Source organism: Oryctolagus cuniculus, chromosome 17 (assembly GCF_964237555.1).
Source record: "Oryctolagus cuniculus chromosome 17, mOryCun1.1, whole genome shotgun sequence".
Taxonomy (NCBI): Eukaryota; Metazoa; Chordata; class Mammalia; order Lagomorpha; family Leporidae; genus Oryctolagus; species Oryctolagus cuniculus.
In genome coordinates, this window is record NC_091448.1 from 27,239,198 (window position 1) to 27,383,376 (window position 144,179).

Here is a 144,179-nt window from a genome sequence, read left to right on the forward strand (position 1 = left end):
TTCTCCCCAGGAGGTCTTCTGCCTCTTCTCATTGTGTGTCTCCAGCCCTCGGAAGAGCACTTGGCACACGTGGTTTCCCAATGAACGCCTGTTTCTTTCCGTTTGCTCTCGGCAGACAATGCAGAAGATTGGTTACGATCATGGCTTTTGTTGTCTGAGTTCCTTAACATATTTGCTATGTGACTTTGGGAAAATTAACAGGTCTCTCTGAGCTTCACATTCCTCATTTGGAAAATTGGAGTTAACGTGGCGGCTCCCTCCTCGGGCTGCAGAGAAGATGAATGCGAGTGAAGCTTGTGTGAGTCAAGACCTTTGCACTGTGCAGGAAGGTGTCGGTGAAGACAGCGATGGCATTCTTGATGCCAGAATCAAGATGGAGGCACCCACGCCCTTCTGCACAGGCACCAGCTCTGCTGAGAGCCCAGGAACTGCCGGTCAGATAGAAATGCTTCAGCAGTCGGTGTTGTAAATGTGTGGATTTTGCTGGTTAATCAACTACAAATGATTTTTAAAAAATATTTTTATTTATTTATTTGAGAGGCAGAGCTACAAACAGAGAGAGGGAGAGACAGAGAGAAAGGTCTTCTATCTGCTGGCAACCATGGCTGGAGCTGCGCTGATCCAAAGCCAGGGACCAGGAACTTCTTCTGGGTCTCCCACGTGGGCGCAGGGTCCCAAGGACTTGGGCCGTCTTCTACTGCTTTCCCAGGCCATAGCAGAGAGCTGGATCGGAAGTGTAGTAGCCGGGTCTCAAACCAGTGCCCATATGGGATGCTGGCACTTCAGGCCAGGGCTTTAACCCACAGCGCCACAGCACCAGCTCCTGCAGATAATTTTGTAAAAATGATTTATTTATTGAAAGGCAGAGAGAGAGAGATCGACTGACCATCTGCTGGTTCACTCCTCACACGGCTACAATGGCCGGGGTTGGCCAAGCCAAAGCCAGGAGCCTGAACTCCATCTGGGTCTTGCATATGGGTGACAGGGCCCAAGGGCTTGAGCCGTCTTCTGCTGCTTCCCATGCACATTAGTAGGGTACTGGGTCAGAAACAGAGCAGCCAGTACTCTAGCAGGTGCTCTAATGTGGGATGCAGATGTTTTAAGTGGGACTGTGCCACAATGCCAGCCCCTAGAATGATTTGTATTGGATGTGAGGTCACTTTTGATATGCTAAGTAAGTACCTAGAATGCTCCAAAAAAAAGCAAAACTGGCAGGAAGAGTACGGGGCTGACAATTTTTAACTTTTATTTAATAAATATAAATTTCCAAAGTACAGCTTTTGGATTACAGTGGCTCCTCCCCTCCCCCCTGCCATAACTTCCCTCACACCCGCAACCATCCCATTTCCCGCTCCCTCTCCCATCCCATTCACATAGATTCATTTTCAAGTATCTTTATATACAGAAGATCAACTTAGTATATATTAAGAAAAGATTTCAACAGTTTGCACCCACACAGAAACACAAAGTGTAAGTACTGTTTGAGTACTAGTTATACCATTAATTCACAGTGGACAACACATTAAGGACAGAGAGCCTACATGAGGAGTAAGTGCACAGTGACTCCTGTTGTTGACTTAACAAATTGACACTCTTGTTTATGGCGTCAGTAATCACCCTAGGCTCTAGTCATGAGTTCACAAGGCTGTGGAAGCCTTTTGAGTTCACCAACTCTGATCTTATTCCGACAGGGTCATAGTCAAAGTGGAAGTTCTCTCCTCCCTTCAGGGAAAGGTACCTCCTTCTTTGATGGCCCGTTCTTTCCACTGGGATCTCACTCGCAGAGATCTTTCATTTAGGTGTTTTTTTTTTTTTTTTTTTTTTTTTTGCCAGAGTGTCTTGGCTTTCCATGCCTAAAATACTCTCATAGGCTCCTCAGCCAGATCCGAATGCATTAAGGGCTGATTCTGAGGCCAGGGTGCTGTTTAGGACATCGGCCATTCTATGAGTCTGCTGTGTATCCCACTTCCCATGTTGGATCATTCTCTCCTTTTTAATTTTATCAGTTAGTATTAGCAGACACTAGTCTTGTTTATGTGATCCCTTTGACACTTAATCCTATTATTATGATCAATTGTGAACTGAAACTGATCACTTTTGACTAGTGAGATGGGATTGGTACATGCCACCTTAATGGGATTGAACTGGAATCCCCTGGCACGTTTCTAACTCTACCATTTGGGGCAAGGGGCTGACGATTTTTGACTCAAGTTTGAAGCTTGTCTCTTCCTGGCTTGCCCCTACCCAAATATCTTGAAACTTACCTGTCACCATGTCCCTGTGTGCTCCCTGCTTCCTATGGATGTCTTAAGGAATAATTAAAATGCTGTTTTATTTTATTTTTTTTTTAATTTATTTTTTGACAGGCAGAGTGGACAGTGAGAAAGAGACAGACAGAAAGGTCTTCCTTTGCCGTTGGTTCACCCTCCAATGGCCACCGCGGCCGGCGCACCGCGCTGATCCGAAGGCAGGAGCCAGGTGCTTCTCCTGGTCTCCCATGGGGTGCAGGGCCCAAGCACCTGGGCCATCCTCCACTGCACTCCCTGGCCACAGCAGAGAGCTGGCCTGGAAGAGGGGCAACCGGGACAGAATCCGGCGCCCCGACCGGGACTAGAACCCGGTGTGCCGGCGCCGCTAGGCGGAGGATTAGCCTAGTGAGCTGCGGCGCCGGCCCTAAAATGCTGTTTTAAGGCTTACAGGTGATGGGGAAAAAGCGATGAAACATGGGATTTTGTCCAGAGAAAAGACAAGTGATTGCATTGAGAGGCTTGCTCTGGTTCTCCAGACTTTCCAGTTGATGTTCTCAAGTCGAGCGGGCTTGCTTCCTTGGCAGACGGTGCCCATAGCCTCTGCAGGAACCCTGAGTCCCCCCACCCTGGGGTGTTATTAAAATTCTTGGCTCTTTCTTTGACCTGCCACATTCTCTTTGCCGAATGCTGGGAGCCAATTTGGTATGTTTTATGCTGCTATTGCTGTTGTCAGGGTTCTGGACCCCAATGTGGTGGGTGCAGGGAGCTCTCAGACAGAGGTAGGGACCTATCCCACTCTCCTGGGGGTGTTGTGGTGCAGCGGGTTAAACCACCACTTCTGATGCTGGTGGGTACCAGTTTGGCTTCCAGCTGTTCCACTCCCAATCCCGTTCCCTGCTAGTTCACCTAAGGAGGCAGTCTAGGATAGCCCAGGTCCTTGTGCCCCCTGCACCCATGTGGGAGACCTGGATGGATTTCCATGCTCCTGGCTTTGGCCTGGCCCAGCTTGGGCTGTTGCAGTCATTTGGGGAGTGAACCAGCAGATGGAGGGTCTCTCTTGGTCTCACCCACTTTCTGTAGCTCCAGTTTTCAAACGAATAAGTAAATCTTAAGGTTCAGGAGAGTGGGATTTTTTTTCTTAAGTGTCATGGGCACAGTCTGAGGTCAGGCCTCTGGAGCTGGCCCGGAGCTCCCCCTGTCTTTCCCAGCTCTTCTCATTACACACGAATGAAGAGAACTTTTCTCCCTTTGTTAATCCACAGTTGAAACGTTAGTGTCTGCGTCCGCACTCCTCTCTGCGTTTCCAGCTACCTGTTTGAGCGTTGTTAGGCAGTCAGCCATGGGGACCGAGGCATCTGAAGCTTTGAGGAGGCCGCCGCCTTCTGAAGCAGACTGGAGACCGACTGTCAGTCTCGGCTCCTCTGCCTCAGGGCCCTGCCTGTATTGTCACAGCATCTCTGGAGCAGGTCTCATCACGCGTTGCAATGAGTCTCTTCAGACCTCGCATTGTATTTCCCATTTCCTTAGAATTTCTCCATGCCTGGGGGCACACAGCCTCTGCCAGGGAGCCCACTGTGCTGCTAATTTCTTTCTGGGCAGCATCCAGCAGTCTCCTTAGGCGGAAGCCTTGGCAGGTGCAGCTGGGTGGGGATTTCAATCAGTGCGAGCCTTCTTATAACAGAGACTCTAGCTTTTAAGGAAATCCTGTATCCAGACGCTGATCTTCACAATCCACTGCCAGGGTCTCCCCCACACATACCTGGTTCTCTGACATCTGAACCCACCCCCAAACACAAGGCTGATCTTAGAGGAGTTTGAGATAGTCCCTCTGACATTCGGGAGAGATTCCTAAGGGGACTTCTAGACTATTAGGAAAAAAGGGAGGTGGGGTGGGCAGTCTGAGGCTGGGAAATAGACAATGCCCCTGAAGAATGAATTATAGGGGCCAGTGCTGTGGTGCAGTAGGTTAATCCTCTGCCTGCGGTGCCAGCATCCCATATGGGTGCCTGTTCTAGTCCTGGCTGCTCCTCTTCCTATCCAGCTCTCTGCTGTGGCCTGGGAAAGCAGTAGAAAAGGGCGCAGGAGCTTGGGCCCCTGCACCCACATGGAAGACCCAGAGGGAGTTCTGTCTCCTGGCTTCGGATCGGCTCAGCTCTGGCCGCTGTGGCCATTTGGGGAGTGAACCAGCAGATGGAAGGCCTTTCTCTCTCTGTCTCCCTCTCACTGTCTGTAACTCTACCTCTCAAATACATCAATTTTTTTTTTAAACAGTGAATTGTACCTCCCAACCTTTCCATGATGGGAAGTGGAACACAAGTCTCCCAGAAACAGCCAACTGAACCAAGGCTCTGGCCAGCTGAAATCACATCACCTGGGGCCAGCAGTAAAATGGCAGGGGTAGGAATAAGTGCCCCTAGCCTTTTAAAATGCGTTATTCATTTGTGAGGCAGAGAGGAAGAGGGAGTGGGAAAAGAGGAGATATGTCTCTATGCACTGGCTTATTCCCCCAGTGCCTGCAATAGCAGGCAGGATTGGGCTGCAGCTGGGAGTCAGGAACTCAGTCCAGGCCTCCAGCCTGGGTGGCATGGACTTGAGCCTGGGTGGGCATTGTGGCATAGCCATTAGACTACCTCTTGGGATGTCTGGGTTCAACTAATGACTGTGCTTCCAATCTAGCTTCCTCCTAATGCACCCTGGGAGCATGCAGATGGTAGCTCAAGTACTTGGGTCCCTGCCATCCAGATGGAGTTCTAGGCTCATGCCTTTGGCCTGTTCCAGTCCCAGCTGTTGTGGGCATTTGAGGAGTGAACTAGCAGATGGAAGGTTCGTTTCTCTCTCTCTCTCTCTCTCTCTCTCTCTCTCTCTCTCTCTCTCTCTCCACCTTTCAGATAAATCAAATACTAAAAAGGTAATGCAACAGGAGGAATATTTCAATAGAGAGACTTGGAAATTCACCTTTTATGTGGAATCACTTGTAGACCCACACAGATCAGTGCTCTGTGCAGTGCTGTGAGCCACCAATTCCACTTTGGGCTACCCTCTAAGCAAAGATCTGCAGGCTTCTGCAGTGTTAGGTATTTTGGGGTCTCCAATGTGTCATTTTTTTTTTGACAGGCAGAGTTAGACAGCAAGAGAGAGACTTATAGACAGAGAGATGGAGAGAAAGGTCTTCCTTCCATTGGTTCACTCCCCTAATGACTGCCATGGCCAGCACTGCGCCGTTCTGAAGCCAGGAGCCGGGTGCTTCCTCCTGGTCTCCCATGGGGTGCAGGGCCCAAGCACTTGGACCATCCTCCACTGCCCTCCTGGGTCACAGCAGAGAGCTGGACTGGAAGAGGAGCAACTGGGACTAGTACCCTGGGTGCTGGCGCTGCAGGCGGAGGATTAGCCAACTGAGCCACGGCACCGGCCTCCAATGTGTCATCTTAAGGATGATACCTAAAGAATGTGAGCTTCTGTTACACAAAAGCCAATGTAAGGAGAGTCTTGGGAGATAAGGAAAGTTCTAGAAATCTGGCTGGAGTCCTGATCCTATCGAGAAAGTGATGAGGAGAAATTCCCATTGCTGAGAGGCAGAGGTGGTGCAAGTGGTTTTTGAAGAATGGAGAGTTTTGATGTGTAATTACAAGTTTTTTTTTTTTTAAATATTTATTTGAAAGGCAGAGTTACAGGGAGGCAGAGAAAGAGGTTTTCCATCTGCTGGTTCACTCCCCAAGTAGCTGCAATGACCAGAGCTGAGCCTATTTGGAGCAGGAGCTTCTTCCAGGTCTCCAACATGGGTGCAGGGGCCCAAGCAGTTGGACCATATTCTGCTGATTTGCCAGGCCATAGCAGAGAGCTGGATGGGAAGAGGAGCAGCCGGGACTCTACCTGGCGCCCGTGTGGGATGCTGGCACTGCAGGTGGTGACTTCACCCGCTGTGCCATAGAGCCAGCCCCACAAGTTGTTTGCTTTGATGTAAGTTCCTACCCGCTGTACCACTAAACCCTCAGTAAACTCTTCTGGACATATAGAAGTGATTTTGGCAAAATCAGGAAAAAGGAAGGAACTCTATTATACACTTAGGAAAAAAGAGACAGGGAAAGGAATCCCCAAATGAGACAGAGGGTGGGCATGCAACCTCATCCGCATCGGAGCACCTGGGTTAGGCTCCCGCTGGCCTCTGACTCCAGGGTCCTGCTGATGCAGCCCCGTGAGGGCTCAAGTAGCTGGGTTCCTACCATGCACGTGGGAGGCCTGGATTGAGTTCTTGGCTCAGCCCCACTGTTGCAGGCATGTGGGGAGTGAATCAGTGGACGAGAGCTCCGTCTCTCAGTACACACACACACACACACACACGCAGTGAATTTTGTAAGGGCAAAGATTCAAATCTAGCGGAGCTCACGGAGCGCCTGCATTGGGGATGGGTGGGAATCTCGGAGCGTCTGGACTTCCAGAGGGTGTAGTAAGGACCAGGTGCTCATTTTATTTAAATCCCAAAGCTTAGAAAAATCTCATCTAATACCCATGTATGTTTGGGTGCAGGAAAAAAAAAAGGACCCCACAGCCCAGACTATGTTGCTGACCTAGGTAGCACTGTCTGGCAGGTGAGGGACTAGTCATATTGCTCTCAATATATGTCAGTATTATTATTATTTCAGCTAATACCATTTTATAATTTAAAAACTAAAACATGCAAATGCCCCAGATCTCATTGCCCATCCTTGGTAAGTATCATTCCTGATGTTTTCCTTTCCATATTTCCATACACAGACACGTATATAGGTAGAAAGTGAGATCATTCTATGTTGGTTTTGTATCTTGCTTTTAGAACCTAATGATAGATCTTAGACATTGTACTTTGCCCTTAAAATATAGGCATGCACCGTTCTCTTTTAATAGCTACATGCTAGACACATTGTGTAGGTGTCCCAGGCTTATGTCATCAATTCTCTATTGAAAGACATTAAGGCCCTTGCCACTTCAAAAACATTTGATAGGCATTTGGCGAGGGAGGGAGATCAATCGATTTTCCATCCGTTGGTTCACTCCCCAACTGGTCACACACAATGATCATGGTTGGGCCAGGTTGAAGTAAGGAGCCAGGAACTCCATCTGGGTCTTCCACATGGGTGTCAGGGCCCAAGCACCCCGGCCATCTTCCAGTGCTCTCCCAGGTACATTAGCCGGGAGCTGGATTGGAAGTGGAGCATCCAGGACTTGGGTTGGCATCCTTATGGCATGCTGGCACTATAGATGGTAACCTTAACCCTCTGTGCCTTAGCACCAGCCCGTTACCATCTTTTAAATCTCTAATAACATTGAGCTGAGTATTCATCTTTTTACAGAGAGGTAGAATTATTGGATCAGAGAACAATTATAGGAGGATTTTGGGCACGTATTATCCAAGAATCTTCCAGAAATGTACCAATTGCCAGTTTTCCCAACTATCAGCACTCACATATTGTTTGAGCACTTATCTGTTGCAGATAAATAAGATGTAATTTTTCCCTGAGGGGGTTTATATGCTATTAAATGGCTTAACACATGCTAACATTCCTTGTTTATTCAACAAGCACTCACACATTGCTTACCCTGTGCTAGACACCATTCTAAGGAGCTTAAAATAATCATTTGATCCTCACAACAACTCTACAAGTTAATGCTATTATTGTTTCCATTTATTGAATGAAGAAACTGAAGCCAAAAAGTAACTTGCTCAAGTTCACACAGGTGATTAGCAGCAGAGCCCAGAGTCAGAGAAGTGCCCTGGCTCCAGAACCTGTGTTCTTCATCCCGTTCTGTGGTGACGCCTCCAGCAGCTGGGAAAGCCTATGTTCAGTTATGCCAGCTGTAGGGAGATGAGCTTCCTGTTGTCCAATCCTATCCCTTTAGGGCTAGGCAAGCCAGAGGCTCATTGACCTCCATTAGGGGAGTTGAAGATAAGGTGGAAGATTGGCAATCGTAGAGTTCTCCCTGGACTTCTTCAGGACAGGGCTGTCACTGGAGGTGACTCAGGGATGCATCAACTGGCTGAGGCTTTATGGGTGACACAGAAAGATGGAACTGGTTTCGGGGTAGTGAACACTGCATTGGTTCTGAAGAAGGAAAGCAGGAGGGAGGGAGGAAGAAGCCGGGAGGAGAGAGAGAGGAGAGAGAAATGATTGATTCTCTAGCTCCCCAGCTCGAACTAAGGCCCAAAGGCCAGAGGTGATGACGTGCCCCGCTAAGGGCTGCACATGTAGCTGGGGGGACGCTAAGGAACAAAGCAAAGGGGGAATGGTTTCAGGTGCGGGGAAGCTCTGAGCCCAGGCATGTGGGACTGAGGACAATGGGAAGCTATTACCTCTTAAAGCAGAGAAGTGTCTGGGCCAGAGTTGTGTTTTAAGAATGTCTTGCAGGAAGTGTGGGAGGATTTAGGAGAGACAGGACAGCCTGGGCTCGGGGAGATGATGGTGTTGTCTGACCTGCGGGAAGTGAGGTTTGGTTTCGGGTAGAGACAATTAGGGCATAAAGCTGGGGGTGGTGCAAAATGCTGGAGAGCTGGAATGCAGAGCTGGGATGCTGATTTTGCGGAGCCTGAAGGGAGAGCGAGTATGGAGCAAAGCATGGTTTTGTGAATTTCAGCTTCAGTGTCTGGGAAGGCGGCTGCTGCCCTTAGCTGAGATGAGAAACCCAGGAGGACTCTGGATTGAGATGAGGTAGAAACTCCTCCGCTGGATTTGTTGATCCAAAGCTTTCTGAAATTTCCAGAAGAAAGGGCCCAGTGGCAGAAGGAAATGCATGCTGGGAGCTTGGGAGGAGTCTCCTGAGAGACACCAGCCCAGGGGAGGGTGGGGAAGCTGCACAGGGATGGGACCTGCTAGGGGGCTGCTGCCAGTGAGGAGCCCTGGAGGAATGCCTCTGGCTAGCGGTGTGGTGTTCAGGCTTGGTTGTATGTTAGCATCACCTGGAGACTGCAGATACTCTGCAAGTACAGTCTCACCCTAGGTGTTCTAATTTCATTGGCTTGGAAGACAGCCCAGGGACTGTGTGTGTGTGTGTGTGTGTGTGTACACACGCGTGCATACATGTGCATGCTTTAAAATTTTTATATCAGAAGTTTTAAAGCTCCCCAGGTAATAATACTGGGTAGCTAAGGTGAAGAAGAATTGATTAAAGGGGATGAGAGAGGGAAATAAAAGACAAAGCCATCTCAGTGAAGTGGCGGGAGTCTGGAAGTGTTTTCTTTCCTGTAACATTTGCTGAGTGCCTAAGAAGAACAGCTCCTGCTCTGTGAAGGCATGGCTGTGTCAGGCTCTGCGCTGAGGGTTTCTCACCCTGTTTTTTTTTTTTTTTCTTCACTCTGTTTCATTCCGCATTCTCACAACACTATAAGGTAGATTTTCTTACCCCATTTTTTGCAGGTGGAGAAACTAAGAGTTAGTGTAGGCAAATAAGTTACCAACCTTCACACATATAAAACTAAATGGTTGGAGTGGGCATTGTGGCACAGTGGGTTAAACCGCTGCTTTAGATGCCTGCATTCTCTGTCAGGGTGTCTGGCTTTGAGTTCAGCCTTTACTTCTTTTTTTTTTTATTCTTTTAAAGACAGAGCAATGAATGGAATTTTTTTTTTTGTTGTAAAGGTTTATTTATTTGAAAGAGTTAGAGAGGCAGAGAGAGAGAGAGAGAGAGAGAGAGATCTTCCATCTGCTGGTTCACTCCCCAAATGGCTACAACAGCTAGGAGGTTTGACCAGGCTGAAGCCAGGACCCAGGAGCATGTTCCAGGTCTCCCACATGGGTGATGGGGACCCAAGTACTTGGGCCATCTTCTGCTGCTTTCCCAGGCATATTAGCAGGGAGTTGGGTCAGAGCAGCCAGGACTGGAACTGGTGCCCTTATGGGATGCCAGCATGGCAAGCAGTAGCTTTATTAGCTATACCACAGTGTGAGCCCCTGCTTTGACTTCTGATCCAGCTTCCTGCTAATACACATCCTGGGAGGCAACAGAAAATGGCTCAAGTAACTGGACCTGTGCCACCCACGTGGGAGACCTGGATGGAGTCCTTGGCTCCTGGCTTTGACCTGGCCCAGTGCTGGCTGTTGTAGGGATTTGAAGAGTAAGCCAGCAAATGGTATTTCTTTCCCTCCCTCCCTCCGTCTCTCTCTTCCCCCCTCCCTCTCTCCCTCTCTCTCTCCCTTTCAACTAAATATTTAGAACTCATGGCAGAATTAGGATTTGAACCAGATATTGAATCTCTTCAAAAGCCATGGAGTATAACCACTGTGCTATGCTGCCCACTGCCTCCTGGACCTGGAATTCTCTAGGGGCTTGCAGCCAGAGGAGTATAGCAGAGCTACACACAAAACAAGTGCTGTGCTGGGAGAAGGTACAATGTGCCTGGAGAATGTTGCCTTTGTGCTAATGCCCAGGGAAATAAGTTCCATTTATTCCTCCACGCAGAAATAAGCTCCACCTCTTCGTAGGAGGACAGCGTGTGTAAAGGGAGGAAGGAATTGATGGTGGCATCTTGATCATGGATGCTTTTGGGAGAGACCTGGAGGCTGTTAACTTTCTTTTTGGAACTTTTGTGAAGGTGCTAAAACCCCTCTAGTGAATGGCAGCCAAATTGGTTTCTGTCTACTTTTAAACTGTCCTGGAACAGCGCTACTTCTCACCACTGCTGAGAAGGGAGAGCCAGGCTCTAACACTCTGAAGGTTTCTGCATGGGCAGAACAAGCAGCTTGGGTCAGTGGTGGTACCCACTGTCTGAAAGAGAAATGCCTTTAAATAAAGCTTGACATCTTATTTGGGAAGGAATCTCCTAAGTCAATGTGAATTTACTATGTCTGGAGGGGAAAGGGCACATTTGGGCTTCCCGCAGTGGGAAGATAACAGCGGGCATCAGTCAGGGTTGTCATCGCCGTATATATCAGGGCCGAGAGTGTGCTGATGTCATCCTTGACTACAGGAGTCAGAACATAATAAACTTCAAAACCGCCAGACCAACGGCTGCTCTTCACGCTCGTGATTTATGAAGGAAATCATGAGCTGCTACATTAACTTCTCCACTTCCCATTTATGCTTGCATGAAGTTCAAAGAGGGGAAAGAGAAGCTTAACTCTTTGTTAGTTGTGGCCAACAAGGCTGTGGCCTCAGTGGGAACCACTTTGCTTTGTACCCTTGTAAGATCTGGTCCGGGGCCTCTGCTCTTGACTGAGAGAGACACCTTTTGCATTGACTGTGCTGACTTCCAGCTCTGCTCATACTTTGGGGCTGCTCCAGGGAACAGCTCTTAGACAGGTTTTAATTGAGTTTCCTGAAAAGTCTGGCAGTTGAGGCCTCTTTATCTGAATATAACAGTGTCAATTTAAGATACAATTAGTGACCAAATGTATAATTTTGTACAAGTGGTTCTCACCAATTTGTTTATTAAAATTACTATTAGTGAAATTCTTCAGGGTCAACACCTGAGATATTTGATGCTAAGAAGGTGAAAAATGACAAAAAGTATTCATGTTTTGTCTCGGTCTGTTTGGATGTCCAAAGGCCCATGTGTTACAGCAAGGTCCCCAGGGTGGTGCTATTGTGACTTTTAGGAGGTGGGGCCTGGTGGGAGGTTCTTAGGTCACAGGGGGTGTGTCCCTGAAGGGTAGTTGTTGAAAGTGTATGACTGTGAAAGCCTGATTATGGGCCCAACCATCCTCTGCTGCCCTCCCAGGCGCATCAGCAGGGAGCTGGATTGGAAGTGGAGCAGGTGCCCATATGGGATGCCTGTGCTGCAGATGGCAGCTTAACCTGCTACACCACAGCGCCAGCCCTCTAAGAACTTTTTAAAGATAACAAATCATTGAGCCTTGATGTAGGTTATGCACTATTGTAGGGACTAAAGATCTTGATGTGAACAAGATAGATGGTCCCTGCCTTCAGATAGTTTAAAGCTCAGAGGAGGAAAACAGTCAATACATGGAGATGTAGAAGATGCAATGATTGTTGGCAAGAGGTAAGATCTCCTCTAAGCACATGAGCCATGCTGGGAGTATTGAATATGCTGAGGATCTGAAAGGAGCTGAAAACTGCAGGCAACTCTTTTGAGAGCTCTGGCAGAGAAGACCAGGAAAAAGAGGTGAGGGAGTACTTGGAGGGGTGTCCTAGGGGAGGGATGCTATGGACTGAATGTTTCTCCCAAATTAGTTGAAGTCCTAACTTCAACTAACGATGGTATTAGGAGATGGGGGTCTTTGGGAGATGAGATTTACAAGTGCCTGTATAGAAAGGCCATGGCCAAGTGTGCTTCCCGTACATCTCTGCCCTGTACTGTGGGGACATGATGGTAGGACTGCCGTCTGCAAGCTGGGAAGCAAGTCCTTGCTGGCGCTGGCTCTCCTGGCACCTTTTTTTTTTTTAAAAAAATTTTTTTTTATTTAATGAATATAAGTTTCCAAAGTACGAATAATGGATTACAATGGCTTCCCCCCATACCGTCCCTCCCACCCACAACCCTCCCCTTTCCCACTCCCTCTCCCCTTCCATTCACATCAAGATTCATTTTCGATTATCTTAATATACAGAAGATCAGCTTAGTATACATTAAGTAAGGATTTCAACAGTTTGCTCCCACACAGAAACATAAAGTGAAAAATAATAGATGATTTTTTTTTAATGATGATGAAATCAGATCAGACCTATTGTCATGTTTAATCCCAGTGAGAGTCAAGTTGGGAGTTGATAGTTTCTTTCTTTCTTTCTTTTTTTTTTTTTTACAGAGGATCAGTTTAGTATGCATTAAGTAAAGATTTCAACAGTTTGCACCCCCATAGAAACACAAAGTGAAATATATTGTTTGAGTACTCGTTATAGCATTAAATCTCAATGCACAGCACATTAAGGACAGAGATCCTACATGAGGAGTAAGTGCACAGTGACTCCTGTTGTTGACTTTACCAATTGACACTCCTGTCTATGGCATCAGTAGTCTCCCTATGCTCCAGTCATGAGTTTCCAAGGCTATGGAAGCCCTCTGAGTTCTCCGATTCTTATCTTGTTTAGACAAGGTCATAGTCAAAGTGGAAGTTCTCTCCTCCCTTCAGAGAAAGGTACCTCCTTCTTTGAAGACCTGTTCTTTCCACTGAGATCTCACTCACAGAGATCTTTTGCCAGAGTGTCTTGGCTTTCCATGCCTGAAATACTCTCATGGGCTTTTCAGCCAGATCCGAATGCCTTTAGGGCTTATTCTGAGGCCAGAGTGCTATTTAGGACATCTGCCATTCTAGGAGTCTGCTGAGTATCTCACTTCCCATGTTGGATCACTCTCCCCTTTATTTATTCTATCGGTTAGTGTTAGCAGGTACTAGACTTGCTTATGTGCTCCCTTTGACTCTTAGTCCTTTCATTATGATCAATTGTGAACTGAAATTGATCACTTGGACTGGTGAGATGGCATTGGTACATGCCACCTTGATGGGATTAAATTGGAGTCCCCTGGTATGTTTCTAACTCTACCATTTGGGGCAAGTCAGCTTGAGCATGTCCCAAATTATACATCTCTTCCCTCTCTTATTCCTACTCTTATGTTTAACAGGGATCACATTTCAGTTAAATTTCAACACTTAAGAATAACTGTGTATTAATTACAGAATTAAACCAGTCATATTAAGTAGAACAGACAAAAAAACTACTAAGAGGGATAATGTATTAAGTTGTTCATTAACAGTCAGGGCTATGCTGATCAAGTCACCGTTTCCCATAGTGTCCATTCCACTTCAACAGGTTTCCTTTTTGGTGTTCAGTCAGTTGTCACCGATCAGGGAGAACATATGGTATTTGTCCCTTTGGGACTGGCTTATTTCACTCAGCATGATGTGTTCCAGATTCCTCCATTTTGTTGCAAATGACTGGATTTCGTTGTTTCTTACTGCGGTATAGTATTCTAAAGAGTACATATCCCATAATTTCTTTATCCAGTCTACCGTTGATGGGCATTTAGGTTGGTTCCAGGTCTTAGCTATTGTGAATTGTGCTGCAATAAACATTAGGCTGCAGACCGCTTTTTTGTTTGCCAATTTAAATTCCTTTGGGTAAATTCCAAGGAGTGGGATGGCTGGGTCGAACGGTAGGGTTATCTTCAGGTTTCTGAGGGATCTCCAGACTGACTTCCATAGTGGCTTGACCAGTTTGCATTCCCACCAACAGTGGGTTAGTGTCCCTTTTTCCCCACATCCTCGCCAGCATCTGTTGTTGGTAGATTTCTGTATGTGAGCCATTCTAACTGGGGTGAGGTGAAACCTCATTGTGGTTTTGATTTGCATTTCCCTGATTGCTAGTGATCTTGAACATTTTTTCATGTGCCTGTTGGCCATTTGGATTTCCTCTTTTGAAAAATGTCTATTGAGGTCCTTGGCCCATCTCTTAAGTGGGTTGTTGGTTTTGTTTTTGTGGAGTTTCTTGATCTCTTTGTAGATTCTGGTTATTAACCCTTTATCTGTTGCATAGTTTGCAAATATTTTTTCCCATTCTGTCGGTTGTCTCTTCACTCTCCTGGCTGTTTCTTTTGCAGTACAGAAACTTCTCAATTTGATGCAATCCCAATAGTTAATTTTGGCTTTGACTGCCTGTGCCTCCCGGGTCTTTTCCAGAAACTCTTTGCCTGTGCCAATATCTTGAAGGGTTTCTCCAATGTTCTCTAGTAACTTGATGGTGTCAGGTCATAGATTTAGGTCTTTAATCCATGTTGAGTGGATTTTTGTGTAAGGTGTAAAGTAGGGGTCTTGCTTCATGCTTCTGCACGTGGAAATCCAATTTTCCCAGCACCATTTATTGAATAGACTGTCCTTGCTCCAGGAATTAGTTTTAGATCCTTGATCAAATATAAGTTGGCTGTAGATGTTTGGGTTGATTTCTGGTGTTTCAATTCTGTTCCATTGGTCTATCCATCTGTTTCTGTACCAGTACCATGCTGTTTTGATTACAACTGCCCTGTAGTATGTCCTGAAATCTGGTATTGTGATGCCTCTGGCTTTGTTTTTGTTGTACAAGATTGCTTTAGCTATTCGAGGTCTCTTGTGCCTCCATATAAATTTCAGCACCATTTTTTCCAGATCTGAGAAGAAGGTCTTCGGTATCTTGATTGGTATTGCATTGAATTTATAAATTGCTTTTGGGAGAATGGACATTTTGATGATATTGATTCTTCCAATCCATGAGCATGGAAGATTTTTCCATTTCTTGGTATCCTCTTCTATTTCTTTCTTTAAGGTTTTGTAATTTTCATCGTAGAGATCTTTAAAGTCCTTTATTGTCTGAGAAGCTGCATGGTATGATTCTAATTCTTTTGAATTTGCTGAGACTTGCTTTATGGCCTAGTATGTGGTCAATCCTAGAGAAGGTTCCATGTACTGCTGAGAAGAATGTAAAATCTTTAGCTGTAGGATTAAAAGTTCTGTATATATCTGTTAGACCCATTTGGGCTATAGTGTCATTTAAATCTACTGTATCCTTGTTGATCTTCTGTCCTATTGATCTGTCTATTTCTGAGAGTGGAGTATTGAAGTCCCCCAGTACTATTGTATTGGGGTCTAAGTCTCCCTTTAAGTCCGTTAATTAATCTTTTAGATAAACTGGTGCCCTGTAGTTAGGTGCATATACATTGATAATTGTTATATCTTCTTGTTGTATTGATCCCTTAATCATTACATAGTGCCCCTCTTTGTCTCTCTTAACAGTTTTTGTGGTAAAGTTTATGTTGTCCGATATTAAGATGGCTACGCCCGCTCTTTTTTCATTTCTGTTGGCATGGTATATCTTTTTCCAGCCTTTCACTTTCAGTCTGTATGGATCTTTGTTGGAAAGATGTGTTTCTTGTAAGCAGCAAATAGATGGGTTTTGTTCCTTAACCCAATCAGCCAATCAGTGTCTTTTAACTGGACAGTTCAGGCCATTCACGTTCAATGTGACTAATGATAAGTGGTAACTTTGCCCTGCCATTTGCCAAAGATAAGTTCTAATATATGCTTTGAATTCCCTGTGATCTTTTGCTGTGAGGTTTCCTTCCTTTACCTTCTTTCATATTGATGCCCGTGTTTCTGTGTTTCTGTGTGTAACACATCTTTAAGCATCTTTTGCAGGGCTGGACGAGTGGCAACAAATTCTTTCAATTTCTGTTTGTTATGAAAAGTCTTTATTTCACCTTCATTCACAAGTGATAGCTTTGCAGGGTATAATATTCTGGGCTGGCAGTTGTTCTCTCTTAGTACCTGGGCTATATCTCGCCATTCCCTCCTAGCTTGTAGAGTTTCTGATGAGAAGTCAGCTGTGAGTCTGATTGGAGATCCTCTGAGAGTAATCTGACGTTTCTCTCTTGCACATTTTAGGATCTTTTCTTTATGTTTCACTGTGGAGAGTTTAATTACAACGTGCCGTGGTGAGGGTCTCTTTTGGTCGTGTTTATTAGGGGTTCTGTGAGCTTCCTGTACTAGGATTTCTCTGTCCTTCTCCAAACCTGGGAAATTTTCTGCTAATATCTCACTAAAAAGGCCTTCTAATCCTTTCTCCCTCTCCATGCCTTCAGGAACTCCTAGAACCTGAATGTTGGGTTTTTTAATAGTATCCTGAAGATTCCCGACAATATGTTTTAGATTTCTAATTTCCTCGTCTTTCCTTTGGTCTGACTGTATCCTTTCCTGTTCTCTGTCTTCTAGGTCTGATATTCTCTCTTCTGCTTCTCCCATTCTGTTTGTAAGGCTCTCTATTGTGTTTTTCATTTGATCTATTGAATTCTTCACTTCAGTCACTATCACACTTTCCTGTTGTACTAGTTGTTTCGTTTCATTTTGATTCCTCCTTAATATTTCATTTTCACGAGAGAGATTTTCTATCTTGTCCATTAAGGATTTCTGTAGTTCAAGAATTTGTTTTTGAGAACTTCTTAATGTTCTTATCAATTTTTTGAGATCTGCTTCTTGCATTTCTTCTATGTCATCATCTTCATAATCTTGAATTGGGGTGTCTTTTTCATTTGAGGGCTTCATGGTGACTTCCTTGTTTTTATTACCTTGGTTTTTGCGTTTGTTATTTGTCATATTGGAGATATTTGGTTTCTTCACTGTGGTGCTTTTTCTTGTTATACTATGACTCTAGATTAAGTGGACTATCTGTTTTTGATGGAGCCTTAGGGCTTGAGCTGGGTGTGGCCTGAGAGCTCTGTTTGGTGTGCCAAAGGTGACACTCCCAGGTTGGGCGTGGTAAACCTCTCTCTCTCTCTCTTTTTTTTTTGATTCAAAAGGGAAGTAATTCTGCACAGCTGAATGAAGTTGGAGGTAGTTAGCAGGCAAATGATATACCCACAGGAGCCAGAGATTAGAAGCTCTTTCCCAAGGACCACACAGGGAATCTGTTCGGCCCTCGGAGTGGGCTCAAATTCTCCTTCAGTCTCCCACTGGGTTGCCAAAGTTACGGAATTGTAGCGTCTCTGGAGAGTGCTCACGTGAATTCCGTGAGTTCTCTCCCCCACCGTCTCTTTTTTCACAGTCTCAGTTCAGTAGCACCACAAATTTACTAGGTCCTAATCTCCTGTTAATTTGCCCCGCCCAGAGTCAGGTTTTTCTGCTAGGCTCAGGGCCGGTGCAGACCTGAGGTCGCTCTGCTTATGACGTATGTCCAAGATGGTGCCTGCTCTTTGTCTTGCTCGCCCTTGAGAGGTGAGCGGAGAGAGAGAAACCCGTGTCCGTACCAGTCACCTTTTTTTTTTCTCTCTCTCTCTCTTCCAGTTAGCTTGGTGAAGTCCCCCCCCCCCCCCGGGGGTCGTTCCCTCTAGTCTCCTCTCTCCACTTGCCTGCCGGTGTCTCGGGTTATTGAGGTTCGGCTCACCTCGCGTTCCAGCGCTGGTGTGTTGAGTCTGAGTCTGCCGCTGGTGTCCCGAACTGTGGGCTCCCACACTCTCCACGCAGGTCTGCTCCCCTTCCAGCGCGATGTGTGGAGTCGGAGCCCTGGACGTCCCAAATCTCCCCACTGTTGCACTCCCCTTCGAGCACTTGCGCGCAGACCCTGCAGCTTGCGCAGCTCAGTCCCGCGGCTCGGCTTCCGCGGCTCGGTCCCGCGGCTCGGTCCTGCGGCTCGGCTTTCGCGCGCGGTGGGCGACCTTGTTCTCCCAGTAGGTCCTCCGATTTACGCCCACTGGATCCAGAAGAGTTTCGTCTGCAATATTTTCCTGGTTCTTTTTTCTGAGGCTACCGTAACTCCCCTTTTATTAAACTAAATTTTCCCGGACTATCGGTGGGCGCCCTCACTATTCCACCATCTTGGCTCCGCCTCCGCCAAAAGAAGTCTCTCCTGGCACCTTGACCTTGGACTTTGCAGCCTCTAGAGCTGTGAGAAGTACTTTTCTGTTGTTTATGCCCCTTAGGTGGGGGTATTGTATTGAAGATGCCTGATTGATTTTAGATTCAAGAAGAGAATGACAATAATCAACCCCGATTTCCCACTCATAGGTTTCTAGGTGGAGAGATGTGTCAGTCAGGAAGCTATGGTTGCAATCAACCCAAGGTGCCTCAGATCGGAGTTTTCTGTACACATGAACACGCAGGCAATGTTGGGTATCCAGGCTTTGCAGGGGCAGTGTTCTAGTTGATCCGGGCTGCAGACTTTTACTCGGAAGCAGCTGTTAACAAGATTCAGCTGCTCATTTGCTGGTTCTGAGCAGAGAGGCTGGCAATGTTACTCAGTGCCTGCGGTTTATGTCACAAAGAAAGAAATCAGCCAACGTCCCCTTTTCCTTTCACACCATGTCATACACTGCTGTCCAGTCTGCTAACTGGTTGTGCTTCAGCTGAGAGGGTCACTTTTGATCCTGTCAGTGGGAATAAACCTTCCCTCTCCCCTTTCCCTCTATTTTTTAAAACTGTAATGGAAATATACTCTTTTATTATTGTTATTTTCTTCTTTGGTTTTTAAATTTACCATTATTTTGAAAAAGATTTATTTGAAAGGTGGAGTTAGAGAAAGGCAGAGATAGAGATCTGTCACAGAGATCTGTCAGAGAGAGAGCTGGTTCACTATCCGAATGGCTGCAACAACCAGGGCTGGGCCAGGTTGAAGCCAGGCGCTTCATCTGGATCTCCCATGTGAGTGCAGGGGCCTAAGCACTTGGGCCATTTTCTGCTGCTTTCCCAGGTGCATTAGCAGGGAGCTGGATCAGAAGTGGAGCAGCTGGGACACAAACCAGTGCCCGTATGGGACGCTGGTGCTGCAGGCTGGGGTTTAACCTGCTATGCCACAGAACCAGCCCCTGGAAGTATACTCTTACAGATGAGCTTGAAATCACCGTTCTCACACCCAATTTTATTTCCTTCTTTCTTCCTTTCATTCTTCCAGAGAGGCAATCATTATTGTGAATTTATTCTATATAAAATTGAGTTTTTCCGTTCATGAATGTAGTATGCCTCCTTATTCCAGTTTTCTTTTAGGGTTTTCAATAATGTGTTTTAATTTCTTTGAATTTTTGCACGTTACTTATTCATAGGCATATAGAATTGCTACTATGAGTAGCAAATGCTACTGTGAGTGGTATTTTTTCCTTCCTTCCTTCCATCCTTTTTTCTTTCTTTTTCTCTCTCTTTCTCCCTCCCTCCCTCTCTTTCTCTTTCTTCCTCCCTCCCTCCCTCCCTCCTTCTCTCTTTCCTCCCTTCCCTTCCCCTTCCCTCCTTCCTTTCCTTCCTTCCTTCGGGAGGGAGGGAGGGAGGGAGACAGAGAGAGAAAGATCCTCCACCCACTGCTTCACTCCCTAAATGGCCACAACAGCCGGAGCTGTGCTGATCTGAAGCCAGGAGCTTCTTCCAGGTCTCCCACGTGGATGCAGAGGCCCAAGGACTTGGGCCATCTTCTACTGCTTTTCCAGAAAATAGCAGAGAGCTGGATGGGAAGAGGAGCAGCCAGGACTAGAACCGGCGCCCATATAGGATGCCGGCACCACTGGTGGAGGATTAACCTATGGTGCCACATTGCCGGCCCTGGTATTTTTTATATTATACTTTCTTTCTGGTTACTGTTCATATACAGGAATGCCACAGATACAAAAATGTGGATTTTTGCAATCGAAAGTCCTTATGAGTTCCCTTATTAGTCCCTCTAACTTGCAGACTTCTTGGATTTTTTAAATGTAGGCAATTTGCAAGTAAGTCTTTCTAATTCTTATTATTTCTTTTTCTTATTTAAATGAATTTATTCAGGCCTGCTTCCCATTGCTAAATAGAACAGATGAGAGTGAGCAACTCATTGTTGACTTTATTTTTTTTAAGTTTTTTTTTTTTTTAATTTATTTGAAAGGTAAAATTAGAGGCAGAAGCAGAGGCAGAGAGAGAGAGAGAGATCTGCTAATTTACTCCCCAGATGGCTGCAATGGCTTGAGCTGTGCTGACCAGAAGCCAGGAGCTTCCTCCAGGTCCTCCATGCTGGTACAGTGACCCAAGGACTTGGGCTATCTTCCACTGCTTTCCCAGAAAATAGCAGAGAGCTGGATTGGAAGTGGAGCAGCCGGGATATCAACTGGCACTCGTATGGGATGCCGGCACTGCAGGCAGCGGCATTACCTGCTACGCCACAGCCACATCACTATTTAGTTTAACGTGGTGACTAGTGTCAGTGTTACCAGTGCTGACTGCAATGAATATTTTTAAAGGTTCTCCCAGTGACTGTAGTATTTGCTCGGTTCCTATTTTGTATGAAATTTGGATTTTGAATGTAATAAAATCCATGAGGACATGGACTTCTATGTCTTTTGTTCTCAGTGGTTAGAATAATTCCTGGTACATGGTAGACCATGAATAAATTGTTTTTGAGTAAACAAATGATTAGTTGAAGTTTGTAAAATATGGCATTTTTGCCACATTTATTGACAATCATCCATTTTCCTTTTTAAATCATTATTATATCTTTGCTTATTGATCAATTGCAGCTTACCACACACACATGGGGCTTACTGCTGGGTTCCCCTTCCCTTGTAGATATTTTAAAAACTACAAAAATCGCCACTATGCTCCTTTATTCATTTATTCATTCAATACACATTTATTGAGCATTTCTCATGTATCACATATTGTGGTAGGTGTTAGAAAGCCAAAACTAGGGGCTAGCATTGTGCAGCAGGTAAAACTGTTGCCTGTGATGCCGGCATCCCATATGGGCACCGGAGTGAGTCTCAGCTGCTCCACTTCTGATCCAGCTCCCTGCTAACATACCTGGGAAAAGCAGTGGAAGATGGCCCAAATGCTTGGGCCCTGCCACTCACATGGGAGACCTGGAACAAGTTCCTGGGTCCTGGCTTCCACCTGGCCCAGCCCCGGCTGTTGAGGCCATCTGGGGAGTGAACCAGCAGATAGAAGATTCTCTTCCTCCCTCCCTCCCTCTCTCTCTCTCTCTAACTCCAACTTTCAAAATAAAAAAAAATACTAACAAAAACCCCAAAGCTGAAGAAGAACCAGCCAATTTCATAATTTGTATTAATAACCATGGAGTATAATTTTTGTAGAGGGTCAAAAATGCTCTTTCGTTTAGGAAAAACTGAAAATGAGCATTTACTCATGAAAACTGAGACTCGGGGCTAATTCTGAACTTGAAGTTGAGACAATGGAATTGAATTTACTGTAGGTAACAAATTAGCAGGATTGTAAAGCTGTTCCTTGTGGATTTGGGGCCTGAACTCAAGGAGACCAGAAATGAGGGAAGTAGGCCACAGGAACACGGTAGCTGAGCAAGCAAGCCCTTAGGATAGAATTTCTCTGGAGAGAGAATGTTTGATAAATTTGGCCACAGTAACGTGTGGTATGCAATTGTAAGTTGTTTTCTGTGTGGTAATTTTCCTTGGTAACCCCTTCCAGCTTCAGCCAAGCTCTGTTGGTGGTGCCGTAAGGAATTTCTTGTTAGGGCTTTTGGGACAGGCTAAGATGACGTGGGCTTTGCTCGCATTCCCCACTTGTTGAGGTCAGTCTTGGAGAGCCAGTGTTGTGCCAAGAACTCTGGAGGTCTAGCTGGGCCCTGGCAAAGTAAGCTGGGGCCTCGTGGTTAGAAGCCATGTGACTAGGGAGGAACACGGCAGAGAAAGAAGCACATCCTGTTTATGCTAATAACCAGCAGAGTTGGCGTGGCTGTTCACCATTGTGTCATGTGGTTTGGTCCCTGTATGGATTGCTGGAGGTTTCTATTTTTTTTTTATTGATTGATTTATTTATATTTAAAGGTTTACTTATTTGAAAGGCAGAGTTACAGAGAGAGGAGAGGAGAGGCAGAGACAGGTCTTCCATCTGCTGGTTCACTCCCCAGATGGCTGCAATGGTGGGAGCTGCGCCGATCTGAAGCCAGGAGCCAGGAGCTGCTTCTGGGTTGACAGCTGGATTAGAAGTGGAGCTGCCGGGACTTGAACTGGCGCCCATATGGGATGCTGGCACTGCAGGCAGCAGCTTTACCCGCTGCATCACAGCCCTGCCCTGAGGAGGTTCTTACTGTTAACAACTGCTACTGCTAAGCGATCTTGGCACCATGTTCACACGTCCGTACTCCAATACTGATGATCTTGGGGCTGAGACTCTGTGAATCATGTTCTTGCTTGCTGGCTGGTTCTGTGTTGGGGTCTTCCAGTAGGAGGTTCTGGAAGGACAGAGAAAAGCTGGAGCAGGGGGAGAGAAATTCCTTTCTGGGTTTCCTGTCTGTCTCCAAACATCACTCTGGCAAGACTGCCCCAACCCAGCAGCGGCAGTGCTTCCTGTAGCCACCGCTGAGCTGGCCTTCCAGGTGCCAGCATCACAGGACCAGCCTCCCTGCACACCCAGAGCCATGGCCGGCACCCTGTCCTCAGGAGTTTCACCTTCATAGAACTTGTCCTCCTCTGAGCTTCAAAGATCAACAATTAAGACCCTCCTTTATTATTATTATTATTATTATTATTATTATTATTATTTTTTGGTTCCTTCAGTCCTAGGGGATTGGAATCTCTTTCCCCAATTACTACTTCCATGATAGCTTAGAATTCTTTTTGCATTTCCACTTACCTAGTTAACAATTAAAAAATAATTTGAAAGGCAGGGTTACAGAGAAAGATGGGGAGAGACAGAAAGAGAGGGAGAGACAGGTAGGGAGAGATAGATTGATCGATCTTCCATCTGCTGGTTCCCTCTCCAAATGGCTGCAATGGCCGGGGCTGTGTCAGGCTGAAGCCAGGAGCCAGAAGCTTTTTCTGGGTCTCCCATATCTTCCACTATTTCCCTAGTTGCATTAGCAGAAAGCTGGATCAGAAGTGGGGTATCCGGATCTCAAACTGGCACCCATATGGGGAGCCCGTGTCGCAGGCAGTGGCTTAACTCGCTATGCCACAATATGTGCCCTATTAACAATTCTTTATAGTAAATTCTCTCTTGTATGAGTAACTGGTGCACTTTCTATCCTTGACAAGACTCTGCTGGATACCCTGGCAATCTCTTTAGGGGAACTATAGTCTTGATTCTGGCTGGACTTGGGAACCCCTGAAGTTGGGACAGGCTGCCTTTCAAGTCCTCCAGTTCAGGGTCCTTTGTCTCTCACCATTGGATATCCCTGGTCAAGCCAACCAAGAGTCTCAGCTGCCTCATATGTACAACCCATCCTGACCCCTCTGCCGGGCTGGGGAGCCATCTCCATGAGTCTTCTCCTTGTCAGGTGCAAGCTGCCAAGAACCAGGGGCCACTCTCTCTCTCCCTGTCTGGAAATGCTTACTGCTGTCTATTTATTGTCCTGCCCTTGTCCTGGGCTGTGTGTGGCATCTGTGGGACTCTCCCTTTTAATGTTAGGAAAGAGGGTATTAGTCCATGGATTTACAGATACAGCCAAACTTCTGGGGGAGTCCTCTTATATTTAATCTTCCCTTTCTCCTCATCAACAGGAGGCTCCTCAACCATTCTACTCTCCCTAACTTGCTTTATCTTCCACCAGCTTTAGTTACCATTTCCATGCCTCTTTATCTTCTGGCTAGAGCAAAGAAAAATCAATCCTCTGAATCTACGCTTGCTGTCTGGTGATTTGTCTTACCTGGCCCACTGCCCACTGCATTTTGGAACCTGCTGCCCTCTCACCGCTTAAAAGTTCTTTGTAGCGATTTTCTGGAAGCATACAACGTGGGGTCTCAAATTATCACTTGAGTATGAACAAACATGCCATCTTGGATCTCTCTATTGTATTAAGTTCCTAATGGTGATGAGCATGCCAGGAACTAGAAAGAAAGATGGTGTACGTTCAAGAACCCAGTTTGTCTATCACACATGGCCAGGTGTTTGGAACTCTCCCCAGCTTGCTTGGTGAATTTCGCCCCACCGTGATGATGTTCCCAAGGAGACTGCAGAGTTAGCTCCAGTAAGCACCGTAGCCCAAGACTAACTCTTCCATTCCACCCCAAAAGTGTACCTAGCTCAGCGTCTTTGCCAAGCACCCTTTCTGCCCCAGATGCTAATTGTGTTTAACTAATCTGTGCACGAAATGGCCACACAGAATTCCATTGTGATTAGCATATTATACTCTTTGTACAAATTTGCTCTCAGAGGAGTCCCACTGCATCTGCGTGGAGACACTAATGACAGGGCCCCTTGATGTTTTCCTGCTAGCTTTCAGCTGCAGAGGCACTTGGGCAGAACGCCATGAGCACCCTGCCTACTTGTATTACTAGAGAACACCTGATTGGCTAGAAGTTGGTCCTCCTGCAACTTTTCAGAGTTTCTTCACATTTACTCGTGAACCCCAAGTGTGTCATTTCTTATCCAGATGCCATGAAAGGTAGCAGTATCTGGGATGAAAAGAATTAGGCTATGGACTATTTTCTTCCCTCTGGGCCATGAAGTTTCAGTGCTGAAAAGGATTTTAAAACTATCTTGTGCATCTGGCTTATTTTATAGCTGGGAATACAAAAGTGCAAATTCTTTTCTCTTGGACTGGGGCTATGATCTCCATTGAGGGTCTACCTAGTGGTTCTTCACCTAGGATCTTTGAAAAAATACAGGTGCCAGCCCCCATCCAGACCAAACAAATTGGGTTTTTGGTAGATCTCAGAATTAACATTTTTTCTAAAGCTCTCTGTTTGGGGCTGAATTGTGCTCCACCTCTAACATTCATGTATTGAGGTTCTAACCCCCAGCACGTGAAAATGTGATTGTACCAGCCTTTGGAGAGGAAATTCAAGGAAAATGAATCGTGTGGGTGGGCCCTGTTCCAGTACCAATGGTGTCCTTATTAGGAGGAGGTTAGGATGTGGGCAGGCACAGAGGGAAGAGCAAGTGAGGAAGGCAGCCGTCTTCAGGTGAAGGAGAGAGGCTTTGGGGGATGATTGCAGACTTCTGGCCTCTAGACCTGTGAGAAAATACATTTCTGTGTGTAAGCCCCTGGTCCTTTGCTATGCAGCCTGAGCTAACAAATGCACCCATCGCGTAGTTCTAAAGTGTAGCCAAGGCTGACCCCCAGTAGGCTCTACCAGCCTGGAGTTTAACAAGAGCGGCTAAACAGGGTTTTGAATTGAGGATTGCATTCTAGAATTCTTTCCAGTATTCTCACTGCAATACCAGGCCCACAAACATCCAAATCTACACATAGGACAGGATTCTCCCCTTATTGGTTTCAGTTACCCGTGATCAACCATGGATTGAAAATATTTAGTGGAAAGTTCCAGAAGTAAATAATACATTTTGAAATAACATTTACAGTGAATTGCTATAATTCTTCTATTTTATTTATTGCTTTTCCTTAAATGTTTTTGTTAGAATTTTGGGAATAGTGCAATATTTCAATACATGTTCTCAGCATAAACCAATGAAACCAGAAAGTCTTTTTATTTTCCTTATGTTTTTGTGTTTGGAACCTACTAGTTCTTTGAATTATTTTTCTTTCTTCCTTTTTGAAGATGTACTTATTTAGTTTACAGGCAGAATGACAGAGATTGGGGGAAGGAAGGGGGAGGAAGAAGGAGAGAGAGGTCTTCCAGCTGCTAGTTCATTCTCTAATTGGCTGCAATGGCCAGGGCTGGGCCAGGGTGAAGCCAAGAGCTTGGAACTCCATTTGAGTCTCACACATGAGTGGCAGGGGCCCAAGTACTAGGGCTGCTTTCTCAGGCTCATTAGCAGGGAGCCAGATTGGAAGCTGAATAGCTGGGACTTTAACCAGCACTCCAGTATGGGATGCTGGTGTCATAGGCAGCAGTTTAACACACTGTGCCACAGTCCTAGCTCTTCATACACTATATCATAGTTTGCTGGGAGCTGTAATTGCCCCATTGTGCTATGGAACACTAGAAGTTGTGGCCTCTGTGTTTGGTACCTGTTATTCCTCCTTCCTGTATAGTTGCTACCTCCACTCTTCCTAACCTCTAGTAATCACTACTCTAAGTTCACATAGAACATTTCTTGAAAAACTTGTGCAGAAGAGAGAACATATGGTATGTGTCTGTGTCTGTGATTTATTTCATTTAGCAAAAATAATCTCCAGTTTCATCCATCTTGCTGCATTCATTAGTTTTTAATGACTGAATAATATTCAACTACACATGTAATGTTTTCTTCATCCACTTATCCATCCATGGACATATGTGTTGATTTCATATCTTGGCTATTGTGAATGGTATGACAATGAATGTGGCTGTGCAGATATTTCTTTCACATAGCAGCTTCATTTCCTTCAGTTATACACTCAGAAGTGGGATAGCTGGGTAATATGGTAGATCTATTTTGAATTTTCTGAGGAATCTCCATATTATTTTCCAAAATGGCTGTACTAATTTGCATTCCCACCAACAGTGTATAGGGATTCCATTTTCTCCATATCCTTGCTAACATTTGTTACTTTTTGCCTTAAAACCTGGTTTTTAATTTAAGAGGAAGAGAGACAGGTTCACGCCCCAAATGCCTGCAATGGCCAGTGCTGGTCTGGGGCTGAAGCTGGGGGCTGGAAACTAAGTCCAAGTCTCTCACAGTGGTGGTGGAATACAATTACTTGGGTCATTACTGCTGGCTCAGTGGTTCGCATTAGCAGGAATCAGGAACTGGAGTTGGAAATTGAACCCACACACTCTGGTATGGGACATGGGTGTCTTAACTGGGATCTTAGAAACTACCTGTTACCTCTTGATAATATTCATTCTAACTGGAGTGAGGTGATTGTGGGGAGCAACCCGGACTAGACTAAGTTACTGGAATTAAGACTTATTCTATGCATCTGCTCTCCCACAATATGGCACTGGGAGAGGAGAAAACAGCTTCTACACAGCTGCCTCCAGTTCAACCAATAAACAGCAGGACCTGCTCCTGATTGGAGGAGAGCAGCGTACTCGGCGTGTGGGTAGCAGAGTTGGGATTGGTGGAAGAGGACTATAAAGGAGGAGAGAGACAACATGCACCAGGAACATCTAAGGGGAACATCTATCTGAAGGAACACCTGTGCAGCCCCCGAGAGAGCCGACCGGTGGTGTGCCGCTCCCCCGCGGAAGTGGGGAAAGTGGCCAGGGGGAACCGCCCTTCCACGGAGGTGGAAGGGTCGGTAGCCAACCCGGGAAGAACCAGCAGCAAACCCGGGGAGGGCCGAGCAGACAAAAGAACAGCGCAGGGTCCTGTGTCGTTCCTCCACGAAGAGGGGGAGCGACAGGTGATGGTTCATTATGATTTTGATTTGCATTTTCCTGATGGCTAGTGATGCTGTGTATTTTTAAATAATTTTTTTGCCATTTGTATTTCTTAGAAATGCCTGTTCACATCCTTTGCCTATTTTTCAAACATTTTTGTTGTTTGAACTCCTTATGTAATCTAGATATTAATCCTTTGTTAGTTGCATAGTTTCCAATATTTTCTCCCATTCTGTCAGACTGTTTCTTTGGCTATGCAGAGCTTAGTTGATAAAATCCCATCTGTCTATTTTTGCTCTTGTTGCATGTGCTTTTGGGGTCTCTTATCCAAAAAATTATTGCCTATGACAAGGTTTTGAAATATTTCCCTTAGTTTTTTCTATTAGGTTCCAGTTTTTACATTTAGATCTTTGACCCGTTTTGAATAGATTTAAATTTTTTAAATTATTTTTTATTCATTTGAGAGGAAGGGAGGTAGGGAGAGGGGAGAGATATCTTCCATTCACTGATTGACTCCCCAAATGCCTGCAATGGTTAAGACTGGGCTAAGTCCAGAGTCCAGAGCTGGGAACTCAATTCAGGTTTCCCACATGGGTGGTAGCAACCCAATTACTTGAGTCATCACCATTGTCTTCCAGGGTCTACCTAGGCAGAAAGCTGGGAGCTGGAGCTGGGAATCGAAGCCAGGTGTTCTATTGTGGATGGGAGTGTCTTAACCGTTGTGCTAAATGCCTCCTCCTGAGTTGGTCTTCAGTTAGGGTAAGAGACAAAGAATCAAGCTTCAGTCTTCCGAATATGGATTTCTAGTTTCCCCAGTACTATTTATTGAAGAGTCTGTCCTTTCTCTCATGTATGGCTTCGGTACCTTTGTCAAAGATCAGTTGGTTATTATTAATCTCTTACTGTGCTTAATTTGAAAATTGTACTTTATGATGGGGGGGGACCCCAGCATATGCAAAGTCTAGTACTATTGGCAGTTTCAGGCATCCACTGGGCGTCTAGGCACGTATCCCTGTGGATAAGGTGAGGGGATGCTGTAATCGTTTTCTAGGGTTACATCCACCTTCTTCCTGAATCCTCTGCTCATGCCAAGCTGGATTCTTCTCTGTTGCTGAACACTTTGCAAGTTTTTTATCTGTAGTCATCATCTTTTCTTTTAAAAAAGATGTGTTTATGTATTTGAAAGGCAGAATGATGGCGGGAGGGAGGGAAGGAGAAAAGGGGGAGAGAGATGGAGAGAATGTTCTGTCCACTTGTTCACTCCCCAGGTGGCCACAACTGGGCCTGGGCCAGCTTGGGGTCAGGTTAAAGCCAGGAACCAGAGACTGCATCCAGAACTCCCTTGCAGTTGGCAGGAACCTAAGTCACTTGAGCCATCATCCATTGCTTCCCAGGAACATTATCAGGGAGCTGGACTGGGAGTAGAGTAGCCAGGGTTCAAACCAGCACTCTGATAAGGGGTGCACTTGTCCCAAGAACTTTAACCCATTGTGCCACAACTCCTGCCCCTAGGTGTTTTCTTCCTGCCTAGTATGTCCTTTTGCTTTTCTCCTCTGCGATAAATGTATGCTGTCCTTTAAGCTTCCCCGCTATCCTAGTCAGATGCCATCCCTTCTTTTTCTATTATCATTTAAGTTTACTTGGCATTTAAATATGCACTGTTTCAATACTTACTAATCATCCTCTAGTATGACCAAGTGCCAAGAGCGTCAGTGCTGACATTTCTCTGTTGCGAGGTTCTCCAGTCTGATTGGCTGTTGAGAATCTTTATCTGCATATCCTACCAAGCACAACAACATGACCCAGTTTCAGTTTGCCGTCTTTACCTCCAAACTTTGCCATCTCCCCATGGCTTCTATGTCTGATAAGGACATCTCCAGTTTCTTTTCGTTTTTTTTTTTTTTTTTTTTTTTTTTGACAGGCAGAGTGGACAGTGAGAGAGAGAGACAGAGAGAAAGGTCTTCCTTTGCCGTTGGTTCACCCTCCAATGGCCGCCGCGGCCGGTGGGCTGCTGCGGGCGCACCGCGCTGATCCGATGGCAGGAGCCAAGTGCTTCTCCTGGTCTCCCAAGGGGTGCAGGGCCCAAGCACTTGGGCCATCCTCCACTGCACTCCCTGGCCACAGCACAGAGCTGGCCTGGAAGAGGGGCAACCGGGACAGAATCTGGCACCCCAATCGGGACTAGAACCCGGTGTGCCAGCGCCACAAGGTGGAGGATTAGCCTAGTGATCGCGGCGCTGGCCTTCCAGTTTCTTGAAAGAGAGACTTTCAAACTTCTTTGAGACTCATAGTGGAAAAATTTTAACTTAGAATGTATTGCTCTTATGAGGGGGTCTTGAAAAAGGTCATGGAAAATGCATATTGTGAAAAAAGTATGCACAGATTTCTAATTTTTTGTACCCAAGTAAACTTATTTTTAATTCAATTTCTCATGAGCTTTTTGAAGATCCCTCTTTAAACTTGCAAGAAATATTTGCCCTTAAAAGATCTCTGTGAGTGAGATCCCAGTGGAAAGAACAGGTCTTCAAAGAAGGAGGTACCTTTCTCTGAAGGGAGGAGAGAACCTCCACTTTGACTATGACCTTGTCTAAACAAGATAAGAGTCGGAGAACTCAGAGGGCTTCCATAGCCTTGGAAACTCATGACTGGAGCATAGGGAGATTACTGATGCCATAGACAGGAGTGTCAATTGGTAAAATCAATAACAGGAGTCACTGTGCACTTACTCCTTATGTAGGATCTCTGTCCTTAATATGCTGTACCTTGAGATTTAATGCTATAATGAGTACTCAAAAAATATATTTCACTTTGTGTTTCTATGGGGGTGCAAACTGTTGAAATCTTTACTTAATGCATACTAAACTGATCTTCTGTAAAAAAAAAAAAAAGAAATTATCAATTCCCAACTAGACTCTCACTGGGATTAAACATGACAATAGGTCTGATCTGATTTCATCATCATTTAAAAAAAATCATCTATTATTTTTCACTTTATGTTTCTGTGTGGGAGCAAACTGTTGAAATCCTTACTTAATGTATACTAACCTGATCTTTGTATATTAAGATAATCGAAAATGAATCTTGATGTAAATGGAAGGGGAGAGGGAGTGGGAGGGGGGAGGGTTGTGGGTGGGAGGGACATTATGGGGGGGAAGCCATTGTAATCCATAGGTCATACTTTGGAAATTTATATTCATTAAATAAAAGTTAAAAAAAAGAGAAATATTTGCCCTTGATGCAACCTCATTATCCTTTTTTTTTTTTTTTTTTTTTTTTTTTTTTTTTTTACTTTTTTTTCCTTAAATGAATACCTGCCATGGGTGTTTTTTGGAATCAAACTGCTTATCTATTTATTCATTCATTTATGCAGCTGATATCCATTAAATGCTACTATGTGCCTGGCATTGTGGATGCTGGTGAGATAAAAGAATGGCACAGAAGCAAAGCCTTGAGTTTACTTGGAGTTCACTTCAACAAAGAAACAGGCCTTGAACTTGTAAGTTTCAAGATGTCTTGGCTCAATCCAGGAGGCTAAGGAAAAGTAGATAGCTGTCCAGGAATCAGGCTGAAACCGCAGGCCTACACTCAAGAACCCAAAGGGAATTGGCAGGCTGCTGGCACAGAGAAAACTCTAATCTGGAGTCAGGTAGACCAGGATTGGGCCTTGGCTTTGTCTACAACAGGCACCTGACTTGGGTTAGTCACATCCCCTCCCTTGTTGGGAGCCACTGTGCTGGTTTCCCTGTATAGGCCTTTGTTTAAACTAACCTTCAGCTGTGTTCCTGTAAGGAGGATTCACTAGAAAATTCCATTTGTACAACTCACTGATATGGTTAGCACTTGGCCTTCTGGCTTCAGTGCTCTTTCTTGTACCTTGATAAGCATATCTGGTAGCTATAAGACCTTGCTGTAACTCCCTTTGTCAAATTGATACTGGTTCCTGTGAAATTATTCCTTTGATCTATGTTGTGAGATGACCCCTGCTTACCCTCGACTGTACAATTCTTGCCTTATACTATATAAGCCACCTCCTTCTCCAATAAAGTTGAGACCTTGATCAGAGTACTGTCTTGGTCTCCCTTCTCGTGTCTGGTTTGTCTCTCCATTCAGGTCTTCCCTCCTCATGTCCTAGTTGACTACCCCGCGGGCCGGGCCACTCCCTGAATCTCTGCTGCCTCACCTGGTCACTGGACTGAACTGGAGGAGTTCCTGTCCAGTTCAAACAGCCACTAGCCACTAGCCCATGGGTCAGCCACACTTAGAGTGCCCTTCTCCGCTTTCTTGGCCCAGTGCCTGATGGAGAGCTTGAAGTTCAGGGTATGCTCAATAAGTATGAGGGGGCTAAAAGATGTTCATGGAATAATGGAATGAAAAGATAAGTTCCTTTTGGTGCAAACAAAATTTGAAATCCTTTCACAATTTTTTCATATGAAATTTCTGTGAACTTTTTGAAGATCCCCATATGCATGAATTTCATTTGTTTTTGCTCCCAAATGAACTTCTAAAAAAAGATCTATTTATATATATGAGGTCAGAGTTACAGAAATAAAGGAAAACACACACACACACAGATCTTCTATGTACTTACTGGTTCATTCCTCAGATGGCCACAATAGCTAGGGCTGAGCTAAGCTGGAGTTGGGAGCCAGGAACTTCATCTGGGTCTTTTACATGGGTGGCAGGGGCCTGAGTACTTGGGCCACCTTCTGCTGCTTTCCCAGGCCTCTAGCAGGGAGCTGAATCAGAAGTGGAGCAGCCAGGACTTGAACTGGTTCTCATATAGGATGCTGGCACAGCAGGGGGCAGCTTTACCTGCTACACCACAGTGGCAGCCCATCTATGAACTTTTTTTGAAGCGTCCTCATTTGTCATGAATAAATGATGGGATGAATTGGTACATGGACTGTCATACCTAAAGGGACATAGGGTTAGAGCTTGGTGACGAATGAATGCTTACAATATACCTGAGCATTTATTCAGGATGAATGAATGAATCAATCAATATAGAGGACTTGCAGATCAATTGGTCCAATCAGTTCAATTTATAGATGAGGAAACTAAGATATAAAACATTCTCGAGAGAAGGATTTGCGGCCCTCTTTCTGTCTGACTGAATAACGGGAATTCATGCACACCCCACCCGAATCTAAAATGCAGACACTTCAAGGAAAAGCATCAGTCTGCAGGCCTGGTGTCCTTCCCTCTGGAAACTTCTGGAATGCACCTGTTGGAGGAAGAACTCCCCTAGGGCCAGCTGCGCGGAGTGGAAAGGTTGCTGAACCTGGTACCGAAGATGGAGCCTCTATGGACGGCTCCTGTGACCCTGGGCTCTTTCTCATGGTTGCTTCTCCTCACTTTCAAGCCACAACCAGAAGAGTAGGTTGGCTGATTGAACAAAAATCCATAGCCTAGCAATCTAGAATTAAAAATGGTTTTGTCCTATAAAAATAGAAGATAGAAAATACTAGAGATAAATATGAGCCTTTCTTTTTCCACATGCACTGCCACATCCCTTCTTTTGAAAACTTTTTTTTTTTTAGGTGAACAAGTGTCACATATTTCATATATACAGATTTAGCAGCACGGTGATCCTTCCCACCCTCTCCCCTCCTTCCTTTCCCATCCCTTCCTGTAACTGTTATGATGATCTACTCTTGGTCTATTTTATACTCATAAGATTAACCCTATACTAAGTAAAGGATTCCACAAATAGAAGAAAAAAAATACTGTTGCTCAGTAACACAAGGCTGTAAACAATCATTGAAGCTCAGGATGTCAATTTCACTCACATACCTTCTTTCCAGACAGGAAATTACCATTTTGTATTTGAGAGCTTTTTGGTCTTTTCCCTCCACGTTTATTCTGGAGCACAGCTTTGGATTCTGTCACTTTGCTTTTGCATGTTAGCAATGCTTTGTGAGGTATAATTTATACACAGCAAAAGGCAAAATCTTAGGGGTGTCTCCAGTGCGACCCTGAGATTCTGAGAGCACGTCTCTCACTCCAGGAAGCTCCTGTGGGAACCATTTGAGTCAGTACTGTCTCCCCTAACAGGTAGCTTGATTTTTTTTAAAAGGGTTTTTATTTATTTATTTGACAGGTAGAGTTACAGACAGTGTGAGAGAGACACACATAGAGAAAGGTCTTCCTTCCATTGGTTCACTCCCCAAATGGCCACTATGAATGGTGCTACGCTGATCCGATGGCAGGAGCCAGGTGCTTCTCCTGGTCTCCCATGGGGTGCAGGGCCCAAGCACTTGGGCCATCCCCCACTGCACTCCCGGGTCACAGCAGAGAGCTGGCCTGGAAGAGGAGCAACTGGGACTAGAACCAGCGCCTATATGGGATGCTGGCACCACAGGCAGAAGATTAACCAAGTGAACCACAGCGCCAGCCCCAGGCAGCTTGATTTTTGTCAGCGTGGATGAGCGTCCCCTGTTCTTGAACACGCTGTCCATGCATGCGTGCAACACAGACTCCTGTGCGTCTGGCTTCTTGTCCCACAGAATAATTGAGATTCATGCTTTATTAGCGCTTCTTTCAGACGTTTACTTCTTTTTTTACACTGCTGGATACTATTCCGTTGTATGAGTGTATGGCAATGTTTATCCTGTAGCAATGTGTTTCTATATATTTAAAATATCATTGGAGGACAGTTTTCCAAGTGGTCTTGCACTGACCCAGTCCCTTATCTCCTTTGGGATTGTAGTTCGCAAACATAAATATATAATGTGCTGGGAGTACCACACCGTGGGGGAAAGAAGGACTGAGTAGCTGGGCTCTCTTCCAGTCCTTTCTAGGAATAGCATGCTTGCTTTTTCAATTTAATTTTTTTTTAGGAAGCCAGAGCTGTGGTGTAGAAGGTTAAGCCTCCATCTGCAGTCCTGGCATCCCATATGGGCACTGGTTTGAGTCCTAACTGTTCCACTTCTGATCCAGCTCCCTGCTAATGCACTTGGGAAAGCTGTGGAAAATGTCCCAAGTGCTTGGGCCCCTGCACCCCATGGGAGAACTGGAGGAAGCTCCTGGCTTCCATTGCAGCCATTTGGGTAGTGAACCAGAAGTTGAAGGTACCTCCCTCCTCCTCCCCTGCCCCTGCTTCTAATAAAAATTTTTTAAAAGATTTATTTTATTTATTTGAAAGGCAGAATGACAGAGAAAGGGAGAGACAAAGAGATCTTCCTGCTTCACTCCCCAGATGACCTCTATGGCCATGGCTGGGCCAGGCCAAAGCCAGGAGGCAGGAGCTCCTTCTGGGTCACCCAGGGAGTGGCAGGGACCCAAGCACTTGGGCCATCCTCTGCCACCTTCCCAGGAGCATTAGCAGGGAGCTGGATTAGAAGTGGGGCAGCCAGGACTGCAACCAGTGCAGGCAACAGCTTTACCTGTTGGGCCCCTGTGCAGCTCCTGAATGGCATGCTCTTTGTACTGCAGCTCAGGGACTGGTGTTGTCCCTGGGGTGTAAACCCTGAGGTGGCTGCCTTCTGGAATCCCGCAGCTGTACCGTAAGTGGGGCATGTGCAGACAGGACGCTGTCCACCCTAGGCAGCTTTCCTGCACCCTGGAAGACTAACAGGTTATGCATCCTAGGATTCTGTTGTCCCTCTGTGAGTAATAAATGTGTTTCTCAGAACTGGATGTGTGTGTGTGGGGTGGGTGGGTGGGGGTTCTGTCTCAAGCAAGTATTGGAGCTGCAGTTCCAGATGCTGGGGCTGCAGTAACTGGTGCAGAGTGACCTTGCTTTGTAATCCTAGTATTTCTGTTTCGGGGCGGGGCAGGCTCCGTCCTATGCATTTATTAATGCTTACAAGCATTAGTTTCTCTCTGGGTCAGATGATTGTGCTGAACAAAGCTCTGTGAAGGGATCATTGCCAGGCTGGTTCTGGAACAACCTGCAGCGGTGGTGTCTGACCTACAGAACCCCCTGCAAGGCTGAAAAATACTGGTCTGGACTTTAAGTCACTAGGGCCCTGGAAGAGAAAAGTTTTTCTTTTTTTTCAGTTTCTTGAAGTTAAAAACCTGCCTGAGTTTTTCCAGTAGTCTTAAGAGCCATCATAAAATTAAAAAAAAAATGCTCCAAGAAAGAGTTCTTATTTTATGTTTAAAAACAACAACAAAAAAACCCTCAGCAATACACAATCTGCAGTAAACAGGCGGATAGTAACCTGGCAGGTATTGCAGATCACTAGGAGGAGGAATGGGCATTTTGAAATCAAACCCAGGCCTCTGTGGAAAAGTCCCTAGCGTGGCCTCAGGAGGTGTGGGTTCTGGCTCCAGTTGTGTGAGTTTGGTCAAGTTGCTTTGCTTTTCTGGGTCCCAGGTTCCCCATTATAACTCAGAGTTGGGGCTGGGCAGGTCTTGAGGGTCTCTCCTGCTCTTGACCTCTGCCTCCCAGATTCAGGAGGAAGCCAGCAAGAAAGAATCAGGCTCAGTGCTCCTCTCTTAACAAGGGATCACCCAGGGGAAGACCGTCTCCCTTCTGCTGGGTTAATTACATTTGTGAAAGGCCCATGAAGCAAGGGAGAGCCTGTGGTTCACTTGAGTTCTTTGCTAGAAAAAGTATCTAGCTTGGAGCTGTAGGAAATAGGAAAACACTGCGAAGCCCAGGAGAGAGGGACTTGCAGTCTCCTGCAATGTTGGTTCAGGACTCTGTGCGAAGGAACAGCTAATGATCTTATCACAGGAATCAGAACTGCCCCTCTGCAGCAGTCAGTTCTGTACAGAAATGTGCGGCACCCCTAGAATTTGCCAGAAGTCGGCACAGTGCCAGGCACGTGGCAGGTGAGCAAGGAATACCTGATGACAAAAGCATCCGTTAGGCATTGCTTTGAGGACTCTGCCTCCTCAGCCTGGGGAGAGCAGGTAGCTGTTTGCTCTGCTGTCATTATATCTGAGTGACAGGCTGCACTGCTTGCCACTGCCTTCCATGCACAAAAGGAGGGTTTGAGGGAAAGGCAGGCTTGGGTGAACATAGAGTCGAAGGCAGAATTCACATGGCTACCGGGAGATCTGGTTTGAACTTGGTTTTCTTTTTTTTTTTTTTTTTTTTTGACAGGCAGAGTGGACAGTGAGAGAGAGAGACAGAGAGAAAGGTCTTCCTTTGCCGTTGGTTCATCCTCCAATGGCTGCCGCGGCCGGCGCACCGCGCTGATCCGATGGCAGGAGCCAGGAGCCAGGTGCTTTTCCTGGTCTCTCATGGGGTGCAGGGCCCAAGCACCTGTGCCATCCTCCACTGCACTCCCTGGCCACAGCAGAGGGCTGGCCTGGAAGAGGGGCAACCGGGACAGAATCCGGCGCCCCGACCGGGACTAGAACCCGGTGTGCCGGCGCCGCTAGGCGGAGGATTAGCCTAGTGAGCTGCGGCGCCGGCCTGAACTTGGTTTTTCAACCCAGCCCATCAGCTTCCATGAAAAACCAGGCACACATTTAGCTGTGCATCATTTCCTGAGTTGTGCATGTTGCTTTCCATCAGGGTATCAGGTAATTGTCAGCAGAAGAGAACTCCCACTGTTTGGACAAGTCACACAAAGAAATGGGACAAGTCCCAGGTATCCAGCCCCTTGCTATCCCTCTTCCAGGGGTTCCTGGGATTGTTTTATTAAGTTCTCTAAGTGGCCCTGTTGGGAAGACATTGGCGCTTGAGTGGAAAATGATGTTTTGTTTAGAGAATACCCATTCAGATTATTCTATAGGGATTATGGGGGAGGGGGAGTTCTGTATCTGTTATGGTTCAATTATGTTTGTTCCTCCTTCTCCACCAATTCCTATGTTGAAGTCCTGACTCCCAGCACCTTACAGTATGACCTTGTTTGGAGATTGGGTTGCAGATGTAATTAGTTACAAGGTTGTCTCTGAACAGAGTGGCCCCTGGTACAACATGACTGGAGTCCTCATCACGAGAGAAAAGGTGGACAGACAGACACACACAGGTGTCAGAGCGATGGCTCTGCCAGCCAAGAGATGCTGCAGACTGCCAGCCCAGCATGGAAGCTAGGTGAGAGGTACAGGTCAGAGTCCCACAGCCTCAGGAGGACACTGCTCCACTGATGCCCTGAGTGTGGACTTCCAGCCTTCAGAACTGTGACATGATAGATTTCTGTTCTTAGGAAAAAAGATTGATGTATTTATTTGAAGAGCAGAATGAGAGAGAAGCGGGGAGAGAGAGAGAAGCAGAGAGAGAAGCGAAGAGAGAGAGAAGCAAAGAGAGAGAGAGAGAAAGTGAAGAGAGAGAGAGAGATGAATTTCTCACTCCATGGTTCTCTTTTGAAATGCCTGCAACAGCCTGGGATAGGCCAGGCCAAAGTCAGAAGCCTGGAACTCGATCTGGGTCTCAGTGCGTGGCAGGGAGGTACCCAGCAGCAGGAAGGTGGAATCGGGAATGGAATGGGGACTCAAACTCAGGTGCTCTGATATAGGGTTTAAGCAGCATTTTAACTGTTGTGCCAAACACTCAGTCTCAGTTTTCTGTTTTGTTTTTTTTTAAGTCACACAGTTTGTGGTACCTTTTTAGGGAACCCTAGGAAATGAATAGAGAATCTTTGATTGCCTTTGAGTGGCCTTAAATCCTGTAGGTTGTGGATGAGTGACAGCAGTGCAAAGGAATTGTTATCTGTAGACATGCAAATGTTGTTCTGTCCACACAGAAATTTAATTGGTTCCCTTTTGGCCGGCGCCATGGCTCACATGGCTAATCCTCCGCCTGTGGCGCTGGCACCCCAGGTTCTGGTCCTGATTGGGGTGCCGGTTCTGTCCCGGTTACTTCTCTTCCAGTCCATCTCTCTGCTGTGGCCTGGGAAGGCAGTGGAGGATGGCCCAGGTCCTTGGGCCCTGCACCCTCATGGGAGACCAGGAGGAAGTGCCTGTCCCCTGGCTTCGGATTGGCGCAGCGCCGGCTGGAGTGGCCATTTGGGGGGTGAACCAACAGAAGGAAGACCTTTCTCTCTGTCTCTCTCTCACTAACTCTGCCTGTCAAAAAAAAAAAAATTGGTTTCCTTTCCCCATTGTAAAATAAGCCAGTTTTATTCCCATTTACACACGCATTTCAATGTTCTTCCTCTTTAATGTGCCTGTTCCTTGTCCTTTGAACTGATGGTAACATCTTATGGGTTCCCTCATTTGAGAGTAAGTCCAATAAAATCTTTAACACATGTTTAGTTAATATGAGCGTCATGATTTTACATGTTTTTTAAAAATTATCCTTTACTGGTTCTTTATTAATTATTCATTTTTATATGTTGTTTACAAAAAACCTTTTTACGTAAAAACTCCTGTTTTGTGATGATGCTGCTGTAATGTGTTAGAGGCAGGCAGATCTATGCCACACAGAGTGAGGGCAGTCTACAGGACACAACAGCTTTATAACCTCCTGATGGCCAATCACCTAAGGAGAGGATGGAGTCCGGTCCACGTTACCTCTCTCCTGGCTTTCAGTTACAGGGAGGCAGACTTTGGCTCAACAGGAAGATGAAATTGGCCTTGGTAACTTCTTTTGTGATTGGGGGTGGTTCAGATGCCCCTTTGAGGGGATGTCATATCAGGGTCAAGGTGTTGGCTGGAAATGTTAGGTGCCTTCTGGAATATGCAATTTAAAGATAACAGAGGTAAACATTAACTTCTGCCATCATCTTCTTTCCTTTCTTTTGTCTATAGTCCTTTCTTTTTTATTTTTTTAAAGATTTATTTATTTATTTGAAAGTCAGAGTTAAACAGAGAAGGAGAAGCAGAAAGAGAGAGAGATCTTCCATCCGCTGGTTCACTCCCCAGTTAGCCGTAGTGGCCAGAACTGCGCTGATCCAGAGCCAGGAGCCAGGAGCTTCTTCCAGGTCTCCCACATGGGTGCAGGGGCCCAAGGACTTGGGTCATCTTCCACTGCTTTCCCAGGCCACAGCACAGAGCTGGATAGGAAGTGGAGCAGCCGGGACTAGAACTGATGCCCATATGGGATGCCGGCCCTGCAGGCGGTGGCTTTACCTGCTATGCCACAGCACTGGCCCCTCTAGCCCTTTCTTGCCTTAGCTAACAAAATTCCACGTCCTTTTTCCTTCTTCTCTAGTCCTGTCCCCAGCCTCGTAGTCATCCTCTCATAAGCTTAGCCTTACCTGGCTGCCCAACAGACTGGGGCAGGGCGGAACATCGAGAGTTTTTGTTCTCTGGTCCTGAAGGCTTCTGGAACAACAAGTTTTCTGTGAAAATATGTGTCCCCAGCAAGTGGCTAAGCGACACTGTGGGTGGGGTGTTGCGGCCTGATGCACTGTCTGGAGCTGCAGTCTAGCAAAGCTCAAAGGATATAATTAATGCCATACGCGTATTGTCTTGCGTCATATACATCTGCTTGTGATGGCTTCTCCTGGGCATTTTCTGACTCTTGGAGCTCAGCTTCACGCATCCTCACCACCGCTTTTCAGGCAGGCCATCATTTCCCAGGCTCTAATTTGCAAAACAAGAGCGACACCTATTAGTGTGGTGCCAGTTAAGGTTGCACTGGTGACTTCATTATACATCACACCTCTTGCAGCTTTGAGATTATGCAGGAAAAAAAATAATTGCTAAAGGCAGTCACTTGACAGAGATGTATAGTTCCAGTCCAGAAGAATTATTGATATAATTTAGTTTACCTTTTTTTAAAATTAAAATAAGGTGATAAAAAAATCAGTATTTTTATCCATGTGCATGGAAATCCCAGTGCAGCTTCTTCTTATTTTTAAGATTTATTTATTTATTTGAAAGACAGTGTTACAAAGAGAGAAGGTGGGGAGGGAAGGTAGGAGGGAAGGAGAGAGAGAGAGAGACAGAGAGACAGAGACAAACTGAGAGATCTTCCATCCATTGGTTCTATCCCCAAATGGCTGCAGATGACCAGGGCTGGCTCACTAGGAGATTTTTCCAGGTCTCCCACGTGGATGCAGGGGCTCAAGGACTTGAACCATCCTCTGCTGCTTTCCTAGGCCTCTAGCAGAGAGATGGATAGGAAGTAGAACAACCAGGACTTGAACTGGTGCCATATGGGATGCTGGTATTGCAGACTGTGGTTTAACCTGCTACCCTGCAGCACCGGCCCTCCCAGTGAAGTTTCAATGCCTGAAGTTCATAGGCTTAAGTGGCACCTGGAATCTTAAAAAGTGTTAATCTGGCAGGTATGGAGTCATTTTGGCTGCAGTTGAAGGGTAACCCTCATTTGCTTATTGTTGGGCATCTTTATTCTTCATAGGTGCTGCTGCTGTCACTCATGTTGTGGATTCCACAGGTGATGATGAGGTATGGACTTGACTACGGGCAAACAGCTGCTGCTGGGTCCTCACTGGGGGCAAGTGCAGGAATCCTGGTACCTCAACCCTGGCCTACCAGCTTGAGTTGTGTCACACAGGGTCCCGATCACTGGCTTGCCCCAGAATCAACCAACCAGCCGGTCCGCAGGCAGTTGGCCTTCTTGGCTCATCAATGGAGGAAGATCGCTTTTCTCTCCACCTAAGAGCTCTCACTTCTCAGCCACAGGTCCCGATGCCCCTGCCAGCCTGACTGAACTCAGCGACTAGTCAATTCCTGAGTGAACACACAGGGCCAGAGTCCCTTCTTTGCCTCATCCCTGGGAAACCCACATCCAGCAGGTCTCAGTCCTTGGATAGCCTCCTCAATTTGCTATTCATTTCCTCCTGTCTTTAACTGCCTCTCAGTTAAAATCAGCAGTGTCTCTCGGAGGTTCCTTCTAGGAGATGCATAGCTTTACTATCCCTTCATGAAACTTTTGGCCAGTCTATCAACTCAAAGAAAATTGCTGGCTCCAAGGGTATTCACACCTTATAACTCTTCCTTTTCTTTTCAGATGAACACTGAGCTTCATAAATCATATATACCAAAGAGAATAATTTTCATACCTTATGAATTCTACCAAAAATAAAATATCAGTCTCTTTTTTTCCCCTTTGCAATTGGAGTATATAATTATCTCCTCAGGAGCCATGATTCTGAAGAGCTCAGGGTAAGTGGAATCCTTATAAACTACATCTTATTTCACCACTAGTTTTATGATCATCCCTGGGCCTAAATTTCAGCTTAATTTCTCTGTGGTGGTCGTTTAGTGAGAGTTCCTAATGACTTGCTCCCAGTGAAACCCAGGTTTCACTGTCAAGTAGTTAATGATCTTCAAACTAGCTCTTTAATTTACTAAACTTGATATTGTCGATGGAAAAACATTTCAAGACCAGGAAGTGTTCTGTGATGCATAGGGTCATACTCAATTTCTATTTGATAAATTGATGCATGTCTCTTGAATGTTCTCTAATGGAACATGGAAACAACTGGGCATCAGGAAACCTGGGTTTTAGGCTTGACTTCCGTGATCACTTGGAATACCATCAGTGTCTGTAGATGTTTGTCATACATCCTGAAACTTACTCTCCTTGTCTACGGAAGACATTTCTAGTAGATTAGATTTCTGGCTGTGCCACGACCCATTCTAAGAATTCTTTTCAAAGGTAGTTCTCTAAGCATGCCCTACTAAGATTTAGAGTTACCAGTGATGAAAACTATGTGCCACTCTAGGGAAAGGCAATTCTTCCATGACTGAAATTCTATTGCAATAAATGTGTCAATGTCCATTTGTTTTTGGAGGAACATGACGTGATAGAATAAAAGGTTTTCTTTCTGTTGAATAACTCTGGATAACCCAGATTCAGAACTCTGTTACAACCTTCATAGAATGTTCTGGAACCTCAAGAACTTGTATCTTGGGGAGGTGCAGGAAGACAGGGCTCAATGAGATAAATGCTGAGGGCATCAACACAGCTATAGTAAACAGATTCAATTTGGTAAGGTGGCTTAAAGATCCAACATCCAATGTTGAGATGGTTGTGGAATGTTTGAATTTGTTTCAGCAGTTGTTGGAATTCAGGAATGTAAGTGTTGGGGTAGGAAATTGGGCATGAAAGCAGGAGATGATAGATATTCAAGAGGTCCAAGGGACCTAACTGAAACACAGCCCAACTCTTAGGAATGCCTCCATTGTTCTCACACCGGTAGGCTAAGTGGTGGGAGAAAAGATTTTATGTGGTAAAGCCATTGTAGGGCAGGCTACAGAGGTGTCTGCTATCATATGAGGCTCCTTCAAAAAGTCCATGGAAGATGACATTAAAAGATTATTTTCATGTAAACTTGTTTTGAAATCCATGTGCAATTTTTCCTAATACTTGTATGTATTTTCCATAAACTTTTTGAAGACCCCTCATAGGTTGCCTCCTATGGGTATCAGGAAGCTGGGATCAGAAGTGGAGTTGAGACTTGAGCCCAAGCATTCTGGCATGGGATGCAGGTGTTGAAATGGGACATGGGTGTCTCAAGTGGCATGTTAACTGCTGTATCAAATGCCCAATGCAGCTAGATTAATTTTTTATCATGTGACTACCACCAAGATCCAAGTAAAGGCATAGAAATAATTCCCTTGTGCCCCTTTTCAGCTGATACCATGTCCACAGGTACAGCCATTTAAAGTGGTTTTCACACACAAGATGTTTCTCTGACCTCTTCAAGATTTTTTTTTTTCTTTTTAGTTTTCAGAAGTTTAACTATAATGTGTCTTGGAATAGATTTCTTTGAGTTATCCTGTTTGTCATTTGCTCAGCTTTTTGAATCTGCAGGTTTGTATTTCTTGTAAAATCTGAGAAGTTTTCAGCAATTATTTTTCCAAATGTTCTTTTGATTCTGCCTTCTTCCTCCTCTCCTTTCCCAATGCCAATGACACAACTTAGGTCTTTTGTCACCATATAACAGGTTTCTGAGATTCTGTCTCATGGTTTTTAAGTCTGTTGTCCCTTGTGTAATTGATATTGTTCCATCTTCTTGTCTAGGGATTCCTTTCTGTCTCCTTCCATTCTGCCATTGAACTCATTGATTGAGGTTTTAATTTGTGTTGTTGTATTCTTGAGTTCTCAAATTGCCATTTAGGTGTTCCTTGTATCTTCTGTTTCTTTTCTGCAACAATTTCTTTGCTAAAGACTACCTTTTTCTATCTATTTCAATAATTGATATAATTATTTATTGGAGAACTGTTTTTAAAGATTTTATTTATTTATTTGAGAGGCCGAGCTTCAGACAGAGAGGGAGAGACAGAGAAAGGTCTTCCGTTTGCTGGTTCAACCCCTAAATTGCCACAATGGCTGGAGCTGGGCTAATCTAAAGCCAGGAGCCAGGAGGTTCTTCTGGGTTTCCCATGCAGATACAGGTGCCCAAGACTTAGGAGATTATCCACTGCTTTCCCAGGCCACAGCAGAGAGCTCAATCAGAAGAAGAGCAGCAACATTTTGACTGTGATATGCTTTGCTCCTATTTTGCACAGAGTTTGTAGATTTTCTTGAATCCCCATATGGGATGCTGGCACTGCAGGTGGAGGCCCAAACTACTATGCCACCGGGCTGGCCCTTTTGGGGAGTCGTATGTCTTCCTTGTTCATGTTTACATTTATTTTTAGGCATTTGTGGAAATAGTTAGTGGTCTTCTCCTCTGTCATCATTTATTCTGAGAAATTCCTCTTTGGCTTAGTGGAGTATCTGTTCCTTCCACGAATATTCAGAGGTCTCTGCTGGGTGGTGCCAGGGAGCTCGAGGGTGGGGCAAGAGTCCAGGGTGACACTCAAGTTAGACATGGTAGATCTCCTCCATTGTCAGCAGGGGGCAGGGTATGATCCTGTTGGCTGGCATGATCACAGCATGAGCCCCTCTCTGTCTGCAAAGGTGACCCAAGTGCCAGGGTGAGCCTACAGTGCCCAGGCACCTCACCTATGGAAGCTCACAAGCTGCACAAAGTATCTGCATGCTCCTCAGGGTGAACACAGAACCCTGAGCCTCTGAAGCCGAGCACAGTGATTGCCCACAGAACCAGCCGCACCCTGTCGCATCCCCTATCACACAGTCACGGAATTCTCACAAGTACAGGGAGCAGAGGATCCATTCTCAGCTCCATAAGCATCCTCCATCCATGGAAAGAGCTGTAGCATTTCCTGAGCCAGCTGCCTAACCAGTATGGGTTGCTTGGTGCTATACCTTGACTAGTTGAGTCTGGGCACAATGATAGATGGAGGGGAGGGGAGTGTTTCCTGGGCCTAAGTGGGCAATCTGTCTGCTGCCAACCCTCCAGGCCAGCTCAAAGTCAGTGGGGGCCGTGGCTTTATCCTTCCAATAAAATTCTGTAGTCATGTGCCTGGGCCACAGCAGCCTCTTCTTGCCTTATTAAGATGGCATTTCCTCCCTGATGGTTGCCAGGTGCCTTTGGTTGCCACTGTTTCTGATGAGAAATCACTTGTTGTTTTTGTTGTTCTCTGAGATGCCATCTTTTTTCCCCTTGTGATTGCTCTTCAGATTTTTCTCTCTATCCTTGTGAAATTGGGGATCTCTACTGAAAATTTTATTAATTATTTTAAGATTAATATTTTTAAGAGTGCTTGCTGTCTATTCAGATAAGAATTCTGAATATCAACTTGAATAAACCAGGTGACATAGTAAGTTTTTAGCATTTATTCAGTGAGAGAAATACACAGGAAAGTGAGGGCTTTATTTAGGGGAGAAGGAAGTCTAGAAACATAAGTTGGGTCCGTAGCTGGCAGAGAGTAAGCTGGGAGTGATGTGGAGCAAAGCGTGCGGTTAGGAGAAACCACAGGAGTGTAGTGTGGGCAGGAAAACAGAGGCAGAAAGCTAGCCAGAAGGCATGGGACAACAAGAGAGGGGCCCAGGTAGGGGCATGAGATCACACAGGGGGCAGGGTGAAGGCTAGGTCTCCAGCCCAGAAATCTGATCAATCTAATCCTATCTGCCCCCCTATTATCACTTGTTTTTCAACATTTTGACTATGATATGCTTTGCTCCTATTTTGCACAGAGTTTGTAGATTTTCTTGAATCTGTATGTTGCTAGCATCAGTGAATTTTGGAAAATTCTTCACTATTCTGTTTTCAAACATGTCAAATATTTAAACATGTTCTCTTTTCTTTTCTTCTGGGACTCCATCTATACAACAGATATTGCCCCAGAGGCACCTAGTCTTGTTCTTTGTTACCCTGTATTCATTTTTTTCCCCTTTATGCTTACGGTTTGAATAATTTCTACTAACCTGTCTTCGTATTCATTAATCATTGCTTCTGATACATCCAGTCTGTTCTTAAGTCACCCAATGAGTTCTTCAACTCAGGTACTTTTTCATTTGGTTATTTTTACTCAATTCTTTTTTTGATATTTTGCTTTGGTGACTATATGGATCCTTGTTAGTTTGAAAATATTGTACACTTTTCCCAACATTTCAGTCATTTGAAGGTCTACTTACTGTGTTAACTACTGTGTTAATTACTTTTTCTCCTGCTTATGAGTCACATTTAGTAGACTCTGAGGCAGATAATATTTTCCCCAAGAAAGGGATTGTTCTTTGCTTTCTTAGGCAGTGATGTCAAGGATTGATCCTTTTTTCCCTGCTTCAGTCATCTCTGGCTTCAGATATCCTGATTTTGGGATCAAATCATCAAGTCCAGCACAGCTTTTGACTCTTCTTTTTAACTCAGCCCTAACTCATTGCCACCACTTCCAAAGCAAAAATCCTATGGGGTGGCACAGAGAGCAGCTCGGCATTGGGCGTTGCTCCAGATTCTAGTGTGTCTGCCATGTGACAGAGCACGTGGTCATTAGGCTGATTTTCCCCTTACCCTTGCAAGGTCCCTCCATCTTTGGTAAACTGATCTTCTCTTGTCTGCCTTGACTTGGTAGATGTCTGCAGTGACAAAAATGATTCCCAGTCTTCACTCAGCCAGGAAGAGCTCACCCTTACCTGAAAGTTACTACATTTAAAATTCTTTGCACCCAGGGCTTAATGCTTCTGAGTACTATTTTCTCTTGCAACTTTCTAAATCCTGCCCTTCTGTGTTGGCCAAACATTCTGGCTGAAACTTAGTGGGTGCTCTTTTTTCCATTACAGTCCTCAAATTCTTTAGCAGATTCTCTACATATGGTCATGAACAAATGGTTCAGACCTCTGAGATGTTCACCACAAGGCTTTGGAAGCACTGGCTTCACTTTCTACTTTTGCTAACATTAAGTAGGAATAAGAATTTGACAGCAGGGCATTCTCAGCTGTCTGTGGGTGAGATCTCCTCAAATGGCTTCCAAGGTTCATGCGGAACTGGGCAGCACCTTAGTGAATTTTGCTCCTGCTGTCTGCAGAAGGAGGACAGGCCACCATCTGGCTCTGCAGACACGACCACTGCTGCTTCTGCACGGAACCTGTCTGCTGTTATGCCTGTGGTGTTGACAGTGATTTCACTCAATTACAACATTTCAGCATTTCCTTTCTCTTTTGGGGACTGACGCTTGGTATTTCTAATACTGTAATGGAGATTTTACACATTAGCAAGTTCACAGTAGGAAGGCCATAGAACTCACAGGCATCCATTCATTTCCCTGTTTTAATTTATGTCAGTTAAGGAGTTTTTTGGGTCTTAGGGAGAATCCTTAGCAAGTACAGGGAGGGAAGAAGTACTGTCAGCTGGCAGACACTCGACACTCCTCCAAAGACCCCTATTTTGAAATGAACTACTTATTGTCTGGATCCTTACTGAAGTTCTTTGAAAGCAAGGACTCTGGACTACTGTTTCATTTTGCACAAAGTAGGGATTCAGGGCTGGCACCATGGCTCACTAGGCTAATCCTCTGCCTGTGGCGCCGGCACCCCGGGTTCTAGTCCTGGTCGAGGCGCCGGATTCTGTCCCAGTTGCTCTTCTTCCTGTCCAGCTCTCTGCTGTGGCCTGGGAGTGCAGTGGAGGATGGCCCAAGTGCTTGGGCCCTGCACTCTCATGGGAAACCTGGAGGAGGCACCTGGCTCCTGGCTTCGGATTGGCGCAGTGCGCCGGCTGCAGCGTGCCAGCTGTAGTGGCCATTTTGGGGGGTGAACCAATGGAAAAAGGAAGACCTTTCTCTCTGTCTCTCTCTGTCTCACTGTCTAACTCTGCCTGTCAAAAAAAAAAAAAAAAAAAAAAAAAAAAAAAAAAAAAGGGATTCAGTGAATATTTTTCATTGCATATGTGGACTGGAAGGAGACTAGTTTTACTGACCAGGAATATAAGACACATGAAATGGAGGCATCAGCAGTTGTATAAAACACATGATGTGAAAGACCCAGATAGAGAGATGGACCAAGAGGCTTATGTGCCTCATAAACATTGCTGTGCATGGGTTTTCTGACTTGAGGAGCACATTCTATGCATGGGCATATTTCAGAAGAGTTGAAACAGCCAAGAAAATGACCAGCATATTACAGGGACATTTTATAAGCCATTATATGTTTCTCAGAAATCATCTGTGGTAACTAGAGACTCAGACATGAATCTGAACTAATGTGGCCAAAAAGCAGGCTGGATCTGTGTTTGCCTTGTGGAAATCTTGGGCACGTGCTTGCCGAAATGGTTACAAACATATTTTGATGCTTTGGCTGAAATCAAGACAGCTAGGTGGGATAAATAGGATGTGAAGGCCTAAACATCTTCCTATAACTGAATTAAGTCTACGACGAGAGAGAGTTATCTTATGATTTTTAAAAGATTTATCTATTTATTTAAGAGGTAGAATTACAGAGAGAGGGGTTTTCCATCTCTGGTTTGCTTGCCAAATGACTGCAATGGCTGGAGCTGGGCCAATCAGAAGTCAAGAGCTTCTTCTGGGTCTCCAACATGGGTGCAGGGGCCCAAGCACTTGGGCCATCTTCTACTGTTTTCCCAGGTACATTAGGGAACTGGATTGGAAGTGGAGCAGCTGGGACACGAACTGGCACCCATATGGGCTGCTGTGCTGTAGGCAGAAGCTTAGCTTACTATGCTATAGCACCAGTCCCTATCTTATGACTTTAACAAGGTAATTTCTTGACTCAGTGTCTCCTGGGGAACAAAGATTTAAGAGATTTGGTACTGTAATATTAATTTTCATTTATTTAAAAATTTTACTGATGTGATTTTACTCTTATGAAATAGAAGAACATATTATGATATTTATTTCCCTATTTCTGTTGCCTGTTTTATTTAATGGTTATTACTGGAAATTATTTGTTATATAGAGGAGGGAGGGTGTTCTAAAATGGTCTGCTTTGGGCGTCAAATATGCGAAGCACACGCACAGTAGAGGCAATGAAAATTCAGCCCCACTTGAGAGAAAATGGTGAAGAGACAGGAGAACCCATGTAGCCTGGTAGGTTTCTGAGAGTTGAATTTAAGCTCACCAAGCTGGAAACTATTGCGTCCCCGGATGATAATACGTGTGTATGTGTGCAAATGGCTGATGGCCAAGTTATAGGGAAGTGTACTTTTCAAGGAGATAAAGAATTATGCTGCTCCTTTTTAATTCAGGAAGGAGGGAAGGAAGAAGAAAAGGAGAGAGAGACACACACACATGTGTGCATGCACACACACAAACACACACACAGAGAATGAACAAGCACTCCTTCCTCTGATTCAAACCCCAAATGCCTGCAAAACCAGGACTGGACTGGACTGATGTTGAGAGTCAGGAATTCAATCCAAATCTCCCATGTGGGTAGCAGGAACTCAAGAGTGACGTGAGCAGGGTCTTTGGTGTGAAGGCACAGGACTGCTCATCAGACACGACCACCTCATGGTAGAGCAGGCTGAGGGATGTAAACCTTCGGCTACTGCCAGTTCCTAAAGATTGAATAGAACTGATGGTTGAGATGATTTTGGCTTAGCAAGGTGTGTCTCAAACACAACTAGGGTCCCTACCATTATAGCATACGTGCTTTCCCTGTGAGTATCACTGGAAAATTTAGACTCTTACAAAACTGAGTTATTGCTCACTCATTAACAACTTTTATTTTACTCTGGCTGCCAAATGTCCTGAAGCAGTTTTTCAAATTGCCTTTATTGTTTTTGTGTAGAATCCATGCTAGACTCTGTCGGACTGTAGATGCTGCAAACATGACATCTCACCCTGAGTGTCTCCAGTATTTCTGTTCTCTGCTAAGAATCATTGCTTTCTCAGCTGTATTCAGTTCATCTTTTTTGTCATCAGCTCCGGCAGCTAATTTTCTTTTGGGAGCCACTTTGCGCACAGAAGCAAAACTCGAGTCCCCTCATAAAAGTTACGGTGCACATGATGGGAAGGAGAGGGGGCTGCAGCATGTTGAAACACAGGCCCTGGTTTATTCACTAGCTAAGCCCCTGATTTGGCTCAGACCACTGATGGTGCAGGGTACAGGATTGAAATTTATATTTCGAAGAAGCTGCAAAACAGTGCGTGCTGCAGACTTTCAGTGCCATCCAAGCGTGGTCTAAACTGTGAAAGCTGACTCCCAAAGGCCTTGTAGATGACACAGGTCTTCTGTACTTAAAAATCATGTTGCCGAGTGGCTGCAAATGCAGAGGATAAGTAAAAAGCAGCATTTGCCAGGAGCAAGATCAACAAAGGGATTCGGGACGGATAAGAACACCCTGGAGTCTTCTGACAGGATCAGCTTTGTGTACTGTGCAGGAAACTGGGGTGAGAAGCCCCTACATCTCTGTTGTTTGTTGTGTGTTGACAAGCAGAAGAACACAGATGGTATGCTGACTATAGAGAAGGAACTTAGGCAGTAGGGGGAATGATGTGTCTCCCTCAGAAAGTTTCAAGTTAAAGAAAGCTGGTCACAGGATACAAAGTTTCAGCTTGATAGGAGGGATACATTTTAGTGATCTGTTGCACGGCAAGGAGACTATAGCTAACTATAATGCACTGTATATCTCAAAACTGCTGACAGATGCTTGCCTCACACCAAGAGAAGTAGATGAGGCAATGGGTACATTAATATTATGTGATTTAATCACTCCACAATGCACGCGTGTATCAAAACATCACCTTGTACCCTGTGAATAGATGCTATTATTATTTGACAATGAAAAATATAAGAAAAAAATCTTTTTGGGTATTGTTGGGGGCTAGGATAATCACACTGGGGGAAGCCGAGACAATTGGTCAAGATTCTAATCCCCATGAGGACCCAATGAGAGGGCCCCTTCCCCATGTGGAATTCTTCATGAGGTTTTCTTCCCCCTCTTCCTGTCTGGAAGGCCTACTTTTTTCATATGCCCTGCAACAGCAGGCAGCATGTAATGAACACTAGGAGGAATACTTTCTATTTGTACACTTGTTGGACTCTTTTTAAAAAAAGATTTATTTATTTGTTATTTGAAAGTCAGAGAGAGGGAAAGACAGGAAAATCTTCCATCTGCTGTTTCATTCCCTAAATGGCCTCAGTGGCTGGCACTGGGCTGATTTGAAGCCAGGAGCTTCCTCCAGGTCTCCCACTTGGGCCCAAGTACTTGGGCCATCTTCTACTGTTTTTTTTTTTTTTTTCAGGTACATTAGCAAGGAGCTGGACTGACATGGGGCAGCCGGGACTTGAACTGGCACTTACATGGGATGCTGGCACTGCAGACAGTGGTTTTACTTGCTCTGTCACAGTACCGACCCCTGTTGGACTCTTTTGAAGGAATTAAAACAACCAGAGATGTGAAATTATGCCACAGCTAAAAATTGTTTACATCACAAGAAGATCCTTTAAAAACCATCCCTCAGTATATTAAAAAAAGTGTTTTTGGCTTACCTAAAATCATTTGTTAAAAAACACATTCTGTTTCTTTGAAAGGCAGAGAGAGAGAGAGAGAGAGAGAGAGATTGATTGATTTTCCATCCACTGGGTCACTCTCCAAATGTCTACAATGGCTGGGGCTATCTGGGGCCAGAGGTAGGCACCAGGAACTTAATTTAGGGCTTTCAAATGGGTGGCAGAAACCCAATTACTTGAGCAATCACCTGTTGCCTCCCAGGGTCTGCATTAGCAGGAAGCTAGAACTGGGAGTGAAGCTGGGACTCAAACCCAGGCACTCCAACATGGGATTCATCCCCAACCGGCCTCGTAGCTGCTATGCTGAATGCCAGATCTTAAGCATTTTTTTTAAAAAAAAGATTGACTTATTTATTTGAAAGTGACAGATTTGTGTGTGTGTGTGAGAGAGAGATCAAGAGAGATCTTCTAATGTCCACAATAGCTGGGGAGGTGGGCCAGGCCAAAGCCAGGAGCCAGGAACTCTATCTGGGTCTTCCGTGTGGGTGACAGGGCCTCAAGTACTTGGGCCGTCACTTGCTGCCTCCCAGGCACGTTAGTGGAGGGCTGGGTCAGAAGCTGGGTGTCTGGGACTTGAGCCAAGTGCTTCCAGTTCGGGATGAGGGCACCTGAAGCTGTGGCTTAACTTGCAAAGCATAATGGCTGCCCACCACCCACGATGCTGGCAACAAATCATTTTCTGAACCCTTGCTGTCCTGCATTCCAAGCTGGTGCTCTCCGCCACTTTGCTGTGGCCTAGAAGGGCTTTAGCTTCAGTCAATGCCAGTGACAACGGTGCTGGCTGCCTCTTCAGTGACTCTGCCCAAGAGTTTGGTGAAGCTCAGGGCCGCTTTCCTCCTCCAGAGTGAGACCAGGGCTTCTGCAGGTGTTCTCCTCTCCTGTGCCCTGGCATTGGGCAGACCACCCTCGGCACTGTCTTCTCAGTCTGCCTGATGCTACTGGCCTGTGTTTGGGTAGAGACCTCTCTAGTTAGAGATCCCTCTCTGGTTCTGCTTGGACCTCTCTGTCTGCCTCCCAAGACCTGATGATTCACAAGTGTCCTTGCTTCTGGGTACTCTTGGTTTCGGCACGTGCCGTGGTCTGAATGTTGTGTCCCTGCCAAATTCATGGGTTGAAACCTCACCCTGAGCATGGTGGTGTTGGGGGAGGGCTTTGGGTCATGATGGCTGAGCCCTTAAGATTAGGGTTTGTGACCTCATACAAGAAGCTGCAGGGAGCATCCTCAGCCCTTCTGCCTGATGAGGGAGCAGTGAGAATATGGCGACCCCTGAGCAGGAAGCCCCCAGCAGACTCTGAATTTGCTGGGGTCTTGATCCTGGACTTCCCAGCCTCCTGAGCTGTGAGAAATAAACTTCTGCTGCTTGTGAGCCACTCAGCAGGTGGAATTTGTTGTGGCCACCCAAGCTGACCAAGACAGCGCAGCTTCCCACGTGACTGTGGGGCAGCGTTTCACCACGTGGGCCAGCCTTGCCTTTGCACTGCCTCCGCGTGCTCCAACATCTGGGCTGGGCGAGACCCCAGCTTGCCTGGCAGGGGGAGGCCCTCTAAGAGCTTGTGCTTTGCGGTTGCATTGGCACTGGCCCAGGCAGGGGAGGGGCCACGTGGGAGCACACAGTGGGGAGAGGCGACCCAGCTGTTCATCAGAATTCTCAGGAGCACGGACCAAGCCCCTGGCAGCTCGGCTGCACTTTCGTTTCCTGGGATGGACACGGCCGGGAATGGAAATGTGGGTGGAATTCTGCACTGCGAGCAGAATCCATTCTCAATTCATTCCTGTGTTTGGATATTAGTGGTAGCTGAGGCTTGGTATAGAATTGGCTCTGTGAATTTAGGGGAGAGGGGAATTGCTATTTACTGAAAGGAGTGTGCCTGTGCACACATGCGCACGTGTGTGTTTAGGAGTTTGCTTTACTCTATCAGAGATCTCAGATATGGAGAACAATGGACTCTGATCTTCCTGGCTGTTGGGTGGGTTTGGGGGCCTCCTGCGAGCAGAGATGGCATTTCCTCTGCTGTGTGCTCACTGCAGTGGAAGCCTGTCAGTTAGCGACCTTGTTGGCTTTTGCCTTACTGATTCTCCTCTAGACTTAGCTCTGGTGAAATCAAGCTGTATTGTCCTCAGTCCGTGGAGTTTGACTTTTTTTTTTTTTTTAATTCCAGCTAGGTTTAGGCATATGGAGCTGCTAACTGCACTTCACTTCCTGGGAGGTTGGTTGACATAGATGTGAAAATCACTTCCTGTGAGGTCCCATACCCTCAATCTAGTCAAGGGAGACAGTTAATGAGCTGAATCAGTAAGTAAATTTTATAGCAAGCGAGTTGGCACTGAATGTAACGGAGCAAAATACAGTAGGGTAGGGGTCTGGGGTGGGTAGGGAGGAGTGGACTTTAGAATGGGCATGGGGTCAAGGCGGGCCTTGTGGAAGCCCGTTGAGGAAAAGTGGTGGTGAGCTATGTGGCTGCCTGAGAAAAGGTCTTCCCGGGAGTGGGCTGTGCTGTGCAGAGGCCCCAGGGCGGGAGTGTGTCCAGGATGTTTGAAGAACAGCAGGGGCAGGGGCTGGGGCATAAGGAGAGGAGGGAGTGAGTCATGTGGCCAGAGAGTTCACAGTCAGAGGCACCCTGAGTGAGATGGGGAGGTTTGAGCAGAAGAGAGCAATGCCAAGGCCACCCAAACGTGGCACTGATTTCCCACCAGGTTTTTGATTACTGTAGACTGAGCTGCCCAGACACCAATGTGTGGGTAAAACCAGGCTCACAGCAGCAGTAATAGAACCACACATGTTGGCTCTCCTCTGGCTCTGCTCTTGTCTGTTTTGTCAATTCCAGCCCGTCCTGGAAGTTATCACAGGGAGTTCAGGGATACTCTCCAATGCCTCTTCAAGTGCTCATTAGCCTGGCTTTCTGAGCTGCGTGTCCACCTGCTGCTTCTTTCTCCTCCTGCTCCGGTTGCTGCAGGGAATTTTCCTCTAGACCCTGAGAGTCCAGAATTCTTGAGCATTCTCTCATCATACATCTTCACTCCAGGATAGGCTGCTCTAGTCACTCAATCACTCAAGAACAAACCCTACCTTGCCTAACTGAAGCAGAAAAGGAGCTCATTAGAGGACCCCTGGCAGCTTGAAGATGCTTGGGAGGGGTCAGCTCATTAGGCTTTGAGCAACACAGCCAGAAACAAAGCTCAGCTTCCTGGGCTGACTGCTCCCTTCCCCAAGGGCCACAACTTGTGGCTCGTGCTGGGGTGCTGGCCTGGCACATTGACCAGAAGGGCATGGCCATCGCTGCCTTGGAGAGATGGCGAGAATCCTGCGTGCCTCACTGCTCTGGTGCCACAGGTGACGCCTGCTTGCTCACATCACTTGCTTCCATGTGGACTCTCCAGCCTGCACCCTGGCCATCAAGACTGTGAAGGTGAGGTTCGGACTCCTACCTGGGGGAGGCAGCAGTTCTCTGGTGGAAACTTTCCCATACTCAGGAAGGCTATTCATACAGCTCTGGATGCCAGAAACTATGAAAAAAAATCTCTTTGGTATTCATGGTTCAGACTGTTGGGTCTGTTCTGTGCTCCAACAATGACTTTGAAATGGAGATAATGCCTTTCACCCATCATTAATGCCTTAGGCTCCCGTCATCTTACACAGATTTATTATTATAATTAAAGAAATGACTAGATGGAAGAAAAAGAGCCTACCAAGAAGTCTTCCTTTTAAAAAGAGTGTTTTTATTTTTGTGAAAGAAGTACATGCTCACAATTTTAAAAAATCAAGTAGTGCTGGAATACTTATTTTAAAACTACTTAAACAAATGTCCCCAGCTTCTCAGCACTCCATCTCTGCAGAAGCAGTCACTCTGAGCTCTTAGTTTCTTTTCTTCCAATATTTATCTCTGTTTCTAAATAATATGACTACACAGCTGTCTCTTGATTAATCACTCAGACGTGTTTTCTATGGGGAGATGAAAATCTTAAATCTCTACCGCTGGTTGCTCTCACCTCTCCTCTCAATATAATTAGAACACTGCACAACTATAGGGAAATCCGTGTTTGCTGCTTTTTTTGTGTACTGTTTTATACTGCTCATTTATGAGTGAAGAATATACTATTTTATTTCCTTCTCAAACTTGTGTTTTTCATAAAATTAATAACCATCCCTTCTACTTTCTTGCCAGAACTTCCCATATCTTGCTATAGTTCTATAAACTTTCACTCAATTCAGTTTTCTATATGGAGCTGTCAGATAGTATATCACTTAACATTTTAAAAAGAATTTAATTAAATTATTTGGAAGGGAGAGAGTACGAGATAGATCATCTATCTACCTATTTTTTTCCTCCCTCCCTTCCTCCCTCCCTCCCTTCCTTCCCTCCTTCCTTCCATCCATCCATCCATCCCTGCAACAGCTAGGGCTCCGCCAGATTGCAGCAAGGAGCCAGGAACTTCATCTTGGTCTCCTCATGGGTGGCAGAGGCCCAAGTGCTTGGGCCATCATCTGCCTCCCAGGATGTGCACTAGTAGGAAGCTGGAAAGGGCAGTGGAGCTGGGACTCAAACCCAGGCCCTCTGATAAGAGATGTGGGCACCCCAAGCAGGGCCTTATCTGCTGCTCTCTCTCTCAACATTTCCACCTTTCTTTGAGGCTAACTTGTCCTGGAGCCCCCCTTCCCTTGCCTCAGTCATAACTGGCTGTCTTTTGGATAGATTCCCAAGTATCTCTTGGGCATTCCACTTACTTTTCCTTATCTTAAATATTCTATTTTTAGGCCCCTCTGTAATTTTTTGCAGTTAACTCCATCATTTTTGTGGAGCATATTCCCCCCCGCCCGAGGAAAGACAGTATGAGATATATGAGGGGGGCTTCAAAGAATTTATAGAAAATACATGTTATCTTCCACATTCCACAGTTTGTTACTTCATTTAAAATGTAAAAAAAATTTTAACATGTAATACATATACTTTTTTATGGGGTACAGTATAATACTTCAACACTTACAGCATAAAGCAACCAAACCAACAACTATAATTCTGTGTGTTGCCGTGATGGAAGTTATCTTTCTTTGTTTTTATACATAGGAGACCCTTAGTGTCATTTGTAAGGCTAGTCTGGAGGTGGTGAATTCCTCCAGTTTTCGTTTGTTTTAGAAAGTCCTTGTTTCTCCTTCATTCATGAAAGATATCATTGCTGCATAAAATTTTCTGGGTTGGTTGACCTGTTGGCATTTGTTTTCTTCCAAAAACTTGGGATACATCTTTTCTAATCCCTTATAGCTTTCTGTTGAAAGATCTGCTGTCAATCTAATGGGGTTCCCTTAAAAGTGACATGGTGTTTTCTCTTGCAATTTTTGTCCTCTTTTTGTGCTATTTTTTTTTTTTGACAGGCAGAGTGGACAGTGAGAGAGAGAGAGAGACAGAGAGAAAGGTCTTCCTTTGCCGTTGGTTCACCCTCCAATGGCTGCCGCGGCCGGCGCGCTGCGGCCGGCACAGCGCGCTGATCCGATGGCAGGAGCCAGGAGCCAGGTGCTTTTCCTGGTCTCCCATGGGGTGCAGGGCCCAAGCACTTGGGCCATCCTCCACTGCACTCCCTGGCCACAGCAGAGGGCTGGCCTGGAAGAGGGGCAACCGGGACAGAATCCGGCGCCCCAACCGGGACTAGAACCCGGTGTGCCGGCGCTGCTAGGCGGAGGATTAGCCTAGTGAGCCGCGGCGCCGGCCGTCCTCTTTTTGTATTATGCTTTTGAGAGTTTGTATAATGGTGGGATTCTTTTCTGGTCATATCTGTTTGGGGTCATATAGGCTTTCTGTATTTGAGTATCTGTATCTTTGTTCAGATTGGGAAAATTTTCAGCTATTTTATTGGATAAGTTTTTTAAGTCATTCTTTTTTTTTTTTTTTTTTTTTGGGAACTCTCAAAACTTGAATATTGGTTCATGTAGTGGTGTCCCAAAGATCACAGAGGCTGTCTTCAATCTTCTTTTATTTCTATTCATTTATTTGAAAGACAAAGCAACAGTGGGAGAGAAGGAAAGGAAGATGTGGAGTGGGGGGAGGGAGGGAGGGAGGGAGGAAGGGAGGGAGAGAGAGAGAGAGAGAGAGAGATCTTCCGTCCATTTAAACATGGCCACAACAATCAGTCTGAGCCAGGCCAAAGCCAGGAACTCCACCCTGGTCTCCCACAAGGGTGGCAGGAGCCCAAACACTTGAGCAATCCTGTACTCCCTTCTTAGGCAAATAGCAGGGAGCTGGATCAGAAGTGGAGCACCCAAGACTTAAACCAGTCCTCCAATATGAGCTGCCAGCATAGTAAATAGCAGCTTAACCTGCTGCACCACAGTGCTAGCCTTTATATTGTTCTTTTTTGTCTAAGATATTTCAAAAGATTGGTTTTTAATTTCATATATTCTTTCTTCTGCATGATCTAGTCTGATGTTCAGGCTTTGAAATGTAATTTTTAAAAAAATTTGGCTTAATGAGATTTTCATTTCTAAGGTATCTTTTTGCATCTTAAGATCTCTATTTCTTTGCTGAATTTCTCAATCATATCTTGCATTCTTTTACTAATTTTATTTAACCGTCTATATCTGTGCTCTATCTTTTTGAGCATCCTTACAGTCATTCTTTTGTGTTTTTTATCAGGCATTAGAGCAGTTTCCCTTCATAGTCTGACATTAGAGTACTATTGTGCTGCTTCAGGTAGCATATTCCTTTGCATTTTTATTCTTCATGCATCTATGTTGATTTTTGTGCATCTGGGGCATTGGTTGTTTATATCACTCTTAAAGGATGTTTTTTTGTGGACTGCAGCCCATTTCCTGAATATATGTCTTCAGGGGTCAGTTTGGTTGACTACTTTGGGCACTATGTATACATTGTTTTGTTGTAATTAACTAGCTGTGTAAGGATTTGGGACACTCTTGGGGCCCCTTTGAGTAGCTTAGAAGAGACAGGGAGAAAGAGAGAAGTCTTCCATCCACTGGTTCACTCCCCAGATGGCTACAAAAGCCAGAACTGGGCCAAATGGAAGCCAAGAGCCAGGAGCTTCTTCCAAGTCTCTCATGCGGGTGCAGGGGCCCAAGGACTTGGGCTATCTTCTGCTTTCCCAGGCAGTAGAGAGAGCCGGATTGGAAGTGAAGCATCTGAAAGTTGAACTGGCACCCATGTGGGATGCTGGTGTTAGAGGCTGAAGCTTTCCCCGGTATACCACAGCGCCAGCCCCAGGAGTAGTATCTCAACTGTTAGGCCAAATAGTTTCCCTGTTCTACTTTCTTCTAGCTTCTGATATTGCTGTTTAAAATACTATGCCATTCCCATTCCCAGTTTTTTTGTATGTGACTTATTTTTTCCTCTCTGGATGCTTGTGCGATTTTTGGAGATTGTCTATCCATAGTATTCTGAAATTTTACAAATGTTGTACCTTTATTCATTTGATGTATTACATACTTGGTGGGCTTTTTTAATCTAAACAGCTGTATGCTTTAGTCCTGGAGAACTTTCTCATAGTATTACTCTAATAATTTATTACTATTTCCTTTGTTTCCTGTTTTTGGAATTCCTACTAGGTAGACATTAGGCCACTTAGATGGATCCTCTGCATTTTTCTTTTTAAAAATTTTTTCTTGTGGGGCCAGCACCATGGCTCACTTGGTTAATCCTCCGCCCGTGGTGCTGGCGTCCCATATGGGCTCCGAGTTCTAGTCCCAGTTGCTCCTCTTCCAGTCCAGTTCTCTGCTGTGGCCTGGGAAGGCAGTGAGGATGGCCCAGGTGTTTGGGTGCCCGCACATGCATGGGAGACCAGGAGGAAGCACCTGGCTTCTTGCTTCAGATTGGCGTAGCTCCGGCAGTGGTGGCCATTTTGGGGGTAAACCAGCGGAAGGAAGATCTTTCTATCTCTCTCACACTAACTCTGTCAAAAAAAATTTTTCTTGTGTCCATCTGCTGATCTTTTTGCATAAGAATTAGAAAAAATAAGGATATAATACTTCAATTTATAAGAGCTTATTTTTATTGTCTGATTTTTCTCTTTAGGAAGATAAATCTTTTTTCTTTTTTAAAATTTTTTTTAACTTTTATTTAATGAATATAAATCTCCAAAGTACAGAATATTGATTACAATGGCTTCCCCCCCATAACGTCCCTCCAACCTGCAACCCTCCCCTTATCCACTCCCTCTCCCCTTCCATTCACATCAAGATTCATTTTCTATTCTCTTTATATACAGAAGATCAGTTTAGCATACATTAAGTAAAGATTTCAACAGTTTGCTCCCAAACAGAAACATAAAGTGAAAAATACTGTTTGAGTACTAGTTATAGCATTAAATCTCAATGTACAGCACACTAAGGACAAAGATCCTACATGAGGAGTAAGTGCACAGTGACTCCTGTTGTTGACTTAACAAATTGACACTCTTGTTTATGGCCTCAGTAATCACCCTAGGCTCTTGTCATGAGCTGCCAAGGCTATGGAAGCCCCCTGAGTTCACTGACTCTGATAATTTTTAGATAAGGCCATGGTCAAAGTGGAAGTTCTCTCCTCCCTTCAGAGAAAGGTACCTCCTTCTTTGATGACCTGTTCTTTCCACTGGAATCTCACTCGTGGAGATCTTTCATTTATTTTTTTTTTTCTCCCCCCAGAGTGTCTTGGCTTTCCATGCCTGAAATACTCTCATGGGCATTTCAGCTGGATCTGCATGCCTTAAGGGCTGATTATGAGGCCAGAGTGCTGTTAGGACATTTGCCATTCTATGGGTCTGCTGTGTATCTCACTTCCCATGTTGGATCCTTCTCTCCCTTTTTGATTCTATCAGCTAGTATTTGCAGACACTATTCTTGTTTCTGTGATCCCTTTGGTTCTTAGTCCTATCATTTTGATCAATTGTGAACAGAAATTGATCACTGGGACTAGTGAGATGGCATTTTTTATTTCTGAAATGATTACTTATCATTAATTACAAGGTTTTCTGTTCTTGCGTTGTCTTATTTTTTTTTATATAGTCACAATTTTTAAAAAAAAATTTATTTGACAGTGAGTGAGAGAGACAGAAAGAAAGGTCTTCCTTCCGTTGGTTCACTCACCAAATGGCCGCTGTGGCCAGCGCTACACTGATCCGAAGCCAGGAGCCAGGTGCTTTCTCCTGGTCTCCCATGTAGAAGCAGGGGCCCAAGCACTTGGGCCATTCTCCACTGCCTTCCTGGGCCACAGCAGAGAACTGGACTGGAAGAAGAGCAACCGGGACTAGAACCCGGCTCCCATATTGGATGCTAGCGCCGCAGGCAGAGGATTAACCAAGTGAGCCATATGCGCCGGCCCCCTGTTACTTTGTTTTTTGATTCCTGTCTTCCTGTTTGTTTTAGTCTGTCTTTCTTTCTTTTTTTTTTTTTTTTTTTCAAGGATCGTCGTGGGTTTTAATTGTGATTCAGATATTTAAGTGGCCAGCTTCATGGCATAGCAGGTTGCCTGAGATTTTTTTTTTTATCTTTTATTTAATGAATATAAATTTCCAAAGTACGACTCATGGGTTACAATGGCTTCCCCCCCCATACCGTCCCTCCCACCCACAACCCTCCCCTTTCCCACTCCCTCTCCCCTTCCATTCACATCAAGATTCATTTTCGATTATCTTAATATACAGAAGATCAGCTTAATATACCTTAAGTAAGGATTTCAACAGTTTGCTCCCACACAGAAACATAAAGTGAAAAATAATAGATGATTTTTTTTTAAATGATGATGAAATCAGATCAGACCTATTGTCATGTTTAATCCCAGTGAGAGTAGAGTCAAGTTGGGAATTGCTAATTTCTTCTTTTTTTTTTTTTTTAACAGAAGATCAGTTTAGCATACATTAAGTAAAGATTTCAACAGTTTGCACCCCCATAGAAACACAAAGTGAAATATACTGTTTGAGTACTCGTTATAGCATTAAGCCTCAATGTACAGCACATTAAGGACAGAGATCCTACATGAGGAGTAAGTGCACAGTGACTCCTGTTGTTGACTTTACAAATTGACACTCCTGTTTATGGCATCAGTAATCTCCCTATGCTCCAGTCATGAGTTTCCAAGGCTATGGAAGCCCCTTGAGTTCTCCGACTCTTATCTTGTTTAGACACGGTCATAGTCAAAGTGGAGGTTCTCTCCTCCCTTCAGAGAAAGGCACCTCCCTCTTTGAAGACCTGTTCTTTTCACTGGGATCTCACTCACAGAGATCTTTTTGCCAGAGTGTCTTGGCTTTCCATGCCTGAAATACTCTCATGGGCTTTTCAGCCAGATCCGAGTGCCTTTAGGGCTGATTCTGAGGCCAGAGTGCTATTTAGGACATCCGCCATTCTATGAGTCTGCTGAGTATCTCACTTCCCATGTTGGATCACTTTCCCCTTTATTTATTCTATCGGTTAGTGTTAGCAGATACTAGACTTGTTTATGTGCTCCCTTTGACTCTTAGTCCTTTCATTATGATCAATTGTGAACAGAAATTGATCACTTGGAATAGTGATCAGCATAGCCCTGACTGCTAATGGACAGCTTAATACATTATCCCTCATAGTATTTTTTTTTGTCTGTTCTACTTAGTCTGTCTTTCAAGCTGACAGTTTTCCCTAAAACCTGGTGTCCATTTGCATTTATGATTGAGGTACTAAAAATCTGATTAAACAGGCTGGTCTTGTTGACTTACAGGGACTTTATGTAGGGAAGTTTCTTTATATTGCCCCACATGTCATTATTTCTAGATCTTTTTCTTCCCTCTTTGGAGCTGTGGTTTCTTATGTCTTCTTGGAGGATGTCGGGTACTTGATGGTGCTCTGAGGCTGGAATTGGGGAGAAGAAGGGAGGTTACCTGTAGCAGAGTGTTCAGGTAATTCTTCCTGCTGAGTTTTATACCTCATGCATGCCCTCTTAGGCTGTTGGCCCTGAAATGGAGCCAGTCTTGTTCAGTTCTTCAGAGAGTCAATCTCCAATCTCCTGAGAGGGTAGGATGGGACAGCTGCTTCACAGCACAAGAGATGTCTCACCTCTTGCCTCCCAGGTACATGGTGGCACTAGTTCCTTAGTCTTTCTTGGGGTTTTTGGGGGTGTATGAGCCCTTTTGCCACTGTCATCTACCTCTAAAGACACTTTAGTTTTAGTCTACTCTGTCCTGTCTGCCATTTCTCTGGTCTCTGCATTCATCTACTATGGTTCTGGGTTACAGATGTCTCTTAGTTTCAGAAAAAATGGAGTTTGGGGGCCAGTGTGGTGGCTCAATGGATTAAGCTACCACCTGTGATGCCAGCATCCCATATGAACACCAGTTGGCGTGCTGTCTGCTCCACCTCCAATCCGGCTCCCCACTGTGTGGTTGGGAAAGCAGTGGATGATGGCTCAAGGGCTTGGGCTCCTGCCACACATGTGGGAGATCTGAATGGAGTTCAGGTTCCTGGCTTCAGCTCTGCCCAGCCTTGGCCTTCTATTTGTCTCTCTGCCTTTCAGATAAATAAAATAAACGTTTTTAAAAAATTAAAAGAAGATGGAGTTTGTATTCCTTTATCTTGGTCTCCTTGTTTTACAGTAAGAGGATCTCTTTATGAGCACAAGGGCATTCTGTGTTAGAAAAGGAGTGTGTGTTACTTAGATTTATTCCCACATGGCCCCCCAGAACTAGGATGACCAGCATAATTTATTATCTGAACTAGGACACATCAAAAGTGAGCTGGAAGAGGGAAGGGGGGTCGCCTGCTGAGACAACAGGTGTAACCCAGGACTGTTCTGGGAGAACTGGGACACGTGAGCACACTGTAGAGAACGCAAACTTTCTTTCAATTCCATGGTACCAGCTGCACAATACGTAATTTTTTAAAAAATAAAAAAGATTCTATTTTTGAATTGTTCTTTACTGTAGGGTTCTGGTGAGAATCCACTGGGATCAGATGGGACAGTGATCTGAAAGATGGCCAGCGGTCTGGACTCAAAACTGCTCCTTCCTCCCTGACCCAACATTCTGTTTGGCCCAAATATTTTCACTTCAATGCTTTCTTCCCTTGGGATGGATTATTTCCTAGGGGATTCCTTAGCACCTCATGCCAGCTGACTCTCAGAAAGCCTGCTGTACCAGTCTAACCCATGCCCAGAGGTGTTTGATATTGAACAGAGCTGTGAATGAATGCACTCATGACTGTACTTAGACCTTGTGGTCCCAAGGAAAAAGGGGTAGAACAAGTCGAGTTCAGAAGTTCTCTTTTGGGAAGTTCATACCAGGCAGGAGAAACAGGTGCAAATACTAAGCAGGAGAAACAGGTGCAAATACCAGGCAGGAGAAACAGGTGGAACTTGACCGCCTCCCCAATCCGGGTCCTTATCTTGAGAATGTGGAGCTTCTGTTTTGTATCTCGCTCCCAAACCCTTCTCTCCATTCCTTAAATTAGTATACTTCTGCTTATTTCCCCAAGCATGCAGTGGTGCTTACTGCATGTTAGACACAGGTAGGTTGAAGACATGGAGACACATTCTTGCTCCCAGGGGTCATATAGTCTAGTTGGGCCTGGAGGGTCAATATTTCTGAGAGACCTTCCTTAGAGGTGGTTTAGAAGAGGAGGAAGGAGTAACTTAGTCTGGGGAGAAAGAGTTGAGGGTGGAAAGAATCAAGAGATGGTGGAGGGGCTGGCAAGAGATGGTGGAGGGGCTGGCACCATGGCTCACTTGGTTAATCCTCTGCCTGTGGCAATAGCATCCCATATGGGCACCAGGTTCCAGTCCCGATTGCTCCTCTTCCAGTACAGCTCTCTGCTGTGGCCCGGGAGGACAGTGGAGGATGGCCCAGGTGCTTGGGCCCCTGCTCCTGTGTGGGAGACCAGGAAGAGGCATCTGGCTCCTGGCTCCGGATCAGCACAGTGCTGGCTATGGCGGCCATTTGGGGAGTGAACCAATGGACGGAGGACCTTTCTCTCTGTCTCTCACTGTCTATAACTCTACCTGTCCAAAAAAAAAAAAAGGGGGGGGGATCACCCAGACAGCTGTTGGGGGTGGGGAAACACAGTGCATAGAATTTGTCCACATTTCTTAAATCCGGAGGCTAGGAAAATTGTTAAGACCTTTGTAGGTGTTCGATTTGTACTCATGGTGTTGGTTGAGGGAGGGATGTAGATCAGACATGGCTGAGGGAGGTGTCCATGTAGTTGGATCAGAGACTGTTCTCCCATTTCCCCAAGACAAGTGCATGATGTCTAGAGGTTCAGAGATTCTTGGTGGGGTTATGCAAATACTAGAGGAATGATGGGCTGAGGAGGTGATGTTGGGACAGGAAGACCACTGAGATAGGGGACATCATAACTGGAGGCCTTGGCTGGGACCATGCCCTTGGCAATGGGTCATTTTCTTACATGCTTCTTTCAGTTAAATCTCTTATTTGGGTCCTCTTCCAACCTTTAGAGGCCTTAAACTCAGTCGCTGTTTCTCTCGCTCGCTCGCTCTCTCTTTCTCTCTCAAAGATTTATTTGTTTGAAAGGCAGAGTTACATGGAGTCGAGTGGACAGAGAGAACTTCTATCTAGCAATTCCCTCCCTAAATGGCTGCAGCAGCCAGGTCTGGCCCAGGCCAAAGCTAGGAGACTGGAACTCCATCCAGGTCTCCTGTGTGGGTGCAAGTGCCTAAGTCCTTGGACCATATTCCATTGCTTTCCTAGGTGCATTAGCAGGGAGCTGAATTGGAAGTGGAGCAGCTGGGACTTGAACCGGTGCTCATAGGGGATTCCAGCATTGCAGGAGGCAGCTTTACCCACGGTATCACAACGCTAGCCCCAATCTGTATTCCTCTCTATCCCACCTTATTTGTCCTATTAAAGCAGAACAATGTCTGAGTGTTTTCCCAACCACTTGTGTAGGACTACTAGCTCAACTGGCATGTAATTTGCCTCCCAGGTTAGGGCGGGTGACAATTTGAATGTTTTGCCAGGACCTTTAATTTTTTACTCTTAGATAATATTTCCTACTTGACCTGCCTTCTGCTTACTAAGCAAAAGTTTGTGTTTTTTACTATGTCAATACTCTTCAAGTTGGCAACTTATGTATTAAATGAAGTAGTGCTAGCTGCTAGGACAAGTAACCCCTCTTATCTCCATGGTTTATCACAGTGGGGGTTTTCTTTCTTTCTCATATAAAGTAAAAACCAGTGTTCCTAGTTAACAGGCAGTTTTCCCACAAGCAGAGATTCAGGGGCCTAGAGTCACTGCACTCACGGGCTTTACAGAGTCCAGAAAATGAAGAAAGAGTATGGATGATCATGCCTGGGAGGTATTCACAGGCCCTCCTGGGAAATGGCTCTCCCACTTCTATTCACATGTTACTGCCTGGAACTCAGTTGTTCCTATTTTTCTGGGGAAATCAGACCTCATTGCAAATGAGGATGAGAAATGTGAGTGGACTTCTGTCCGAGAAGTAGAGGGAATGGGTTTGGGGATGAGCAAGCACCTCAACTTACATGTCTTGTGCAAGGGCTTTAAAACTATAACTGAGCCTAGATCCTTTTGAAAACAGTTACATTAAAAATTTTTTTAAGAAGTCACATCATTTGCCTCTTCTAGAATTTTTTTTCCCTCTAACATTTAAGCAATGGATAGTGACTCAATGGTCTGTTCCTCATTTGGGGAGCCTAGACAGGGGGAAGGACACTCTTGGTCCTTCTCTGTCCTTATGTGGGCCCATTCCATTGGTAATTATCAGACCACAAAAACCTCCTGAGCATCTAATTCCAAGTGAGAAATTTTCTCCAGAACCAACCTTCTTCCTTCTCTTCCTCTGTATCTGCTTTATCACTGGCCACTTCTCATCTTGCTTGGTCTGCATCCAGGGGTGAGGCTTTGGATGGGTACTTGCATTTTTATACTGCACTGTTTTGCCATTGTTACTTAGACTTACAACTTATGGCTGAGCGTTGTCTCTGTCCCAACTCATGCAGTGTAGGAGATTGTACAAAACTGGAGTTTATTTTTTTTTCCCCAAAGAAACCTTTTATTTAAGGAATACAAACTTCATAAGTACAACTTTAGGAATATGGTGATTCTTCCCACCATACCCATCCTCACAGCCATACTCCCACCCCTACTCCTCCTTGTCTCCCATTTCAAGTACCATTCTCCATTAAGATTCATTTTAAATTAACTTTATACACAGAAGACCAACTCTATACTAAGTAAAGATTTCAACAATTTGCACACACACACACACACAAATAAAAACTGAGAACAAGTTTTACAGTTAACTCTCATAATACAACTCATTGAGGACAGAGGTCCTGCATGGGAAGTTAGTACATAATGATTTAAAGTCTATTTTGCTGATATTTGGATGGCTACACCAGCTCTTTTATGGTTTCTGTTGGCATAGAATATCTGTCTTCATTCTTTCACTTTCAGTCTCCCTGTGTCTTTGTTGGTGAGATGTATTTCTTGTAGGCAGCAAATAGATGGGTTTCGTTTTTAATCCACTCAGCGTCTGTGTATTTTAACTAGAGGGTTGAGGCCATTTACATTCAAGATGACTATTGCTAAGTAATGACTTTGCTCTGCCATTTTTCCAAAAATATTCCTGTTTTTACTTTGGATTTCCTTTGTACTTTTACTAGGAGATTTCCTTCCTTTACCTTCTTTGGTAGTGATGACCATTTTTCTGTGCTTCTGTGTGTAGCACATCCTTAAATATCTTTTGCAGGGCTGGATGGGGGATGCCAAATTCTTCCAATTTCTGTTTGTTATGGAAGGTCTTTATTTAACCTTCATTCATAAATGAGAGCTTTACAGGGTGTAGTATTATGAGTTGACATCTTTTTTTCTCTTAAGGCTTGGGATATATCTCACCACTCTTTTAAAAAAATATTTATGTATTTATTTGAAAAAGTTACAGAGGGGCAGAGGCAGAGAGAGAAAGAGGTCTTCTATCTGCTGGTTCACTCCCCAGATGGCTGCAATGGCTGGAGCTGCACTGATCCAAAGCCAGGAGCCAGGAACTTCCTTCAGATTTCCTACATGTGTGAAGGGACCCAAGGACCTTGGCCATCCTCCACTGCTTTCCCAGGTCATAGCAGAGAGCTGGATTGGACATGGAGCAGCTGGGTCTCAAACTGTTGCTGATATGGGATGCCGGCACTGCAGGTGGCAGCCTCACCCAGTACACCACAGCGCTGGCCCCTGAGACTTGGAATATATCTCACCATTCTCTCCTAGCCTGTAGGGTTTCTTATGAGAAGTCTGCTGTGAGTCTAATTGGAGATCCTCTGAAAGTAATCTGGCATTTCTCTCAGGCACATTTTAGAATCTTTTTTTTTTTTTTTTTTAATGTGGACAGTTTGATTATAATGTGTCATGGTGGAAATCTTTTCTGGTCATGTCTATTAGAAGTTCTGTGTGCTTCTTGTACTTGGATGTCCCTTTCTTTTTCAAATTAGGGAAGTTTTCTTGTATTATTTCACTAAAAAGGTCTTCTAATCCTTTCTTTCTTTCCACGCCTTCAGGAACTCCAAGAACCCATATGTTGGATCAATTGATAGTTTCTTGGAAATTACCAACAGCATTTTCTTAGTTTTATATTTTCTCCTTCTTGTTTTTGGTCTGTCTGCATAATTTCCTGTGCTTTGTCTTCAAAGTTGGATATTCTTCCTTGTGCTTCATGGATTCTGTTGTTAAGGCTTTCCACTGCATTTTTTATTTGTACTATTGAATTCTTCACTTCTAATATTTCATTTTGACTTCTCATTAAAATCTCAACTTTGTGGGAGCAACTTTCTTTCATGTAATTTACGGATTTCATTAGTTTGGGCATTTGCTTCTGATTACACTTAGGTAATCGTATCTATTTTTTGAAATACATTTCTGGCATTTCTTCAGTCTCCTCATCTTTACAATCCAGTACTGAAGTTGTGTTCATCTGGGGGCATCCTATTGTCTTCCTCATTCTAGCTTCTTGAATTGGTATGTTATTCTGTGTTTGTGGAGATCCTCGTTGGTTTATTCGTTTTTTTCACTGTGATGGCGTTTGCCTTTGTACTATGCCTTTGTACATTAGTGGAGTGTCTGCTTATCACCTAGAGGCATGTGGTATATGTTGCCAGGGAACTCCATTCAGTTCTCCAGGGTGAAGGGCATGTCTAAGGTGACACACCCAGGTTTGGTGTGGTAAATCTCTCTCTCTCTTTTTTTAATCAGAAGAGAGGTGTATTCTGCTCAGCTGAGCTCCTCTCCTCAAAGGAGACTGGTGCCTGGCCCCAGTGGGTCTAGTATTCATCTGCTCTGCGCCAGTGACCACACAAAGGATCTGTGCAATCCTCAGTGTAAGCTGATTCCCCAGCAGCATCTCTCATCAGGTTACCAGGGAGCCCTGCGTGTGTGGAGCCTCCCACAGTCCTAGCACACTGTGAGTCCTCCCACACCATCTGAGCACACAAGCCTCCCGCAGTCACAAGCACCCCACCCCCTATCAGTTCTTCCCATAAGACTCAGGAGTCTCCACTTGGTTGGTGGCTGGGTGCAACACACACCCAGCACAGCTGTTAGGTCTGTCCAAAATGGTTCCCACTCTCTACTGTTTTTTTGCAGTACACCATTGCGGGATGACTAGGGAGAGAGACATTCCCCTCCTTTTTGTTTACCCTCTAGTTTGGCAGGTACGCTATCCCCCACAGGCTCCAAGCTGGGTTCCCTCCAGGCTCTTCCTGCAGATTTGTCACCAGTGGCTTGGGCTGCTACATTCTGGTCTCACCTCACTCTCCAACACTGGTGGCTTCTGGGGTTCTGAGTTGTGGGTTCCATGCCCTCTGCATAGGCCCACTGTGTCCCTCTAATTTTCATAGAGTTTCCTCTGCCATTCTCTCCCTAACTCTTCCCTGGGACTGAACTCTCTCCACTTTCTTTTCTTTTTTTTTTTTTTTTTTGTAAACTATCTTCTCCTAGACTAGAGCAGTAAGCTCTCACCCTTCTCCATCATCTTAATCAGGCCCTGGAGTTTCAAGATGATCTCCCTGGCACTGCCCTTGGCAGGCTGTGTGCTCTGGGAGGGCTGTGGACTGCAAGGTCCTTGTCCCTGTGCTTGCTCATCCCCCTCCACGCCCTTCCTCTCCTGTCCCTTGGCTTGGCAGCCCTTGCAGGACTCAGAGCTTCCCAGCTGCCTCCTGATGGGCCATCTGTAGGCACATTTGTTTTCTGGCAAACTTCTTCACACAAGCAGCTTTGAAGTGTGACATGTGTGACCCACCCAGGTTTTTGATATTTGTATCATGTTCTGAATATTTACTATCCCTCTTTTGTTCACTTTATTTTTTTGCAAAATTGGAGCACATTTCCCCCTTGTCAATCTATTCTTTTGAGCTTTTTACATAATAAAAACTCAGGTTTCAGCATTAATCATTGTGATTAATGTGATTCCACTAATAACCTTTTTCTACTTGGGAAGGCTCCAATTATGGCTATATTTTGTGTTTGGCCTTGGGCCAGTTTCTATTCCAATGATATTGGTCGCATGAATCCTCAGCCTGGGCTTTAACCTCTCGTGTGTCCTATCCCGTATTAACTTTCTCCTATAGATTTCAGCAACAGCCAGTCCTCTGTTGATCCACTCTTGGATAAAATGAGGCTGGCTGCCAGGAGAGGGTAATGTTTGCCTCTTTCCCTCTTTGTATGTTTGGACACAAGCCTATTCAGGAATTCTTGATGGTTTCCTCAAAGATGGTGTCAAGCCTTATTCAGGCCTTATAATTCTTTGGCTTGCCATTCAACCTTATAATTAATAGTGATACCTCGCCAGAAGCTTTTTTTTTTTTTTTTAGAATGCTCTTCAAGGAGAACACTCAAAGGGCTTCTCAGTGTAAACTCTGCACAAGCTTTGGAGTCACTTCTTTGAGACACAGTAAATAGCTAGCTCTCCAGTGAGATATTACAAGGGAAAGAACATGGTCTTCACAGACAGTGTTGGTTGCATGACCTTGAAAAAGTTAGTCTAACTCTGAGTCCCAATTGTCTCATTGATGAATGGGAATATGATGACCTGTCATGCAGGCTTGGTGTGAGGATTAAAGAGTAATGTGTCTACTGTGATTGGTGAGTCCATTTCTAGTAACATCATAGTTAATGCAGCCTAAAAACTTTTTATTAGAAAAGAGCTAGAAATGGTGAATAGAATAAAAACCTTTCATTTTTTTTCACCAGTGGAGTTTATTCTTTACTTTTGTACCTATTCTTACTCACATTCATATGGAAATAAAGACTGCTTAATGGCCACACATGACAGGTAAATTCAAATAGATAACAGACTGATCGACCACCACATCAGGTGTTTAGTGAAAGACATTTTGTGGCCAGCGCCGTGGCTCACTAGGCTAATCCTCCGCCTTGCAGTGCCGGCACATCGGGTACTAGTCCCGGTCGGGGCGCCGGATTCTGTCCCGGTTGCCCCTCTTCCAGGCCAGCTCTCTGCTGTGGCCCGGGAGTGCAGTGGAGGATGGCCCAGGTGCTTGGGCCCTGCACCCCATGGGAGACCAGGAAAAGCACCTGGCTCCTGGCTCCTGCCATCGGATCAGCGCAGTGCGCCGGCCACGGCGGCCATTTGAAGGGTGAACCAATGGCAAAGGAAGATCTTTCTCTCTCTGTCTCTCTCTCTAACTGTCCACTCTGCCTGTCAAAAAAAAAAAAAAAAAAAGACATTTTGTAGGAAAGAAAAGTATAGTCGTCGAAATTTAAGCTCAGAGGACAGGGTAAAGAGCAGCCTGGCAACAATGGTGAGAACATGAGTGAATGGAAAAGCTTGCCATCAGTAGATGCTCAAAGATGTCCTAAGATCCCTTTTGGGAAATCATTGAGGTGTTTAGTTTTTGGAGGGAAAGAAAAGACTATGTTTGTTAGTTTTTTTGTTTTTATTTCCCAAAGAAACCTTTTATTTAAGGAATACAAACTTCATAAGTACAACTTTAGGAATATAGTGATTCTTCCCACCATACCCTACTTCACACCCCTCCTCCTCCTCCTCCTCCCAGTTCCAGTCCGATATGCCATTAAGATTCATTTTCAATTAACTTTATACACAGAAGACCAGATGTATGCTAAGTAAATATTTCAACAATTTGCACATGTGTATACACACACACACACACAGAACAAGTTTTTCAATTAACTCTCACAATTCATTGAGGACAGAGGTCCTGCATGGGAAGTTAGTGCACAGTGATTCTTCTTGTTGAAAATTTAACAATTAACACTCTAATGTATGATGCCAGTGACCACCCAAAACTCTTATTTTTTTTTTTTTGACAGGCAGAGTGGACAGTGAGAGAGAGAAAGGTCTTCCTTTTTCTGTTGGTTCACCCCGCAGTGGCCGCTGCAGCCAGCTCACTAAGGCCAGCATGCCACGCTGATCTGAAGCCAGGAGCCAGGTGCTTCTCCTGGTCTCCCATGTGGGTGCAGGGCCCAAGGACTGGGGCCATCCTCCACTGCACTCCTGGGCCACAGCAGAGAGCTGGCCTGGAAGAGGAGCAACCAGGACAGAATCTGGTGCCCTGACTGGGACTAGAACCCGGGGTGCCAGTGCCGCAGGTGGAGGATTAGCCTATTGAGCCATGGCACCGGCCCACCCAAAGCTCTTCACATAAGCTGCCTAGGCTATGGAAGCATTTTGAATCCTCAAACTCCATCAGTATTTAGACAGGGCTATAAGCAAAGTAGAAGGTCTCTCCTCCCTTCAGAGACAAATACAACCTTCTTTGATGGCCACTTTTTTCCACTGGGGTCTCATTCACAGAGGTCCTTCATGTAGGACATTTTTTTGCCAGAGAATCTTGGCTTTCCATGCTTGAAATGCTCTCATGGGCTTTTCAGGCAGTCCAGGATGTCTTAAGGGCTGATTCAGAGGTCAGAGTGTTACTTAAAGTGATTGTCTTTCTCTGAGTCTGTGTGGACTGCTTCCCATGTTGGAACATTCTCTCCTTTTTAATTCTATCTATTGTTATTACCAGACACTTGATCTCATTTATATGGTCACTTTAACACTTAATCCTATCTATATATTCAATTTAACACTTAATATCATGACTTTAATGCTTAAGATGGCATGTTTACTACATAGCTTAATGGGATTTGGGAACCCATGGCAAGTTTTTAAACTGTACCCTTAGAAGTAAGTTTGGAGCCGGCGCCGTGGCTCACTAGGCTAATTCTCCGCCTTGAGGTGCCGGCACACTGGGTTCTAGTTCCGGTCGGGGTGCCGGCTTCTGTCCCGGTTGCCCCTCTTCCAGGCCAGCTCTCTGCTGTGGCCAGGGAGTGCAGTGGAAGATGGCCCAAGTCCTTGGGCCCTGCACCCCATGGGAGACCAGGATAAGTACCTGGCTCCTGCCATTGGATCGGCGCAGCGCGCCAGCCGCAGCGGCCATTGGAGGGTGAACCAATGGCAAAAGGAAGACCTTTCTCTCTGTCTCTCTCACTGCCCACTCTGTCAAAAAAAAAAAAAAAAAAAAAAAAGAGAGAGAGAGAGAGAAGTAAGTCTTCAGGAATGTATGCAGAACCATACAGCTTTTTTTTTTTTTTTCATTCCCACTCTTATTTTTTACTGAGATCTATTTTCAATTCACTCTATATACATATGATTAATTCTATGTTAAGGGTTCAACAAGGGGCTGGCTCCATGGCTCACTTGGTTAATCCTCCACCTGTGGTGCCAGCATCCCATATGGGTGCTGGGTCCTAGTCCCGGTTGGCTCCTCTTCCAGGTTGGCTCTCTTCTGTGGCCTGGGAAGGCAGTGGAGGATGGCTCAAGTCCTTGGGCCCCTGCACCCACATGGGAGACCAGGAGAAGTACCTGGCTCCTGGCTTTGGATCGGTGCAGTGCTGGCCATAGCGGCCATTTGGGGAGTGAGCCAACGGAAGGAAGAACTTGCTCTCTGTCTCTCTCTCTCACTGTGTGTAACTCTACTTGTCAAATAAATAAATTTTAAAAAAGTTCAACAAAAGGTATGAGGAAAAAAAATTATTTTTCAACAGTCAAGACAAGGGCTATTCAAGTCATTGCTTCTCAAAGTTTTAATTTCACTTCTATGGATTTCCTTTCAGGTGCTCTATTCTCACTGATAAGGGAAAAAATATGATGTTTGTCCCTTTGGGACTGGCTTATTTCCTTAAGCATGATGTTTTCCAGATTCATCCATTCTTTTGCAAATACTGGGAATTCATTTTTTTAAACCACTGTGTAGTATTCCATAGTACACACATCCCATAATTGCTTTATCCAGTCTTCAGTTGATGGGCATTTAGTTGGATTCCATGTCTTAACTATTGTGAATTGAGCTATAATAAACATGGGGTTGCAGATAACTCCTTTATTTGCTGATTTCATTTCCCTTGGGTAAATTCCAAGGAGCGGGATTGCTGAGTCATATGGTAGGGCTATATTCAGATTTCTGAGGAATCTCCAAACTGTCTTCTAAAGTGGCTTTACCAGTTTGCATTCCCACCAACAGCAGATTAGTGTACCTTTTTCCCCACATCCTCACTAGCATTTGTTGTTCGTTGATTGCTGTATGAAAACTATTCTAACTGGAGTGAGGTGAAGCCTCATTATGGTTTTGATTTGCATTTGAACATTTTTTCATGGGTCTAGCCATTTGGATTTCCTCTTTTGAAAAATGCCTGTTTAAGTCCTTTGCCCATTTCTTAACTGGGTTGTTTGTTTTGTTGTTGTGGTTTTTTTTTTTTTAAGATTTATTTATTTCTTTTAAAGTCAGAGCCACACAGAGAGAAGGAGAGGCAGAGAGAGAAGTTTCCATTAATTGGTTCACTCCCCAACTGGCCACAACAGCCAGAGCTGCACAGATCCAAAGCCAGGAGCTTCTTCCAGGTCTTCCACATGGGTGCAGGGGCCCAAGGCTTTTGGCCATCTTCTGCTTTCCCAGGTGTTGTGGAGTTTCTTGATCTCTGTATATATTCTGATTATTAATCCTTTATCATTTGCATTATTTGCAAATAATTTCTCCCATTCTTTTGGTTGACTCTTACTTTCCTGAGTGTTTCTTTGGCAGTGCAGAAGCTTCTCAATTTGATGTAATCCCATTTGTCAATTTTGGCTTTGATTGCCTATGCCTCTGGGGTCTTTTTCAAGAGCTCTACCTGTGCCAATGTCTTGCAGGATTTCCCCAATGTTCTCTAATAATTTGATGGTGTCGGGTTGTAGACTTAGGTCTTTAATCCAATTTGAGTGGATTTTTATTTAATGTGTAATGTAGGGGTCTTGCTTCATACTTCCGCATGTGGAAATCCAGTTTTCCCCAGCACCATTTGTTGAAGAGACCTTCCTTGCTCCAGGGATTGGTTTTAGCTCCTTGGTCAAATATAAGTTGGTTGTAGATGCTTGGATTGATTTCTGGTGTTTCTATTCTGTTCCATTGGTCTATCCATCAGTTTTTGTACCAGAACCAGGCTGTTTTTATTATAACTGCCTTGTAGTATGTCTTGAAGTCTAGTATTGTGATGGGTTTAACTTTGGTTTTGTTGTATAAGATTGCTTTAGCTATTCAAGTTCTCCTGTCTTTAAATATGAATTTCAGCATCATTTTTTCTAGATCTGAGTAAAATGTCTTTGGTATTTTGATTGGTATCGCACTGAGTCTGTAAATTGCTTTCAGAAGAACGGACATTTTGATGATAATGATTCTATCAATCCATGAACATGGAAGATTTTTCTAGTTTTTTTTTATATCTTTATTTCTTTCTTTAATGTTTTGTAATTCTCATCATAGAGATCTTTGGCATCCTTGGATAAATTTATTCCAAGGTATTTGATTGTTCTGTAGCTATTGTGAATGTGATTGATCTTAGAAGTTCATTCTCAGCCTTGGCATTGTTTGTATATACAAAGGCTGTTGATTTCTGTGTATTGATTTTATATCCTACTACTTTTGGAACTCATGGAAAAGTTTGGTATAGTCTATCAGTGGAGTTGTTTGGATCCCCTATATGGAATCATGTCATCTGCAAACAAGGATAGCTTGGCTTCCTCCTTCTGAATTTGTATCCCTTTGATTACTTTTTCTTGCCTAATGGCTCGGCTAAAACTTCCAGGACTATATTGAATAGTGATGATGAGAGTGGGCATCCTTGTCTGGTTCCTGATCTCAGTGGGAATGCTTCCAAATTTACCCATTCAATAGGAAGCTTGCCATGGTTTTGTCATAAATTGCCTTGATTGTGTCGAGGAATATTCCTTCTATACCCAATTTGCTTAGCGTTTTCATCATGAAAGGGTGTTGTATTTTATCAAATGGTACATTCATATTTAGATCAGTAATACAAACTTTTTCCTAAATTAATAAGCTTCATCTTTGTAGAGAAGTTTTAGATTCACAGCAAAATTGAGGAGAAAGTATAGTGTGTTCACATATCCCCATAGACCCTATGTGCTGCCTCCCCTCAATCTCCTCCGCTATTACAGTCTTGGAGCTCAGTGGTGTATTTGTTGCAATCAATGAACCTACAGTGACACATCAGTGTGATTCAAAGTCCATGGTTGACATTAGAGTTCCTTCTTGGTGTTGTACATTCTGTGGGTTTTGAGAAATAGTTCCTGACACGTATTCAGCATTGTCATATCATACGGAATAGTTTTATGACCTCACGAGTCTTCTGCCCTGCCTGCTCACTCTAACTTCCCTCTAACTCTTGACAATCACTGATCTTGTTATTGTCTCCACAATTTTGCATTTGTCAAATAAAATGAGTTGGATTAATACAATGTGTATCCTCTTCAGATTGGCTTTGTTTTCTTAAAAACCCGCATTTAAATTTCCTCTATGTCTTTCCATGGCTTGATAGCTCATTCCCTCTGAGTGCTGGATAGTACTCCCTTGTCGTCTGGATGTACCAGTTTGTCAATTCACCTACAAGAGCATCTTTGCTACTTTCCAGTTTTTCCCACTATAAATAAAACCTCTATAGCTGTCTATGTGCAGGTTTTCAATTTATTTGGATAAATATTAAGTATCATAATTGCTTGATCATATGATAAGTATGTGTAGTTGTGTAAAAACTGCCCAACTATCTCCCAAAGTTGTGCCATTTTGCATTCTCGTTGGCAATAAATGAGAGCTCCTGTCATTCCATATCCTCATCAGCATTTGGTGCTATCATCATTTTGGATTTTGGCCATAATAATAGGTGGAGTGCTGTCTCATCATTTAATTTCCATGGATCACATTTAATGCATCTTGAGGAAACCTGACCACTCCTGTGGCGCTGCTTTCTTCTGTGGTGGCTCTTTTGCTTTCACTTCCTTCTATCTGCACCAGCACCAGGGGTTCATGGTCTCGTGCAGTCCAGTCCTCTTGCCAGAATGCCTTCTCAAGATCCCCCTATACACAGCGTGGGAATCTGGAAAATGTTTTGGATTTAGAACCAGAAGACCTGGACTTGCGTAGTTCTATCACTGAAGAGGTGCCTATCAAACTGGAAATATATTCCTTCCTCTTACTCTACAGTCATAAAAAAGATCAACTGGATCCCTTTGTGACAGTTTGTTGTAAATGGCAAACCTCAATATAAGGTTAGGAAGTTGCTGTATTACTTGCTATCAAGTAATAAATAGTGAGAAGGCCCTGGGGCCATTTCTCCCATGTCTGTTTGCCTTTAGTAGTGATGTCTGTCGGCCAAGAGAAGAGATGTATAAAAGTGGGAATTTAGGAATTAGTAGGCAGCATGAGAAGCATTTCACTGAGCCTTACTTAACTATCTGAAAACACACCAAATAAGCAATTACTGTTCCTCTTTAATTTTCAGCTTATATTTTTCACATGTGATTTGAGATGGGGTACGGTGAAATGGAGAGTTCTATAAAATGACTCTCTGCATATCAGAATTGACTCTCTGCAGCTGAAGTTAGTTTTATGGAAGGAGAATGTCTGTGTCACTTGGCACAATGCTCATATTTGGGATTTTATGTCACCTTTTCCCTTTTATAACTCACCCAGTAAACAGTGAACAGCTTTTCAGTCAATATTATCCTTTGCTGGCTTTTTCCTTCTCTTGAATTGTTGGTCTTTTTCTTATTGATTTTGCAGATGTTCTTTATATATGAAAGATCTCTATGATATATTACAAATTGGAATTGTTTTTAAAAGCTTTCTTTTTTGTTTGAGAGGCAATGAGAGAGAAAGAGAAAAAGATTTCCCATCCACAGGCTCACTTCCCAGGTGCTGCAATGGCCAGGACGGGGCTGGGCTAGATCCAGGAATCTGACACTCCAACTGGGACTGAATGAGGGTACTGGAGACCCAATCAGTTGAGTTATCACTGCTGTTTCCTGGGGTCTGAATTACGAGGCAGCTAAAACTAGGAGCCAGAATGTGGACTTGAACCGACGTGGCACTCCGATGTGGGACACAAATGTCCCAACTGGCATCTTACCTCTAGGCCAGCAGCTCTGCCCTGCACTTGATCTTCTCAGTGGGGTAGCACTTCAGACTGAGAGACTTTTAGAAATGCACTTCATACTAGAAGCGAAAACTCCCAGCTTTTTGCCCTCCTAATTTTCTCGATGCATTCTTCTGAAAAGTGGTTTTATTTTGATGAGCTATGTGAAATATTTGTCCCACAAGAGTGAAGCTTTTTGGATGCAGATGAAGCTTTCTTTATTTCCCCATCTCCAACATCCCCCTCAGGTCTGTGAAATTTCCCTCCTTGCAGAAACTTCAGAGACCTCTCCGACTCTTTGATAGACTCAGTGCGATTCACATGGGAAAGGGTTTACTCTTTATTCTTTTATTTGCAGTACTCCTTTGTGAATTATTTCCAGCAGAGGCCAGGTTTCTCTATTATTAAATATTTAAGGAATTTATTGGTGAGGTGAAATCGTAGGTGCATTCCACAGTCCAATTTATCAGCTAACCCAAGGCAGCTGCTGAAAGTCTGAACTCACCAGTGAGTTTGACACAGGAAGAGGGTGGGGAGGTGAAACCAAAGGAGAGGCAGAGGGCGAAACGTCTCTGGATGGAACAGACTGCACCTACAATGACAACTTGTAAAACAGATCCCCGATGCAAAATGTAATCCGTCTCTATTGCACATGACCAATAGCGCACTCCTCCTTTTCCCAGATTGCTGGAGGGTGGGCTTAGCTAAGTAAGGATGAGGTTCCTAGATGGAGGGAGTAAGAGGACAGCAAATTTTTCCTCTTGGATGGTGTAAATTTACCAAAGAAAACATAGAAGATCCCATAGGATTGAGATCTGGGCAACACTACTTGAGTTACCTAAGCTGTTCTTACTCCTCCTTCCTCTTTATTTCCTCCTCTTATCCTGTACCTCACTTCCAGCAGTTTTCCTGGCATTTCATGTGTACTGGTGTTGGGAGAAGTTGCTACTGTCTGGGGATGTCTGTTGGCTGTCTCACCTTTAGCAGATCACCTCCCTCTTGGCTTCCATGGATGACCCCCTCACTCTGCACACAGGTGTGCTGGTCATGCATAGTTCATGGGTGTTGCTAAAACTGGATCATATATGCCATTTAATTGCATCATTGCCCCTTAACTTTCTCTTTAGAGGATAGAGTTATTTTTATTTCTCCAAGGCAACATGATTCCTGAAGCCATGCTGCACTTAAGGCCCTCTCTCTTGTCTCCCAGGAGCAAAGGGTGAGATGCAGGGTGCAGCAGAGTAGTATACTACAACTTGGATATTGACCAGGTAAGGATAGGAAATGGAAGCAGAGAATTTCAGGGTCTTTACAAGGATTGCTTTATAAGCTACATTTTACTGATTAGAAACAAAAGTAAATTACTTGGTTGCTCAAGGTCACAGAGCTGGTGCCAGAGCCATCACCTGGTCCCAGGTCTTTGGATTTGACATTGGTCTAAGGATACATCAAGCATGCCTTGCCTTTTGAAACCCTAGCCTGAAAGATTTCGTAAGAATGCCAGAGCTTCTAAGCTGGATGAAGAGATGACAGCTACTTACCCAGTATTCATTCCCCTGTCTTCATTATTAACAAAACTACAGGTGAGACATGATGATAATGTGTCCGCTAAAACATCCTATTTCCCAGATCTCTTTGCAAACGGGGATGAACATGTGACATACTCCTGGTTAATGAGATGGAAGAGTGAGTCACTAGGTGGAATTTCTGAAAAGATTCTCTTACCTAGGTAATGCACATCTTCCCCCCTCATGCTTTCCTTTTTGCCTGAGTGCAAATGGCACGTTGGAAGTAGAACAGTCTTCCTGAGGGGACCATTAGGCCAACAGAATTGTATGTGTTTTATCTTTGACACCTTTAACCTGCTGAACTCATGTCCGCAGCTGTCTACTTTATGGCCTGATTAAACCACTATGAGTTGAGATCTCTGTTTGCTTTTATATTCTTCTTCCATAGTAAAAATAGAGAGCGGCGGCGTCCAGCGGAAGGGGCGGAGGGAGTCCGCGGCGGCGGCTACAGCGAAGCGGCAGAGACCTGGCGGACACCCGGCGGCTGATCACCAAGCCGCAGAACCTGAATGACGCCTACGGGCCGCCCACGTGAGCAACCCACAGACCGTGGGGGTCGGCCGGGGCAGCTGCACCACCTACGAAATCAGTCAAGACAAGTCTTCCAATTTTCAAGCTGAAGGAATCTACCGTTAGAAGAAGATACAGTGACTTTGAATGACTGTGAAGTGAATTAGAGAGAGCAAGGTTGTAGTTCCCCCACTCCCTGGGAAAGCATTTTTGCGCCAACTTCCTTTTAGAGGAGATGACGGAATATTTGATGACAATTTTATTGAGGAAAGGAAGCAAGGACTGGAGCAGTTTATAAACAAGGTCGCTGGTCATCCTCTGGCACAGAATGAACGTTGTCTTCACATGTTTTTACAGGATGAAATCATAGATAAAAGGTATACTCCCTCTAAAATAAGGTATGCCTGAAATTTGGTGAGAAGGGGCAAAAATGTGGCCATTCGTGATTCACGGGCACCAGTGAAGAAGTTCTAACTAACTTTAGCATGCTGCACAGAAACTGGTAGAACATGCCTTCAGTATACTAGCACTCATGTGCTCAGTTTTGTTTCCTTTTGTTTTGGCAGTTGATAAGAAGTTAATTTGTTTTAGTGAAAATCCCTCATCCCCGCCTTTCTCTATAAATGACTCTCCCTCACTGTTTTAATGTGGTGCACACTATAGCCTCACCAGCCTTCCAGTACAATCTGCAGTGTCCTAACTAAAGTTACTTTGTCTTATTTGCACAGTTTTTGTGTCATGTTTGCTTCTTGAATCTGATTAACTAGAATATTTCTCTCCCCCCTTTTTAATGTGTGGTGTCACTTATTTATGTGTAGGAGCACTACACCATTTGTTTCCAGAACCAACCACGTGAGATACACATTTGTGTGCAAAAAGTTTCTTCCTTCAGGCCTGTAATACCCTTCACATGGAAGATTATGAGGGAAATCTTTATATTCTGTATAAAAATAAAATAAAATTTATATACTAAAATCATTTGTCTAAAAATTTGTTTTCAAATAAAAATTAAAATGCAAAAAAAACTGTATAGATGAACCCTAATATTCCAGGAATTTGGTTTTTAAAAAAGATTTATTTATTTGAAAGGCAGGGTTTCAGAGAGAGAGAGAGAGAGAGATATTTTCCCACCTGCTGGTTCACTCCCCAAATGGCAGTAATGGTTGGAGTTGGGACTATCTGAAGCCAGGAGCTTCTTTCAGGTCTCCCACGCTGGTTCAGGGGCCCAAGCACTTGGGCCATCTTCTCCTTTCCCAGACTGTAGTAGAGAGCTGGATCAGAAGTAGAGCAGCTGGGACTCAAACTGGTGCCCATCTGGGATGCTGGCACTGCACTACCACAGCACCAGCCCCAGGAAATAGCTTTTTACATTGTTAAATAGTACTAAATATCTTAACAGATTATTAGAGGAGGAAATTATTTAGATTACCAGAGGAGTTTTCACATTACAAAAGGACCACAGGATCCTTTCAATTGTATCTTTAAAAGTGTTTCTTTATAGATCATTTCACATTTAACAGAGAACAAACTAGAAGCTGAGTTGCTTCATGCTATTGCTGGTTAGGAATCAATCAGAAACAATGCACAAGCAAATATGGAAATATAATGATAAAAAGACTAATTCTTTTGTTCAGTCAGTGAGGAAACTGAAGCCTCGTTTGTGCCCTGTTTCAATGCCAGATAACTGGGTACCCTAGTAGAGCAGATTTGGACACATTTTTCACCATGTGTCATTCTTTCTGTGAAACTTACTCTAAGTGTTTTCTCCCCATTTTTCTATTAGAATCTCCTCTACCCTTCTGGATATTCAGCTTGAAATTCCTATTGGTTTTTCTCCCCACACCCCAATATTCAACCAGTTGTCAAACTTTGGGAATGGTGGGATGTGAGAAAGGGAACCAAAACTGGATGTATTCAGCTGTGCTCAGTAACCTCAATCATGCATACTCTTTGGTCTGACCACTCATTAGCTGCTTGCATGGGAAATGTCAACTTGTATGATGGTGACATTTGAGGCTTCTGTGATTGCTTTGATGTATTAGTTTTGGAGACCAAACACCCCAATTACAGCCAACAGAACACTTTTAATTGGGACACAGAGGTAAAAGGACTTTCTGTTGCCATAGTTTCAGAGGCACATGTGTGGTCAGCTGCCTAATGCTGGATTTATTTTCAGATGTAAGATACTGCTGTCAGTGCTGATGACTCAGGGACATCTGCTGTTCGGGTGGGTGAGTGGAGTGTGGTCCTGAAGATGAGCTAAAACCAGGTTCTTAGGCAGAACACATGCTGTAATGGCATTGCTTTCAGTGCAATGGTTTCGTTTCCATATTTTTAGTTTGTGAGTTCGTTTTTGAAGAGGAAATATTAACCTCTCCCTTAATGGGCACTCTAATGGACTATTGTTCTGGATGGCAGAACATCACCAGCAGCAACAATAAGAAAAGAAAAAAGGAAAGAGACAAGGGGACCTTCAAAGCAAGTTAATGACTTTACCACCTGGACCTCACTAGTTTATACCACTGAAGAATCTCAGGGAAATGCCAACCTATATTGGACACAAGGAATACATATAGCCATATACTTGCACATTCCCCAAACCACAGAGTTTCCGCTAAATGCCAATCAAACAAGGACTGGAAGGATTCAGGACTACTTTTGTGCTTGGGTCCAGCTTCCCTGGGAGGAGAGTAGGAGAGAGTTTGACCAGCACTTACAGAGATGCTGCCATTCTGAAGGCTGTTGCCTGGAGGCAAGGGTGGCTTGCAGGCAGGCAGAGAGGAGTAGCTGAGCCTGCAAGAAGCGGCCCAGGAAGTATCGGTGCCAGCTCGGAATCTACTCACAGATTGTACCCGGCACAGGCATCTCCGTCAGCGAAGCGTGGGCACACTGCTCAGTCGACTCTCAGAGGTCACTCCAGGATGGTTAAGAAACGTGTTTAGACACAGCATGAACCTCTGCTGAAGTGTCATATGGCCTCAGCATCCTCCCTGGGCCGCAGAGTCTCTGGAATTATTCAGTCAATGTAAACTTTACTCTTTCCTTTATCAAAAATCTCACAGGTCACATTCAGTGGCTACAATACTATTAAAAAAGTTGCAATCAAAACAAAACCATTTGGAAATTAAAACAAAAACACATGCAAACACACAAAAACACATGGCTCCTGACTTTGGATTGGCTCAGCTTCAGACATTGTGACCATTTGGGGGAGTTAATCAGTGGAATGAAGACCTTTCTCTTTGTCTCTCTCTCTCTCTCTGTAACTCTACCTCTCTAATAAATAAATCAAATCTTAAAAACCACAAAAATGTATTCCCCTGTCTAAATGAAATCTTTGATCATCTGCATTTATTTATTTAATATTTTATTGAAATCCCTTTGTTTTTAAACAAGGAATAAAGTGCATAAAGTTAGGAAAACAAACTACATATAATCAAGGGAAATATTAACTAAAGCAAAGATTATAACAGACCCTAAAAAATAACAGGTAATGTAATAGACGAATTGTTAGCAACTCAAATTAAGAACTGGAGAAACACATAAATGCATAAAATAAGAAACGAGAGGATCTAACAACAGATATTAAGAGGACTATAAAATTCTACTTTTAGTAAAATTGAAAGTATCAGAGAAATGGATGATTTTCTGAGAGAATCTAAATAAACACAATGAACTAAAAAATCAGTAAGCATGAAAAGCCCATTAATCAGGGAAGAAATTTTTTATGATTCATTTATTTGAAATGTATAGTGACAGAGGAGGGAAAAAGAGAGAGTGATTGATTGATTCCATCTGCTGGTTCACTCTCCAAATGGCCAGAATGGCTAGGGCTGGGCCAAGCTGAATCGAGGAGCCATGAGCTTCTTCTGGGTCTCCCATATGGGAGACAGGGACCCAGGTACTTCTGCTACTTTCCCAGGTGCATTAGCAGGGACCTAGATTGGAAATGGAGTAGTTGGGACTGCTATGCTATAATGCCTGCCCTAGAAGAAATTTTTAAAATCTGTGCTATTTGTGGGCCGATGCCATGGCTCACTAGGCTAACTTCTGCCTAGCGGTGCTAGCACACCACGTTCTAGTCCCGGTCGGGGCGCCGGATTCTGTCCCGGTTGCCCCTCTTCCAGGCCAGCTCTCTGCTGTGGCCAGGGAGTGCAGTAGAGGATGGCCCAAGTACTTGGGCCCTGCACCCCATGGGAGACCAGGATAAGTACCTGGCTCCTGCCATCGGATCAGCCCGGTGCTCCGGCCGCGGTGGCCATTGGAGGGTGAACCAACGGCAAAGGAAGACCTTTCTCTCTGTCTCTCTCTCTCACTGTCTACTCTGCCTGAAAAAAAAAAAAAAAAAATCTGTGCTATTTGTACCTTTAGTGAACATCTAGTAGCATATGTTCTTTTCTTCATGGTCATGAAAAATTTAACATAAAGCTTGCCCCTTTAACCCCCTTAAAGTATACAATTCAGTGGCAGTGTTGTGCAACCATCTGTGCTGTCCATTTGCAGAACTTTGTTGTCGTCCCAGACAAATTGTGCCCTAATTAAACCATGGCTCCTACTTCATCCTCCCTCTGCCCTGCCTCTGACTATTTCCTGTCTGAGTGACTCTTTCTACCCTGGTGTTTCATAAAAGTGGAATCGTGCAGCATTTGTGCTTTCGTGTCTGTCTCATTTTACTTAGCACAATGTTTTGAAGGTTATCTTGTAGCCTGTTTCAGAAATTGTTAAGGCTGAATAATATTCCATTGTATGTGTATATATACTCACATGCATATGCATGCTACATTTTGTTTATTCATGATCTGTTGATGAGCCTTTGAGTTATTTCCACCTTTTGGCTACTGTGAATAATGCTATTTTGAATGCTGGTATATCCTTAACTGTGTGAATCTTTACTTTTTTTTGGGTTTGTGCATAGGAGAGGAATTGGCGGGATCAGGAATGGAATTTCTGGATAGGATAATTCTATAGTGAACTTTTTGAGGGACAATGACACTGTTTTTTATAGCATTGAAACATTTTATATTTCCTTTAACAATCTACAGCACCATGTGTCACTTTCCCAGTGTTTTTATTTATATGTTGGTGCATGTATAAATGTATGTACATATTTATTTATTGATAGCTACTTTAGTGGGTGTGAGGAGACTATATCTCATTCTGGTTTTAATTTCTACTTTCCTAATAACTGGTGGTATTGGACATCTTTTCATGTGCTTATTGGTCATCTGGGTGTCTATTTCAGAGAAATGTCTGTTCAAGTTCTTTGCCCACTTATGAATTTCTTATCGCTAAGTTGTAGAGATTTTAAAAATTTCACCTATTTTCATTTGAAGATGGAGAGAGAGAGAATGAGAATATCTCATCCTCCCTCCGGTTCACTCCCCAGATGCCTGCAAAAGTTGGGGCTAGCAGCTGTGACCTCAATCTGGTCTCTCAAGTGGGTGTCAGGAACCCATGTACTGCTAACTTCTGGGGTGCATATTATCAGGAGCTGGAACTGGGAGTGGAACTGGGGCTTGACTGTAGCCACTCTGGTTTGAGATATGGATGTCCCAAGTGACTCCTTAACTCCTGTACCAAATACTCATCCTGGGAATTATTATCAAGCCAGTGTCATGGGGATTTTCTCCAGTTTTCATCTAAGAACTTTTAGTTTTAGCCCTTATGTTTAGATCTTTGATCCATTTTGAATTATTTTATATATGTGTAAATTAAGGATCCAATTTCATTCTTTTGCATGTGGATAGCAAGTTTCCCAGAGGGAAGCACGGTTATCTTTGGAATTATACCTAGGGAATACATGAAATTAGTTATCTTTATAATAATAAAAGCTTGTTCTTTCCCCACTGAGTGATCTTTGTGTTTGTCAAAAAAATTTAATTGATCAAGTAAACAGTAGCTTATTTGTAGGCCTTCTATTCTGTCTTACTGGTCTGTATGCTTGTCTTCAAGCTAGTTATACACTGTTTCGATGAGTATGGGTGTGTAGTGAGTTTTGAAATCGGGAAATGTAAATCTTCTTACTCGGTTCTTTTTCAAGATCATTTTTTACTCTTGATCCCCTGAGACTCTGTATGAATTTTAGAATGGGTTTTTCTATTTGTGGGGAAAAAAAAAAACCCTTCCATTGACATTTTGATGGGGATTGCATTAAATCTTTAGATCACACTGTCGTGTTATCATCATCATAACAATGTCAAAGCTTCCAGTCCAGGGGCATGTAATATCTCTCCATTTATGTACATATTCTTTAATTTCCTTCAGTAGTGTTTGGTGGTTGTTAGTGTTCAAGGTTTGGTTCCTTGGTTAAATTTATTCCAAAGTATTTTATTATTTTCAGTGTTACTGCAAATTAAATTCTTTTCTTAATTTCTTTTTCAGATTGTTCATTCTTAGTTTATAGGATTGCAGCTTTGCTGAATTAGTTTATTAGCTCTAACAGGTTTTTTTTGGAAGAAGTGTCAGATAATTTTTCTTATTATCTTATAATTTAGATGACTATTGTTGTGGGAGGGTGGAGCCAAGATGGCGGAATAGTGAGGGTGCGCACCGATAGTCTGGGAAAATTTAGTTTAATAAAAGTGGAGTTACAGTAGCCTCAGAAAAAGGATCAGGAAAAAATTGCAGAGGAAACTCTTCTGGATCTAGTGGCAGTGACTTGGAGGACCTACTGGCAGAGCAAGGTCGCCCACCATGCGGAAGCCAAGCCGTGGGAGCCGCAGGGTCTGCATGCCAGTGTGGGAAGGGAAGTGGATGTCACACAGACACCAGCGGGGAGAACAGGGATGCCCAGGGCTCCGAGTCCACACATCGGTGCTGGAAGGAGAGGTGAGCTCAGTAACTGGAGACATTGGCGGGGAAACTGCGGACAGAATTTAGAGGGAAGCGGGCTTTGAGGAGGGAAAGTTCACCAGACTGACTACAGGAGAGAAGGAAAAAAAAAAAAAAAAAAAGGAGGGGGGTACTGATACAAACAAGTTTCTCTCTCTCCGCCAACCTTGCAAAGGCAAGCAAGAGACAAAGATCAGGCCCCGCTCGGGATATACATAACAAAAGGGGACAGCTAAGGCTATAATTCAGTAGCCTAGGCAACCCAGTGGGAGTCCGCAGGAGAAACTGAGCTGGCACAGACTCTTTGGGTAGAAGCCAGAGATCGGAAGCTAAATACCATCATTTCTGCTCAGCCATGCGGCATTACTTACCTCCTGAATAAAAAATAAAATAAATAAAAAAATAAATAGAGAGAGAAAGAGAGAGAGATTTACCACGCATAACCTGAGGGTGTCACCTTTGCACACCTGTACCCTGAAGAACCAAGCAGAGCTCTCAGGCCACACCCATCTCAAGCCTCCAAGGCTCCTCCAACAGCAGGCAGTCCACTTAACACAGACATAGTATTAAAAAAAAAACCTCACAGTGAGGGAAGAAGAATTAACTATGCCAAGCAACAAACACAAAAATCGAGGGAACAAGATGAACGATGACACTATGACGCCTCCAAATAAACAAAACACCCCAAGCCAAGATTATGAAGATGATGAGATAGAAGAAATGCAAGATACGGATTTAAAAAAATTTATGATAAGAACATTTAGAAGTTTTCAAAAGCAAATCCTTGAACTACAGAAATCCTTATTGGACAGGATTAAAAATCTCTCTCGTGAAAATGAAATTTTAAGGAAGAATCAAAATGAAACGCAGAAACTAGTAGAACAGGAAAGTGTGATAATGAAGAGAAATCAAAATGAAATGAAGAGCTCAATAGATCAAATGACAAACACATTAGAGAGCCCTAAAAACAGAATGGGTGAAGCAGAAGAGAGAATATTGGACTTAGAAGACAGAGCACAGGAAAGGATACAGTCAAACCAAAGAAAAGAAGAGGAAATTAGAAATCTGAAACATATTGTTGGGAATCTACAGGATACTATTAAAAAAACCAACATTCGAGTTCTAGGAGTTCCTGAAGGCATGGAGAGAGAGAAAGGATTAGAAGGCCTTTTTAGTGAGATATTAGCAGAAAATTTCCCAGGTTTGGAGAAGGACAGAGACATTCTAGTACAGGAAGCTCACAGAACCCCTAATAAACACGACCAAAAGAGATCCTCACCACGACACGTTGTAATTAAACTGTCCACAGTGAAACATAAAGAAAAGATCCTAAAATGTGCAAGAGAGAAACGTCAGATTACTCTCAGAGGATCTCCAATCAGACTCACAGCTGACTTCTCATCAGAAACTCTACAAGCTAGGAGGGAATGGCGAGATATAGCCCAGGTACTAAGAGAGAACAACTGCCAGCCCAGAATATTATATTCTGCAAAGCTATCACTTGTGAATGAAGGTGAAATAAAGACTTTTCTTAGCAAACAGAAATTGAACGAATTTGTCGCCACTCGTCCAGCCCTGCAACAGATGCTTAAAGATGTGTTGCACACAGAAACACAGAAACACAGTCATAAATACGAAAGAAGGTAAAGGAAGGAAACCTCACAGCAAAAAATCACAGGGAATTCAAAGCATATATTGGAACTTATCTTTGGCAAATGGCAGGGCAAAGTTACCACTTATCATTAGTCACATTGAATGTTAATGGCCTGAACTGTCCAGTTAAAAGACACAGATTGGCTGATTGGGTTAAGGAACAAAACCCATCTATTTGCTGCTTACAAGAAACACATCTTTCCAACAAAGATCCATACAGACTGAAAGTGAAAGGCTGGAAAAAGATATACCATGCCAACAGAAATGAAAAAAGAGCGGGCGTAGCCATCTTAATATCAGACAAAATAAACTTTACCACAAAAACTGTTAAGAGAGACAAAGAGGGGCACTACATAATGATTAAGGGATCAATTCAACAGGAAGATATAACAATTATCAATGTATATGCACCTAACTACAGGGCACCAGTTTATCTAAAAGATTTGTTAACGGACTTAAAGGGAGACTTAGACCCCAATACAATAGTACTGGGGGACTTCAATACTCCACTCTCAGAAATAGACAGATCATCCGGTCAGAAGATCAACAAGGATACAGTAGATCTAAACGACACTATAGCCCAAATGGATCTAACAGATATCTACAGAACTTTCATGGCCAACAGGCACATGAAAAAATGTTCAAGGTCACTAGCAATCAGGGATATGCAAATGAAAACCACAATGAGGTTTCACTTCACCCCTGTTAGAATGGCTCACATGCAGAAATATACCAACAACAGATGCTGGCGAGGATGTGGGGAAAAAGGGACACTAACCCACTGTTGGTGGGAATGCAAACTGGTCAAGCCACTATGGAAGTCAGTCTGGAGATTCCTCAGAAACCTGAAGATAACCCTACCATTCGACCCAGCCATCCCACTCCTTGGAATTTACCCAAAGGAATTTACATTGGCAAACAAAAAAGCGGTCTGCACCCTAATGTTTATTGCAGCTCAATTCACAATAGCCAAGACCTGGAACCAACCTAAATGCCCATCAACGGTAGACTGGATAAAGAAATTATAGGATATGTACTTTTTAGAATACCGCAGTAAGAAACAACGAAATCCAGTCATTTGCAACAAAATGGAGGAATCTGGATCACATCATGCTGAGTGAAATAAGCCAGTCCCAAAGGGACAAATATCATATGTTCTCCCTGATCGGTGACAACTGACTGAACACCAAAAAGGAAACCTGTTGAAGTGAAATGGACACTATGAGAAACGGTGACTTGATCAGCATAGCCCTGACTGTTAATGAACAACTTAATACATTATCCCTCTTAGTATTTTTTTTGTCTGTTCTACTTAATATGACTGTTTTAATTCTGTAATTAATACACAGTTATTCTTAAGTGTTAGAATTAAACTGAAATGTGATACCTGTTAAATATAAGAGTGGGAATAAGAGAGGGAAGAGATGTACAATTTGGGACATGCTCAATCGGACTTGCCCCAAATGGTAGAGTTAGAAACATACCAGGGGATTCCAATTCAATCCCATCAAGGTGTCATGTACCAATGCCATCTCACTATTCCAAGTGATCAATTTCAGTTCACAATTGATCATAATGAAAGGACTAAGAGTCAAAGGGATCACATAAACAAGTCTAGTGCCTGCTAATACTAACCGATAGAATAAATAAAAGGGAGAGTGATCCAACATGGGAAGCGAGATACTCAGCAGACTCACAGAATGGCAGATGTCCTAAACAGCACTCTGGCCTCAGAATCAGCCCTAAAGGCATTTGGATCCGGCTGAAAAGCCCATGAGAGTGTTTCAGGCATGGAAAGTCAAGACACTCTGGCAAAAAAAAAAAAAAAAAAAAAAAAAAGGAAGGAAGGAAGGAAGGAAGAAAGAAAGATAAAGAAAGAAAGAAAGAAAGAAAGAAAGGACGGACCTAAATGAAAGATCTCTATGAGTGAGATCCCAGTGGAAAGAACAGGTCTTCAAAGAAGGAGGTACCTTTCTCTGAAGGGAGGAGAGAACCTCCACTTTGACTATGACCTTGTCTAAATAAGATAAGATTCGGAGAACTCAAAAGGCTTCCATAGCCTTGGAAATTCATGACTGGAGCATAGGGAGATTACTGATGCCATAAACAGGAATGTCAATTTGTAAAGTCAACAACAGGAGTCACTGTGCACTTACTCCTCATGTAGGATCTCTGTCCTTAATGTGCTGTACATTGAGATTTAATGCTATAATGAGTACTCAAACAGTATTTTTCACTTTGTGTTTCTATGTGGGTGCAAACTCTTGAAATATTTACTTAATGTATACTAAACTGATCTTCTGTATATATAGAAAATTAAAAATGAGTCGTGATATGAATGGAAGGGGAGAGAGAGCGGGAAAGGGGAGGGCTGCGGGTGGGAGGGAAGTCATTGGGGGGTGGGTGGAAGCCAATGTAGTCCATAAGCTGTTCTTTGGAAATCTATATTCATTAAATAAAAGTTAAAAAAAAGATGAATATTGTTATTTTTCTTGTCTAGTTGCTCCAGCTAGATCTTCCAAAAATGTTAGATTCGAATGGTGAAAGAAAGCATTCTGTCTTGTTACTAATTTTAGGAATTGAATATGATACTAGCTTTGTAATTTTGAGGAAGCTAACTTTTATTCCTAGCTTATTGAGTGTTTTTTTAAATCATGAAAGGACATTGAATTTTGTCAAATGCCTTTTATTCATGAATTCCAGTGTTTTTGTGTTTTTTTTTCTCCCTCATTCTATTTATGTAGTATATTACATTGACTAATTTTGCATGTTGAGCCATTTTTATCTTTTAGGAATAATTCCCATTTGGTCAGTGTGTATAATTCTTTAAATATACTATTGAATTCAGTTTGCTAGTATTTGGTGGAGACTTGGCCAATATTCATAAGGGATATTGATCCACATTTTTTTGTCATGCAGTCTTTGAATTTGATATCAGGGTGTGGGGTAACACTAGCTTTGTGGAACAAGTTAGGAAGTGTTTCCTCTTCAATTTTTTAGATGAATTTGAGAAATATTAGTGTAAATTTTTATATTTGGTAGAATTCACCATGGATTTTCTTTGGTAGGAGGGTTTTGAAGACTGATTCAATCTTTTCTACTAGTTGTAGATTTATTTAGATTTCTTTCTTCATAGTGCAATCCAGGTAGGTTGTGAGTTTCTAGGAATTTGTCCATTTTATCTAGGTCATTCAATTTGTTAGTGTTAAATTGTTCATATTCCTCTGTTATAACTATTTTTCTGTAAAACTGGTAGTGATGTCTCTTCTTCCATTTCTTATTTATTTATTTATTTTTTTTGATAGGCAGAGTGGACAGTGAGAGAGAGAGACAGAGAGAAAGGTCTTCCTTTTTCCATTGGTTCACCCACCAATGGCCGCTGCAGCCGGCGCACTGTGCTGATCCGAAGCCAGGAGCCAGGTGCTTCTTCCTGGTCTCCCACACGGTGCAGGGCCCAAGGACTTGGGCCATCCTCCACTGCACTCCTGGGCCACAGCAGAGAGCTGGACTGGAAGAGGAACAACCAGGACAGAATCCGATGTCCTGCCCGGGACTAGAACCTGGGGTGCCAGAAGATTAGCCTAGTGAACCATGGCGCCAGCCCTTCCATTTCTTATTTTAACAATTTGAATCATCTTTTCTCTTTTTTCTTAGTCAAGCTAGCTAAAGATTTGTCAACTCTAAGGTTTTCAAAGAACCAATTTTGGTTTTCATTGATTTTTCTGTTTGTATGTCCTTACATATGGCTTTGTTCAAATCCTTAATGCAAACATATAATTCCCATGCAGTATAAATTATTAAATGTCATGGAAAGTAAGGATCTCATCTCCAATTTTATAAAGCTAATGTAATTCTGGTAGCAGAAGATGGCAAAGACAACACAACTTTGGAATGGTAAAATATTAACAAAATAGAATGCAGCAATTTATTGAATGAATTGTCTTCCACAGACAAATAGTAATGATTCAAAAGACAGTAATGTGTTGCAAAGTAAGTGGCCCTCTGTGGAAGGTCTTTTGTACATAGCAGTGGGTAGCTATGTGCCAACGAGTAAACCAGCAATGGTGCAACTAGTTAAATGGATACCAATTTATAGCTTACTTTGGCTTTGTCTCATCACAAAGTCTTTCCTTTTTCCTTCTATTAAAATAGTTCCATTACAGGAGAGACCATGTCTAATTTTTGGTTGCTGAAGAATCTGTATCTCCTAGTTCAGTTGCTGGCACATAAAAAATGCTCAGTCGATAAGAATTTGTAGAATTTTGGATTAATGGAATGTGGAGTGGATGGGGCTGTGCGAAGATAGAAATTGATCTACAGATGGTTGGAACAATGCCATGCTGTCATGCTCACATGTGTTCTGAAAGAACATCTCACTCTTGATCCTTTCTCCACCAGTTAGAAGCTTAGGATAGTCATTGTTCTTGGTGGTGGAGCAAGGAGAAGAAATGGGGACCATTCCTTTCCTCCTCCAGAGAGGAGCCAGCTATCACCAATGACTTCTAGGGAACAAAAGATTGGGTAGGGATCTCCTCACAGTGGACATGGCTGCAGAGGCTCCTCACAAGCTGGGACTCAAGAAATGCACCAGTGGGCTCCAGCTCACCATGTCATTTGTGTAATTTCAGTCCCTTGAGTGTAGCTTTAGGATTTGCAAAAGGTTGTTTGAATTCTCTCTCAAATAAAGGAGTGTTTATATTTTTCATGTCTTCTCTTCCCTGAATTTTATTTGTTTCCAAGCAGATACTGCAAAAAGAATAGACACAAGCTTTTAGCACAGTTAGTTGACAGCCATCTGGATTTCAAAGAACATTTTAAAAAATGTGTTACTGAGAATTGATGGGCAAACTAGTGTGTGTGCTTTCATTTGCTGGACATGTGCAACCAAGTACAACAGACAATGTTTTTTCTCTTTGGTAATTTTCCACTTACCCCTGTTTCCATTTATTCCAAATTTCCTGGGATTAGAGTAGAACAAGTTATTCAAGGTACACACTCCATCAACAGTCTCTTAAAAAGAGAGGAAAATAAACTAAAATCTGTTAAGGATTTATAATATCAGATATTTCACATGTAACTTGAAGTCGGCTTCTCTTGTTCTTTTTGTTTTCTTCATCAAAATTTACCTTATTTTAAATATTAAAACTCAAGTATTCTAGGATTTATTTTTAAATTTTTGTTTTCAGCTGTTAGAATTTTGTTTGCCAGAAAATATTTTCCATTTACATCATAGTCAAAGGCTTACTGCTCCATTAAATAAAGAGTTCAACAAGTTAAAAGTAAAAAGGTCATAGTTCAGCAAGAATATAGGCAACAGCTATAAACAGGAATAAAATGAAAAGGTGTCAATTTTACTCATATATAGTACATTTAAGAACAATCACAGATGATTAGAATTAGTGGTATATCATTCTCAACAATTTGATGCAGTTATAAAACAAAGTTAGACCAAAGTATATTTACAGCAACACTGTTTTGTGAAGGCATTCCTTGGTTTTGTTTTTGTTTTTTGATTTTCTTTATTTTTTTTTAAATTTTAGCTCCCACATAAAAGGGGAGCTTATTTCTTTTTTATTTATTTATTTATTTTTATTTTTGACAGGCAGAGTGGACAGTGAGAGAGAGAGAGACAGAGAGAAAGGTCTTCCTTTTGCTGTTGGTTCACCCTCCAATGGCTGCCGCGGCCAGCGCACTGCAGCCGGCGCACCGTGCTGATTCGAAGCCAGGAGCCAGGTGCTTCTCCTGGTCTCCCATGGGGTGCAGGGCCCAAGCACTTGGGCCATCCTCCACTGCACTCCCTGGCCACAGCAGAGAGCTGGCCTGGAAGAGGGGCAACCGGAACAGAATCCGGCGCCCCGACCGGGACTAGAACCCGGTGTGCCAGCGCTGCTAGGTGGAGGATTAGCCTATTGAGCCACGGCGCCGCCCAAGGGGAGCTTATTTCACTCAACATGATGTCTTCCAGTTGCAGCAGTTTTGATGCATGTGATAAAATTTCATTGTTTTTAATAGCTGAATCATATTCCATTTATTTTATTTAGAATATTATAAATGAAGTATGATTTACATACATAATGGGATGTATATATAAATAGAATATGATATATCACATTTTCTTTATACATTCATATGATGATGGACATCTTGGTTGATTCATATGTTGGCTATTGTGAACAGGAACAGTACTGATATAAACATAGTGGTACAAGTATCTCTTCGATACAGTGTGTTCATGTCTTTTGGGTACATACTCAGTAGTAGGATTGCTGTATAATATGGCCAATCTATTTCTAGTTTTTTAGGAAATCTCCATACTGTTTTCCACAATGGCTGTACTAATTTACTTACACACCAACAATGTGTAAGAGTTCCCCTTTCTCAACATTCTTCCCAGCATTTGTTATTCTCTATCTTATGAATAATAACCATTTTGAAGTGGATGAGGTGATACCTCATTGTGGTTTTGATTTGCATCTTCCTGATGGCTAGCGGTGTTGAGCATTTCTTCACACATTTGTTGGCCATTTATATTTCTTCTTTCAAGAACTTTTGAGGTCCTTTGCCCATTTCTTATCTGGGTTGTTTTTTTTTTTATTGTTGAAGTTTTTGAGTTGCTGATATATTCTGGATATTAATCCTTTGTCAGAGGTAGCTTGCAAATATTTTTTTCCCATTTAGCTGCTTCTTTATTGATTCTTTTGCAATGTGAAAACTTCTGAGTTTGATATTATCCTGTTTGTCTAGATTTGCTTGTTTCCTGTGCTTTGAGGATATTATCTAAGTCATCACACACACCAATGTCATAAAGTGTTTCCCCCATATTTATGCTTCTTGGATCTTTTCCATGAAGTCTGCCTATGCCAATATCTTACAGAGTTTCCTCAGTGTTCTCTAGTAATTTGATAGTATCAGATCATAGATTTAGATCCTTGAATCATTGTGTTGTTGATTTTTGTATAAGATATAAGTAGGGTCTTGTTTCATACTTCTGCATGTGTAGATCCAGTTTTCTCAGCACCGTTTGTTGGAAAGACTGTCCTTTCTCCAGGGATTGATTTTTATCTTTGTCAAAGAATAGTTGGTTGTAGATCTGTAGGTTAATTTCTGGGGTTTCTATTCTATTTCACTGGTCTACATGTATCTTTTTTACAAGTATCAGGCTGTTTTGATAACAACTAACCTGTAGATTATCTTGAAATCTGGTATTGTGATGCCATACAATTACCTTTGTAATTTTTTCGATGACCCATTGGTCATTCAGTAGCATGTTGTTTAATTTCCATGTATTTGTAAGTTCTCTATTGTTCTTCTTGGTGTTGATTTCTGGTTTTATTCCTCTGTTATTGAAGAAGTCACTTGGTGCGATTTCAGTCCTCTTAAATTTACTGTAACTTGATTTGTTGCCTAGTACATGGTCTGTCCTAGATGATATTCCATGTGCTGATAAGAAGAATGTAAATTCTATAGCTGTTGGGTAAAATATTCTGTAAATGAGTGTTAGGTCCATTTGCTCGATAGTTTGTTTCAACTCTGTTGCATCTTTGTTTGATTTTCTGTCTGGATGATCTATTCATTGATGAGAGTGAAGTGTTGAAGTTCCTCACTATTATGTATTGGAATCCATCTCTCCCTTTAGGTCTAATAGTGTTGAATATATGTGTGGTCTTGTGTTCGGTGCACATGTATTTATGATTGTTTTATCTTCTTGATGAATCATTTTATTATTTAGTAATAAAATCAGTTTTTGATTTACAGTCTGTTTTGTCTAGTAGGAATATAACTATTCTTGCCCATTTTTGGCTTTCAGTCGCTTGGTATATCTTCTTTCAGCCCTTCACTTTCAGTCTATGTATATGTTTATCTGTGAAGGGAGTTTCTTGCAGGCAGCATTATTTGGGTTTTGGTTTTAGATCCATTCAGCAAACCAAAGTCATTTGGATGGTGAATTTAACACATTTATATTCAAGGTTAATATTGATAAGAAATAACACCCATCATTTTGTTGTTTGATTACTGATTATACCTACTCTGTTAATGAATTTGATAATGTCCTGTGTTTTCATGATGATTCTAATATACGACACCCTTCAAAATCTCTTGTAATGGTGGTCTGGTGGTAGTGAATTTTCTTTGTTTTTGCTTATCTGCGAAATAGATTATTTCTCCTTTTAAAAAAAGATTTTATTTATTTATTTGAGAGGTAGAGTTGCAGACAGAGAAAGGGATAGACAGAGAGAAAGGTCTTCCATTCACTGGTTCACTCCCCAAATGGCCACAATGGCTGGAGTTGGGCCAGTCTGAAGCCAGGAACCAGGAGTTTATTCCAGATCTCCCATGAGAGTGCAGAGCCCAAGGACTTGGATCATCTTCCACTGCTTTCCCAGGCCATAGCAGAGAGGTGGATCGGAAGAGGAGCAGCCAGGACTCGAAGCAGTGCCAATTTGGGATGCTGGCACTGCAAGTGGAGGCTTAGCTACTGTGCTGCAGCGCTGGCCGCAATGATTTCTCCTTCACTTCTAAAGGATAGCTTTACTGGACATAATATTTTGGTCAGAAATATTTTTCTTTTAAGACTTTCGATGTATCACCCCACTCTTGTCTGTCCTGTAGAGTTTCTGCTGAGAAGTCTGCTGCTGGTCTAATTAGTTTTCCTGTATATGTAACTTGACACTTTCATCTCATTGCCTTTAGGAGTCTCTCCATTTCCTTAACTTTCGACAATTTGACTACAATATGCGTTACAGAAGATCTTTTTTGGATGATTCTGCTTGGTATCCTTTGAGCTTCCTGTATCTTGCTGCCTGTCATTTTTAAGAGTTGGGAAGTTTTCAAGTATTGTTTGATTTAGTAGGTTCTCAGTGTGTTTTTCCTTCTTTTCTTGTGGAATCTTATAACACAAATATTTGTTTGCTTATTTGTATTCCGTATTTCACATAGACTTTCTTCATTCTTTTCATTATTTTTTGTCTGATTGGGTTATTTCAGAAGTCTTATCCTTGGTTCAGAAATTCTTTGCTCTGCTTGGTCTATTCTGCTGTTGAAGTTTTCAGTTGAAATTTTTTCTCGTTGGTTGACGACGACATCTTCAAAATTTCTTTAGTCCTTTTTAATGATTTCTATTTCCTTGGTGAATATTTCATTCATGTCACCTATTTTCTTCATTTCTTTTAGCTATGTACCTGTATTCTCTTGCATGACATTGAGTTTGCAATCATTATTTTGAATTCAGTTTCTGACATTTCACAAATTTCCTTTGGATCGGGACCTATTTCTGGAGAATGCTTATGTTCTTTTACTGGTGTCATGCTACTTTGCACCTTCATGTTTCCTGTGTCTGTACAGTGACATCTTTCCATCTGGTATGATACTCTTCTTCCTCACTGAGTAGGTCTTATTTGAAAGGTTTTTGGTTTCAGTGGAGTGCAGGGTATCACTTTCCTTGTTGCTTTTGGTTTGGTTCTAGGATAGCCCAGAGTTGTAACTTCTGGATGATCTCTTTTTCTTTAATCAGCTTTGTCTACAACTGACACAGTGGTGTATTATGCAGCAGTTCACGGGTATTGAAGTGTGATGTTGAGGTGAGTGTGAGCTTTCTGGGTATATATTGTCAGTTCCAAGAGAACAGGGTGTCAGTTACACCAGGGGTTGTGATAGCCAGGGCCTCGTTTTTGGTGCTGAGGGACATAAAGGGGGCTATTCTTTTGTCCTACTGGCAAACCTTAGTAATGCTGTGCCTCTAGGACTGTGTGATGTGTATGGGACTTCCTCAGGTCCTGATGGAAAGGTACAACTGATGCTGGGACTTAAAACACCAAAACACCTTAAACACCTTAAACACACTTAAAACACCTTAGTCTCAGGACTAAGGGATGTGAACTAAATCCTGCTCCATCCCTACAGGGTGATTACAAGCTATACAGAAGATTCTGCACTGGCAGGCATGGGTCAGGAGAGGTGGAATGCAGGCAGTTTCTTTCAGGAAATTAGTATGCATCATTCTAGCCCTGGTATGGCAGGATACAGTGGGTTGTTACAGAGATACCCCAGGGTGGGAGCCAGGAACTGGGGGTTGTGGTAATTACCTACCTGAAGCAGAGCAGTACAGATAGAGCACTCCAGATACTGTGAGAGAGTGAGAGTTACTCCAAAGCTTGTAATACTAATATCAACAGTCCTGGCTCCTCAAGGCACATATGGAAGTGCTCCAAGTTCGCAAGGGGCATGCAGTGGTGATACTGGGGTTTGTGCCCAGGGCTCACAGCACGATGAGCTCAGAGGTGTAGAGAGAAATTCCTTCAGGTCAGGCCTGGATGTTTTATTGGCAGCTGCTGGCGCTAGACCCAAGAAGCTGAGGGAATTCCCCCGTGGATCATGTAGAGTGAATGAGCACAGCTCTGGGGCTTTATACCCAGAGCTCCCACAATTGCAGGATGCAGGGGTTTGCTCTCTGCCCTATAAATTGCCTTGACTCTGACTCTGATTGCTTCTGGTAGCTGCATGATTGTTTGCTGTCTGCTAATTCAGAGCACAGTTCAACCAGGGCTCTGCCATGCCCAACTGAGACTGGCAGTTTGGGAGGGTGGGTAAGGGGAGGAGGGCACCATGGCTTCACTTTTAGAACAAAGTAGCTGCTCAGACTCCAGTCAGCTCCCCAGGGTTTTCCGGCACTTTTAAGATGTAGACTTGGGGCCAGTGCTGTGGCGTAGCAGGTAAAGCCACCGCCTGCAGTGCCGGCATCCCATATGGGCGCCAGTTAGAGTCTCAGCTGCTCCAATTCTGATCTCACTCTCTGCTATGGCCTGGGAAAGCAGTAGAAGATGACCCAAGTCTTTGGGCCCCCGAATCTGAGTGGGAGACCTGGAAGAAGCTCCTGGCTTTGGATCAGCACAGCTCTGGCCAGTGTGGCCAATTGGAGAGTGAACCAGCAGATGGAAGACTCTCTCTCTCTCTCTGCCTCTCCTTCCCTCTGTGTGTAACTCTGATTTTCAAATAAATAAATAAATAAATCTTTTAAAAAAACATTGTCGACTTATTTGATCCAAAATGCTATTCCATGAAGTATAGAAAGTCTGAAATGCCCCCCACAAACCTCTGCAAGTTTCCCAGAAGCTTGAGTTCCCCTGGTCTGCTCCTTCATTTAGCATTTTTTTCTTCTGAAAAATTTGAGTATTTGTCTTTTTTCCTGTTAGTCACCCTATGAATCTATATGTGGGGTAGTTCTCTGTTTATCTCTCTCTAAAGATTCATTTATTTATTTGCCAGGCAGAGTTACAGATGGAGAGAGAGATTTTCATCTGCTTGTTCAATCCTCAAATGGCTGCAATGGCCAGAGCTGGGCCAATCTGAAGCCAGGAGCTTCTCCTGGGTCTTCCACATGTGTGCAGGGGCCAAGCACATGGGCCATCTTCCACTGCTTTATCAGGCCATTAGCAGAGAGCTGGATCAAAAGAGGAGCAGCTGGGACATGAACTGGCATCCATGTGGGATGCTGATGCTGCAGGCAGAGGCTTAACCTACTATGCCATAGCATTGGACCTGGGATAGTTCTCTTAATGCTCTTTCTCACCTCCTTCCCAAAATTATGAAAGACCTTTGTGTAGGGGCAGCAGACTTTTCTAAATATTGTAGTAATCAGTTATCCTGACAAAGAAAACCAATAGGATATATAGATAGGTATAAAAAGATTTACTATAAGGAATTAGTTGCCATAGTCATGGAGGCTACAAGTCCTGTGATGTCCTATCTGTGAGCTGGAGGCTCAGGAAAGTAGGAGATAGAGTTCCAGTTCAAACATGGAGCCCTAAGGACCAGGGGGAGCTGTTAAGTCTCAGTCTGGGTCTGAGAGCTGGGATCTGATGGTTCATGTATGAAAGCTCAAGAACCAGAAGTGCTGATGTCTGAGGGCAGGAAAAGCTGAAGCTCCCTCCACCTATTTTTCCTATGTGGGGCCTTTTCAGATTGCATGATGTCCGCTCATGTTGGTGAAGGCAGTCATCTTTACCGGTGCACTGGTTCAAATGCTACTATTTTTCAGAAACACCTTTATAGATACACGGAGAAATAATGCTTCACCAGCTACCTAGGAGTCCTTATCCCAGTCAAGTTCACACATAAAATGTGGTTAGGGAGAGAGGAAAGGGTTACAATGCATCAGTATAAGCCATCTCACATTTATCATTAAATTTCCCTATTTTTAGTCTCTTTTGGCCACCATAATGATGTTGATAGCCAAATCAGCTCATATTGCTCTTACCCAGTTCACTGATTATTCTTCTCCATGTGAGATTTCATTCATTTAAATGACTTTAAGTTATCATTCTTGTCAACATAATTACATACACGCTAACACATATTGTGTAGCATGTGTACTGCTATGTCCATCTTATTGAGGATATTTTGAATCTCAGAGAGGTTAAATAATTTTTTTTTTAATTTTTTTGACAGGCAGAGTGGACAGTGAAAGAGAGAGACAGAGAGAAAGGTCTTCCTTTTGCTGTTGGTTCACCCTCCAATGGCCACCGCGGCCGGCGCGCTGCGGCTGGCGCACCGTGCTGATCCGATGGCAGGAGCCAGGAGCCAGGTGCTTATCCTGGTCTCCCATGGGGTGCAGGGCCCAAGCACTTGGGCCATCCTCCACTGCACTCCCTGGCCACAGCAGAGAGCTGGCCTGGAAGAGGGGCAACCGGGACAGAATCCGGCGCTCCGACCGGGACTAGAACCTGGTGTGCCGGCACCGCTAGGCGGAGGATTAGCCTGTTGAGCCGTGGCGCCGGCCGAGAGGTTAAATAATTTAACAGAGGTCATGGCACTGATTGTTGAGAAACTGAATTTCAGACTGGGATTTATCTGGCTCCAAAGTCCATGCTCTATCTGACTTTTCTCTTTGTAGTTATAAATGTGATTATCTTTGAAAGCAGCCACGTGAATTCCAAGGTTCCACTGCATTTCACCATGAGGAATCCTAACCTTTGAAGTCACCACTTCTGCAGTATCCCATGCCTTTCACTGATTCACTCATATACACATTTAGCACAGTTACGGGGTACCTCCTACTGAGGGCTAAGAGGTGTGCCGTATGCCTGAGACCCCAACACTCCAGAGACTGTACTGTGGGGAAGGACCTCATGGGTGGGAGCAGATAATATTGCTCTGAAAATTTGGCTTCTCTTGACGAGCAAAATACCAACTCATCAAGCCTCTGCCTCCGTACAAGATTATGTATAATCAGAATAGGACTGTTGGGAGGGGAACTCACTTCTTTAGGGTTTTCAGTCAGGGTTAACTGGAAGAGAACACGAGGGAGCAGTGGAGAGGGTGGCTGTGTCAGTCCATTTTCTGTTGCTCTCATGAGATACTGGAGGTTGAATAATTTGTAAAGAAGAGTTTATTTAGCTCACAGCTCTGGAGTTCCAAGAACATGGTGTTGGCATCTGCTCCGCTCCGGCAAGTCCCTCAAGGTAGATGGCATGGCAACACCAGGAGCATGTACAGAAAGAAGCCTCACACAGCAAGACTGGAATGCCAGGGCATGAGACGGCATCAGTAGAGCTCATTTCGTAACAATCCGTTCTTGAAGGAACTAACTGGGATCTCCTGAGAACTGCATTCATCTCCTCTAAGGGCTATGCCCTGATGGCCTAATCACTTTGCACTAGGCCTCACATTTTAAAGGCTCCATCACCTCAATACCACAACATTGGGGAACAAACCTCCAGCATGTAGACTGCTGGGGCAAAAACCACATCAAAACCATAGTGGCGGCTGGCGCCGCGGCTCAATAGGCTAGTCCTCTGCTTAGCGGCACCGGCACACCGGGTTCTAGTCCCGGTCGGGGCGCCGGATTCTGTCCCAGTTGCTCCTCTTCCAGGCCAGCTCTCTGCTGTGGCCCGGGTGTGCAGTGGAGGATGGCCCAAGTGCTTGGGCCCTGCACCCGCATGGGAAACCAGAAGAAGCACCTGGCTCCTGGCTTTGGATCGCGCGATGTGCCGGCCGTGGTGGCCACTGGAGGGTGTACCAACGGCAAAAAGGAAGACCTTTCTCTCTGTCTCTCTCTCACTGTCCACTCTGCCTGTCAAAAAAACAAAAAACAAACAAACAAACAAACAAAAACCAAAAAAACATAGTGGCAGGGCCAGTGCAGTAGCACACTTGGTTAATCCTTTGCCTGCAGCGCTGACATCCCATATAGGTGCCGGGTTCTAGTCCCAGTTGCTCCTCTTCTGATCCAGCTCTCTACTGTGGCCCAGGAAGGCAGTGGATGGCCCAAGTGCTTGGGCCCCTGCACCCACATGGGAGACCAGGAAGAAGCGGCCATTTGGGGAGTGAACCAACGGAAGGAAGATCTTTCTGTTTCTCTCTTTCACTGTCTGTAACTCTACCTGTCAAATAAATAAAATAAAAAACTTTAAAAAAAAACATAGTGGTGACTAAGGACAAAACATGGAAGCTCTAGCTGAAGGCACACTGGGCTTCTTGGGTTAGATTCTATTTCTGCTTGTCAGATGTTGTCAAAAGAATTTTCTGAGTCTTGTGGTGTTTCATGTACCAACCACTAAAAGTAGATGTAAAACTGGATAAACACTTAAGTGCCTGGAAGTTGAAAGTAGAGTTCTCTAGCTAACTACAAGGGCAGGAAAGAGGGAAACTACTAATACATGATTGCTTTTAATCTGCTAGTAATACAAAATGACAGTTATTGGATTCTAGTCTATTCCTTGTAAGTCTCTTCAGGATCTTAGGCAATTTCTTGGTCTAAGTCTCAGTCTTGTTTGTAAAACAAGAATCTCCTAGATTCCTTTAGGTCTGACACCTAACTTTTTCACAAATTTTGGAGACAAGGGTCCTTGGTCACTATTCCCTGGGAAGACTTGGTACTCTATTGTTAGATGAAGACATGTATTTTTTTCTGGTTGGTTCTTAAATGGGTCTTTTTCCGCTACTGATGGATTTCTTGTCTGTCTCTGCTGGAATCGCCTTCCATTTAGTGCCCCCTCCCTTCTTCTTTCTGTGTCCTTCAATTGACAAATGATGGAGAAAGAGGCCTGTGGTAGGAATCAGAGTTGCTTGTGGCTGAAGGAGCCTCTGCTCAAATCCCTACCAAGTTCTTAAACTGTGTGCCTGTGGAAGTATTGATTCTGATTTTATTTTCTCCTCTTGGTTAGGAATCTTAATTGAACCACGGGTAGCCACGATTACCACAGGCTCACCCCTATTAAGCCCCAAACATACTTTCCTGAAATTTCTACTCAATCAATACTACCTAGTTTCAATGAGAAGAGAAAGGTTACAAATTTTATATATAAAAGTGGGTATTGAAAAATTCCTCTGGTCAGCTCCAGGTCAGCATCCAATTCACAGCACTTTATGAGAGTAATTCTTTCAGAGAGAGATTTTTCAGCCCATGAAGTGACTTTCAGGAGATATGGGAGCCAGCTGGGCTGTCAGCATGAAAACTCTTCTTTGTATGAAAAGCTGATGGGGGTGTGAAGAGGCAGCCAGGCCTGTCTGTGTCTGGCTGGGTTTGGTGGGAAGAAAAAAGCTGGTATTGGTGCAACCCTCCGGACATGCAGGTGGGGATGCCAGATGCCCGGAGGGAACCTGATTGCTGTGCCCTTCTCTGTTCTCTTCAACAGCCAGAAGGGAACAACCTTCACTAAGTCCCTTCTAGCTAATGACTGTATACACTTTATTTCATCTCATTCATCTAGCAACTGTTGAGTATCTACTAAGGGCCAGGTGAGGGACATCCAATGGTGATTCATCTGTGTCAGGGAGCTTAATTCTATTTTTTAAAAGATTTATTTTGTACATTTGAAAGGCAGAGAGAGTGAGTGAGTGAGTGAGAGAGAGGCAGGGAGGCAGGGAAGGAGGGAGGGAGGGAGAGATCTTCCATCTGCTGCTTCACACCTCAAATGACTACAATGGCTGGGGCTGAGCTGGCCTGAAACCAGGAGCCTGGAATTCCATTTGGGTCTCCTACATGGGTGGTGGGTTCCCAGTACTTGGGCCATCTTCTGCTGCTTTCCTCCCACATTAGCAGGGAGCTGGATCAGATGTGGAACAGCGGGAACTTGAACCTGTGCTCTGATACGGGATGCTGGCATTGTAGGTGGAAACTTGACCTGCTCCACACATGCTTGGCCCTAGGGAGCTTGATTCTCAGGACAGCCCTGTATATTAGTTAACATCTTCTCTAAGACTCAGAATGCGCTCTTACTGCAAGTCTTGCAAGAACCTTACTTATGGAGTAGGATGTGTTCATCTGTGTCCTTCAAGAAGCAGATACCAGGATGAGGTAGATGAGGAAGTCATGGGAAACCCCGATGGTGGAAAACAGGAGTGGAGCTAGAGAATGCTGGGAGAGCCACTGGCATGTGCTTCAGGTCTGGCCCCCAAGAGGAGAGATGAAGGATGAAAGTAAGAATGGAAGGGAAGGAGGGAAAGGGGCGGGGAGGAAGAAAGGAGATGGAGGTAGAGCTCTAAGGAGCCACAATGAGGGGCATCTGGAGCCAAATTTACCCATGAGAGTGTCCTGCATCTCCTAACAACAGGACTGCATCGATCCCTGCCGTGCTCAGCCAGTGACCCAGAGCAGCCCCTAGGATGTGTGGCTTTGTGTGAAAGGAGTGATGGATCTCAGAGTGCAGCATCAGCCTGTGCGCCAGTTACCCTCCTGGCAGCAGTGGCTCTGAGAAGCACTGCCACACTTCAAATTCCTGTCTTGCTATCTACTATTAGGTGACTTTGGGCAAGTTAAGTAATTTCTCTGCCTCTCATTTTTCTCACCTATAGAATAAGATAATCCATATCCCATAGGATCACCTATAGTAATACATGAGATAATAAAGAAAGCATTTTGTACAGTGCTTGGCACACAGTAGCAGTTGAGGGGTGCTAAATATTACTAGGTTTTATTATATCAGTGGTCCAAACTTCATTTTTTTCATAAGCCTAAATATACAAAACAAGTTAGAGTGGAGCTTTGTAGCTGAAGGGGAGTGGAAAGCCCTGTCTGCTCTCCATCCTTCAACTCTAACCCCTGGGGCATCTCTAGGAAACCGAGGAATCAGAGAAGCACAAGGTACAATCGTTTTGCACACATCTTTTGCATATGCATACTTTTGACTTTTTATGTTGATGTATTAAACAATTATTTTAAAAATTAATGTACAGTTGACCTTGGAGGGTGTACAGTTTTACATGCTTTCACATATGTGCATATTTGTGTGGCTGTTACTATGATGGAGATGCCTACTACTGTCATCATTTGCCCCTTTATCATGGCACCCTCCCCCACTCCTAACCCTGGAAACCACTGGTCTGTGTTCCATCACCATGGTTCTGTCTGAGAATGTCAAATTAGTGGAATCATTCAGTCTTTGGGGGACTGGCTTCTTTTATTCAGTACAATGCCTTTTAGGTTCATCTATGTTATGTGTGCCAATGGTTGATTCCTTTTATGCATGAGTCATATTCCAAGGTGTCAATGCTCTCCAGTTTGTTCATATATTCTGTAAAACTGACTTTGGGTTGCTTCCAGTTTAGAGCAATATCTGGCACATAGTTTGGGGTGATCAATAAAAATGACCTGCTGTGACACAACCTAAGAATGGGAGCCCACCCATCAGTGAGCTCTGTGGAGTTCTCAGAGATCTTCTTTCATTTTGAACCCTATGCTTTGTTTTTTAATTACAATTATTTTCCTGCTTATAAGTCACTGAATATAGTAAGTCAAAATTTATTTCCTTTGGGCCTATGTTACCAGGCAGCCACCTGGTAATATCTTTTCCTTGTCAGTTTCTTACTGTCTGGCTAAGTGTCTCTCCCCTGGATCAGAATTTTCCTCCCAGTCATAAGCAATGCCTTCAGGACTGAATCGTATCATTTGTCGTAGCTAGTGCACACCTAGGATTGTGGCTCACGTTGCCTAACTTTCTCTCCTAGCTGCTTCTACATTGGATTTCTAAGCCACTCATCAGCGATGTGCCCTTCTAGCCATCCTGGATGACACTTTTCAAGCATTTGAGCGACTCTGACCTCATTCTTTATTTAGCAACTTCATCATTTCAGTCCCAAGCTGTTCACCATTCATCTTCACTAATACCAACATCATTAGGATTTGTTTGAGTAATGAAGACACAGACACTGTTTAAAACTGCAACCAGAGCCCAAGGCTTGTAGGGCTGGTGCGATGGAAGGCCTTCTGTTCTGCTGAGCCCCTGCGGTTTGTTTTGGAGCAGAGTTTGTCACTAGGAACTGAGCAAAGCAGAAAGGCTGTACCTAAAGGAGTGAGAAGAATTTACAGTTCCTGGGGGGCAATCCTGGATGGAGAGACTCAGGAGGAGTAAGGAAGGCCAAGCAAAAGAGAAGAACCCATGATGTGGTACCAGGCTTGGAACCATGTGAAATAGCCAGAGAAAAATCCCCAGGGATGGTTTCTTATGACTTCATGTGTTTCAATTTAGGATCTTTAAAATTGGGAGCATACTTCAGTGATTAGGGAAGACCCAAGATGGAAATTTAGATTTATTACTTACAGGTCCTGGAGGGGGTCACACAACATGCCTGTGGGCTGCAATGCAGGGAGTACAGAGGGGAAGGGACTTAACAGGCCAATGCCATCACTGGGTCTGGAATGTTATTCAGACAGGTTTCCTGTGTGGTTTTCATTAGTAGGCTTGCGGCATGAGTTCTGGGCAGCCACACTGTGACAGACAGGGTGGTCACTGTGACACATCTTCATGGTCCATGTGTGGGGTGAGGGTCAGTGGGGTCATTCAAGTAGGTTTCATCTAGCTGTCCCATTGAGAGGTAGTTACCAGGAGGCAGTTACAGCTGTGCTTTGTTATGACGTTGGAGAAAGAAGCTGTGAATTAACCACCCTGCCTAGCCTCTGGGCCCCAGCTGGTTGAGGACTGATACTAGGAGTAGATGTGTTAAGATTGTTCTTCAAAGAACAAGGCTGCCTAGTGTTCAACTTGACACCTTATTTGTAGACTCTTTTCTTATGCTGTCTATCTTTGGACTTCTTATAACATCTAATACCCAGCTAAATGGCTTCTGATAATGATTTCACCCAAGAAAGCTGAAGAGGTGGTTTTTATCTTCATATGAACAGGAAGTAGGGAAGAGAGTAGATGATGTATGGAGACAAGGTGAATGAACTGATTAAATCTGGTAAAAGCCAGAGTTTGGATCCAGATAGAGTTCTCCTTGGTCTGCACAACTTCTCCAACACCAAGACCCCTCCTCCTATGGAGGACAGCTTTACATTCCCAAGGAGGGGGCAGGAAGGTATCGTGGATTGGACTGTGGTTCTTCAAAATGCATATGTTGAAGTCCTAAGCCCAATTCCTTAGACTGTGACTTGATGACAGGGCCTTTAAAGAGGTAATGAAAATCAAAGAAGGTCAAAAGGGGGCGAGCCCAAATCCAGCTGGACTGCTGTCCTTATAGGAAGGGGGAGAGCCGCCAGGACCATGTGAGGACACTGCAAGGAGACGGATGTCTCTTAGCCAAGGGGGCAGCTTTAGGATAAACCAACACTGCTCGCTTCTTTGTTCCCTATGTTTTGCTTTATTTAAATTAAGGTATACAGGTTTCATGTATTTCACATATACAGGTTTAGGAGCAGTGATACTGCCCACCCTGCTGGCATCCTGACCTTGGCTTTGAGCCTCCATACCCGAGAGAGAGAAATTTCTATTAGTTACAACACACAGTCTGTGGTATTTTGTTATGGCAGCCCTAGCAAATTAATACGAGGGGTTAGGCACTCTCACCTAGTGTTTGAGACCCCTGCAGTATCTTTGGTAAGTAATAGTCCCTCCATCTCATCATCAATGAAATGTAACAAAGAAGAGACAGCCGAAATCCAGAGCCAGAAAGCCTGGCTATTGTCTTGGCTTGGACACTCACCAGCTCGTGACCCTGGACAGCTGTCACTTCTCTAAGCTCCAGTGTCCTCTAGCAGCAACAAGAGGCGAGTAAACCTTGTCACAACTGCTTTATAGAGCCCGGTGGATTCAGAGAGTATAGCAAAGTTCTTTGTTGGAAAGCATGATTTGTAAACTAGTAACTTTCCTAGCCTTGTTTACTTTTTACCCAGGACCAAGATCAATCAATTGTTTGTTGGACCAAGAATAGTGGGAAGCAAATGTCTTCCCCCAATTAATTAATTAATTATATCACCATGAAAGGAGAGAGGGAGAGGGAGAGGGAGAGGGAGAGGGAGAGGGAGAGGGAGAGGGAGAGGGAGAGGGAGGGAGATCAAGATTGAGAGCTCCCATTTACTGGCTCTCTCTTTAAATGCCAACAACAGCCGGAGTTGGGCCAGGCTCAAGCCAGGATCAGGGAGCTCAATCCTAGTCTACCACATGGGTGGCAGGGGTCTAATCCCTTGAACTTTCATGAGCTGCCTCCCAGAGTGTGCATTAGCGGAAGCTGGAATCAGGAGCAGAGCTGAGACTTGAACCCAGGCATTCTAATACGGCATGTGTGCCATTAAAGTGGTATCTTAACTGCTGCACCAAATACATACCCTCAACTTTGTCATTCTTTTTCTTTCTTTTTTTTAAAAAATTTTTATTATTTATTTGAAAGGCAGAGTTACAGAAAGAAGAGAGACAGAGAGATGGCCTTAACAGGGAGGGAGCTGGATGGGAAGTAGAACAGCTGAGACTTCAAACCAGTGCTCATACAGGATGCTAGCACAGCAGGTGGTGACTTAACCTGCTGCGCACAGTGGTGGCCCTCTACCATTGTCGTTTCTTAAGAAGGACACCCCCAGAACGAATGAAGGAAAGAAACCCCTGTCACTGCTGAATGTGTATGAGATGATACTGAGTTGTCACAAATATAGAAAACTCCAGTGTTGTGCTTTCATAAATAATTTTGGCTTCTACTGACAAAAACCTTTTCCAAAAAGCGGTTTGGAAAAATGTATCAAAATCCTTAAAAATATTCATCCTCTGTGACATAGTAGTTCCATTTATAATAATTTATTCTAAGAAAACAATTTGAAATGCAAAAACCTGTATGTTAAGATGAAATATTTCCTTGCAGCTTTATTTATTTTGATATAAATTTGGAAATACCTAAACTCTACACACTAGAACAATGTCTGAATAAGTTGTGGTACATTCAAATGTTGGAAGATTATGTAATCATTAAAAATACATATACAAGAGCTATCTTGTTAAATGAAAAAAGCAGAATGAGGCCGGCGCCGCGGCTCACTAGGCTAATCCTCCGCCTAGCGGCTCCGACACACCGGGTTCTAGTCCCGGTCAGGGCGCCGGATTCTGTCCCGGTTGCCCCTCTTCCAGGCCAGCTCTCTGCTGTGGCCAGGGAGTGCAGTGGAGGATGGCCCAGGTGCTTGGGCCCTGCACCCCATGGGAGACCAGGAAAAGCACCTGGCTCCTGGCTCCTGCCATCAGATCAGCGCGGTGTGCCGGCCGCAGCGCGCTGGCCGCGGTGGCCATTGGAGGGTGAACCAACGGCAAAGGAAGACCTTTCTGTCTCTCTCTCTCACTGTCCACTCTGCCTGTCAAAAAATAAAAAAATAAAAAAAAAATAAAAAAAAGAAAAAAGCAGAATGAAAAAAACTTGGAAGCAAACACAACAGAACGATAGTAGTGGTTGGTACTAGAGTTATTTACTTTCCTTTTCTGCTTTATACTTCTGTTTTGATAAATTTTCCATATTGGACATGCATTACATTTATAGTCAGAAATAAAAAGAAATAAAGGTCAAATAGGAAGAGAAGGAGGACAGTGGGTAAACCACACCCTCTCCTGTGCCATGGAGGCTATACTGTTTACCTGTAGACACAAAGGAAGTGTTGTGAAGTTTAATGAAATAATCTTTAAAAATGTGTATTCTCTTTCCATATTCATTCCTCTGCCTGTAAGAAAATGAACAGCACTGCTACCCAGGCACAACTAGAAAGAGACCTCCATCCCTCTTCCCACTCATTACTCAACTTTGTTGAGGGGAGAGGGAAGTGCTGGCGTGATCAGTGAAACAGCTGAAGCCATCGACATTTGTTAATCTGCTTCGTTTATTGGGTGGGGCTCCAGATTCCTTCTGGCTCCTTGGACAAACCCAGAAATTCCAACCAACACCTGGCTGCATATTAGAATCTCCAGCGGAGCTTCCTAACAAATACTGATGCCCAGGCTCCACCTCCCAGTGATTGTAGACTCTTTACTTTGCCCTGCTTGAAAATTCTCTTTTATCTCTCAGACTCTCTCTTCCCTATTCTTTCTGTAGCAATTCAAGAAGTAAAGGAGCCATCACAAGCAGAGTTCCTTGCAAGGCTGACTCCAGGCAAACCTGTCAAGGGGACTGGTTTCCAGTGGTGTCTTCAGCTTCTTCCAGCTTAGCCACAGCTGCAAGGTTCCTCTCTCCTTCATGCAGTCACTCTACTACCCCCTCCATTAACACCCTTTCAGGAGGAAGCTGAATGTCATCCTCACTGGGACAAAGGCTGGGTTATAGCTGACAGCCTTGTTGCTTCCTGCTAAATATCTCTAGCTAGCTAGCTACTTTTTTTTTTTCAGATGGCCACAAAGTGAAAAAAAAAAAGGGGGGGGCTGGAAGCCTTGGGTTGCTTTTTGGTGAGTGAACCACTGGCTGAAGGCTATTAGCCAGAGATAAACAAGGCATTATTCAGGCAGAAAAATATCCCCAGTGTCCCTCAAATTACAACACAGAGGCTGCTGTGTACACTGCTGTCTGTATGGAAGCAAGGGGATAAGCAGGTACCTGTTCTGGTGAGTGTGCACCTGCTTCTCAGCAGTGCCTCAAATCAGAAAACTCCTGTTGAATTCAAGATTGAATACTCACCTGCACAGGGTGGACTGGTGAGTTTGTGATAATAGTTCTGACCCAGCCAAGTGTTAAGAATAAGAGGTTCAAGGGAACTATCTTTATTTCTTTTTTTCTGACTGAGCAAAACTCCTTTAAACTGTCACGCAGGAAGCAAACACCTTGTATAAGGGAAGCCTCTACATGGATATGCCTTGCGAAGTCTTGTTTCAGGAACACAGTCTTAGAGCTGTTCCTCACTTAGCGTTCCATTTTGCTGGCAACCGTTTGCACTTCAACCAGGGCAAGAACTTAGTGAGCACTTGCTAAGTTCTGAGAAGCAAGTGAGGTGCTGATACAAAGAGGAACAATCTGGACGTTAACTCCTGTCCTCAAGGTGAACTCAGCCTGGTGAAAGAGATGGACACATAACGAGGTAATTGTATTTTCAGGGGATAGGCGCAGGGCCCAGGAACATAGTGAAAGGGCATCCCCCCAAAGCTCATTGATTTGGGGGTCTGGATGGTCATTGGTGAGCTATGAAGAGCAATTTTAATAGAGAGATAGGAGGTAAGAGCCAGATCTTAAGGGATTAAAAAGAGAATGGAAAAAGGGAAAGTATAGAGAGCAATGATTATTCTGGAGAAATTTGGATGAGCAGGTAAGGAGAGACTGAATATTAACTGGAGGGGCAGATAACAAATAAAGGAGGCTTCTAGAATTTACTTTTATTCATTAAATATTAGTTGAGTCTCTACTCCATGCTAGGAATCCTTGTGCCAAGTCCTGATGAAAAAAGGAACAAGATAGATGCGCTTCTCATTTGGTCATGGAGTCTGCAACCTAGTAGTGAACAAAATGAATAATGAATAATGTTCAGAGAGGAAGAGCCCAGGGGATGAAAAGTAAACCTTGAAGCAATGAAGGTGAAAGGAGAAATGCATGTAGGGGAAAAAAGCCTAGAGTTTATATTCATGAAAAAACAGAAGTCCACCTTTATTCCAATTTCCTTTGTTGTTGCCCATTTCTCTCTTTCTGTTCCAGGATCCCATGTAGGATTTCCCATCGCCTCTAGTTGTCACATTGCCTTAGGCTCCTCTGGGCTGTTACAGTGCTTCAGTCGTTCCTGGTTTTAGAGGACCTTGACAGTTTGGAGGAGTCTGGTCAGGTGTTTGATAGGATGCTCTTCCACAGGGACTTGTCTGATGTTTTCTCATGATTAAACTCGGGTTATGAGTTTTTGAGAACCTCCCCCTCCCCGAGGTGAGCTGACCGTTCCTGTCGTGTCATATCAAGCGTACATGCCACCGACATTATCGTCACTGTTGATGCTGACCTTGGTAACCTGGCTTGAGGTAGTGCTTATTAGGCTTCTCCATGGCCAAGTCACCCCTCTCCCATCCCATTTCCGTTTGTACTCCTGGAAAGGCAGTTGCTGTGTGCAGCCTGCACTTAAGTAGGAGAGAGTTACATTTCGTTTGCTTTAGGGCAGTGTGTTTGGTACATAAATTTATTGTGATTCTTCTGTGGAGATTTGTATCTTTATCCTGCATAATTTATTTAATATGTGTATATAAATATGAACTTACATATATTTGTATGTTTTCATGAAGAACCTTAAAAATCAAACCAAGATGGAGTGACTTAAGCTAACACTATTAAAAACAAGAAATCACCTTTGCCCCAAATAAAATTAAAGTTTAAAAATTATAGGCCTAAACTTTTTCCCCCAAAGCTAAAATTAGGTGCAGCTATAAAAATAAGGGACCCTATGCTTAGCTAGCTGGAACACTTGTGCCTGGCTGTGCTAAGACCTAACCCAGTTTGTATGCCTCCTAATACTCAAATAATGGTGTGGGAAGCGGGACGCTGCTCTCCCTCCAGGGGAATGAAGGGAGCGAGACATCGTCCCCCTCAGGGTGAACAAGATGACGCTGACAGGGAAAGGAACTGCTAAAGAAGTAAACAATAAAATGGCGACGAGGTGCATGCCTCCCATGTGATCCCGTAGCTGACTGGATAGAAGACGCATGCCTTTCACATGATCAGCTCACGGATTGGACAGCTGTGTGCATGGACACTATAGTGCTTTTGATTGGTTGCTGCAGATATATAAACCGTGTGGCTCTGTGCTGGGGGTGCTCTCTGGACTCCCGAGTTCAGGAGGCCCGTTTGCCCAGACACTGAATAAATCCTCTTGCTTTTGCATCAGCTGGTCTGGACTCTGAGTCTTTGGGGTGTGCCTCTCGACATGTTAGCATCATCACTCAGAGGGTCTAACATTCATATGGACTCATGGGTGACTATTTTAAACTTTGGGTTATAATGCAATACTGCATTATTTTGTTGTTTGAATTGTTCTAGCTTTGGCCACTGAGAGCTCTTTCTGTAGGCTCCTATGTTACTTTGGCATGTCCTTATCAGTGTGTGTGTGTGTGTGTTGGGGGGTGTTTCAGCACTTCCTTACTTTCCAGCACTACCAGGTGCTCCAGGCTCATCTTGTAGATTCTCTGTTGCAGTCCTATCATCAGTCATTTCTCCACAGGGCCCTGGTCCCTTTTGTTGGAGAACAGTATTGGAAGCTAAGATATGGTTAGTCAGCCTACTCATTGCTACTAAAATGCTGTTGCTTTTAGGCCCTTTCTCCCAGCAAGGAGATACACATGTGCACACTAATCTGTATTATACATATACCTGTTAATATTTTTATGTGTATTCATCTGCATGTATATTTAACTATGAATTCCTACTGATTTCTCTTTCACATAGCATCATATGGATCATTCTAGATATTCCTACTACATCAGTGAGAAGTGTAGCTCCTATCATGTTTTCCTCCTTGGGAAGCAGCTCTATAATCAGAGTCCAGTGGTTATACAGTTCCTTTGCCTTTTGTATTGCAGACAGCAATCATTTCCATAGTTTCATAGATCAGCATCTTTCTCCCTACTCTGTCCAAGGAGATTATTCCATACAGTTTTACTCCAGTTGAATTCTTTTCCCACAGTCTGCATTCTATCCTGAGATTTCTCAATCACCAAAATAAATATTTAAAAACTTGCATGTGTTAACGTATACTCTGTTGTAAAATTCAGTGGATTTTGACAAATGTATAGTGATAAGTATGTACCATGACACAGTCATATAGCTTCAGCTCCCTAACAAATCTCTCCCTCTCTGAGTCCCTGACTGGTACCTGGTTTAGAGTTTTGATTTTCCCAGAATGTCACAAAAATGGAATCTTTATTGTTTTTACTTAGTAATATGCATTTGAGACTCATTCATGACTTTGAATGGCTTGATAGCTCATACCTTTTTGATCGTTGAATAGTATTCCATTGGATGGATGTACCACAGGTTGTTTATCCATCATGTAATGAAGAAAATCTTGGGTGTGTCCACATTTGGTGATTATGAAATTTCTATTGATACTTTGCTGCTCATCACGGGGCAGCAGGTCCGATAGAGCTCCTCAGGGCCAGCCTGGGGAGCTCAGGGGCTGAGTGGGATGATGAGTGTCAGCAGCAAAGGAACCACACCACAGCCAGGAGATAAGTCAATGCCCAGGGCGCAGCTGGGTTCTCAACTTTATTGGGAGGGGGAAAAGCTTTAATAGACACAGAAAGGGGGCTGTCCAAGGCACAAGGGAACTGAGCCAACCAGCTGAAAGGTAAGGCAGGACACAAGCCGGGCACACCCTTAAGGGCCAATCACAGCTGAGGACACATACTGTTCATGAATACGGAAGTCTCCTGTCAGGCTAGGTACCTTCCCCGGAGGCCATCTTGGATTGTTGGAAACGCTGAGTCACTGGGATGTGGAAGTGCAGCAAACTCGAGCAAAGGCTTAGTGGCCTTGTTGAGTGAAGGCTTAGCAACTTTGTTTCCTTTTTGATTGCTTGGAGCCCCCCCCCCCCCCCCCCCCCCCCCCCGCTGCAATACTTTTGCTTTGTCATTCCCTGGCTCTTTAGATTTGACATTCGGCATTGCTCCAGCAGCCTTGATTGTGTCGTCTTGGTCTTATGTAATAGCTTTGGGCAACTCCATCCCACCCCTCTCATGCACTTCCGTATTTTGTCTGTAGGAGGCACTCCTAACACACCTCAGCTCAAGTGTAGGTATTGGATGCTTTTACTGAATATGTAGAACTCATGTACGCTGAGGATTAAAATACACCTGTACTTAGCCAGAAAGTAAACTGCTTCTACGACTGACACCAGGGAGCCCTGGAGCCTGGACTGCTAGAGGAAGACACACCTTGGCAGTTGATGGTTAACTCCCAGGAATGGGCTGTAATTTCTTTCTGGTTCTTAAACCTCATTGTCAGGAAGACACACAGGCAGGATGTGCAGACTGCTCAGGAGGAGCCATGATGGAAAAAACCCCATGAGGATGGCAAAACAGGTCTCTAAAAGGACCTCATAGGCTGTTTATCCCCCATTTCTATTTCCCTTCCTGCTTCCTGCCACAGCGCACACACAGGGCCTGTGGTCTGATCCCTTAGAGCAGAAACAGTTTCCATCGTGGGTCTGAGGGATTGCTGATGGCAAATGAGTCGCTGATTCAGAGGGCAGGTGTACCAGCGATAGAGGTGAATGGGTCACTCACCATGCGGGCCTTGAACCTTTATTTATTTATTTATTTATTTTTTGACAGGCAGAGTGGACAGTGAGAGAGAGAGAGACAGAGAGAAAGGTCTTCCTTTGCCGTTGGTTCACCCTCCAATGGCCACTGCGGCTGGCGCACCTCACTGATCTGAAGCCAGGAGCCAGGTGCTTCTCCTGGTCTCCCATGCGGGTGCAGGGCCCAAGGACTTGGGCCATCCTCCACTGCACTCCTGGGCCACAGCAGAGAGCTGGCCTTGAAGAGGAGCAACCGGGACAGAATCCGGCGTCCCGACTGGGACTAGAACCCGGTGTGCCGGCCCCGCAGGCAGAGGATTAGCTTATTGAGCCGTGGCGCCGGCCTTGGGTCTTGAACCTTATGAAAGCACTGAGCTCTGGTTTTGCTGGCTGCTGGCTGTGTGGTGTAGAGGTGAGCCTGTTGGCAGAAGTCTCAGGCAAGGATGGCCGCTGTGAGGATCAGAGGAGACGGTGGAATTCAGGCGCTCTCTGAATTGGAAGGCTGTACACAAGTCAGGCGCATGGGTTCTGGCTCAGGCCCATGTTGGGGTAGGACCTTGCGTGAGTCACGGTACCTCTCTCCTTTGTTCCCAGGCTGAAATTCTGGCTCCCCTCCCCGGCAGCCTGGCTGAGAAGTCAGTGACATGGCAAACAGCAGCGTGGCTCTTCCCTGCTCTTTTCCCACAAACACAAGCCCTAGGCAGATGAGGTGTCTGCTACAGAAACTGTTAGGGGATCTTCTTGTAGCAAGTCTATCTGCACTTGCTCCTTGCATGGGGAGCTGCAGGCACAGTGCCCATACTCTGGGGAAGAGTGAACGGGAAGGCTCACGGGTCTGCTGTCTGTTCCTCTCCTCTTTCTGTTCCTTCGTTCTTCTCTGTCAAGTTAGTCTTATTAAAAAAAAAAAAAAGCTATGTTTTCTAAAATTTGTTACTGAAAATGATATTTCTTGAGCCTCTCTGTGTGTTAGACACTGGGCTCGGTGCTTTCCATGCCTAAGCAACAGAAGGAAGGGACTGTTTATATTTATTTATTTATTTTATTTATTCATTTTTACAACTTTATTTTAAATTTATTTAGTTCATTTATTTGAGAGGCAGAGAGATGGAGAGTAAGATCTCACATCTGCTAGTTCATTCCTCCAAATGCTCACAATAACCAAGACTGGGCCAGGCTGAAGCCAAGTGTCTGGTACTCAAGCTGGATCTGCCATGTGGGTGATGGGGACCCAACTCCTTGAGTCATCACCTGCTGCCTCCCAGGGTCTGCACGAGGAGGAAGCTGGAAAGGAGACGGAGCTTCAACCAGATCTTCTGACACAGGAATGCAGGTGTCTCAAGTGCTGTCTTAGTGTATAGACCAAGTAGGCCACTCCTAGAAAAGTTAGGTAATTTTCCCATGACATGAACTAGGTTTGTAGGGGGGATGGAACTGAGACTTCACTCCAAAGGCCCTGTCCTCATCAAAATACCCTAATGCCGTTTCCAAACACTGTATAGAAATAAAGGCTACTATAAGCATGAGAGAATTGAAAGCATTCACCATCCCACCCACCAAGGAAATCTGCTGTTAACCACTTGGCATAAAACGTTAACAATAATTTCTGTGATGCTTAACTTTTTGTGAGGTAATTTTATTTAATCATGTTTTATGGATGTCTTTCCATATCAATAAATATCCCAAATGATGATTTTTTTAAAGAAAGTAACTGCCTTATGTTCCATAATGTGAATAAACCATAATTTTTAAACAACCAGTCTCCACTTCTTGAGTATTGCCAACAGCTTGCCTGCCTTTTTTTTTTTTTTTTTTTTTTTGGACAGGCAGAGTTAGTGAGAGAGAGACGAGAGAAAGGTCTTCCTTTTCTGTTGGTTCACCCCCGAAGTGGCTCCTATGGCCGGTGTGCTGTGCTGATCCAATGCCAGGAGCCAGGTGCGTCCTCATGGTCTCCCATGCGGATGCAGGGCCCAAGGACTTGGGCCATCCTCCACTGCACTCCCGGGCCACAGCAGAGAGCTGGCCTGGAAGAGGGGCAACCGGGACAGAATCCGGCGTCCCGACCGGGACTAGAACCCGGTGTGCCGGCACCGCAAGGCGGAGGATTAGCCTAGTGAGCCATGGCGCTGGCCCAACAGCTTGCTTTTATAAATGATCAGCACTGCTGTGGGGAATGACTTTGTTCATGTATCTTTGAACGTTTGCCTGGCATATCCTATAGCAGCCATTGCTAGAAGTGTGATGGGGAATTAAGCACTTTAAACATGCATTGTCACATGACCTCCCAGAGGGAATATTCGCATTCAATTCGCACCAGCAGAAGGCCTCTTTCTGACTGAAGTTTGAGATGTCCCATTGAGGATAATCTCTTTCCACCTTTGAGTCAATTTCTTTTCACTCATTGGCATTCATGCTGATGGTTGTCCTGCTCAATTTTTGGCATTATACCCTGTCTTTGGCCCTGACAGTTCTACTACTCTCTGAATGTCCTCCTAATATTTCAATAGCTTTAAAATTACCTTATTGAGGCATATTTTGCATATCATATAATTGACCTATTTGAATGTGCAGTTCAATGGTCATTTTATTAAATTTACCAAGTTGTGCATCCATCACCATAAATGAGCTGTAGTGTAGTCGTCCCCTTAGTAAGATCCCTCATGCATACTATTAATATCCATTCTCCCTTTCCCTGCCTCTACCCCAAGCACCCAGTAATCCACTTACTGTGTCTAGTTTTGCCCTTTCTGGATATTTCACACCCATGGAATCATACAATGTGTGGTCTCTTATCTTTGGCTTCTTTTCACACGCATGATGTTGTGGAGGTTCATCCATGTTGTAGCATGTATTGATAATCCATTCCTTTCACATACAATGGAATCCTTGTCTATAGTATATGTATATCACATTCTGTATGTTTGTTTACTGGTTGATAGGTACTGGAGACATTTCTGATTTTTGATATTATGAATGATGCTCTTAAGAACAGTCATGTGCAGGCCTGTGTGCACATGTTTTCAGTGAAATTGTTGGATTATATGGTGATTCATGTTTCTTGTTTAAAGACATTGCCAAAGTGTTTTCCAAGGTAACGTATATTAGGATTATTTAGAGAATGACACTATAAAATTAACCATCCCATGGTGCGATTTTATGTTCTCACCACACTAAATGAAGATTTTTTATTTTTCACATCCTCACCAGGATTTATTATTCTATGTCTCTTTTTTTTTTACAGCCTTAATGGATATGCAATGGTATCTTTATGCTTTTAATTTGTATTTCCCTAATGACTAATGATGTGCATTTTGTGTACTTTAAATTTTTAAAAATTAAAGGTATTAGTTGTTGAAAATTAAAAATACACATAAAAATTGAGGAAAAAACCTTTATTTCCACAATCCAAACACTAGGACAGGCATAGTGTTTGGTGTAGTGGTTAGAGTGCCACGTGGATGCCCATATCCCATATTGAAGTGTCGAGGTTCCTGTTCTGCCTCTGCTCTCAATTCCAGCTTCCTACTAATGCACCTTGGGAGGCACCAGGACTTGGGTCCCTGCCACCCATGTGGGAGACCCAGAGGGAGTTCTTTTTTACACATTAGGGCCTTATTATGTACACTGTTTTGAATACTGTTCTTTCCCTGCATATGTGATCACAGCAATAGCTATTCCTCTATAACTCCTTGCCCCTCCTAAATGCAATCCTCCTTACAAATAAAATATTTTAGGGAATCCCAGTGTACAAAATGATAAGCAAATCTTCTCCAAATTGAGGTTGGGTGGAGCGGGTCATGTCAGATCACAGCACTTCCTTGTTGCTTCTGAAGACCAGCTTTCAGACTGCTTTGTAACTTATTTGTGACGACTGAAACTCATTCTCTATTGCTGGACATCAGTATTATGGAGTGGTTGGTGAGGTGGGGGCAAGCCTTTCGGCATTTGATGCTGCTGCCACTTACTCCTATTAGCTATGTGCTCAATGATGCCCTTGGCCTTAGATTACTTATTTGTAAAATGGGATTAATAATACTACCCTCTGCCATAGGAGAGTTATATGGGCATCTATGCATGCCTGCAATGACTTTGTCTGCTTCACTTTTGAGTATTTGTATGACATAAAATTTAAAATGAGCACTTTAAAATGTCCTTAAGTGAACATGCGAACAATTATTGCTTCTCTTGATAGGCAACATGAGCTGGTCAACGATTTAGCTCAAAAGAAGTCAGTTCATACTCTGTTTTCCAATGCATAGAGGTGATATGTGGTCTTAGAAGATTTACCTTCAGTGTCATGACAATTTTTGCCAAGGCATTTTTTGGTGATTTTGTGAAACATGAGGGATTTCAAGAAAAAGACTTTGCTTTAAAATTCAGAAAAGATCTCCAAAACATTAACTACTGTGTTTATAATACAGTATTTTGAGGACAACTTGCCCTAGAACACTCTGTTGCTTTTGTAGTATTTCTTCAGAAAAGGCTTTCAGAAGTAGAGTTCCCACCCAGAGAAGAGTTTTAAATATAATACATATGGCTTGTTTTGGAAGGCGATAGCTTCTACAATGTTTGCTCATAATGTTTAACAATATGTATTGTACCCTTTAAATTGCTTTCACTGTATTTTCTGTGAGATCTTGATTTTCATCCAAGGGTTTGTTGAATAAGTGAACAAATGATTGACCTTTACTTAAATCTGCTCTTGTGTCCCATAGGACCAATTCTTGCTTATGCCATGTGTCCCTGCATGTTTTCAGTAACGATAGACATTCTGTAATTTTTGCTTAATATTATAGAGCTATATTTTCCTGTATTATTCCATTATATTTCAAACTGATTATTGATAGGAATGATATATAAATAAAGTTGAGTGGCCATAGGGCAGATTGCAGCAGGGACATGTTTAGCAGAACACAAGGATGATTCTCAAAAGCATTGAAAAATAACGAAAATCTTTTTTGAAGGCTCACAATGGTGCAAGGGGAGTGTTATACTGTGTGTCACACAGCAAACAAGATCAATGTCTTTTCCTTGCTCTTATCCATTGTTTCAATTGTATGTCCCTCTGTTCATTCTCTTCTTCCTCTTTTGTTCTTTGTGTATCTCTGAGTCCTTTACAAAATTATTTATTTGAAAGGCAGAGAGTGAGGGAGAAGGAGGGGAAGAGGGAGAAGGATGAGAAAGAGGTAGAAAGAGAGGGGAGGGGAGAAGGGGAGAGCAAGAGGGAGCCAGAGAGAGAGAGAGAGAGAGAGAGAGAGAGAGAATCTCCCATCTGTTAGTTCATAACTGGAATGTTGGACCTGGGCCAGACCAAAGCTAGGACTCGACCACTTGAGCCATCACCCACTAACTCCCAGGATTCACATAAGCAGGAAACTAGAATTAAAAGTAGAGTTGGGACTTGAACTTGGGCATTCTGTCATGGGATGTGAGCATCCCTAGTGGAATTTTAACCATTGTACCAAACACCTGTCCCTCAGTCCCGGCTTTTTACTTTCATAAACTAGTGTTTCTATGTTTATTCCAACTCCGCCTGTCTCGCCATTACTCTGATTAGCACCATCCAAGCCAAGAACTTGGGTGCCACAGCATTCTGGGTAAGTTCTCTATGATTGTGTGGCAAAGCACCTCAACCTTTAGTTTCTTAAAGCAGTGACCATTGTCTCACAGTTTCTTTGGGTCAGTGATCTGGAAGCAGCAAAGCTGCTGGGTGGTTCTGGCATAGCTTCCCTCATGGGGCTGCAGTTACTGTAAGACTCAACTGGGGGGGGGGGGGAAGAGAGCTGCTTCCAAGCCCTTACACAGGGCTGCTGGCATCCTTAGTTTCCTGCTTCTATGGTTTGCATGTGTTTTTCCCTTCCAGATGTATGTCCTGGAAACTCGGTCTCCAGTGCTACAGCTTTGGGAGGTAGAGCCTAAAGGGAAATATGGAAGTCCCGAAGGCCCTGTCTCAAGAATGGATTAATGCTGCTATACACAGGGCTTGTGGGAGTGGGTTTGCTCTCTTCTGCTCTTCTTCTAGGTAAGGACAAAGCTTTCCATTCCTCCTGAGTGCTCAAGGTACAATTTGGAAGCAGAGAGCAGTTGCTAAGCTACCTATCTTGGACTTCCAAACTTCCTGAACTCGGAGAAGTCTGTTCTTTATAAATTACCCAGTTTGTGGCATTCCACTATAGCAGCACAAAATGGATTAAGACACTTGTTATGTGAGCATCTACATAGGTTGGGTGTCTTCATGCTATGACAGCTAGCTTTCCTCAGATGGAACCAAGGAAGTGGAATTAAGTCTCATGCCTTGAGAGAAGTATTAGAGCATTGTGGACCTATCTTTAAAACCACCATGAATTCTTCTTAAAGTGGGTTAGGAAAGAATGTAAATTATTAGGCTAGTTTCTCAAACTTAGCATGCATAGGAATGCTATTGAATTCTGTTTGCATTTTGTAATTAGCCAACTTACTAAACTCTTATTAGATCAAAAAGTTTTCAGTTAATTCTCTTGGGGTTTCCAGGTATATAATCATGTTTTTTCCTTTCCTTTAATATTAATATTGTTTTTTTCTTCTCATTTTCCAATCACTGGCTGGAATTACCCAAATTATAGTAATAAATAATGAAGATAAATAATGGTGGTGATAGTGGACATCCTTGTTTCATTGCTCACTTTAATGGGAATGTCTTTAGTGTTTCACTGATACGAATGATGTTTTCTGTTCCTGGTTTATTACATTAAAGAAGCACCTTTTTTTAAAAAGCTAAGAAGCACTTTTATTATACTTGTTTTCCAAGCATTTTTTAACTCTTCATGAGTTTTCAAGCTCAGCTTTATTGTAAGATTTTATACGTGTATACTTTTGGATTTCCTGTAGCTTCAAGTGAAGAATTAAATTTACAGAATCCCAGCACATGGCTAGGCCAGAGCCCATGTCCAAAGGGCCAAGCAGGAAGATTCTGACATTTTGCTTTGAACTCATTGCTCTAAGGTTCTTTTCTGTTCTGCCATTTTCCCCAAGAACTCTTGGTCATATTCTATTTCCTGTCCCTGGAAAGCTTAATGCTAAGAAAGAAAAAGGCAGAATTATAATGACAGAGGACCACTCTTCTCACAATAGAGAAGGATCAGAGTCCTCTGTGGCTGAGTTCCATTCACCCTTTCTTCTCCTTCCCCTGGATGGAGTTGGGTGACTCTTTCTGCTATGTTGTAGATGTGGTTTATCCCTGAAGAGGGTGGGCATATGAGGCAGTTGTTAAGATGCCACCTGTAACAGTTGCATCCCACTTTGGAGTCCCTGGGTTTGGGTCTCAGCTCTGCTCCTGATTCCAACATCCCATTAATGCACACTCTGGGAGACAGCAGATGATGGCTCAAGTAGTTGGGTCCCTACCTGCCACATGAGAGCCCCACCCCGAGTTTTCAGTTTCTGGCTTTGGCCTGACCTAGCTGTGTTGGTGCAAGGCGTTTGATTAGTGAACCAACGGATGGGAGGTTTTCTATTATCGCTCACTCTCACACTCTTCAATAAGCATTAGTAAATCTAAAGAGTTCATGAGTTGAAAGTGTAGTCCTCAAGGCGATGATGTTAAGAGGTGGAAGAGCCTTTAAAAGGCGGGGCTTAGTAAGAGGTCATCATGTCAGAGAATAATGCTCTTGGAAAGCTTTAAGGTAGTTCTCATGGTACTCTCATTTAGTTTTCTTAAGGAGATTGTTGTTGTCCACTCTGCCTGTCAAAAAAAAAAAAAAAAAGTGAAAGCCTGGCCCCCTCCCTTGCTTTGGCTTCCTGCCTCATGTAAGAGCTCTCTCTCACATCATCTGCCGTGAGGTTCTCAGCCAACAGCATCCCAGCACCATGTTCCTGAAGTACCCAGCCTCAGATATTTCATTATGGTAATAGAAAATGGCCCTCCTATTGTATAATTTATGGACTGCAGAGTTAGGGTGCAATATTTAGGGAGATTGTACAGGTGAGTTTTCCTTTAAATCACTTATCCAGAAGATTGAATGGTCAGAAACATGCCTCTTATAACCTGTGGGCTTCTTTATAGACTGTCACTTTCCTACCCACTTGTCAATCTTGTTTGCACATTCAACCCTTGCATTATGGTGATCTCTTCCTTGCTTACTCAGAGGAAAACTGATTATTATAATAGCTGGACAAAATGACCCTCATGACTGGCCCAATTAAAAGATGATCTTTAGCCTTGTCTCTCAAAGTGCTGACCAGCAGGATCAGCCGTTCTTGGGGGTTTGTTGGAAATGCAGACTCCCAACCTACAGAATCAGAATATATAGTTTAGTAAGATCTACAAGTGCTTCCCATGCACATTTAGGTGTGAAAGATGCCAGTCTAAAGGACCTTGGATGCATATTTAATCATTTGGAGAATTGTTTTTTGGAGATTTTTTTAAAAGCCCAATGTTCAGGCCACATCCTAGACTGATAGATTTCAGCTATGTTGATTTTGCCTCCACTCAGTCATCAGTGTTTGCCAGTGCCTGGTGACAGTTTTACTTGTCCACAACTGGGTTGCAGGTGCTGTTGGCATTTAGTAGGCAGAGACCAGGGATACTGATAAACTTCCTTTAGTACACAGGACAGCTGTTCAAAAATGATTCTGTCCAAATGCCAAAAATTCCAAAGTTGTAATTTTGCACTAGAATTTCTCAGGGTAGGACGCAGGCATCATTGTTTTCCAGTTCTCCCAATGCTAAAAATTCCCTAGTGGTACTTCTTGACTGTAGGTTCCCAGGCCCTTCCATGAATGATTCTGAATCAGTGGGCCTGGGATAGAGTTGGAACTATGGTTTTTATGCATAGGCCAGGGAAGTTGAGAAGCACAAACTCTGAGGCAGGGAGGGTACAGTTACCGGGCTCTACATTAATTTAGAAAGTCCATCCCTAATGATGTGCTGATGCGATTGGGGACCTAACTACATTCTCACGAGTGGAGGTGGGTAAGAGAACTCTTACTGCCTTTTGCTGCTGAGCATCTGGGCGCCACCTCACTCTCCAGTCTAGTATGTGTCTGTGTGAGCTTCTGTTGGGCGGGAATGGAGATGCTGCTATTTTTCTCACTTGGACTTCATAAACTACTTAACACAGATTCACCTCAAAATGGATTCAGAGACAAAAATAACATCATGCCTAAATGTTCACAGCCTTGAGCTCTCCAAGGCTTTCCTGGCTGCCAAAATTACCTAACTCCTTATCATTGTTGTGCTGATTAGGGTAAAGGATGAAGACCATCAGGAGGAGGCTTAAGATTAGTTATATTGATATATCAAGAGAAGATAAGAGTGAGTCACAGTAGTAGCAGAATAAAGACTTACAGTTTGGAAGGTTTTTGAATGTAATAATGTATAACAGGCCATGAGGTAGTCCTGTTATACTCACAATTTATTTGGTTTTGTGAGCCAAATCATGGTCCCACAGGTCTAGTAACCTCTTAGTTCAAACCCACTCTGATGCATGTGAAAGATGGCCTGGACTTCCGAATTGAGGAGGCCTAATGGCTTACTATGTGGCTGTTTGAATGGATGATATTTAGGTAAGTTGGGAAATGGGAATATAATACAAAGTGGGAATATTAGAGAAAGAGGTTGAGACACCTCTGTAGACTTTGCATACTTCCTTCCTGGGTCTTGAGCAATTCCTATAATTACCTTTCTGTTTCTGAGAAACTCTCTTATACATTTGAAGATTAGGGTGGCTGGTGATGGTTACATATCCCTCCACCTTGGCATCCGGCTGCTCTGCACACCAGGATCTGGAGTTTAGGAAGGAGTCAATGCTAAGCATGAGCAGTGTCTGTGCTAGAACTCCTGAAACCTTGATGCTGTTGCCATCTAAGGAACTTTCACTGTTTTGATTCCCTGATGTTCAGGTTGAAGTGGGACTCCTGGCACCTCTACACCTTAATCTGGATTGGGAAGAGAGATTAATAAAAGACAACCTTGATGATCATTGGACTTTTCAATACCCGGTGATGTCATTTGGGACATGTACTTGAGTTTTCAATAGCTGATGAGTAGGAACCTGCAGGGCTTTGGGCAGAGGGACCTCACTGTTTATCTTGAGGACATCCTCAAGTGTATTTTGGATTTGGACTTGACTGAGCCACTGTAAGAGAAGCCATGAATTTTCCATGACAGCAGTGATGCTGAGAACCCAATTTTCTGAGGCTCACATGATGAGTCTCTGGCCAGATCTGTCTAGGCAAGACAGTTCTGCTCCAGAAACTGGATTTCTCCAAGTGCAAGTCCCATATTCTGCATCCCACTCCACTCCGAGTTCATCTCCCTTATTTCCACAGTCTCAGATCCTCTAATGGGCCTCCGTAAGAGGAAAGAATGTTCTGGGAGGTTAAAGCCCTGTTCACTTCCCCTTGACCTTGAACCCGACCAAATCCAACAGATTCAGTGTCAAAACTCAAGTCTGTAAATTCTGCTGCGTGGTAGACATGGAAAGTCAGCTCCTTCTGTCGGATCCTTCTGGGGGTGCCACTGAAGGGCCATCCTGCCTGAGGCAATCTGCATCTGGTGGCTAACAGCGGCGGGAATGGAAAGGGATGCAAGGGCCCTGACATTTTGGCCTGACACGGGTACTCCAACAGGAAGGACTTGATGGCACCTGCAACACAGTTTTGTTGGTTCCTCTGCCCAATCCTGACTCCTCCTCCTCAACCTTTCGGGTGCTGAGCCCTCATCAGCAATCTTCACTCCAACTGCATCTGAGCACTGGCTTCCAGAGAATCTTGCCTGAGACACACTTGTTTCTCCCAGGGCTTCCTTCTAGAGGAAGCTTGTTCTGGCATTGATGTCCACTTCCCATGGTGGTGGCGGTAGTTTCTGGTGAGCTAGGTTATTTTATAAGGCAAGATAGTTCCTTACCATAACAGTGTTCAATGGGGGTGTTGCCTGATTCTTACCTGGGCATCAAACCCAGACACCCTCCCTCAGTTATCAGTGGGCTAAGTGGACTTTCTGAAATATGTTTCAAGTTTAAGAGTAATCAAGAATCAAGCTGGGGCTGGGGCCATATTTCTGACCCTCTGTCTTTGTGTCCTGTTTCTGTCCTTTGTAATTTCCCTGTTTCCTTTTTCTTCAGTTAGGTGTGTGTCATTTCAATTTGCAATTTCAACATGGCATAAGGAATTTTCAAGTAAGTGAGACAAATTAAAATCCAATTAAAGAAATAAAATAGTGAATGGTGAAGTGTCTGGGAGCAGTTGTTGGAGCTTGGGGTGGGGATTGGTTTGAGATCTCAAAACAGCTGAAAATTACCCAAGGGGGAGGAACTGCACTGTGGAGGCTCAGAAGGCAAAGCTGCAAATAGAGAGTCTGTGACCTGCTCGTTAGAGATGATATGAGGAACAGGTTGCAAGGGAAATACATTTGATTAAACAGCAACTTAACCTCTCCAAGAAGCCTGGATTGGGGGGTAGGAGCAAGCAAGAAAAAAGACAATGATAACACTGCTGCAGCACCTCACATGAGGCAAATGAGAGACGGATGGTGAAAGAGAACGTCTTTGTGTATTGTTGCAGGGACGCTTAGGGGAATTAGAGTCAGCGTGGCAGCACCGCTCGAGAGCCTGCCCTACCACTCACACTGTGCTGTGGGCTAGGGGTGCAGACACAGAGGGTGACAGCACAGATGTGGCCTTCAGTGCTTGCAGGCCGGTGGGAGGGTTGGCTGGGAGTGTGCACAGCCAACAGTGTCATCAGTTAAGGCTCCTATAATGCAGTGCCACAGACTGCCTGGCTGCTAAACAACAGGTACTTATTTCTTGCAGTTCTGGAGGGTGGAAATAAGTCCAAGTTCAGGGACTTACTGGTGAGGTAACTTTTAATTATGCTGGGTCTCAAATCCCAACACACAAATTCGTGTGGATCGGGGCACAAGCGTCCAGTGAACAGCAGATGTCCCCGTACTCTGCTCCCAGGAGACGGAGCTTGGAGCGATTCAGGCTGTATTCTCTCTGATGAGCACTGGACTTCAGGTCTACAGGAGGTTTGGGTGCTGGCTGCTAGGAGAGAGGCAGTAAGATGGAGAAACTGGGCCAGGACCAAGGCAAGGTGAGGGAAGTACCTACCCTGGACACAAAACTTAAAAGTGTGCCCAAAACATTGATATGCTGCTCATCTTTGTACTCTGCATTAATTCTGATTTGAAAAAAATACTGGAAGAAAATATTACTCATCGTGGTTACTGAGTTTTTTGGCATACCCTTATAGTTTATACCCAAGGCAAATCCTAACCTGGAGAAGAGAGGTGGTATTTTCCTCCTGGGTGGCCCCCATGGGCTTTTAAGGTAATCAAGATAAATATTTTGAAACATAAAGATTAATGCAAGGACTATGAAGATCACCAGAGTAGCAGAAGCTTAGACACCTGTGACCCTGTGTGTTTGGAGCTGCAGGGAGCATGAGATTGTGTGGACCCCAGAGGGTGGGCAGCTGCCGAGAGTAGTCCCCCTGCAGCACATCCCTTGTACATGGCGTGCAGTGTAGTTCTAACTCTTTCTGAAAAAAGTCTTATTTATTTGAAAGGCAAAGTGTGTGTGTGAGAGAGAGGTAGAGAGGGAAAGAGATTGTCCAGCTGCTGGTTTGCTTTCCAAATGGCTGCAATGGCCTGGGCTGGTCTGGACCAAAGCCAGGAGCCTGGAACTTCATCCAAGTCTCCCACCTGGGTGGCAGGAGCCAAAGTACTTGAGCCATCTTCCATTGTTTCCCAGATGCAGTAACAGGGAGCTGTATCAGAAGCAGAGCAGCCCGGAGTTGAACTGGAATTCACATGGGATTTCTGCATTGGAGGTGGCAGCTTAACATACAACACTGCAGGGCCAGCCTTCGTAGTTCTCATTCTTAACAGAGCAGGGATTCAGGGTCCCTCAGATGAAAGGATGACCATACTATGATAGGGTTAGACTTCCTGGAATGCCAGGAAGAGATTTTGAAAAGATCTGGCTAGCTGAAAAAAAAAAATCATATTTCCCAGTCTCCAAGATGCAAAGAATGCTCTTGTACTTAAAACATTGTGATGAAAGATACATCATGTAAAGTGAACTTTTAGTCACTTACAAATGAACAGTTCAGTGACATTCAATATGTGCACTTTGTGCAACCATCACCACTATCCATCCCCAGGAAATTTTCCCTTTCTCCAGTAGAAACTCATTAAACACTAACCCTGCCCCCCATTCCCTCCTTCCCTCAGCAATGGCAATCACTCTTGTACTTTCTGTCTCTATGTATGTGACTACAAGTGGCATCCCATGAAAGTTGGCATTTTGTGACTTGCTCACCTTGCTTAGCGTAATGTCTTACGGGTCGTCCACATTGCAGTGTGTGTCAGAATTTCCTTCCTGTTGAAGGCTTTTCAATGTTGCATACACAGATGTACATGTTTGTATGTAAATGCTTTTCTACTCACCTGTCCACAGGCCCCGGGCTGCTTCCACCTTTGGACCACTGTGGTAAGGCTGCTAGGAACACACTTGCCAACTTCTTGCCCTTAGAGAAATGAAAAGAGAAGAGGCCTCTGCAGGGCAGTGCACGTTTCGATTCCATCTCTTTTTAAAGGTTTTGTTTATTTTGTTTTTTAAGAGGCAGAGAGAGTGACAGAAGGAAACAGAGTCTGAAAGAGAGATCAACAGGTATCTCCCTCTTCTGGTTCGCTTCTGGGCCAGGGCAAAGCCAGAGGCCAGATACTTTTTTTTTTTTTTTGACAGGCAGAGTGGACAGTGAGAGAGAGAGAGAGAGACAGAGAGAAAGGTCTTCCTTTGCCGTTGGTTCACCCTCCAATGGCTGCTGCGGCCGGTGCGCTGTGGCTGGCGCACTGCGGTGATCCGAAGCCAGGAGCCAGGTGCTTCTCCTGGTCTCCTATGGGGTGCAGGGCCCAAGTACTTGGGCCACCCTCCACTGCACTCCCTGGCCACAGCAGAGAGCTGGCCTGGAAGAGGGGCAACCGGGACAGAATCCGGCGCCCCAACAGGGACTAGAACCCGGTGTGCCGGTGCCGCAAAGCAGAGGATAGCCTAGTGAGCAGCGACACTGGCCAGAGGCCAGATACTTAATCCGAGTTTCCCACGTGGCAGGTACCCAAGTACCTGGGCTATCACCTTCTGCTGTCCAGGGTTCACACAGCAGGAGGATGGGAGCAGGGCCAGGACTCAAATCCAGGCATTCCAATAGGGGATGCAGATGAACGAAGTGGCAAATTACTGATGACACCCAATGTCTGTCCCTCTTCTGTTCTCCACCATAGCCTTGACCTTCCAGATGGAGTTGGTGATTTCACTTCAGACGCTTTGAGAACCCAGTGTGTTCTAGGTGCTGGGTTTGGTAGATGCAAAGCCATCTAAGATGCACCCTTCCCCCTGAAGAACAGTTTAGTTTGGAGAGAAGGGAGCCTGCCAAGGCAGATGCATCAGCAAATCATTCTACTGGGCTCTGGGTCTGGTCAGAGAAGCTGATTGCTTCAGTTTATTATTTCGATCCTTGAGCAATTGGGGAACTCCTTTAAGAAGAGAAGATTCACTGAAGTGAGGATGATGCGAATCACGGACTTGGAGATTTTGGAGTCTTGATCATTATCACCCTTTGAATGAACAGACTCATTGAGGTTAACCAGGTACTTCCCATAGTGTGACTTGATAGCTCTCATGTTGTGGCTTCTGAGTTCCAGACTTTCTGTCTGGAAATCCCTGAGCTGGGGAGACAATGTGGCCACCAAGGAGGGAGCCCAGTGCATCATGCTATGTCTCAGTCATAAACACATGCACACAGCACCTGTGTCCTGAAGCGAGGTGAGCTCCAGAAAGCCCTTGAAACCCAGAATGTTGGCTGATTTCATGTGAATGCTTCATGGCTGAAAGAAAGCCATCCAGCCTATTAAAAGTCGTATACTCTCTTTAATGTGGATGATAAAACTTTAATTAAAGCGGTGATTAGAAACAGAATAATAATGACCACTAATAAAGTAGTTTATAGGGATCGATTGCTTTACAAAGAGCAACTCATTCCGCTGCTGGCAGGCTGCTGCAAGCAACCCCAGAGCACGGGCTCTGGGCAGGGCAGAAGGATTAGGGGAAGGGTTTACTGGAATAGAGAGATAACATAAAAGGCAATTTATAATGTGTGACTCCAAGCAATGAGCTAGGGAGAATGGAAAGCTGTGATGTGGATGGAATTCGTTGTACCTTTGCATTATGAATGAGCTTTACAAGACTGCAGGCTACAGCTCAGATTTGGTTCCTTGTGTATAAATGAGCATTATCGGCATTGTTTTTCTTTTTGTTGTGGTCCATGTATCTTAAGAGATAGAGAGGCAGGACAAATACAACCACATCTGAGAAAGTCTTTAGCAATTGACACCATACTCATAGTGGCCATAATAATAATAAAGGCTGGATTACTACTACTTCTACTTCTACTACTTCTACTACTACTACTACTACTACTACTACTACTACTACTGGATACCTGCTAGGTGCCAACCACTTTAATAGTTCAGCTTCAATCCTATCATCTAGGTGATATAGCAGATGTACATACAATCGAAAAGGAAATCCAGGGACCTTTTCTGGATGGTAATATTTTAATTTATGATTAGAAAGACAGTGAGACACTTGGCTCCATAGAGGGAACATGGATAACTTTATAATGGAGAATAATTTCAGGAAGATGTTGCTTACTTTCCCCAACCAGTTCCTCATTAAATGCAATGTGGATTGTTGGAAAGTGCCTGATACTGGAATCAGACAGGAGTGAGGTCAGACCAGTGTGCTAATCACCGGCTGCTGTACCAGTGAGTCAGCAAAGGCACATAGGCTCTCTATGTCTCAGTACTGTCAGCAGGAAAATGGGGTTAATATTTTCCTCTCAGGGCTCTTGTAAAGATTTGACTTAGTCACCTTATAAGGTGACTAGCAGCTAAAAAGTTCTTGAGGAATTGGCTTCCCCAAAGATCTTCCACTTTGGTGGAGCTCAGGGCTCATGTTTCAGAGCGTCGGGCATAGGACCAGGGCTCCTGGGCTGTGTGACTGACGCCCTTATGGTTTGAAGAGGCACAAGGAGCCAGAGGAGGAAGAGGAGAACTAGCGATGGGGGTGACCCAGAGCTCTGGAGCCACTCGTTAGCCCTGACAAATGCTGCAGGGGAGTTCAACGAAGTTAACTCAGTGAATGGAGCACTGGTTTTAGCAGAAGGTCCACTGATGACCTTGTTAATGGGAGTCTCCAGGGAGATGTAGGGGTGGCCACTCTTTGGAGGAGCAATGAGAAGAAAATAGAGATTAGGAATTGGAGCTGGTACTTCTGGACTATCTTTTTTTTATGAAAAGAAGCAGAGAAACGGGCTAATAATTGGAGAGATGGGGGGGTCCAGGAGGGTGTCGATCTTTTTTGCCTTGTTGTAAAAATGAGTGACAGAATGGTAAGATTGCATGCTGGTGGGTACATCCTCACAGACAGAGCGCTATCAGTTGTGCAGAGAAAAGGTGATAATTGCTGGAGCTGAGTCCCTGAGAAGGCAAAGGAGGTTGAGAGGCAGGAATGAAGTGGAGGAATCAGCTTTCAGTCAGGTCAAGAACACTTCCTGGCAAAACTGACAGAGTGGTTCCTAAAGCTCAGTATGCAGGGGAGGTTTACAGATAGGAGAGCAACACACAAGCGCACACAAACAAAATTTCCAAGAGTGATAGTGTTTGGAAGAAAGCCAGCAGTGACGTGCAAGGCTTGCTCCAAAGCAGTGCCCCATTCATCTCGTTGCCTAGGCTCAAATGATGAGCTTCTGATTTCCTCTATTTGTTTTTAAAATCTGTTTGTTTATTTAAAGGCAATGAGGAGAGAGAAAGAGAACTGGGTCACTCCCCAAATGCCTGCAACAGTCAAGGCTGGGCAAGGCTGAAACCAGGAGCTGGGAGCTCAGTCCAGATCTCCCATGTGGATGGCAGGGATCCAGTTGCTTTAGCCATCACCTGCTTCCTTCTAGGGTGTGTACTATCCGGGAAATGGAATCAGCAGTGGAGCCAGGACTCAAACCCCAGCACTGTGATATGGGATGTGGGGGTCCCAAGTGGCTTCAACCACTGCACCAGACACCTGTGCTAATGTCTTCTCGTATACATTCCCCGGTGCAATCACTGACATACCCCATGGACTCTGTTTGCAAATTTTTCCCATCTCTACTGCTCCTACCTTGCACAAGTTATCACTGTTTCTTGCTTCACTCTTGCAACAACTTCCCGACTTGTCTGTCTCAGTTCCCCATGGGTTCCCCTGGCCTCATCCGTTTTCCAAAGAGCAGCCAGAATGATCTTTCTAAAGTAGTAAGTGGATCAGGATGCTTTCTCACTGAACAGGATGGTTTCCATTTCATTTAGGAAAACACATACACACCCCAAAACACTTTTAAACTGTACAGAGCCCTGCAAGGTGTGGTCCCTGTTGACTGCTCAGTGGTTCCTACTCCTGTTTCCTCCTATGTTCACCATGGCTTTCCTTCTGACCCTCAAACATGCTACGGTGTTTCCTGCCTTAGTTTGTTCTGGCTGTGGCTCCTCTGGAATGCCCCTCCTCGAATCTTCTCAGGGATCTGTTTCTCTCATTCCATTCTTAACTCAAATGTAACTTCCTTAGAGAGGCCTCTTCCATAAACACTGGCCGGACTTTCTTCTTCCAGTCTATTCTGCCCTCGATATCTTTTTTTTTTTAAGATTGCATTTATTTATTTGAGAGGTAGAGTTATAGACAGTGAGAGGGAGAGACAGAGAGAAAGGTCTTCCATCTGCTGGTTCACTCTGCAAATGGCTGCAACAGCTGGAGCTGTGCTGATCTGAAGCCAGGAGCCAGGAGCTTCTTCCAGGTCTCTCACATGGGTGCAGGGGCCCAAGGACTTGGCCATCTTCTTCTGCTTTCCCAGGCCACAGCAGAGAGCTAGATCAGAAGAGGAGTAGCTGGGACTAGAACCGGCGCCCATATGGGATGCCAGCGCTGCAGGTAGGGGATTAACCTGCTCCACAGTGCTGGCCCCCTGCCCTTAATATCTTAGTTTCCTTGATGGCACTTAGCATCTCAAAGTATTTCATGTGTTCATTTTCAATTGTTGGACCTCCCCCACTGAAACATAGACTCTGGATAAAGAGGCTGTATCCCGGGTCCTGCCTGTAGTTGACACCTTGCACATAATAGGGCACAGCTAATACTTGTGAATGAGTGAACAAAAGGCTATTTACCTCATTTTTTTACACTATGATGCAACATAAAATTCCTATTCATCCCTATGTCGTAACCTCCACTCTCCATGACTTTCCTGCCCCTTCTTTATTCATTGCATACAAATTTCATAAAGATTTGGACCACAACACAGAAAGGCTTGGGAAGTAGTACTGCATAATCGAGTGGTTTTAAGAGTCCCCAAGTTCTAATTAGCATGGTGCATGGCAATGATGCTAAATGAACTGTAATAGTCTTACCAGGTCAAAACCCAGCTTTGTAGGGCAGCCCAAAATAGAGGATGTACTCTTTTTGTCTTTAGCAGGGCAGTCTGTGGAGTCTCCAAAGGTATATCAAGGTTTAATAGACAAATAATGTTCTTGGTAGAATTGTGCAATGAGAGAGATGCCTGCAAGCTCTCTGGGGTGTGGCTTCCGGATATTGAAGTTTCCTTCAGGTGCATTTGGGGCCCGGATGGATGGTTTCAATTAGAATTCAATTAGCATCAATCAAGGCAGACTCCAGAGGCAGCCCATTCATCCCAAGTGCCCCTGCCCCAATATCCTCCCAACCCTCCCCAGTCACAGGGCGTTTCAGGAACAAAGCTCTGCACATGTGCACACATGGAAAGGAAATGCTCTGAATTCAGTGCCGTGTGGAGCTAGGAGCCCTGAACTATCACATTCATGGCCATTTGGGGATTTGCTGACCCTGGCCACCCTATGGCGCTTTGCTGGTCCATTAGTGGTTGGGGACTTGTTCCACATGATTCAGTCAGTGGCATATAAAAGTGCCCTTGCAGCGTCTTGTCTCCAGGCACAGCCTTAGTTCTCCACCACTTGTGACAACACATCACCTAGCGGTTTGCTGCTGGTTCTCCTGGCTTCTGGCTTGAACCCTGCTGCATTCCTAGGTTGGACTCAGACATTGCCTCTCACCGCCTTTGAGATTTAATGCTCCAGATTTTTCTTTTCGCATTTGTTAACAAAGAGGTATAAATACATTTATCTGTGTGGATAGCTGATGAATGTATGTGGTTTTGAAAGAGAAGGCTAATCCACTTGCTTGAGTGGGAATTTTGGCTCAATGGAGCATGTTTTCAGAAATACTAGTTACTTGGGGATTTTGTGAATCTCTTGGGATATGGAGAAGAGTACTTAGAAATCAGTGGTTGAACTGGGACATCCAAATCAAGTCTCTAGCAAAGAGAAGCGGGCAAACTGTATCATCATCTCCTGGGGACATTTCTTGGCAAAGGTTGACTTTCCTTTTGAAGTTGAGTCTCCTCTTGTCTTGGGACACAAATTCATTGTTAACAAAGGAGAGAAAGTGTAGGTGTGGCATGGGTGGTGACATGGAAAAGTCTCCAAACCAGTTCCAGAGAGGAACTTGTCTTGGGTTTCTTAATGAAGAACAGGAATACTGAGGGCCTCTTTCTGGGAGTGTAGTGACACTGTCTAGATCCTGGTGGAGATCTGCCTCACCTCCGTGGGAATAGAGGATTGCAGGGATGACAGCTCGGGCAGTCACAAGGCTTCCTGGTGTAAGAGTCACCAGTGGCAGTTGATTAAAGTACCTTTCAGCAGAACCAAGAGGGACACCCACAGTACAAAGCAGAAGATATCAGTATCCAGGAGAGGATGCTGTCTTCCCAGAACCTACTAAACAAAAGGACCTCCGAGGCTTTACAAGATCAGGGCTTAAGGCCCCTACTGAATGCTATTTTGTTGTTTCCCAACTATATCTTCTGTGGGTTTCTCAAATAAGTTTGGCACTGTAGTTAGTGATGTAAGTTTCTGCCTTTCATTTGGCTGGAGGGACTCGTGGGTCTACCATAATGCCTGCAGAGTGGTTCGTGTACAGAATGACAGCAAACATTAAAAACATGTGTAATGCAACTGATTCAAGTCTGAGATTTCACCCGATTAAACACTGTATGAGAAAACGCTCAGAATGTGAGAATCCAGGGGACACCCAAATGCCAGCTATATGGCTTTAAAAAATGAGTCAACCCCTGAAAGAGGTAAAAAGCAAGGTTTGGCAATTACAGAGGAAATGTCAAGTCAGGCAGGGCAGGCCCGAGGCATCCTGTGCTCATAGCAGGTGTAATTGTCCAGATTGGAGCCCTTGGCTGCCAGCCAGGTCCAGACGTCAGGTGGTGAGGAACAGTGCTCTTGACCTTTTCGTTCTGTAGCAGTCCTTTGCCTGAAGAGCTGGCAGACATAATTCACGCTGTGAACTGAAGCAAGGAAGGCACCTAAGGGGCCTGGAATTTCTCCCTCCTGGGTGTGAGTGCAGCCCTCCTTGGTGGGGTCTTGTGCTTTTGCTCTTGAAGCCACCTGCACCTCCAGCCTCAGAGCAGGAGACAATGACCTCCCTGGAGAAACTCTGCACCCCACACCAGCACTGACTGAGGTCTGTATTGAGCTCCAACAGTCTGATTTGTTTCTGATCACCACTTACTGGATCATAGCCCTTGTGTGTGGTGGCTGTGCCAGCTCCGAGTTGGAGGGATTTAAATTTGAATTTTGACTGATGATATAGCTGGATAACTTGGGCCCATGGCACTGGGGTTCTATGTCATCACTTGCAAAGCAGGGACAACAACAACAGCTATAGGAAAGTGTAGAAAGGGAAGTGCATGTTGGTGGCCAGGGAGGAGATGCTGATCCTTTTCTCATGGTACAAGCTTTCTTTACTGTTTACCAGAGTTGACTTGATCAGATGTTGAGGTTGCCTCTTGGCAGGCTTCTGCGTTCCTCCTGACCAGTGTTCTCCACACTGTTTTCTGCCTCTGTAGGTGCCTTCTTGGGCCCTTGGCCTCTTCTCTGGCTCTTCCCCTCCATGGGTCCCCATCAAAGCTGATCTTTCATATCTTGGTTTCTCACACACCCTTGGTCAAAACAGGAAGTAGTCATCTATGTCTCTTCCTATTGTGTTTTTCTGTAGGGAGTGAGGCCTTCCATCATTAGGCTATCAGACAGGTGGCATCCATTTCGAGTTCCTGGCTCTTTCCTTTGCCCATCTATCCCTGGGGTTAACAGCCCGGAATGTCTCATGTTCATGCCTCATGATCAACTCATAAACAAATCCCATCAATAGCATTAATTAGTGACTTACATCTATTCCCTTTCCCACATACTTCCAAAAATATCTCAGGTAGCTTTCCATAAATAGTGCTTAAGGTTGGTCTGTACAGGCAAGACAAAGACTCACACTGGTTTATTTTTGAATGGATCAATGTAGAAGGGAAGATGAGAGACACACCCATATTTCTCTGAAACCAAGTAGAAAGTGGTCAGAGTAGCAAGAAAGTGGCATAGACAAAGTGTTGGGAGAGTGCAGAAGAGGGCTCAGGGAACCAAGGGCTGATGAAGGAATTTGAAACAGGGAAGTTCTGAGCAAATAGAGGTGATGGGAGGCATAAGCATAAGAAAAAGTCATTTGGAGCTGAAAGAAGAGTGTGAACCACAACACAGGTGTAAAAATCGTAGGTGGTGTTTGGGAAAAACTCAGTGTCGGGGCGTCCATCTCTGGTTGATTGGACTCTGGAACATCTGCTTGTAGTATGGAAGGGGGCACCAAGGACCATGAAAGCAGCTTCATATAATGGAATATGCAGGGTCTGGACTGCCATGCTCAGGTGTCAAACAGAGAATTAGAGCAAGTTGGGTTACCCAGGGTATGTATTTCCAGAGCTTGGGGTTTTATTTAGTAGCCATGAGGACTCCATGGAACAGTTTGAACCAGAAAGGGATATGTCCAGAACTGAGCTTTAAGCACAGTATTTTGTCAGTTGCATGTTGGAAAAATTGGAGCCAAGGAGTCTGAAGACCAGGGCCAGTGCTGTGGCTCTCTTTCAGGGAAGAGTTGGAGAATGAGCTGGGGCTGGGGCAGTGATGGTGAAGCAGACTGCGTGGATGCAAGAGACATTATTGCACAGAAACTTTCCCTGGGTTCTGGTCCTTTATGCACCCTCCCTGCCTTTACTAGCATGAGGCAGTGCAATGGGGGAGGCAGAGGGATATAGGAGCCAGAAAGACAGGGGCTCGAGTTGTGCCCTGCCACTCACCAGCTATATGGTTGTAAACACATCACTTCATTTAAAGTCGTTCCTAAGGGTAAGAATATTCACTTCACAGGGTGTTGTGAAGAGTGAATGAAGGAATGATTGTAAAGGTGTTTTTTTTTTTTTTTTTGGCTTCTGCATACACATTGCTTCTTGGCTCTGCGCTCACAACCTGCTTCCTCACACCACCCCACCTTGGACGAGGTACACTTCTCTCTGTCACTGATAGCCACAACAGTAGACTCACATGGGGGTGCCTTGGATGTGATTGTGAAGCGAGTCATTCTGCTTTGGCTTATGTCATGGATGTTGCCATCTTGGTGTTTGGCTTTGTGTGGGTTGTGATTTGCCATAAACCAATCACAGATGCACCAAAAAAAACACACTAGCTTTTGAAGCTCTTGAGTTGGACAGAAGACAGGCAGATGATAATGCTACCCCCACTGAAGGAATGGCCATCTGATCTTACCAGCGTGGAGGATGTTGCTCAGGGACTTGATTGTGGAGAGGAGAATGAAGCATCTGCCTTCAAGCTTGAATGCGGTCTGTTTGTCTGCTGGGAGCGTGAGACAGTGACAGTGAAAAGGGGAAAAATTCTCAATCCTAAGAAGTTAACAAAGGATCCCTCCTTTACCTCATGGCCCATGGTCATCAACTCTTCCTTAAAGATAATTTTATTATTATTTAATTATATTTACCATAAAAGAAATACATGGTAACTGAAAAGAAGTGACATGATTTGGGTTGGGTGGATGCTGGGATCTGAATCAGCTTTTCAGACAGATCAGGTGAATACCCAAATTGTGTCTCTTTGTCAACCACCTAAGGATCATCTTTGATACTAACTTTCTTCCTGGCTCCATTGCTGTAGGATGAATTCTTTTCCAGAATGTTTTTCAGAACTTAATTTTAAAAGCCTTTGGGTAAATCTTTGCCCATTTGATTTCCAGTGGTAGGCACCAGATAAGTTCCATATTCTGACAAACTTGAGTGTGAATTCTTTGAGGTCATACACTGCAGCTTTCAACTTGGCTTCCTGAAGCCTGGTACAGTGTCTGTACATCTAGAAGTACCCATGTATATGTAGGTCTTTTTCCCCACCTACACTTGGTAACACCCAACAAATAGCCTGAAACTGCTCACATCAGCTTTGCTGTGCCTCCCCCGTACTCCTCCTCCTCTTTCCCCTTCTTTCTCCCCTTTTCCATTCTTTTCCACCTGCCCACAGCCTACGTGTTCATCTCTCTAGGCCACCTTGTTCTGGAGGGCACATCTTGTCCTCTGGACCTGTCCCATTAACTCCCATACAAATAAACTGAACTCACTCCCCTTGCCACATTTGTTCAGGGCCAAGGCCCTGGTAAACAAAATGAAAAAAACCATCAGGAGTTAAACTTCTAGTAGCCAAGAGAAGCTAAGGTGAAACCACCTAACTTCAGAGAGATGGAAAATATAGCTATAGTTCCTATCTCAACAAATTCTTAGATTTCGTTCTTAGACTTAGAAATTAGACTTCTAATGGGCTATTGCTTGTACATTTAGAATAGCTTGCCTTTACCATAACCAGTTGAAATTGGTTTCTTCCCTGGCATTCAGCAGAACAATCAACATTTTTTTCTGATAGCACTCAGTTAATTTTAGAGATTCCTCTGTGTTTTTAGGAGGCTTTTTACTAAAGTCCATTTTCTTTTGTACTTGAGGCATTGGTATTTCTTCTATGGTCTAGTCAAAAAGATGTCATCTAGGGTTTGATTTTTGTGATGTATCTATAACTCAAAGCAAGTTTATGAAACTCCTGTCTTTTCCTTGGTGATAGTGAGAGCTCAGCATTTTTATCTGCACAATTTTCTGAAAATGTCAACCACTCACCCATTTAATACTTTACCTATTCAGTGAATATTTACTGAGACCATCTTTGAGTAGAAATAAGATGGCATTTGGGATAACTGGTCACACAGGTTCCAGTTCACATGGACATTCTGGCAAATGATGGCATAGAACAAACTACAAGAAAAATGTTGAGTAGAAGTAAGGCAATGTAGAGAATTAAAGCAAAGTGATGTAGTGAGTAGGTGACAATCATGGATTTGGTAGTCAGAGAAGGCCACTCTAGGAGGCTGGCATTTGAGGACAGGGGGGTGGTGCAGTGTATTAAGCTGCTTCTTGAGATGCCAGCATCCCATATTGGAGTGCCAACTTGAGTCTCAGACGCTCTGCTTCTGATCTAGCTCCCTGCCAATGAGCCTGGGAAGGCAGTGGAAGCTGTACTTGGGCCTCTGCACCCATGTGGAATCAAGTACTTGGACCCCTTCCACCCATGTGGGAGACCTGGATGAAATTCCTGCCTCCTGCTTTCAGCCTGGCCCTGACCCTACTGTTGCGGCTATTTAGGGAGTGAAGCAGTAGAAGGAAGCGCTCTCTCGCATGTGCTCTCTCTCTGACACACACACATACTCAATCTCTGTTTCTGTTTCTCTCTTCGATGTTCTGCCTTTAAAATCAATCAACCAACCAATCTTAAAAAAGGAAGGTAACATTTAAGTCAATATCTGGATGTCAAGAAGGAGCCAGCTATGGGGTCAGAGGACAACAGCCTTGAGACAGGATTGAGTATGTTAGAGTCTGAAAAGCCCACCGCCCGAGGAACAACTCCAAGAGACTTTTCTCTCATGCAACCAGCAAAGGGTTAAAGATTTATTGATTATCCAGCATGCTGGGGCTGCCTGATCATAACAAAAGCAGAGCAGCCCCGAATAACCAAAGGTTAGGGTTTATAAAGGCAAAAACCGCAAAACCGGGAAGGGGGGAATACATGGTTGCTATGCACGGCTGCTATACACAGTTGCTAAAATCAAAAGAGAGTATATGGTTACTGGGGTCAACATAACCTAAAACCTAAGTGAAATTAATATTTATCATAATCTTGACAATACCAGTTACAATATTACAATTAGCAATTAGGACTTGACATTAATGTAAGACACAGACAAATCACATCTCTATTATTAGCCCAGGTAACCCAGGTGCAACCTTTCTACTTTTAAGCTTGAGCAATCATGCTAGGGGGTTTTTGTGCATTGCCAAGGGTGATGTAGTGCACTGCTATTGTCCGACTATTTGAGATCATAGTTTCAGACCAGAGTCTCACGGTGGGGGGGGGGGGTGCTTTCTCAGAATGGAGTCTCAAGTGCTCCAAAATGGAGTCCCTACTGTCAAGGTGCTACTTCACTCTGTCTTATTTTCACAGCTGTACCAGGAAGATTTAAACCTGTAAGCTTAAGCTTAACTTTTTACACCCGCACATATACAATTTTAACTCTTCAAGTACAATTTGCTCAAGGTGCATTGAGGAGACCAGTGTGTCTGGGGTCCAATGGGAATGGGGAATGGTGGCATATGATGAGGACAGAAATGTGAGTAAGGGATTGTAGAGTCAAAATCAAAATGGAGTGAGTGTGGCCAAAACCTAATTGTAGATCTCTTGTTTCTGTACATATTAGCTTTGCTTGCTAAGGGTGTATCTTTTGAAACAATGTGGGCCCAAAATTCCAAAGAACTGAGAAAGGACTAAGTTGACAGAAATGCACCTTGCAATGTTATCTTACAACCATATCTTGGGTTTGTTATTGTTCCTGGGTTTGTTATTGTTAACTGTTATCTTACAACCATATTCTACTTGTAATTTTTATTGTTCACTGCATACCAGAGGTTCAAAATTGTGAGCTGTAGTGCAGAATACTATAAAAAGATGTGTAACTCACTGTTGGGAGCCACACTCTGGTAAGGAGTATTGGTCCCAATCAGTTGCATTGCCTCTCATTTTCAATAAAATTTGTGTGTGACTGTCACTGGTTTTTGTTATAGTCTATTTTAGCTGACGTGTGGATACAGCAGGATGAGCATGGAAGGCTTTGTAAGTCAAGGGAATATTATTATTAAGTGTTGTGAATACTCTTGGGGACCTCCTGTTTTGAAAAACAGCTTTTTAAGGTATAATTTACATACTATCAAACCCATGTGTTTCAAGTGAACAGTTACACATGGCTTTTGGTGATTTGCCAGATATGTGCAGTCATCATAACAATTCAGTTTTTAAGCACTTTCATGATCCTGCTCCCTTACAGTCTTTCCTCATTTCCACTCTTGACCATCATTATCTACCTGCCTCCCTACTGAGTATTTCTCATAAAAGAATCATGTGGGCTGGCGCCACAGCTCACTAGGCTAATCCTCCGTCTGCGGCACCAGCACCCTGGGTTCTAGTCCCAGTTGGGGCGCCGGATTCTATCCCGGTTGCTCCTCTTCCAATCCAGCTCTCTGCTGTGGCCTGGGAAGGCAGTGGAGGATGGCCCAAGTCCTTGGGCCCTCCACCCGCATGGGAGACCAGGAGGAAGCTCCTGGCTTCCGATTGGCACAGTGCGCCGGCCGCAGCACGCCAGCAGTAGCAGCCACTTGGGTGAACCAACAGAAAAAGGAAGACCTTTCTCTCTGTCTCTCTCTCTCTCTCTAACTCTGCCTGTCAAAAAATAAAAAAATAAAATAAAATAAAAAAGAATCATGTGATGTGTCATGGTTTGCATTTGACTTCCGCCCCTGGTTTGTTTTATGAAGTTCATCCAGGCTGTAGCCTTATGAGTACTTTGTTTCCTTTTCTTTTTGTAAGTTTCAGTTCATAGTCCATATTTTATTGATTCATTCACCAGTTGATGGCTATTTGGGTTGTTTCCAGGTTTGTTTAATACAAATAATATTAAATAAGCATGGAAGTGAGTGCCATGATCTGATTGACATGGAGAAAGATTACTGTGATGGAAAGAAGGGAGGCAGCTGTGGCAGCATGAAGATCAGTTAAGAAACCATTGCAGTTGCCTAGAGAGTGGGGTAATACTTGAAATGGCAGAGTAAAGTGGAGGAGGTGATAAGTGTGTGAACTTGAGGTATGGTTAGAAGAGTGAGGACCTACGGACCATTGGATGTGCTATGTGAAAAGCTGTGCGTGGGGAACAGAGTTTCTTTCAGTGTGTGTTTTTCTTGGCTAATCTTGAACTCTCTTAAAAGCCAAGGGTGAACTTTACAGTTACAGATGATGAATTGGAGTCATTTTTGTCTCTATTCATTCCCCTCCTCCTCCCACTTTAGAAAGAATAATAAAAAAAGTAAAACAAAACAAAACAAAACAAAAAACTTCATTTCTGGTGAAACAAAGAAATGACTATAACCTGAAGCATGCATACATCAAGCTGTGCAATCTGTACCAGGCAGGGAGGAGATGTAACGATCCCACACTTTTCTCTCAGGTCTCCAGTAGGAGCAGAATTCATTAAAAATCACAACCTTTGGAATGTTGGGTGTGTTTTCTTATTGTCCTTCTTACTGAGTTTTGATTGTCAACCTGTGAGGAGTCAGATGGGCTAACAGGTAGTCAGGGTGGTCCCAAAGAAATTTGCTTCCTCTCCCAAAACATTATCATTAGCAAGAATTAACAAGCTGCCCTCCTTCCTTTGGAATCTCCAGATTTACCAGGAGAATAGCAAGGGAGCTCCTCCTGAGCTCACAGCTTATTGTGAAAACAAGCTACCTATCTGACCCTTCTGTTTTTTTTTTTTTTTTTTTTTTTTTTTATCACCAGCAGGCCAGGCAGGAAGGAGAATTGTAAATCAGGCCTTTTGATGGGTTTTGTCCCCACCTGGTAACTGAATGCCAATCTGATTGTCAAGTTTTTTTTGTTTTGTTTTGTTTTTTTCTTCTGAGATTGTACTTAAAAGAGCCCAGTGCTGTGAGGCCATTTGGGTTTTTTCCTCCCTTGGAAGCCCCCCTCCATGCTGCTCTGGCTGGAGGTCTTTGACTCTAATAAATCTTATTAAATGTCTCTGCTTGTTCACTTGGAAATTCTTCTTTCATGTGAGACAAAGAACTGAGGTAGCTATTTATCTGCCACCATTTTCCTGTAACAAAACTGATATCGGGCCGGCGCTGCGGCTCAACAGGCTAATCCTCCGCCTTGCGGCGCCGGTACACTGGGTTCTAGTCCCGGTCAGGGCGCCGGATTCTGTCCCGGTTGCCCCT

The 144,179-nt window shown here is 44.1% G+C and overlaps 1 pseudogene; it reads left to right on the forward strand.

Moving 5' to 3' along the window:
• The first annotated feature begins 277 nt into the window (after window positions 1–277).
• On the forward strand, window positions 278–80,896 carry LOC100345269 (uncharacterized; annotated as a pseudogene).
• Window positions 80,897–144,179: the final 63,283 nt, after the last annotated feature.